At 39.4% G+C, this 144,179-nt stretch overlaps 1 protein-coding gene across 1 annotated transcript; it reads right to left on the reverse strand.

Moving 5' to 3' along the window:
• Positions 1-1,589: 1,589 nt before the first annotated feature.
• PDGFC (platelet derived growth factor C) lies at positions 1,590-116,151 on the reverse strand. The gene is made up of 6 exons (XM_044430924.1): positions 115,695-116,151; positions 49,634-49,829; positions 24,533-24,713; positions 8,000-8,207; positions 3,364-3,581; positions 1,590-2,478 (listed from the first exon to the last, which is right to left on the reverse strand). The coding sequence occupies exons 1-6, from the start codon at positions 115,810-115,812 to the stop codon at positions 2,362-2,364; spliced, it is 1,038 nt and encodes a 345-aa protein (XP_044286859.1). The 5' UTR covers positions 115,813-116,151; the 3' UTR covers positions 1,590-2,361.
• Between the last annotated feature and the right edge of the window lie 28,028 nt (positions 116,152-144,179).

Below are 144,179 nucleotides of genomic sequence, written 5' to 3' on the forward strand. Positions count from 1 at the left end.
TAGGACAGCACAGAAGTATAATAAATAAAATAAATAAAATATAAAATATACTTATTTTATATTTATGTTGATGACTTACCTAAGCCACAGGTCAAATAGGTGAAAGTCTATGCCAAATTCATAGTCAGATACATGCATCAGTAAATTAGAAAAGCTGACAGGAAAAGCAAAGCTCACAGTAAATCACAAAAGCCTGAGCTGACTTCTGTGGCATGGTGGTTACCTCTGTGTATGGTAAGATGTGCATGCATATTGGTTAGGGTTTGGAATGATAATGTACTTGATGTTTATTTGTAAGAAGTTCACTAAGTATGGTTTAAAAGACTTCTGCAAGAAGGGACAATTTCAATAAAAGCAGCAGCAGATATGTGCCATGTATCCTCATCCAGCAATCTGCAGCAGACACGGATACCAGTGTACTGTAGAAATGATCTAGGATACAATTCTTTGTTTGTTAAAATGCAAACCATATGTCATGTATGGATATGGCTAACATTGCCTCTCTCCCCTATCGAGTGCAATTACTTTGTGGAATTGTTAAATTACTTACATTCAGACAGTAAACAGAAACACAGAAGAACACACTAGACCATGTTAAAACATTTTACAAGCAAAATATTTTACTGCTTTTCCCCAGATGGCAAAAGGTGGGATAAATGTACTGGTTTACATATAGTCTGTACATAAGAGAAAAAAACATTTCATGAAACTGTACTATACATCATTAAAATACTGAAAGCCCATTGTCCTTATGAAGAAATAACCATCAATAATAATATAAAAAACCCTTACACCTGTAGCAATAAATATGTGCACCTTTTCCATGAACACATTGTGTGTTCTAGAGGCAAGAACACACTGAAATATCAGTGGTGCTGATGTGCATGTTAAGATCTTTCACTTGTTAATTTAACAATAAACTAAGACTGCATCCTAAACATATTTATTAGAAAACAAATCCCACTGTACTCAGTTGAATTTTGTTCAGAATAAATGTGCTAGAATTGAGCAGTGGGACAGAATGGGCCTCTCCAGGCTGGATTTATGACTGTTTAAAGACACCTACCGCCTGCTCCATCATGTTATCTATGCACAAGTAAATGATATGTATAATACTCATGCATTAGCAGTTCACTGGAAGGGAGATGGGGATGTACTCTCCTATGTACAAACGTGCCTCCAATCGAAAACAAGGCAATGTGGACATTTAGTATTTGCACACTAGTGCATCTCTTGATGCTTACCAGATCCACACCAGTGGTCCCTCAACCAACAAGTAATAGTGACTTACTTCTGCATGCTAAAGCCTGTTTTTGTATACAGACTTCTTTATCTGGATTGAGGCACTCGTTATGAAGGCTTTAATAGCTATTACGCTGACTCTTCATATACCAGCATCATGGAGCTGTGAATTCAGACCAATATTTTCACATCCCTGGTTTATTTTTTGTATGCAGATGCTCCATTTATCTCTGTGCTTTGTAAAGCAGCCATTCTTCTTTCCCTCTTTCTATAACTCTGACTCCAAAGTCTTACACAACTAAAAAGTAGTTTATCTAGGCTGTAATTAAAAAAGAATATTAAATACCTTTGGTAAAAAATAGATATATTTAACAAGATTAGAAAAGCAAATAGTTATGCTGTCAAAGACTGAGTATAAAAATGTACACAATAAAAATATAAACAAACAGAAATATTTGCAGGCCATAGTGAGAAGAATAAAGGCACTCCATGGGTTTCAATCTCTTCCTTTTTGCTCACATATACCAGCGATTCAGCTTTGCTAAACAACAAGAACATTACTAGAAGAAACCACGGAAAAGTGTCCAGTTTTTTCTACTTGTATCAGTGAAAAATTAACTTTAACTCAGAATAAGGCAGTCTGTAAGAGAATTAACACTTTGATTTAGAATATACAGGAGTTGCCAAGTTGAGTTAAGTGAGAAATTCCAGATGTTCTGAACTGTAACCTAGAAGTAACAGACCAGTAGAAGCAAGACCACCAGAAGAGTCCAGGATTCATTTGAGCATTGTCTTTTCCATACTCCTAAACTTTAATCTTTAAAATTCAAGGTGAGTGAGAGAGATGATATTATATATTTCTATATACTTGGAGAAAAAGAATATCCCTCATCGATGCCTTCTGCTCATCCTTATAGTGGGGGACTTCAGGTAACAGTGCTGTTGCATTGCAATTATAATCCCAGTTTGATTTCTTCTCTTCCCCCCTCCCAGAAATGTCAATCTTGAAGACTGAAGATTCTCAAAACAAGCAACTGAGATTACAGAAGATTAATGCACAAGCCCCAGAACAGAATCAGACATGGTTTGAATGTGCTGTAAAAGAAAGAAGCACATCTTTTATCCTTCTGTATTCCCTTTACACACACAGTCACACTCCTCATGATGGTCCAACAGTACATCTGTCAGAGATTTATGCAATCCTCTTACACCACTCCTGGGCTTCAGTTGCAGGACCTGTTAGGAGAAAATTCAATCATCTTTTAAAATGCCACAAAAATAAGTTTACCTAGACCTAGAAGCAAAACTAGGTTTCCTTATGGCTTCCTATCATGGCTTGCAGAAATTCATTCTATAACTATATGGTGGTCCATCATGGGCAGTCACTCCTCATCTATTAAAAACAGGGCTGCCAGTGACCTGCAAAATGGATTGAGACTGTTTCATGCCCATAGAAAAAGCCCTACTGCAGGAAAACCTGCAGCTCCCATAGAACACCAAAATGAGACCCCTCCATTACTTCTTTGTTTCAGCAGTCATCTAGGCAAGCCACTTCCTTGAAATATGCATAATTTTAATGTGGTTTAGCCAGCCAGTGATTCATTGTTATCACCTTAACACTGTCACAAGAATAAAACATAAGCTAGTAACACAGAGCTGGTGCCAGAGGTTAGCATGATGGGCACCCATCAAGGCCCTTGGCCTGTGCCCTGGCAGAGGACACTGCCTTCCACTCCTTGCTGTTGCCACCTGTATACTTATCCATCCCCTGCCCAAAGGGGATAAACAAGTTAGCAGCAAGGGTAAGCCACAACAGCGGTTGCCACTTGCTTAGCCTCCCTACCAAGCATGCAAGCAGCTGGAAGCAATGGAGATGAGCTACGAAAAGGGCTACTGATCAATATGAGATAAACACTGAAATCTTCTTGCCTGGAGGCTCCCTAAACCTGGAGATGTCATTGATTGTTAGCTTGTTCAGACTTCCCCAACTGTCCACTATATGAAGTAACTTGAAATCTCAGCAGTTATAACAAGAATGTTGTTTCGTCCTGATAAAGGTGTTCTGATAGCCTCTAAATTCTTATTGCCAGAATTTAAAAAATGTTTTAAAAAGCACCATACCTCATGGTATTTTTTGGTGATCTTGGTGGGGACACACTGGCACTCGCTACAGGAACGCTGGCAGCAAGCACAGTTTCCACCACAACGTTTAACCAGCAGACAAAGTGGCCAAAAGATGGTGTCAGTTCTCTTTAATTCCTCCCGCAGTGATACTGAGTAGTTGCGTGGAGTGCAGCTATACATCCGAACTTCCTCCTTTAGAAGATTCAGATCTACAACTGAAGAATTTTAAAAAGCAAACATGCTATAACTTATTCATTGTATTTTGTCAGTATAAATACTTGCCAGAGGTGAAGGGTATGCAGTTTTGAGGCAGTACCAACCCTGTCCATGCAGCACTTACAAAGCTGGTGATAACTCGTTTTTCTAACTCTAAGAAACCAGAAAATAACAATCCACCATTCCAGAATGCAGTAGTTAGGCAGTATTTATGGTGAGCGGATCAAAATTACTGAGTCTAACTGACTGCATCTTTTCAGATCAGGAAAGAACCTTCCTCCCCTTTCAAAATGTTCAGGTGAAAGGGAGGTCCAGTTTGAAAGGGAGTTCAGGGTCTGTACTTTCTTTGGGTAATGAAGGCTGTGGAGTATAGTTGGCCAGTGACCATACAGTGGTACAGCCTAGTTCATTATTTGCTTTGCCAACAGGAAGGAATTATCTACATCTGAAAGTTTTGTTTCAGAGTACAGCTATTCTATTACCTCTGGAAGCACCTTCAAATGGGTAGGACTGAAGAAGTATCTACGGCTTGGTACGATGCGTGTTCTTGTATATCCTGGTCTTTACCTCCTAGGGATTTGTTTTCCTAAATTCTCACCTCTCTGCCAGGACCTTTAAAAAATCGCATGCAGCCCACACAAGAAGGATGATCAGGGAAAGAAAATTTAAGAAAAACAAAGGGTTGGTAGGTAAAAGGTAACATCTTTCCTATCCATGCAGAGTGCTCTCAGGATGCAGGGCATGGGGGAAGATGACCCTAAGTTACATACTACATACTTCTATAGCTTGTGTCTGAATTTGATTATTTGAGTTGACTTTGTTGTGGCCAATTTGGGAGTGGGTCTGCATTGTTCTTAAATTTTAATAACCTTACAGTCTGAATCTCTGTACAAACTCTACATAATACTATCTGTATTTAGAAAATTAGATTTTGTCAACTTGACAAAGCACAGTAGGATCTTGTCACACGGATCTTTCCATAATACTATACTTTACTTGAATGAGCTGACAGCAGTTTCACGTAGTGCTAGCATAATCAAGCCTTTGAAGTGAAAAGTTGCCTTCATCGCTCCCTTCTTTCCTGTATCTGCCTTGTCCAAAATACGATTTAGCATATTGTAGGACATAACACTTGATGAGAAAATGCATGTGTGTGTGTGCATTCTTTAAAAATGTTCACTTAATGAAAAGGTTATATGGATCTATGAAGTGACCTGAGCTATGAAACATATTATAATATGAAAATTTAAACACCCTTTGAACTGTGTTTCTATTCATTCATCAAATTTGACACAGAAGTTAAAGAACTTTTTTTAGAGCAACCTCTGAAAGGTACAGGGTTGTTTGCAGTGGCAAAGTAACTATGAATCAGAGCTATTACCTGAATCCAAATCCAACCCAAACAGGGGAATGCTCACACTGGGTGGCTGCAAATAAAATGTTTCTCACAAATACTAATTACTAGAAACACAAACACGAATAACTAAAAACCAAGTGGAATGCATCTTTAAAAGCCATAATGAAAATATGCTAGTAACACTGGCATGTTTTAATTATTCAAATGCACTCAAATAAGGGGAAATTATTGTAGATTGGAGTTGATACTTAAAAAGTGTAACTTTGGAGTGCATGCTGATGATTTTGTTCTTTTGTGGGATTATAGCTGCTACTAGATTTTGTAGATCACAGGAAAAAAGAGTTGCATTTTTGGTCAGAACTTTCTGATTATCTTTATGTAATTCCTTTTCAATGAAGTTGGGGAGCTCATCTTTACTCATTTCTGCTTTCATTTCAAAGAGAAAATGTCCATTATAAAAATAAATGCCAAGGGCCACTTCTCACATTTAAAGTATTGGTTAAAGAACAAAACAAGTGACCAGTTATTTCAGAAGCTCATGGTTCTGACCTTCAGGGAGAGCTTAATGATAAAACATTAACCAGATGCTAATTCCACCTTGTTCATGGCAGAGATATTATGCTTGATGTATCATGGTCATGCCATTATGTTAGATCCTTTATGTGAAGTTTTAAAATGTTTTTATTATACCTCACCTCAGATGGCTGGTAGGCAGACAAAGTAATTACGAGGTTTACATTATACCTGGCACTGGGTAGGTGGAAGGTGTGATTTGAGACATCCTGTCTGAGCAACAATCAGGAAACTATCTTGCAAAATCCATAGATTACATTTGGCCTATAATACAAAGAAGGTATATTGCCTGAAAGGACATTTCTTCTCTCCAGTCCCAGTTCTTTCTTATTAAATGACCAACAACTGTTCTGTTAAAACTAGGATAACTCTTCTGACCATAGCTTTCGATGTTGTATGGAACCTGAGTTTTACATTGCACAGGCAACAGTATTCACCAAAATCTTCAGTATTTGCAACAGATACAAAACAGAGATGGGCGCACAGATATCTCAGAATAATCAGATTTTGTTTATATTACTGTCAACAAGAATTGTTATAAAGCTATATACAAGTAGGTGCAATTTAAATTATTCCTTGGCTCCCTTTTATTGTGGAAGCCCTCCCAAGGATGTATCATCTAAGGTATAATCCTGGAAGTGAAAGGTGTATTTTTAATTACATAATCAACACTAAAACTAGGCCCTTCCATGGTATTTTAAAAAAAATCAAGTATGTCATTTCTGTAACAAGCCTTTATGTCAACAGTTAAATGATGGCATTGCAAAAGGACACATTTTCTGCCTTAGGCTATTCCATTGCTTACTCAGTAATGCAGTCTGAGGGTGGTCCTTTCAAGATGGATGTGGCAATCCTTTGATATGTTTATTCAATGGCAATACTAGTTCAGTGTCTAATTTGAATTCTTTTAAAGATCTACTGTGATAGTGTAGGTAGGCTGGTGGGAGGAAATCATTGTTTTCCAGGAGTTACTTTAATATAGATGTCATCTTAAGCCTCCGCCTCAAATGTATGTAAACCTTTCATATAGATGCATGCATATTATGCACACATGCAAAACAGCAATGCTCTAATAATGATAGAGTTGTGTGCACAGTTTAATAATATGGTTCACAGAGATTTGAAATCTTAACCTGCTTACCTCCATGCATAGGGTATTCTAGTTTATGTTGACATGTTGTAAGCAAAGATGTAAGACAAACTTCACATATAAGGTTAAATATATAACACTGCATTCAGAAAGTTTGCCTTCTTGGTAGATGATCACTTCAACTTTCCAAAGACACTAGATACAAGTTTAAATCTAACTCTATTTGCACAGTCACAGTTATTGTCAATTGCGGCTGGTGAAAAAAGCAGGGGAAAGAACAGTACCTGCATCACTATTGATCATATCAAATACCTTAAGGCTGTAGTCTATCTGCACTTACCTGGCAGAAAGTCCCATTGGACAAAGTGAGATTTACTTCTAAGTAGATAGTGGCAGGATAGCACAGGAAGCCTTACAGCTATCACTATCCTGTAGCTAAAGCAGATCTGAGTGTAAATGGAATTGAGAGAAATCTCTTTTCCAGTATTGCATTAAGGCAAAGAAACAGGTTTTAACATGAATTTTAACCCTATTGATTCAGCAACGTAATTGCCTGCCTTCATGAATGACATGATTATTGTGTTGGATAAGATAGAAGAGCAGCAGTGGAACAATCTGCCCTCAAGGTTCAATGCAGCTGTCATCCTACCTCGCCTTCTTTACCACTCAAAGAAAAAAAAATCACTATTCAATGTAATTTTGATTTTGTTTAAGAACAGAAGAATCTTCCATTCCATTCACAGCACAACCTCCTACCTTTCTACTCAGAAACAGAACTATTGAATTTGGTATGACTTTACTCTCAGGTATGTGAGTATACCACTGTGTTCTCTATGGCATGACCCAAGCCTTTAATAATAATAATAACAACAACAACAACAAGAACCATCACCACCTAACACTGTTAAACTAGTGGCTGTCATCCATAACAGATCAAATGAGGAGCAGGCCGTGCAAACAAGGACTGCGCAGATCAGAGGACTTTTACTTCTGGCTTCCAAAATATTAATTTTCAGCTCTCTTTCCTTCTCACTGGGGCACATTAAAGGTTATGCCTTTAATTTTGCTGAGGCCAATTTTGGTGATACCAGTACTCCCCAGCAGTATCTGATGTGAAGATGAACCTGCTTTCTGGTTTCACTGAAAAAAATTATACTTACCATATGCTGCAATAAATGTTTGTGAATGAACAGCAGTTGTGGAAATTGTAACATAGTTCCAGATGGTTCATACTGTTTCAAAATTCAGTTAAATAATTATGCTTTAAATAACGGCAAAGTAATGGCCCTCTCCATTTAATAAATATATAGAAAGAAAATTTAATTCCATGAACTCTTTGAGGAGATGATTATTTGTATAAATGAAGGCTTGAGAGAGAAAGATGAGGAGCTGGTTACCTTTAGATTTTCTTCCATGAATGTATGCTTTTCCCAGGAGCTGCCAAGTTGGCCTGTACAGGTCTTCCAAATCTAATTGCCATCTATCCGGCTCAAGGTACCTGATAAGTTCCTCCACAGTACTAAATCCAGCAACAGCATTGTTGAGCAATTCTAATGGTAAAGATGAGGGTGGTAACACTGTTGGGCTGGCAGATTCTGTGTGGTGCTGGAATGATACAATGTGCATCTTAAATATACATTTAATGATAACAGCTAAAACTGCTTGCCTGTAGCCGGATTTTCACAGAAATGAGCGCTGTTAACATACAAAGTAATACAGATGGTTTGAAATCTGCTTCCAACCAGAACAAGCACTGTAAACTACTATCCTCAATAAGCAGACTAAAATCTATTTTTATGATATTGTTTGTGGATGGATGAGGGTAACTGAACATGATTAAGCAAACATTGTGAAATAAGAAGAAATAGTTGCAACTCAATAGTTGATATTTTTGGTTCTTCAGATATTTCTGGCATGCAACTTCCATCATCCCTGACCACTAGCCTTGCTGGCTGGGATAGATGGGAGTTATAGACCAACACCCAAAGGGCCTACGCTATTAACTATGTTATAATTTGAAAGGTTTGCATTCATGAGCCACCACATTTTAGTATTTCTAGAAACTCTGGAATGCTAAATTTTTTTATCTAGAAGATTCTGAAAGGGATACAAACCAGTAATGAAAAGAGTAAAAGTTTTCCTAAAGGCAGCAAATTCATAAATTCTGAAATCCTGATACACGTATTGCTGCCAATGATAAAGAATTTCATGATAGAAGTGAAAACTGGGCAGGCTGGGCAACTGGGCAAGTTTTCAGATGATACTAATAATTTGGAATAATAAATACTGTAAGCACAAAATTATGCTAAAGTAATGTAGCACAATAAAATTCCAGTGAATGACACTATGGATCTATGAATGTATTTTCCCCAGAGTTTAATGTGGGCTAAAACTGGATGTGATCCCTGAAGAAAGAGACATTGCAGCTGAGTTAAAAAGCCATGGGATGAGTCAATTCAGTCAGCTGTGGTGGTATGAGAAGCCAAATAAGGGACAGGAATGAGAGCAAAAGGCATTCTATTTTTGGAAGATGGGAAATATGTAGTAAATGTACATTTTAAAATGGTGACATGTCATAAACAGAAAAAGCAAAAACATTCAAAGTCAGACAAAGCTTGCATATTTCAGTTTTATACCCAATGTCATTTGCATTTATCTTAATATGAGGAAACATAGGCAGTTCAACATATTTCACTTCAGTCACAGTATTATATGTGAGGAGGATAGCATACTCACCCATGGATAAATACACTAGGCCTGCCACTGCCTTATAGTGAAGCCAAAAATGACAATTAGTGTTGGATCAAGTGGAATTTCCTGTTCTGCTATTTATACGGTATTTTCCTGCATACATTTGAAGCTATCAAAATATAATTGGTTTCAGTGCAGAGCAAACCTTTTCCTGCAAAACTTTTGTACTTTCACTGAGGGCAATAAAACTATGCTCTGAAAGTCTACCAGGAGCTCAAATATTAAAATAAGATCATTTTGATTATTTTTACAGGAAAACCATTCAAAGAAAATTAAGAATCTGCTACTAGCAACTTGTAATAAAACAGTCAAAGGACAAGTACATTTTTCATCAATCAATAGTCAATACTAATTCAACAGTCATATTTAAGACATTGTCATTATGTCTTATGCTAGAATATATCATTTAGGAACTGAAACCCCATCGTTGCTTCTATTTCTAATTCAAAACTGCCTGTATCTGAGAAGCTTTGAACAAAGACAAAGGAATCAGAAAATTCAGGGACAGTCATCCTTAGAAAACTCTGTAACTGGGAAAACTCGCTAAACAACCTCATATGGATGTCAGAGAAATCAGTAACAGTCTTAAATTAGTTCTGATTCTGAAGGATCTGACCAATGCATTCTAGAGCATACTGAATATTTCCAAGTTGAGCAGATATAGTTTATGCAATTTCACTCAAATTTAGTCAAAAATCTATGCATTTCAGAAATGCACATTTGTGCAACTTGAACTTGCATGAAAGCATAAGAATACATTTCCATCAATGCAGATGATAGAACAAAAGGCACCTTACAATACCAAAACATAGACAAGATGAATTTTTGAACAACAGTACATTCCTAACAAGATTCAGTGACCTGACCTATGATAACCCACCGAGTAACCAGTCATGCTTAGTTCTTGGGCCATCTAGACCCAGACAGCTACCACTCACAATGCCCTTTTTTTTTTTTTTTTTTTAAACAAGCCACCCTAAGAATCCATGGCTGTCACAGAGCTTTACTCATAGCTGATATATATAGCCATGTGTCCTTGACAATTAAAACCCACTGCCCTGTGAAACATTCCATTTTAAAAGGGGCCTGGAAAAGGTGGTAGGATGCAGCTGAAGTCTCGGGGGAATGGACATTCAGGGCAACAATAAGAACACAAGTGATCCACATCTTGAAATGGTGTAAATCATTCTATGATGTGGCTTTAATCTTACCACCCCCTTTTCACGAACATATGTCTCTCAGGCCTTTTCTTTCTCTGGACAGTTCACCATTTGGCAGATATCATGAGAAAGCAAAGTGAAAAGAAATACCAAAGCAAAAAATCTTTCTGGAACCTAAGTCAGTGTTCGTGGTACTTGCTGTACTTGATCTTCAGGCACTCTATACCCAAGAAATTGGCCAGGTGAGGCTTCCTACTTCAGACCCATGGAGGTGCAGAAGTGCGTACCCCTGTACTTATGCAAGTTCAAAGAGAAGACAAACAAGCAAACAGAAATAAAGAAAAAAATAGCAAAGACCTACAAATAAAAAGGGTGGCAAAGCAGTGACAGACACTGGGGACTTGGCACCAGTCTTACACACTTGACCTACAGAGTTGTAATGAGGAAGGCGTGGACCACCCGCACTGAATCAAATTATCTGTTGGGTGCACAGTGGTTGATGTTTTTGTCATTTTTTGGCAAAACTATCACCCCCTGGCTTATTGCACATGCTAGTATGGAATATTAATTGATGGAGTAGGGGGAAGAAAACTAACCTTGACACCTAGAAGGGAGAAGCAATGGAATGCAGTTGTTAGAAAGGGAAAATAAAAGAAGAAGATCTGAAATGAACCACTTCAATCCCCTGGTTCATACCTAATGATAATCATAAACTACCCATGAACTGTCATGAATGGGAAACAGTGACCATGCCGCCTCCATTGAGCCCATGACTTCTGCTTTTATTCAGCAACCTATGATCAGCTCATTCGTAAGTTGATGCTATACGAACTAATCCAGAACAATGGGGTGCTTGGGGCTGAACAGTTCTGAGGTTCATCTATGGCAACAAGCAACCATTTTCTCCCATTTATTTCTTTAACTCATGAGTTGTTCTACGTGAAGTGTCCCACTGGCTGAAGAGATCATTTCCAGATCACACTGAGAAGACTTCAAAATACTCCCAGAGAAAAGTGAGTTCTGCAGAACAGTTTTTTATTACAGATGGGATTGCCCAAAAGTACATATACCTCACCCCCACCCCAAATGGTAGAATTCCCCAAACACCCAAGGCTGGATGAGGACAGAGTATGACCAGTGGATATGGCATGTAATTGATTGCTAGGGTAAAAATAAGGAAGAAGCAGGGAAAAGGAACAGTGCAATGGTATAAAAGGGCTACAGTCCTGAGCAGAAGCACTATGCACAGCAATGTTTTGTTGCGGATGCCTGCTCTATTTTGTCACTCAACTTTAGAAGTGCATTCTACCATGCCACTATGCTAGAATACATTATTGAGGGATTGCAACTATATACCTCAATTTTAGAAACCGAATCTCCACTCAACACTAGGATAAACATACATGGAAAGGCAAGTTACATTAGATTAAAAAAATTATGTTGAGACATAATTGTAAAATTGTATCACTTTTGTCAGTTACTACTTTATTAAAAGGACATGTTGAAAATGGGATGAGAAGTGCTGTTGTAGCCCAAGCCCAAGGGCAGACCCAATACTTCCTTATGCCTTGTTTTTTAGTTGAAAGTTTCAGTCCAGGGAGTGCCAATTGCTGTTCTCCGCTATCTCCATGCAGGAGAAGAGAACATAAAGAGGATATAAACTGAAGAATTATGCATATAACACTATGCTCAAATTAGGCCTCTGTGTATTCACTGACTCTTCAACGAAGCCAGATTTTCTCCTTGTAGCTATTCAGATATATTGATATTATTAATATATTAATATTACTATATTAATATCTGAATGATTACTGTTTTCCTAATATTATCTGCTAGTAAGTGTAGAGTTTTTTCTTAGCTCTAACTTTGGAGTATAATTTTTAAAAAATCATTTATATGGAGCCATTCTTTTCCACCCCAGACATACATAAATACTCTTCCCAGGGGATGCAAGTTTACCTTTTGTGTCCTAGCAACAAGTTCAAAATATTTTGGTCTCTGAACTTCAAAAAGATTTATGACTTAGCTTTTCTAAGCCAAATGTATACAGTGAGTTTAAAACTGATAAGATGTCTTTTTCACCTCACACATACCTTCTGGTGGGTTAGTTAGGAACGATGATTATCCTTATTCTACCCTTTGTGCATTAAGAAATGAAAGATTAATGCAGCAGGTAGGCTGAAAAGGAGTCTTCTGAATTTATCTCAGAGCAAAAAATGCATTCACTCATATTCAGTCATGTGCAACATGCATTAATCTACATGCAAACTAAGTTGAAAAGAAGATGGGACACTTAATGTCTTCCATGAACTAGAGTGCAGAACATACTGAAGCATAAGAAGGCTTTCTGGGATATTATTTAACACTGTTCCATTTATTCTGCCTGTTTCATTAAATGTTTCATTTGGAAAAGCTGACAGCAATGGGTATTTCCAGTTGTCTCTTTTTATCTAGGGAATCAAATCCTACAAAAGGATATGATGCCTGTTATTATCTTGGAATTTGGAAGGCTATAGCTTTAACAAAAATGTGCAGTTATCCTAATAACAAGCAGGAACAACTGAAAAATAAAATGTGTACAGCAGTAATTTGCAGCCTATAAAACAAATTCAAACAGCCACTAGGCACTGTCACATTTAGATTTTTTTCAAAGGTACCAACAGTGGCATCATGTAGTGCATAAACTCTTTTTATTAAAAACAAATAAAAATATCATGGCCTATGTATCTTTATGCATGTGAGTACTAATAGCCATCTCAGTCCCAAAATCTAGTTACTATATTGATTTTTAAAAATTATAGCTGAGTAAATCATAGCCATCAATCAGTATCCTCAACCTCATAAATAGATTATAAACTGGATTTTTGGACTGATATAGGTAGAAAGCACCAGCTGTTGATACCCAAAGACATATGTGTACAAAATGCTCCCCTCTCAAACACTCAAGTAGGAAGCAAGCAACTCAAGATCAGTTCATGAATCTATGGCAATGAATGTAGTAACAAAATTTAAGGCATAGTCATTTCTTTACTAAGCAACTGCAGCATCTGCCTGTATTTATTCTACTGTTGCTGTGAACAAAAATAAAGCTCATATACATTCTATTCCCTGCATAAAATCCCATTGTTTTTACCTTCATGTTTCTCGCAGAAAACAGAGGTTTTTGTTTGTATTTTTTAAACAACCTTCCTTATGATAGCAAAATTTGCCAATGTCTCCAAGATTTGGCTTGTGCTGAGACTTAATAGAGGTCAACCCAACATCCGTTTCTAATATCTGGAATAAGTGCTGAGATATGGGACTAAAAGTAGCAGCATGGATAGAGTGTCTTCCTTTCTTCTTTGAAGCGTACCACTTCTGCAGCATACTTGGAATTGAACTTCTTTTCACTCCAAATGAAAAGAAGTTCAATTCTATCCCTTTCAGATGATTTTTGGAATTTCCTGGTGTTCCTGTATTTTGTAAAACAAGATGTATTGAGCATGCATAACTGAAAGGATTTAGGTTGTAATCCTAATACACATTTACTAGGAAGTAGATCCCACGGGAGAAAAACTGAATTTACTTCTAAATACGTGTGCTTAAATTTGAACTGTTAATAGAGACTTCCTTTTCATAAGAACACAGATTATGCATATAACAAAGGATCAATTACATTAGAAACAAACTTACTGTCCTTTCACCTGATTGCAAACAGTGTTTAGGTTTTTTAACAGTCTACATTTTTTTCTATCTCCAGATTGAATATTTGTGCAATGAACAGTTTATGTGAATTCCTCAGAAACACAAGAAGCTGTGTTTTCTGTGATCAGGTGCATGACAAACCAGTACAGCAGATTGTTTTTCAACCTTTACATATACAATTTGAACCAAAAGAAAAACAAGCCAACTTTGTAGCCAATCTATCTATACAGATTTGAAGCCAAACTAACAGTCTCTCCACCTGTCCGTCCCTCTGTCTGCCCTTCCTGCCTTCCTTCCTTCAGTCCCTCAATTTTTTTCTATTGCACATTGCTTTGCATGGGGCTTCATAAAGAATGACAGGGCAGATTTCTGCCCAAGAGGCTTCTGAGGAACTTTTTATGAAAGGCCTTTCCTGAGGCTGAAATGCATCTCTTAAGACTTACTTACTAGCATTTTTGTCTCCAGCACTTTTGCCTTGAACTTCACCTACTACACAGGTAGCTCATACCATTGGCCTTAAGGCTGAAGCAAGTACTAGGCTAGTGGAAAAAGCTGATGTGATGGCAACACTAGCAGTTGCTCAAGCACTAGCAGACGTTGCTTGGGTTCACACAACATGACAATCCTTTGTGATCAGTCGTCATGCCAAGTAAACCCGGATCTGGGCCAATTTCCACAGGGTGGCTTGTCTGATGGCAACAAGACACCCTGACAATGCATAGGTTGTTGTAAAGATTACTGTACTCACAATCATGTCTGTGCTAGTAGAATGGCAACATTAGATTTGGCCTTTTAGTTTTATCCAGGATTTGAAAACATTGTAAGGTTGGAAAATAGGTAACCCTTCCAAACATTTTCATAAACATTCGCTATCAAAATAAAAGGACAACACAAGGAGATCAAGAGGGAGTTTCATTAAAAAAGGAAAGGAAATTAAGACCATGTAGATATTGCCCAAGTATTACACAAGCTTTTGTGCATGAGTTTGATACTGAAATAATGGGGAAGCTTAAGAATCAAAACTAATAAAAACAAGCTTCAACTGAGCCACCTTCTAGGTACTTAGGGCAATAGTTGAACGGTCTCCTTTGTGGAATGAAAGATGCAATAACAAGGCTTACTTGTTTTGCTATTGTTTGTTACAAATTAGTTCAAATTCAGGAAGTTTAGCCAGCTTCTCCATAGGAAAATGTTTCTTCAGTTATCTTTTCTATGCTATTCAGGTGGAGAAAACAGGAACCGCAGCTTAAATACAAGGATGGGGCAATGGAAGGTGGAGCTTGGTTTTCTTTTTCTATCTTCAGCCTTTGTAGTGATTAAGAAAGCTAAGGTATTTTTCTAACTAACTGGCTATCTACTTCCAGCAATCAGCGTTTCTTTCTAAGATACTTTGCATTTTTAATTAAATTTTACAGTTCAGCTGGTTGAAGATGATATACCCCTTAAAGATAAAAATCACAGAGTAATGCCAAGGAACTGAACTGTGTTAGTCACTGAATATATTACAATATATTTGAGATGTCCTGTACAAGTAACAGATCTGAACAGAAATGCCTCTCTTTGTTCGTAAGCATGGATCTGTTCTAAAATCACTGCACCTAAACAAAACTTGCAGATGTCTTAAGACAAATAAGCAGCAAAGTTGTTCACACCATGTGTGGCAGTTGTGTCTATCTCAGGCTCCTCTGACACCCTGGAGGATGGGATGATAGAGAAGGTGTAGAGACGTAGGGTGCCATCTGGCAATACAAACTTTGGGTCCTACCACTGAGTGCTATGTAGAAGGGCAGTAGGTAGGAGGAACAGTCTCTGTCAATTGTGTTTGCAGTGTTTTTAATGTAACTATCCAAGTTCCTTGGCCATTAGTTTACTGAAAGATTGCCATAGTATGCAATACTTGGAATCAATCAGAAAATCATTATTTGCAGCTCTGTCCACATGTAGAGACTTCCACATATGGGCTTTCTATAGATTAACCAAAATATCTGAACATATGAGTTACAATTGAGGACCGTATGGTACACAAAGTAAACCAAGAGCAAGAGGTCTGTAATACACAGATGTACATAAACCAAACAAACCAGAGCATATGATAGAGTCAAGTTGATCTGTGCTGCCATATCTGTACGTGATTTCTATACTTTGTGTAACAGCATATGCCTCAGGGCCCAGGAAAATCAAAGGGAAAAGGCATCATCCAGGGCAGGCAAAGGCCATGTCCAACACCTCCGTAAGTAGGAAAGGCGAGAGACCGGTGAAGTAGTTCAAGACAGGCAAAGAATGGCTTCTGGAAGATGGATGGTGAGTCATTTCACCTTCCCAGACTCCCTCATGTGTACTACAGAGAAAAAGGGGCAAATAAAGTAGTAAAAATCATATACACAAAATGGTATCCATTGCCAAGGACTCAAAATTAGCTTGTTAGCTGCTGCAGATTCCTAAAGGAGCAAAAATTAGCCTGTTTTCTGTGCACTTCAGGAACTCATGCTGTGTCATTTCAAAAATCTTTAAACATTTTTGGTCCCCCAATTTTTTATGGGTAGGGGTGGTCAGGAAGGGGAATCTGGGAGCTACTTGAGCAATAAAAATTAAGGAGCCAGCCCTAAGACAGTTCTCTGTAATGGACCACAGATTTCTCACCGGCCTTCCAAGTTTCTGCTGGGGTGCCACTATAGAACAGCAAGGCACAGGGTGAGCCATTAAGCCCATTAGCAAGCTGGTCATGTGATGTCAAGAGTAAATCACTGTGTTGTGTTGCCAGATTCCCCTGTCAAGCCTATGCCTTGCTGGGCATAAGCCAGCAAGGTAGGAGAAGTGGTGGCAGTCCCCATCGTCTATAGGATTTTGTAGGAGGATAGAAGGAGCCTGGAGATGGCTCAGGATATCTTACATCTTGGACTTTCTGGTGTCCTCCCACTGGAACACCTCCTACTTTCTCAGGTTTCTCTTCCCATTGGAAAGGGTTTGGAACTCTGACCTCAGAAGGGTTTTTCACTGCAGTAATATGCTCATGGTGATATTCTCACTGGAATGAGGGAAGTTCAGTCAGTTAAGTTGGACTTAAATGATATGGATGCTGTATACACAGACTAATTCTTTCCTTTCTACTCTAACTAGCTAGTTAAGATCTCAGACAGGACCTTTTTCCAGAGCTACCACTTGGGATCTTTTGAACCTGGTGGTATTAGACACTGAATCTTACAGCTTAGCACATGCCTGTCAGGCACTTGAGTATGTATAATTTTTATTTATTTAGTATGTATAAAATATTTATTTGTTATTAGGGCATTTAATGTATTTTAATTGTTCACTTATTATTTTTGGATGTTATTGTTATTTTATTGGTTGATTGTATACAGGAATTGTTTTCATGAATCCCATTAACTCTTGTTAAAATGCGGTTTATTCTCTTGTGAGCCACCCAGAGAACCTATGGTCAATGACGTAGAATGGCACACTAATAAATAAACAGATGTCACACCAAACTGGACATTTCTATTCTTCAGTAGTATTCTGAAGATTGTACACTTCCGTCATGGCTGTTTCCAATCCCCAAATCTGCTTGTTTATTTAGAAATAAATGATAGGAAAAGAGGAAAGATGTTGCAATACCCTGGACAAGTTCAAGGAGGGGTTTTAAAAAAACTAAATAGATGCCTGAGCTTTCTTAATCATACCTTTCTTATAGCTATAGCAGGTATCTTGAGCATTTGTGAAAAGAGAGCAAATGACAGATCCAAACAAAATCCTTTTGTACACTAATACAGCTCACATACTGCAGAGCCATAGCAGGTGTAAAACTAAACATTTCCACAAGCTCTGGAAAACAAAAGAGTTTATTTTACCAGCTCAAACAATATCTATACATTAATCTTTCCGTAGTCAGACGTTTGCCCTGAAGCCATTCTACGGTGTTGTTATTATGCCAAATATGTCCCATTTCCAAATATGCTTTTAGCAAATCTGGAGCTTTTAGTCCATCTCAACTAATAAGTTCAGATACAACTGTAGTGTTTGATCTCTCCTCTACTGAACTGTATTTATTTCACTTCCATGATATATCTGCTCTTCCCTGAAAGCTACTCAGAGACAATAATCGTTATTCTGTTTATAAGTATCTTCTTTTCAATTTTGTTCTCACTTAGATTTTAAAATATTTGCAAACTGAAGCAAAAATGGGGTGAAACAAATTTGTGCTTTAAGAAATGAAAACTTGATAAATAATAAAGGAGAAACAGATTTATATTCCTTCCCACAATATGTGGTGCTGATAAACAAGGGTATGCACACATCTGTCAAGAAGTTAAGCTATCAGTACTTTTGAAGCTGTCATATTAGGATGGGCCAAAACATACCTAAAATGAAACTGAAATATTTCCTGGGCTCTTGATCTCAAGTAAACTATAGCAATGTAAATATATAGCTGAAGCTGAGGTTCTTTTAAATCTGAATACTCAGAAACTGCCATTTGTCCATTTGCGTCCTTCACAAGTGTCAAATGGATAGCTACCAGTGCAAAGATATAGGTATTGTGAAATACAGGTAGCAAGGATGCACATTGTATAATATCACTGAGGGATACACAACATTTTTTTCTGTTGAGGGCCTCATTCTCTTGCAGGTAATCTATTGGGGGCTGCATGTTGATGGCACATGGAGCTGATGCAAAAACTGGGTGTTTCCATCTTTCTCTTTTCACTCTATCGCCACTTCTATTCTTTTTCTTCCTTTGCTCCCATGTAGTGGGCTGGCAGAAAGGGACAAATTACTGTTGTCTGAACTGCTCACATGCAGACAGGTTGTAATATAAACTTGAGCTTAGGGTTACATGTGGGCCACCCCTGCATTAGATGTAATATAAACCTAACAGCAAAGCACAGGCTAGTGCAAGCCAAGTGCCAGGTCTGAGAGGGTACCAGACAAGGCCAGTACCCATGACTATCTTTCCTCTTGCAAGACTGACACTAAAAGACTAATTGCATGGTACAGTATCTGGTTTATTTAAGGAATCACTAGTTGCTGTTCCCTAGTGCTGCGGGTGCAAAACCACTCGTGAAGGCTACTGGGTACAAACTTCAGCATGCCTGCTTAGATGTCCCACTGAGTTTAATGAACTTTAGCCCCAGAGGAGTATATAGAGGATTTAATCCCAAATCAATGTGTAGTAAAGTTCCCATGGACATTTAACCTCTACAATGCTACTTCTCTTATCCTCCTCTTAAATCCCTGCACTGAACCTACCTTTTCTATGAGGCTTATTTTTTTATTTCTTAACCTTCACCCCAACTGAAGCAAATTTTAAGCAGAAGCACTTAAACTTTATGTTTTGTTCCTGGCTCTTCTTCCAGCACCTCCACGGTCTTAAAGGACTGTATGTTCTTGGGTCTAGTATCTCATTGTCATTGTGCTTACATTATTTTTGAAACAAGTTCACTGACAGCATAATCATCATCATCATAAAAACAGAAGCATCATAACTACTACATACAAAGGACATGATATGAGTTTCCAACAAAGACTGTAACTGCTTCAGCTGCCTTTTTTTTATGTTCTGGGGAAAAACTATAGAGAGAATTTGTTATCCTGTTGTATTCTTTGTCTGCCAAGCTTAGAAAAGGTAGTCCCAATTCCTTGTGCTGTGCATCTAAAAGCTCAATGGCATCCTGGCTGACTTCTCTCATCAGCTATGGAAGACAACAACAAAAGGAAAAAGGGAGCGAATTTTGCCAGAAATAAATAACTTGTTTATTCTAATATATGGCTAACTAGTCCGGTAGAGTCTGGTACCTGGATAATTATATTCCTAGTGGCACCATGGACCTTTGAACAAATAATAATATTCCAGGCTATTTTGCATCCAGTGTTGCTGAGTATTATAGCACAGTCATTCTAGCAGAATAAAAATTTCAAAAGCTAATATATTAACTGAGTAATCTTTGGGAAATCATGTGGACATTGTTTGCTCTACAGGGAAATAATAACAGCAACTATAATATCTACTAGCAAAATACTAAATTTTAATAATCAATAAAGTACACAAAATAATTTATACACGTGTATATATTCATATGTAATTATTTCATACAGGATTCAGGGAAATTCCTGAAGCAGACAGAATATACTCTTGACTGATAGATTTCATCCCTCCCTCTCCCTCTCTCTCCCTCTGTTCCCGCTCTCTCCAAAACACACAGCCCTAGTTATTAGTAATAATAAAAAACAAAAGTTTACTCTAAAAGCGCACTGTGAAATATTAATCTATTTCTCAGACAAGTCTGACAAATTACTGAAAAGGTATGTGTGTTCACACCAATTTTACCAAAGGTCATTTTAATGAATGTTTCACATGTTTTGAATTTTAATACAATATGAAAATGCTATGCTATGAAGCAAGAGGACCTTCCTATTTTTTATTGGTACCACAGCAAATGGAGAGCAGATCTTTATCCCACCCCTCCCTGGTCATAATCCCAATTAAAACTTTCACTTGCTGTCCCACTGGTACCAATAGTTGGAATAAATTTAATAGTGAATTTGGCTAGATATATTTCTACTCAAATCTATCAAATCAAATTGGTCAAATTTGAAAAAGGATGAAAAATACGTACTGTCTGGTCATATACTACAGCAAAGACAAATTTGTCCAAATTCAAGCACTGTTAGTTTTTTGATGAAATACTGTAATATTGGATTTTTAATGCAACTGTATTATGTTAAAGTTTGAAAAGTTCTGGTACATCAAGTGGCTGATGGCATGCTGCTTGGCAGTGCTAGTAATATGAAAAGATTAATTGCTTTCTTCTGAGTGTCTAAACTGCATATCTAAACTGCAGTTCCACTTGCCTCAGGTTGAAAAATGCTTCTTAAGCCAATAATAACTACCCACCGCAAAATTACTATCTCTCATAATGAATGCCTGGTCCATATACAAAGCTTAAAACATCTGACAAAACACATTTCGAATTAGGGTGGTCATTCAGAAGCTTCTTGGATTTCCACCTTCCATCTCAGCTTCCACACAAGAGGGTAAAGTGAGTTTCTTGTAAAGAAATTTTGGCATGATCTTGAATGACAAATGACATACTACCAGGTGCCAAGAAAGACGGGGAGATATAGTCACCCCCAACTCGAGCGTCAACTGGAGCGGCTTTGTTCTCGGTGCCCTGAATAATTAATAACTCCTTTGGCAATCAGTCATGCATTCCTTAATGGCACCTCAGGCATCAAGTGTCCCATTCACCCACTCCCCCCAAGTAACAATAGACTTTACTACGCTGGGTGTTCTATGCCAAGCTTGTAACTGACATAATTTAAACTAAACAAGTCACTAGAAGGAATATTACCCAGACCCAAATTGGAATCTTTTATCAGGTTTGTTTACATAGCATACGGTTGCTATGTAAATCATATCAGTATCGAGGAGATTTGGGGTAGACTTTCTTAACATAATTTTTTGGCAAGTCACTTCCCTTCTTGCATGCCCAAAAGAACTTAAGTACAAAAATACTATTATATATCCCAGACCTAGAATGATTAAATGGATGCAATAGATAGAATGTCAATATGCTGTACAGAATTCAAAACAATGTTTTCTACAATCTTTATTTAAAACGTGTTATTTACAGGATTAGCCAACTGATGAAAGGCTAAGAACGTCAGGTCTATATAAATAGAAAATCAAGGATTTCAATGTTTTATTTCTTCACAGTATTATTCTATGTAAATGTATTAGATATGTTTAGCATCTGCAGTACTTTCTTCCATTATTTTCTCCTATACTCAGTGACTTCAGTTTTGCTCATTTTCCTTTTGCCTTGACTAAGACTAGGTTAGTTTACCAATATCCTTCAGATGCTTAATCAACATAAAAGTTGTTTCTTTAAAAGGTTTACTAAAATTAAATAAATTGCAGCAGAAATAAACAAGAGTACATATGAAAAAAGTCGAAGCTGTTCTTTTCACTGTGTGTGGCCTCCAATAACAAACACAAACTTGCCCTGTTTTATTTCATTTTTACTTCATTTCTCTTCAAACAAACTCTCTTTGGTAATCCACCCAGTCCTTTCATCTAGCAGAATGCAAGAGCAGAAAGGGATGTATCTCTGTTTACGACCAATTCATAAAAATATGAATCTATTAAAATAAATGGCCACTGTAACAATGATTTTTAAACACTTTTAACCACAGCTCTTACTTTTAAACTTAGGGTATAATCCTATATGTTGCAAGCTCATAGCAGGGAAGCCTCTGAATCTGGAGGTTTCCATGTATGCAGGACACTGCTGGGCTTAGACTGGCAGCTAGAGAGGAAAGGTGGAAACAAGTTCATCATCCTCCCTCCTGTCTTTGCATTTATGTTAGATAGGCACTTTGATCATCCAATGATACCACACTTTGGATTGGCAGAGAGAAGGAATCTGGAAAAAGCTCTGGATGGCTCTTATCCAGGCTGTTCTAAGCACTCCCTGCTCCAACAGAAATGTCCCTTTCCTCTCTCTCCCAAGTAGGTTTTCCAGCTGTGGAAGCCAACCAGTGTGGTTTTCCCCATGCCAGGAGTGGGAGGAAAAGTGCTGTCTTGGACCTTGGAGGGGAATCTCCACTTTTCTACAGACCCTCAGGCAATATCTAGAGATCACAGGATTTCTCCCATAGGATATTCCCACTTGTAATATCTGCTCCACTTTCCATGACTATGGAAAATTTAAGAATTCCAAGTTATTGCAAACTAATTTTTAAACATTTTAAAATTTCAGTGATGCAGCAATCATAAATCTATCCCTGGCATATATGGTATGCCTCACTACTAAGTAACTGGCCACAAATTTGTCTTCTGTGCCTAAGTAAATTTACATAAGTGGTGACGTAGGAAGACAGGAAAGATTCAAGAGTAGAAGGTTCAGCTTCTCTGACAAAGCCTTCCTTGAGTGGCTTTTTCTGCACAACTCATCATTTCTGCCAATTCTAAACACATTCCAACCATCAAAATTACACCAGGACACCTCGTTTTTGAAACCCTCACCCTGCCCTGCTGCACACCCCCAACCCTAATATAGGGCAAAAGTTCCATGGAAAAGAGGGCAATTTTGAAAAAGCCTTCCTTGAGTAGCTTTTTCTGCACTGCTCATCATCTCTGTCCATTCTAAACACATTCCAACCATCAAAATCATGCCAGGGCACCTCGTTTTTCTAACCCTAACCCAGTGATGGTGAACCTTTTAGAGACCAAGTGCCCACACAGCAACCCAATTATTTATCACAAAGTGCCAAGACTACATTAAAACCTGAAAACTGAGGTTTTAGTTTTGAAAAAACAACTCACCGCCAGTCCAAGCAAACATATATATCTCCTTATCAGCTCACTGCCCGGCCCCATGAAAACTCGGACGAGTCGCTGTTAATGAGTCATGGTTTGTGACATCATCGCCCAGTGCTGCTACTCCTTTCAAGCATGTGCATGGCCCTTATGTGCACTGTTATCCAATGCTCGGCTGCTGGGGTGATGCTGGGGCGACTTGGCTTGTGTGCCGACAGAGAGGGCTCTGTGTGCCCGCTGTGGCATGCGTGCCATAGGTTCACCACCACTGGTCTGGACTCATTCAAACCTACTGAGTCCTTTAGTGAACTAGTCATTACTTTCCAGAATTCTAAATTGGATAATTGTTCAAAGTACTTTTCTCTCTCTGCTTTCAGATATACTAGAAACCCACCCACCTGCAGTGACAGAGATATCCATGATCTCCAGTATATAGGCAGCTTCATTTTAAAGAGTACTGCAAACAAAACGTGAAAATCCCTATCTTCACACTCATACTGTGGAAGTACACCATGACATCAGTGAACCACAAAGATGCCTGAACCATAACTCCTCACAAAATAATCTGTTGCCCAGGAAGACATTTGGCAATTTTGGTTAATTATGATGCATGTGCAACAATGATTTTCGAATGCCAAATGACACATACATTTTTCTTTCCCCGAAACAGAAAATAATCAGAATTCTGGTTACACTCAGAAGTAGAACAAACAGAAATGGGGTATCTCATTCTGTCCAAAGATGTTTTCCTTTTCACAAGGAGGAAACAGAAAGCTAAAACAGGTTGTGTGAGAGAATTCTGCAGATGGGAAGGTCTTCCTCAAATGCACAATAGGCACATATGTTTCAGTGGTGTGGATGTAAAGAGGGCTTGCTGGCTAAGGTTTTCACTCTGAACAAATTAGGTAGCAAAGGAGCACTTATTACATTTATTTTTATTGCTGAATATTTATTACATTTATCTTTATTCCTTCATCAACACATCTTGAAAAGTCAGGAGTCAGAGTTATGTTGTTACTTACTGGTGTGAAAATAGTATAATGGATACAAAATCCAGGTTCAGAAGGAAGATATTCATCAGAAACAAATCTTATCCTGATCTGGTTTCCTTTGGAAATCTGTTTGCCTGGGATAGAAGTTGAACCACACCATCGCCCCAAAATAGTGCCATCAGTGGGCTCTTCTATTTCTACAAAGTCATACCTACAATTAAAAAAAAAACAGCATTTACTCATGGCTAGACTTTGTACAGAACATCTATACAGTAGAAAAAGTCATATAAGCAAACATCAAGAATAATTTGATTTCAAACTGAAGATCTGAGTACAAATTTAGCTCTAGTCAGAGGCCCTGGATGGGAATATCTACATTCACTATATCTGCATTTCCATTAAATCTATTTCTACTTTGAAATAAAATTTTAAAAATGAAGGACAATCAAATGTACATTATAATATTACAGTATCACTAAAGAAACAAAGATATTAACCAATTATAATTCTTAGTCTATCACTAACAGGCTGGTGAAACATTTGTAATGGGATCCTAATATCTGATTAAAGATATTATTCAGAAAACCAGAATGGTAATAAGTGTGCTGCTTTAATACCAGACTAGACAGCTCTGAAATGGGCAGGTGCATGTGAGCTGTGAGCAACCGGATGCATGAGATCAAAACTTAATCTAGTCAAAATGCAAGTATTGCTGGTCCCTATGACTCATCTCAAAGAATTATTTTCATAGCTAAAGGGCACTACTTAACCTGTCCCTTCTTTCAGAGATTGTCAGGACAAGGAGAAGCTTTTTCCAATTTCACATCAGCTACTTCTTTTGTTGGAACAGTTGGATCTTGCCACAGCCATTCATGGTGCAGTTATTTCCGGGCTTGGTTTCTGCAATACTATGTGAGTCTAAAAGCATTGGGAAAATTCAACCACATCCAGTTGTTGGTTGACGCAGAACACCCTTGCCAAATTTGGTGGCTCGAGTTAGTCAGCACCCTGGGTGGCTTATTTGACTGTTTATCTGTTAACCTAAAAGATTGCCCCTAGCCCATTATGGATGGATAAATCTGTCAATTTTGTTTTTTCTTGCTTTCTCCATTTTCAGTCTTAAGTGATTCTTTTCCATTTCTACATAAGTTTGCTACTTTTAAGAATGAAAACATGTATACATTCTTTTAATAATTTTGCTACATTAATTTCACTGATTTATAAGAATTTTTCTATGCATTTTAAATTGGAAATGCAAATTAGGAAGCGTCACATTAAAATGTGGATTTTTATATGGTCTGTATCCAGTACTACAAGCTTGGCTCCAGGTGCTTCTTCCAAACGTGGTTCAGTGGATACCTGTAAAAAACTATTTTCAGTTGAGGTGCCAACAATGTGGAATGACCACAACAAAATGGCTTGCCGGGCTCAGACTCTACACAATCTCAGATGCAAGGGGGATTTTTGGTAGTTTCTTGTGTAAGGCTGGCTCCTTTGGATGCTTATGTTTTATTACTGTTTATGTTGGTTACTGTTATCTGTGTTTCTGGTGATTTTTTTCTTCAGAACTTAACTCCTTTTCTTTAGACTGCTTTGTTGCTGGTTGCTTTAATGTTTGTATTTTGTAAACTGACTTGACGTTTCCAGATCTTTAAAGCAAGATAAAGAAAGCTGTACTTGCAATCTAATTGGAATAGTTTCAGAATGTGAGTGGGACTGAACTCAGAACCTTTGTCCATTCCCCTTTATCTTCAAGCAAAAGTGATGCACAGAATTGACCAGTTCAATTTATAGTGTTGCTAGAGTCAGGTTAAGGATTTGGAATGTACAGTGAGAATTGAATCCCTTGTAGCAAACCATGCTGCCCCAAGACCTTAGGAAATGGAGCTATTCGGATTCAGATGCACCATGTATGCTGCTTTTATGCGTGAATCTGTCCTCAGATCAAACAAACTGTTTGCAAGTGTTTCCCTCCACATGTAATTACGGGCAGGGAGAAATCAAAACTATGTTGGCTGGTGTTGAAAGCCTGTTGGCCTCAACCCCTCTGTCCACATGTTAGGGACAGATCTGTAAAAAGAAAGCTCCCTATATTTGTAAAGCCTCTCCCTATAACATGGCTCCCTGGTGTGGAGAGCTTGCAAAAGGCTAGAAATAGCGTGAAACTGAGTATACATTTTCTGTTGCTTTTGTTCCTGGAAGGTTGGATAGCACTCTAGGCAAGCAGAAAATACTACACTTATTTGCTGAACTGTTCCTGAAATGTAGCTAGTTGGATACATTCCCTAGTATTGGAGCAGACATATTTCTGTACAAGGCCACAGGCTTTGTATGCGGCAAGTTCCACGTCCCACTTCCCGTCTTCACTTCAAAATGGTATCGGGGCTAGAAGGAACTCCACTTGAATCAGAGAAGGCGGTACTGAGCTAGAAGTGTGAGTGAGCTGACTCAATATAAGGTAGCTTCATTTGTTAATCAATGCAATTATCTCATTGCAATTAACATGGCATGAAGAACAGCAGCAGACACAATTTACCCTACAATTTAGACAGAATTTCCCTTCCCTTTCACCACATTTTGCAAAGGATGTAAGGTAAATACAGTACAAGAACAGTTTCCAATAGTTCTAGGAAGTAGCATTAGTCAGTTAAAAGGTAAGGGTACAATCCTATTATGGTTCCCAGAAATCTCTAAACTCAGAGGATTCCAGAAATCCAAGGCAGAACAGGAGATAAAGCAGATGAAAACTTTGCCTCCCTGCTCCTCCCAATTAATATTCTTGCTAGGTGGCCATATAGTAATAGTGTTTTAGAGCAGGAGGAAAGGAGATGGAAGTGGCTCCAGAATATCCTGCATGCTAGCTACTCTAGACTTTTCCGCTCCTTGTTCCCCAGTATGTCCCCTTTGTCCCTACTCTGAGGTTGTTTTCTCAACCTCGTGCAGAGGCAGCTGACATCATTTTTCCATGCCAGCAGCCAGGGGCAGTGGCGGCGATGGGAAAGATGTTGGAACTCAGAGGTCAGAATGCTGCCTTCATCCTCAGATCTGTTCTATGACCACCCAGACAATATCTAAGAGTCATTTTGCCCCATCCATTTTATTTACTATTACCTTGAATGTAACATATCATTTCCAAATATATAAGTAGCCACCTCCCTGGAACTATAAGTGGCAGTGGATAATTGCAAGGTGCATTTCCATACATTTTAAAATAAATCATTTTTACCTGTGTCTGCAAACACAGTCATATAAAATCAAACTTGTTCTCTTTACAGATTGAACTCACAGAGGCTTGGATCCTAATTTTCTTATGTGGATGATCATGAAATAGAATTTTCCTTCCTCTTCCTTCTGCATTACCTTGCATCCCTGCAAAACTTGCCCTTGGTAATGGGGGGCGGGGGAGGGGTTGCAGGGTCTTATCCTTCTTTAGATAAGCCAATACAGAAAAGCACATTCTCAAGCAAAGCAAATATTAAGTATTACACGTGAAAAATGGTGTGGTTATCACTTGACTTTCTTGCATCCAATTTTTATTGACAATGTTTTACAACTTGTCATTTGCAAATAAAACACTATTAGCATGAATAGGTTTTCACTGTACACATTTAGTTTTTTAAAATATAGTTCTGCTTCTTAAAGTAGAATGTAGAGATCAAAACACACACCATCTATAAAAATTCAGGGAAGTGGAAAAGTGATATGACATAACACCTGACACATGAAACAAAATGAACTATCACTGACAGCCAGAACCACACTTGTCCCCAGGTGATCATTTTAGAGACTTTATAATCCTTGTAATATACCCACTGGTATTGTATTGCACTGTCCAAATCAGTGTTAAAGGATTTACTAAACCTGTTTTATTGGCCAATCAAATGTAGGTTTCTCACAGCAACATGATACTGAACACACATAACTAAGTGGCTTATAATGACTACTTCCCAGACATCCTTTGGGATCTACAGAAGATTTATTTTCTTTCATGCTTTAGAAACAAGTATGTGTTTGTAGACACAATGCCTTATTCTGGTTTTGACTTCAGAATGCTCTAAACTGGAGATGTAGATGTTCCTACCTTGGGCCGGCAGTAAATGTATGTACAACCTGCTCAATCATTGTACTTTGTTTCTGAAATATCTGCGCAGATCTTTTCACCAGAGACATCCTTGTTTGCCTTTAGAGTCCACATTAAGACTCCTGCTTGTTCAAGCCCTGATGAAAAATCCTGCTAACAGTTTGTGTTGTTTTTTTTTTAAATCTTTGACCTAGTTTGGGTCAAAGCTTATCATAGCCAAAAGAGCCTGATCCTGCCTAATACTGGAAGCTAAGCAGGATCAGGCCTGGTTGAAATCAGGATGGATGACTTAAATGATGTGAACCACTCAGAGAGCTTCAGCTATAGACAGTATAGAAACATTGTGATGTGATGATGATGATGATGATGATGATGATGATAAAACAAGCTTGTTCCCAACTGCATGTATTACTCTAACACCGACACAAGGATGAAATCAAAAGCATCAATTTCCATTTTCATTAAACTTTAATTGCCATTTCATTTTAGCTATAGTCAGACATGGCTTGAACTTGGCTTGTATGGACAAACTAAGCACAATTTATTACAAGCCTGGTTTTGATAACACTAAAGTTAGCTAACAAGAGAAGTTAATGCTTCCATTCTTGTTATGACTACACCAGAAATGAAGAGGGAATGTATCCAAATACAGTTCAATGTAGCATTTTGCTATCCCTGTAGCATGAAACTATGGTCCATGACATTTCTTTTATACCTGCTTTACTTTGCTGTTCTACTGTTACTTTATTATTGCTCTTTAAATGACCTTATCCCAGTTAATAAGCATTACCTAAAAATTTTGCCTTGGCTATTTAAGGTTTTTTAAAATGTTAAATAATCATTTAAAATGACAGAAATCAATTTTGTTGCCTTTGTTTAAGCATCTACTAAATCAACATTTTTGAAACTTCTAAACTCCACCATTACAATTTCTTAAGAGTGCAATCCTGAGGCTCGGAAGACAGAGGACTCTTCCTCTGTATATCCAAAGTCTTGCCAACAAGATCAAGAGCCTCTCCATTCATCTAGCCAGATTACCAGGCAGTAGATGGGGACAAACAACTTCTGTGATCAAGTGGATCCATGACTTCCTTCCTTCCTTCCTTCCCTCCCTCCCTCTCTGGCCAGAAAAATACCCTTCTTGAACTTTTCTGAGGATCGTGTTGTATCCTGGAAGAAAAGTTGCTGCAGTGCTTTCTGCAGTAGCCATGAGGGTTGGGTTGTGGAAAAATAAGTGCTTTGATGCCTGCCCGAGACCTGCAACAATTGCATGGGGCGGGGGGAGAAACCGACACTAACCTTTGACTCCTCAGACACTATCTGAGAAGCCATAGGATTGTTCCGAAAGTTACTCTCTGCATAAGTCATGATTCTACTAAATGAGGCAACTAATTAGGCCTACTTCTTGTAACAATAATATGGCAGTCATAATCGGCAGGAAACCAAAAAAGCAGCTTCCCCAAGGTCTGTTAGAGCACCGTGAGGCATCTTCAATGAAAGATATCTCAACTGTCTTCTGTTAAAAAGTGAATATGCAAAGCCTGTCAAAAATACAGAGTTCATTATCTACAATCTCAGAACTTCATATCTGATTCATACCAATAAAACTTGCCTTAATTAAATTCACTTTCATGTAACTCAAGTCTGGTAATTTACTCAGTTCATATAATTTGTTTCCTCTGTCTTTGCATAAATGAAATTAAAATGGAACCCAAACCAATTTAGCACAAACTATTATAACTTAGTCATTCATGAAAGTAATCTGCCCTTCAGAATGTGATTCATTATCAACCAATCATAACTATGTAAATACATTATGTAACACCAAATATGAACACAAAATTCTATTTAATTTTGTCATCCCAATTTGAAAGTTCATGGCATTTGTAGTTCACATTAAAAGAGTTTGGTTATAACCTTTGAATTTGTTAATTTTAATAGGAAGTTTTACAGAGTTGTACACTTGTTAGAGTATTTAATTTAACTCTTTCATTATTCAAATTTAATTCAATTTTAACTTACTAAACAAAACATGTTTTGTTCAACTCCAATCAATCAACTCCCATTGATTTCAATGCAATTTACTTCCCAGTACATGCACTTAAAATTGTAGCCTTAAGCAACTGTCTGACATTTCAGATGGCTTTTTTCCTAAAAATAAAAGAAAAAAAATCTATGCAGCATTCATGTATTGTTTGTTATTTCTGTCTAGCTGCCAAGTAGGGAATTGCCCTCAATACATATTATGACACCATCATAATATTTTTCCCTCTATTAAAGCAGCTTTCCAAGTTTGCCATTCACCCGAGGCAAATCATTCCTTCTGGATTAGTTGCACTGGCAAACCCACCAATCAAACTGCACCACAGCACATAAGGAAGGCAAGCAGACTGGTGCTAGGTAATTAGGGGTGGCACTTGGTGGCAACAGTGGCTTTGTACTTACTTACAATAATGCATTAATGGGAAGAATAAAGCTTAAGATAGAGAAGGAAGAACCAGTGATTTCTGACCTCATCAAAAATTGTGCATTGTTTTTTCATAAATGCACACTTTCTCTCCATTGACTGATGTGCAAAAAAGGGTATTTTCCGAATGTGATTGCAATTTGCTTGAACTACTGAGCATTTCTTGAAATGCACTGTGCAGCTCAGTGCATGCTAAAGATTGTGAATCAAACAAAATTCTCATATCCCTATCTTAACAAAATATGAGGAAGGACAAGCAATGAAAATGGAAAACCAAATAGAAATGTTAAATAAATTCTTAAATTATTTAAGCAGGATCATAGGAACAGAGATCTATATGGAGCAATATAGTGGAATAGTTTCTGCTTCCATGCCAACCAGCTGGCAGTGAACAGGACAATGCAAAACTAAACAAACCAACCTTTCTTCTGCATACAGAGGTAATTCATCAGGTTTCTGGGAAAACAGAACTTCCTCAAAACGCAATACCCAATCCACATGCACAACAAAGACACAAAAACCAAAGCAAACTCTCTTAATGAGGACTGTAAAGTCCTCCCACAGAAACAGAATGTTAGCAAGGAGTGAAAGTCCATGTAGTGCTATGGAAGAACCACTCTGCCTTGAGAATGCTACCCATCAACCAGCTTGCCCTCTCTCCCGCACCCACCATGGTGGTGGACCTTCCTTGCCAAACTGCCACAACACTTCTATCACTACAGATCTAGAAGGAGCAGAGGACAGAATAGCCCATCAGAGATCAACAATCAAGATAGAATGATAAAAAGGTGTTTATTTTAGTTTGCGATTAGTGTGTCAGCCAAGCTAACAATTAGTACATTGCTAAGCTCAGAAGGGAACCACTACAAACACAGATTTTGAACTCAGTGTCTTTATTGTTAGTTCTCTATGGCATGTGTAAAGTGGAGTGTTAACAAATAAATACTGAGCACGGAAATCAGTGACACAATTGGCAGCATCCATTGCTCTCCTTTAACAAGGGGAAATATTTACTTAGAGGCTGAGTTAGTTTGTTGTAACAAAAAAAAAAAAAAATGGAGAATATTGTTCCTCAAATGCTAGCACATTTCTTGTAGTGTAAGCTAGGCATGCACAACTTGTGACTTTCCAGATCTTTGGGCCTGCAGCTTCCACTGTCCTTTATAACTGGCTATGATGGTTAGGCATGATGGAAATTGTTGCATAAAGCATATGGAGAACCACAAGTTGTCTGCCACTGGCATAAACTCCCATGGACTAGAGTCCACTTCAGCATGTGTTATCTTCAGCTGCAGTTATATATGCATACGGTTGGCTTCTAGCAGTGGGGAAGGAAGTTGGGATTAAACAGGAAGGTCAGAAGGCAAGAAAATACAAAAGAAACAGACAGTGACAATTATGACAGTACAATGGTCAATCACGACAGTGTGATTATTTCCCATCACTGTTTGATTGCTGTGCGGTCAGCTCCAGATATTCTGCTACAATGCAGAAGAGCGCTCAGGCCAAAATCCTGAATAACTTATAATTGAGCTACCCTCCAAACCTTTCCGCACAAATGTAGCATTTCATTTCTAACTAATGATTCATACTGGGGTGGAATATTAGCCCTGCTACTGACAGTGCACGTATTTTCATGTTGGGGCCTCTCCAACATCCTCTCACCACCACTATTTTTCTTCTTGCATTTGTCACTTTTGGGGATAAAGGGAGAATGAGCCCAGAACAGCAACATGTTGGTGGATATAAACTAGTGGTTTCACACATGTATGAAAACCTCAGATATTCAGCCTCTTCTTTGGCCTCTAGGGGGTGCCAGGTCTGCAGAATCTCAAAGCCTGAAATGCAAGAGATGGGGACATGGTAATGCCATGGGGATGCTAGCTCTTGAAAATAAAACACTTGATATTTGGGTTAGGACTGGGAGTAGGAGCCTGTGGTAAAGGATAAAGAGGGAGGGAGGGATATGCTGCTTTCTATTTTTGGAAAAATAATGAAAGCCTGATATGAATGGTGAATGAGATACTTCAAAAGAACTTTCTACAGTTCCAGATATATCTCTGTCTAGCAAGTTAGTGATAATTGGTCATGCAAATTCTGTATTCCTATACACTGCTTCGCCATGGGTTCTCCATTTAGTTATTTTCAAATTTCTAGGTCACTAAATAGCCCAAGATGGCTTTCTAAGGTAAATAACAATAAAATTAAGGCTAGCATTACAATTTCAAGTATGGGGGAAAGCGGGGGGGGGGGGGACTGCTGATAGGCGAGTGAATTCTTACAATCAGTTGGTGAAATCAGGTCTTGAAACAGGACTGTTTTTGCCTGGTGCTGAAATGAAAGTAGTGACGGCGCTAGGTAGACCCCTCTAGGAAGCAGTGGGTGGGCAGTAGCCACTGAAAAGACTTTTCTAATTGCCACCTCTTTGCTTCTGTTAGGGATGGCTCTTTCAGAAGGACCAGACATTAATGGGCAGATAGGAGTATTTTGGAAATGGCAGTCTCCAAGCCATTTAGGGCTTTATTTGTTAAAACAAGTGCTTCAAACTGGGCCCAGGCTCCAACTGGCATCCAGTGTAATTTGCACAGAATAGGTGTTATATGGGCATGTGAACTGATACATGACACCAGATGCGCAACCTTATTCTGGACCAACTGACATCTCTGGATCATCCTGAAAGGGAACCTTACATAGCGCCTGTTAATCCAGTCAGGATGTTACCAGCACATGAGTAACCGTGATCAGACTCTGTCTAACCAGTTGTATTCATCACAGCTGGAAAAAGACACTCCTGGCCATCAAGTCCACCTGAGACTCCAGTGAAATTTTTGGGTCCAGGAGCACTCCCAATTTGTGGGCCCTGTCCTTTAGAAGTGCAACACCATCCAAGACAGGAAAATGGACATCTCATTTGTTAGACAGATCACCAACCAACAGCACTTCTGTCTTGCATAGACTGAGTTTCAGTTTATTGGCCCTCATCCAGTCCATTATTGAACTCAGACACTTGTTCAGCATGAAAATAATCTCACCTGGATTTGAGGTAAACAAGAGGTAGAACTGAATGTCATTGGCATATTGCTGACATCTCAGCCCAAACCTCCTGATGACCTCTTCCAGTGGTTTCATGTAGATGTTGAAAAAAATGGGAGATAGTATAGAGCCTATGGAGCAACTATCTTCCAACATCACCTTCTGGACATGCTCAGCCAGGAAAGATCACAACCAATGCAAAGCAGTGCCTCTTACTCCTAACCAAGCTAACCTGTCCAGGACACCACAGTCAATGGTGTTGAAATCTGCTGAGAAATCTAGAAGAATCAACAGGGCCACATTCCCCTGTTCCTCGCCCAACAGAGGTCATTGTACAGGGCTACCAAGGCACTCTCTATTGTAACCCAGTTGAAATGGATCCACTTCCTCCAAGGGTTATGTTTTTATAACATGCATAAGCTAGTCTATTACTCCTGCACAGAAGAATCTATCAAATCTGCAGGGTGCCAGACTTGCTGAAAATCCTATAGTTTAAGTTGCTGCTTCAAGATCCTAAGAAACAGCTCCAAAACCTGAGTCTCAGGAATAAAGACAGAGAATGCCTGATCTACTGTTTCAAATACTCTATCCTTGTCTGGCTCTGATGTTCCCATTCCTTGTCATCATCTATGCTGTTCTCACCAAAGACATATCCTCTCTTGTGATTAACCCCTTCAAGAAGTTTTTGTCCTTTCCCTTCCATTTCAGGTAGCAGCTTTCCAGAAAAATTTAGCCACTTAAAGCACAATTCTATGCAAGATGAAAGCTAAAGTCCCAGAACTGCCAGGATTTTTCAGCCACCATGGATTGTATTGCAGCTTAAATACAGTACTACAACTCATTCCACCATTATCCTATATACTCACTATCTCACTGAATGCATGGGGGAAGCAAAATCATTGCAACTCTTCCATACATAAATTGTACGTATATACAGAGGTTCGGTTCAGGCACTTGTTGAACACTTGTAGGAGGAAGCTGAGTCTGCAGCTGTTATTTCACTACTTCCATTCATTCATTCATCAAAATTCTTGAAAAGCTGAACAAGGCAACTGCCATACATACAGGCAATATCTTAGCATTATGAAATCCTTTTTGTGACACATCAAGCAGATATTATCTGTGAGCAAAGTTATCAGATGCTCCTGTGCAATTCAACCCAGAAAGTAATGCATGAATTGGAATGAGAAATTCACATATTTTGTCATTTTTGGGATAACATTTAACTTTTCAGTCTGGAACAAATTTTACTATGGCAATGCCTAAACGAGTTTTTGGCAGTTTTCCATAAGGACATATTAAGTACATCTTTAAAAGATGTTTATCTATCTTCCAGGGCAAACAAGGTTCCAGGAAAAGAAATGTGTAAATCTTCACCTGTAAATTAGAATATCCCTGTACTAGTAGATCATTTCTAAGTTATTTTAGGAAACATTCCTAGGCAAACTTAGTTAGGAAAAAAACAGGGTGTATGAAAATCAATGACTTTTTTAAAATATAAAAATTGGATTTTTAGAATTCATATTTTTAAATAAAATAATTTTTGAGGAAAAATCTATCTAAAGATAGTTGTTGCTTTAAGATACATTATACTCCTCATGAAATAAGGATTAATTTTTAACTATGTAGCATGAAGCTGTATATTTATAATATGTTTAAATTTTTGGTAAATGGATTATATTAATCTGTGCACAATGTCATGCTCTTTCAGAGGTTTATCTAAGAGCAATTTTTCTATCTAGAAGGTATTATGATAGCTACTTTATTTTACAGTTGTGAAAACCATGAATTTGTGCCTACGGACATCATAATTTCACAGCAAAAATGTTATAAAATAAACATACAAAACTGAGAAAAAAACCTTAATCCCAGTCCTTTCCAAATCTATGTACATGGAATCAACCTCTTAAATGCTAAGTTTCAAAAAAGTCAAGGAATAGAAGAAGATTGTTGGGAACGGAACAGACCTGCACAAGAAGCTAAGTTGTGAGCTGGGAGAAGAAAGCAGTAAAAATGAAAGTGAACCCTTTTTAATGAAGTTTCTCTACCTACGGGTAAGACAAGCAAATTAAGTAGAAAACCTTGATTTAAATCTAGTCTTACTGACTAGTGATTTAAATTGTACTTTAAATCGATTTGATTTAATCAAATCCACCACCCTGGAAAAAAGCCAACAACTCACAGTATCTCTCAGACAGCCGTAGCTCTTTTTTCTATCTCAACTTGCTCCATTAGTCTTCTATCACTCTACTCAATCCATAATATGCAATATGAAGAAGACAGCAATTACAGTTTTATACAGTGCTATTTGTGTTACTTGATAAGCAGTGGTTAAAATATAGACTGAAAGTGAAAGGAAGAAAAAAACTGGAAAATGGATGGGAAACTGCTGTTTCTAAGAATAGACAGATCTGCTGTAGGTGCTTCTAAAGCAAAGTAAATCTGTTATCTGTAGGCCATTAACCTTCCAGTAACAGGAAAACAGTGCCTAATATGTGCATAACTACAATATTTAAGGACTGTATATAGTATATTTTATTATGGCACTTTCTGTAACTTTGCTTTCATTTAACTTCTAACTTCACAATTTATGAAACCACACAGAAGTGTCTGGATTCTTGGCTGCAAATCTCTGGTTTGCACTGTTCAACTAAAATACAGAAGGTCAGAAGTAGAGAGTCTGGTTTTTATGTCCTTTATTGTAACTCATTTACTTGCATCTTTTAGTAAGTAATGAACGAGGAAAATGCTCCATCAACATTAATTGTTCCCAGAATCTGCTAGACAGAAACAAGATCTAAGAGCAGAGAACTCATTTTCAAGGAAAATAACCCCTATTAGAAACTGAGCCAACAACAGTAACATGAAACAATTTTAGAAGCAATAAATTTGGATTAGGTTCATTTACCAAAATATTTTGATACTGCAAACCAGTTTACTTCATTCAAAGAGGCTGTTTGACACAGAACACACAAGTGAGGCTTTAAAAAATTACAGCATGTTTTCTAAATCAGACTTTGCAGACACCAGTATGGAAAAGAACTAGAGCATTAAGTCACCAATTTTACGTAGTAAAAACCTTGCTGAACTAGAAGCAGAAACCTATCATTTGCTTTGAAAGAAGTTGGCCAAATACGTTTATAAGCAGAAGAAGCAGGTGTGACCACCAGCAACTTTCTAAGTATCTAAAGTGAAATAAAATGTTTCTCTAAAATGATTAAACTTCTGGAAAAGCAAGTACATTTTCCCTGTAAGAGTTCATTCTGTTTAGATAGCTTTGATTTTGATTTGTTTATCACTTGGAAAGTTGATTACTTTATACAGCTTATACTAAAATCAGCACAGGAACAATTAACAGTCACATGTATAGGAAAAAAGAAAAGAAAAAAAATCTACCATGCAATAGAAATATGTGTAAGGCTATTTGAGGAAATGCTTTATATCTTTTGCTTCAGGAACCCAATCCATGTTCATAATAAACTCAAGAATCCTCAGATGCAAGAATCCACCAATGTTTAAGAAATAAATACTGTACAGTTTGTGACCTGGTACATTTCCTACAACATATTCCCAATTAAAACCAAATACATTTTGGGGTAAAAAAAAGTTTAAAGAGAGCAATGGAGTTCTTGTCCATCACAGGACCACTCCATATATTACAACATCAATAAAATATTTTGAAAATAAATTATGTGGTAGCGCCCCTCAAAGGGACAGGAAGGTTTGTAAACCTATCATAGTAACCAGTAGCCTTACTATATGAACTTCAGCACCATCTTCAAATTTTAAAAATCCAGATAAAAACAAAATTACCAAGGTAGAGCTGGAAAAGCAGATAAACTATCCGCATCCCCTTTCCATAAACTACCCTGGCAAATACCTTCCCAGCTTTTTCCTGTGAATTCTGGAGCCTCCTTGACCAACTTATTGCACTACTAAAGCCACAATCATAAGCATGTTCCAACAAAAAAATGTCTAACAACTCCTACCATGTTCTGTCCAAATATGCGTATAAATGTGCCTTTAATAATGCCACAAGAAAGGCAGCATTGTAGGTCATTCCCCCCTAAACTTGAACAGGATTGTACCCTAAACTCTTTCCATAATCTACATCCTGTAATTTAAACGCCATTAGTTCATGTCTTTGCATTCATGGATAAAGTGCTTATTCGCTGCATCTTCTTCAGGATCTCAACACCAGCAGTAGAATGCTCCCTAATCTTTTAATCTTCTAAGAGTTGAAACATATTCCATTTCATAATTCTGTTCCCTAACAGCATCTCCTACAATAGCTCTTACATCCTCGTATCAGATGTGCAATTAGTTCTTCACCCATGTGCCTGGAACACGCAGAAAGTGCCTCCCAGATGAGAAACAAAGGTGTATGGAAAAACTATCACTGAACATGAGCTTGACAGTTTGGCTTAGGCTTGTTTATTCACAATAACTGAGAAACATATATATCCAAACTAAAGCACTGAAAATCACGTCTGTATGCACTAATCAGGCTTTGTTCAAGACTGGCAGAAAAAATACTGCAATCATTTTGATGCTTTGTAACTGTAAACCTATAAACAACCACAAAGCATGTATCAAATACATGGTGCTATGTGAAAAATAAACTAAAATCCAATGATGCTTAACCACATGAGTTATGGGGAGAATCATGATTCCAGTGTCTATTTTCTTAATAGTAGCTGCAGAACCACATAAATTAATCCAGTCCACAGCACGGGGAAAGAAGGGAAGTAAATTTCTCTCTTTAACCACAGTCTTCTTCTCCCTTTTCCATTAATTAACTTCACTGCTCAATTTTAAAAGCCAGATTAACACGTCAAAGTTTCAAGGAGAAAGATAAGGCAAGTCTGTCAGATTTTAAGTCTGAATGGTACAGAGAGATAGAATAAAAAGAAACCTGAAGTTGTAAGTCATTATAGGACAGATCCATGCAAAAACAGATCAATACATTCCTTCACAACATTAGGTGTTCATTCACTTGCTCACGTCCATTGTAACATGTGTTAGCATTACCCTACAATGACCTTCTGAATGTGATAGAAGACTAAGAGGGCAGTATCTGTGGAAAAATAATGGGAACAAATCTGCCATCAGTAATAGCAATATTTAGAAACAAGCAGGAGAACATTTCAGCTTCCCAAGACTGTATTCTTCCTCTGCCATTCTGGCCTCTAGCATCCCTTCTCTATTCTTTTGCTTTGGTATCTCCTGCTGCTTTCCAGCCTCTAACCTTATTCCATCCTGCCTGTTTGGGACACAGTTTTTCCCCCATAGCTTCTAGCCTTGCATTTTCTGCCTCTCTGTCTTGCTATTTATTTTTCCTCTCCCTCCTATCTTCCAGCTTCATTATTTCTCTGCCTGTCTCTTTACCTCAGTGTTTTCCCCACTCCCAGACTCTAGCTTTGCTCTTTCTCTCCCCTCTAACCCTTTGTCCTGCTATTTGCCCCTCCAATTTAGCTCACTTTTGACTAGTCAAACCACTACAAAAAAGGTTATATAATTAGCCACATCCTCAGTGGGAACCATGATGTGGTAATGTCCCAAGCAGTTTATCAAATGTCCAGATGTACTCATGGATCCAACAAGAATGTGAGCGGTCTGCATTAGAATATAAGCTGAAACCCACACCTTTCTATCTCTCAACCTGCAAACATGCAAGCCCTACCTGAGTTGCTGGATTAATCCACATTTCTCTCCAGCAGCCTCACTTTCCTACCTCCCAGTCATATAATAAAGCAGAAGTTGCTTTTTAAGTCTAGTTTCATAATCTATATAAATCCACCTGCACCTAAGAAGGGATGGGGGAATATGAGAGAATTTCCTTGCCTTTGTAATCTAAGGTTTTCAGGGTTATGTACTCATTGTTCTTTATTTGCTGAGCAGGGAAGAGGAGAAAAACCCATCTTGCGTGCTTAACACTACAGGCATCTCTTGCATATTTAGCAAAATTCCAAGAAGATTCCAGCCTCTTCACCCTTCCTCTGAAATATTCCTAGATCTTGATTCTAGCTGGAGTGTGACCATAATAGAAAGACTGTAACAGGATGTCCTGGAAGTTTTGCCACACCCTAGAAAAGCAGTGAAATAGATACTCTAGCCCTATCTACTGTTAACAAGGAAAAGTCTAGGTTTCTAATTAAGATCCCATTGAGATGCTCAGATATACACTGATGTATTCAACATGAAAGGCTTAGCTCATATGCTTTTTATAATCCTTTGCTACAGTGACCCTCAGATATTCCTATGTTTAGTCTATTTATTATGTTTATCATAACTCACCATTCCATAGTACTTGCTTGATGAATTCAATAGCTAAGCAAATAATTTTCCATTGTGTAAGTACACACTTCAAAGGGAAAGCAACATATTTAATGTTGCAAGTTTCTTTCTGAAATATTTGACCAAGAATCAAGGATGAGAAGCAGCTCCAGAAACACTTTTGATAATTTTATACCACAGATTTATAAAAAGGAATTATTACTAAGGTAAAAATCTCCGGACTGTCTGGGGATTGCCAGAAAATGGATCTCTCCTTCCTCCACCACAGTTCATTCAACTTGGCCAAAACTACTACCTTTCCTGCTTCCATTACATTGTTCCTCCAAAATCATTTCCAGCATTCTACACATTTCAGGCATCATTACTATCCAGCAATATTCTGGAAACTGGGGTCCTCCAGATATGTTGGTCTGTAACTTTCACCATTCCCAGCCAATATAGCCATTGACCATGCTGGATGGGAATAATGGGAATGGCAGTCCAACACCCCTGGAAGGTACAGGTTAGGGGAAGGTTTCTACTGTGCAGGTTTCTACTGTAGCAGAAAAGGCACCACCTCGTTCTACGGGCAAACAGGCCAAGCCATGAGACTACAGCTCTTCCTAGAAACTGCCCGGTTCCAATCATGTGGGCAGAAGTCAACTATCCCAACACAATATGCACTGCAATGGCAAAGCTAATGGTCACTGCAGCATTGTCATGGCAAAGATCAGAATAAGGCACAGGACTCTGTGACACCAGTTTACTTCCCTTGTAATGTTATTCACCCCTAGTGATTCACTTGGCTTCCAGTTCTTGAACTCAGCCATTTAAGTGAGTTTAAACATGAAATTTACAAACAAGCTGTGTTTTTATTGGGAAAGTATGTCTTAAAATTCAGTTACCAGGCTAATAGCAAGTTCCTGCATATGCATATTTCCTCTATGTTAATTCTAAGGTACACAGAAGGTTTATGGTAACCATGATATTATCTGGTGCAAACTCAAATAGTGCTAGTGAAGCTTAGCTAAATTCTTCTGTTGCACAAAGATTGCACAAGCTTACCAAAACTTTTAGGTACCACACTTTTATAAATAAAAGGGCACAAATCCCATCAAGTGGTTGAGTGATGCTAAATGTTTTTAAAAGGTGACAATATTATTTTATGTATTTATTTATTTTTCGATTTATATCCTACCTTTTTCCTATAAAAGGCTCAAGGCAGCTTACATCATCTCTCCTCCTCCATCTTATCCCCACAACAACAACCCTGTGAGGTAGGTTGGGCTGAGAGTCTGTGACTGGCCCAAAGTCACCCAGTTGGCTCCATGGCTGACTGGGGACTAGAACCCAGCTCGTCTGAGTCCCAGTCCCATGCTCTTAACCACTACACCACACTGGCTCTACACTACACCATATTATCTCCTACTTTCTGTACATAATTGGCCATTCAGAGCATTTTCAACTGTCTCCTTCTTCTCCTTCAACTCTCCTTCTGATTTTCAAAAGTACTTGATGTGAAGAGTTATGGAGAAATTAAAGGTGACAGTGATTGACTTTTCCAAGAATTCTCCTGGAAAAGAAGGTGTAGTAGAAGACAAAAATTCAACTCTGCAAAAAAGCTTGTGATGATTATGATGACTGAAATTTGATCGATTTCTTTCTAGAAAGTGACCAAAGTGATCTATGGCAAAGTGTTGTCAGCAGTTTAAGATTTAAAAGATAGAAAATGGAATCTTCCATTCTGCTCAGACGACATCAAAGATTTTATTGTGGATCTTGATGTCATTCACTGGACCAATCCTCCAGCTTTGGTTTTATTACATGTCTTTATAAAATTGGCTATGTACCACAAAACATCCTTTGAAGTAGCATCAAAGAGGGAATTTTCCTAGACTCAAAGTCTGAAATAATTTCCTTAACTCTCATGTGTGCTCCGTCTCCTTGTGTTTGGCTCAAGAGGAATAAAGAGGTGCTGTGCACCTGCTCCATGCCCATCTTGACTCATGGCATCAATTCCCCTAGCACTTTTCTGCTCTAACAAGCAACTGTCTGCCACAGTTGATCAGAATATTTCAACAAATCTTCAAGGATGCATGTGCAAAGTGTTGCCTTAGGCAGCTATCACATTATGGATTCAAAGAAAACTCTGTATTTTCTGTTCTTTTTTTTTTTTTTTTTTGCATTTTTAATACACTCCCTATTGAAATGTGCCATGTGAAAGCACATTTTAAATCCTGACCTCTGTGAGGTGAACAGGGAAGGGGGCATTGCTGGGCATTTACGGTATTCTCTGAACCAGGTTTCTGCATTAGCACAGTCAAGCTAGAAAATTAAAAAAGAGCAATGCATGAAGACTCTTCCTCCTCTTTGAAGTGCAGTTCATGATCCCTGTCCTATAAAAATTCCATGTTAAATGGACCTAAGAAAGTGTAGCTCCTGATTCTAGCCATATACCATAAAATTATTCAGAATGTACCTTTCCATGGTGCTTCTTGTGAAACAGAAGGGTTTCGCTACCTGGTGTCTCTTATTTTTGCATAATACAGAAAGGACTGATAAAAAGGCCAGTGTTAAGAGTGACAGGGAGGTATTAAAGATGTCGCCGTTCCCTCTATGTTTTATAGACTATTTTAGCTTTAACTCTTTAGGTTATATCTAATAATTCAATCATAATACATGATAGAAAAATTAAATGAGATTCACTCACACCCTTTCCTTTTAAAGTATGAGAAATAAGCCACACAAATCCAGAGAAAGGCACTCAAAATTTAGCCACCTTGGTATGCTGGGATGTTCCTAATTCTTTCTGGATTGCACCTAGCTGCATATGGCAATTATTCCTTCCCAACTTATTTGATACACAAACTTTCTTAACCTAAAAGCCTGTAGAAATGTGAACACTATATCTTAAACAGATGGGCCAATAATGCCATTGCAGAACCAACCATCTCACTACTAAGATGACTTGACAATTTGCATAATGTGGATTCATTGGTCCTAAACAAAGTAACACCTGGTCACTTTAATTCTATGTGAAAAGGCTTTCATAAAACCTTTTCCCAGAGTATTTAATTTTTAAGCAATAAATATTTTAATTGCATACAGTGATATGTGCTTTCCAGAAAAATTAAACCAGAAAAATTTCCAGAAAAATGTCTAATTGGGATTTGTTTGACTTATTATTACACACACTATCCCTCAATATGCAAACAAAATCCCTCATATTGAGCAAACAGAATTAAATATCATTTTAATGGACAGCATAAATATATCAACTATTTTCCCCACAGCTACAGAGTATTTGCACTCAAATATTTGCTTAGGTGAAGTTAAATTAGCCAAACAATATAGTTTAAATGCTATGTGCAATGACCTTCTCTGTGTATTATTTTACTAGAATATGTGTAAAATGTAAGGACAATAACATAGGCTTCCTTATGAAGTGTCTTTATATTCAACCAACTGTATTATACAGGAAAGAGCTAAATATTTTAGGATATGGTCCCTTAAATCAAGCTTAGTTTTCTCCTGCTAAGATAAATCTACCACCTTCAGCTTTCTGCCCTCCATTTCTAGTTGCAACAAATTCAGTTCAGAATAACCAACTGAACATTCTGTTTCACCAAAGCATGGGTGTGTGGCTGTGGTATGGGGCAAGCGTGTGCTATCCTACTTGGGGGATATTGTGTGATCAGAATGCTGGACTAGGTGGACTCCTGGAAGGATCAACACAGTTCTTATGTCCTTAGGGAAACATACAGTAATCCTACTTTCAGTTTTGACTCAACCTGTTGCTGAGCTGTGTTAACAACCGAAGGCAAATGTACTGGCTGCATTCACATGACTTCATGCAGCATGGTTTCTTACCTGGGTGAGGATGTCAGATGACTGTGCGGTTTCCCAATGGCAGCAGGTATTTCATCAACCTCCCTGGATGAAATTCAATCCCAGAGTGCCCTGCTCCTGCCTACACCGCCTGTTTTTTACATCATTGGCCCACATGCTCCCTTGGGCATGTCCTCAGTCAACTGCTTGTTTCTTTTTCTTCTTTTTCCTCTTCATCAGAGTAGTGCTTTTCCTCCCCTGCATTGCAATGATCAGTGCCAATGTATAAGCACACCTACAAACATCTCCACCCCTCCCTTGATACAGAACTATTGAAGCTTCCTTGTACAAAGAAATGGCACACAAAGGAAGGTGCCCCATGCTCCCAGCTTCAAAAAAGGCTCTGTCCCCACCAATACCATCATTTGTGGGAGTAATGCTGGCTGGTACCCCTTCCTCCATGCCAGTCGGCACTGTGAGTGGCCTCATCTGGCAGTGCTCCTTCTCCCCTGTCCACAGTCAGCCATCCTCATAGGAACAATGCTGCTGTGGCCAAACATATATTTATTTCTGCAGCATCACAGGGACATGGGTGCAAGGAAAGAGTGGCTATGCCAGACAGAAAAGAATGCCATGTGTTAATAAAAGCTCGTGTTCTCTTCTGCTGGTGTGTAAGCTCTGCCCACATACTGCTCTTCACCTGCCACAGCATCCCACCCCATGCTAGCATGCATCCAACTTCTGGATGCAAGTGTCCTACTCCTGCAATTCACTATGCCTGGCACGACCCATTCTTAACTGCATGTGCACATCCACACACATAACTAGCTGGCAGCAATGCAGTAGCTCTGTGAGCTGCAGGACATCTGTGCCATGACTCCATCTCCTACTCCCTCATCTCTCTGCTTGACAGGCAGGAAGCCCTGAGGACTAATGTGGCTACTGCTGGGAAGTAGGCTGGCATCCACGCCGGCGTGGAAGTTCAGGACTACCAGTAGAACTCCTGCAGGTAGTTCTTTCAGATTCACTGAGAAAAGGTGGTGAGGCAGCAGCTGGTATAGGTGGGTTCAGAGGGCAGAGGGAGATGACAGCAGGGCTTCCTGACAGTCCCAAGTAATGCAACAGACAATATAGGAGCAGAGGAGATGGATGGAACCAGCACAGGGAACATGGGATTTGAGAGGTCACTGCTCTGCTGGTGATGCCCTGTGCCTAGATCATGTGCTTCCTTTATGTGGGCAATGTTGCAGAGAGGGCAAAAATGTTTCTACCAGAAAGCAAAGGCAGAACAGCTCATGTTTGTTGGAATTTTAGTGATCAGATAGTAATGCCAAAATGGCTGTCTCCAAGGTCACTGCTGCTGGAGGCAGCAAGGCACACGTCTCTGCTAGCAGGGACATTCCAAAACTGCATGTGCACATCTGGACGGCAAGCGGTGGGAGGAAGCATGGAGCAGCCAACTGAAGTGCAGCTGCTGCGTCAGTCGCTCAACAGATCTGGATAGCAAAGGATACAGGCAGGAATGTCTCCTCCAGCAGGGGATGATCTTTCTACTAGACTCTATGGCAGCATGTTGAAACCATATCATAGACACTGCTTCCCTCTGTGGTTTCTCTACAACCACAAGGTAAGACCATGACAACATGAGAGACCATGCCACAATGAAAGCAAGCATGGCCTGTCATGTATGAACTCAGCCACTGTATACTGATTTGGTTCAGACCCAGTCAGAAGTAGCTGTAATGTGCACATAAATGAATTGCCTTTAGTTCTCCCAAGGGCAACTGAGGAGCAGGGTTTGTCCATTCTTGTCTTAGAAGAATAACTTGCAAAATTCATATCCTATATTTAGCCTATCTAACATGACAGATTGCATTACAGATGCATAGCGCAGACAACTATGAATAAATGCAGACATATATGGTGTGAAAACATTCCCATGGAATAATACAATATCGAAACGTTTTCTGTTTTGGAAAATTTTATACTCCACATCAGTGACTGCACATAGAAATCTGAAGCAACACAGTGCTTAAAAATTAATCTTATCAAATCAATAGGTCTGCTGATAACTGGGTTGGTCCAAAAAGTATCTACCATATATTTAATTCACTGACTTGACACATTCTCCAAGGTTATAAACAAATATCCACTGATATACATTAGCCACATAGAAAGGCTGAAAAAGATACCAACAAACCTGTCCTTGGGCATCACTCAGTATTATACATGCTGTCAGAAAACAGTAACCAAAGCTCAGAGACAAAGCTAATTGCTCCTGCCAGAAAACGAAAAGTACTTCTATACTTTATCTGTTATTTTACAAATAATATGTATTCTTACCTTTCCCATGGCATACAGGTACAACTTGTTTCATGGGTTATCAAACAGCTTATATAAAGAGCTTATTTTATTTAATTATATTATTTCTATACCACCCAATAGCCAAAGCTGTCTGAGTAGTTCACAACACATAAACATGTTAGATGCTCTGAATCATGCTGCTCGGTCCTATACAGGTCTACTGCAGTTCACTGGGCTACTTCCAGAACACAGGAATATATAGCTATAAAATAGCAGAGTTCATCATGTTCTTTCAGAGACAAGGCACACAAATGAGGGTGGACCAGGTATGAAATGGACATTTTATAAATATGAATGTACAGTAGCAAGGAAGTGATAAGAACTGCAAGAATTAGTCACCATTTTATTGTTGTACTTCAAATGGTTTCATATTTTTGTCTAGGCACAGAAGCAGAACCCAAGTACCAATTCGCAGAACCCTCCTTGGGATAATTTCTAACCTATGCTCGGCTAAATATATCCATGATTGAATGGTTGTCCAAAAGCTCCACCATAAACTCTAATCCCAGCTTTATAGTGATAGGGGTAGGGAGGGACAGAGACTGTTTTATGATGTTTAGATTCATGGTGCAGTACTATTCAATCTAAGTTGCTTAGCAATAAAACTGAGCTTAAATTTATCACACCCGGAATATGTTTAAAACTCTCCAAATCTTGATATAGAATGTATAATTTCAGTAAGTTTGCTTGGGTAACATGGTTAAAATAACTAACAGCATGATGCAATGTGGTTGCCTATTACCAAACTCAGAGGGTTACGGTCATCCTATGGGAAACATTATGGATGTAAATTGCCTTCATGGTTCTTCTACCAGGCAAAATGGTTAGATGGCAGGTTTGGGCTATCTCAAGTGCTTTTTCTCTGCCTGTAAAGAAGAGAGGCCAATGGCCCATACATTGTATCCTGGCAAAGCTTTACTCATCCCCCTGAGCCCCTGGAATCTCCAACCAACACTGGCTCCTAGGTCAGTCTTCTATCTTTGGAGTCACTGCAAGTGTGGAAGGAACCACGAGGTTTGTGCTGTCAGAATTCTGAGCTCAGAAATGTTTTTGAGGTTGGAACTAGAGCACTGCCTTACTATCATTGTAGTAGACAGCATCTAGTGACACTAAACCATTTACAATTAAATTTTCCATGTCAATACCTAAGAAAGCATTTAGGATATGTTCAGTGAATGTCCATCAATCATGCAAATAAAAGTAGCAGCACAAATTCTTGCGTACATTGAATAAAAGTAGAAAACAGTTCCTACTTATGTGGTGTTTACCAAGTAGATAAAATATATTTGTCAGCATTACCATAGAACTGAATTTTATTCACATTTTAATACTGTGCTCCTTACACATTGTGGTTTATGCAGAATATACACTCCATAAAACAATTTGTGATCAGTTGCATAAGGTAAGATCAAACATGAAAAATAGTTTAACATGCAAACTTGTTATACCTTAAAACCAGTGATGATGCTGGCGTTCTCTGGCCAATTTTTGCTCATAAATATCTTCTGCAAGTAAAGACCATACTGTATCCTTGCTTGGAACTGGTATTTTCATGTTTATCACCATTTATTAACTTGTCGTGAACCCTATCTTTTGGCCAAGAAATATGGAATTAAAGGTGGCTTGCTATCATAAATAAAGCTTGATTAAAAATAATAAAAGCCCCATACAAATGTATTAAGGATGCAATCCAGTTGGGATTCTGCTAAGCTTTTGAACTCAGAAGCTTACAGGCATCCTATGTAGGGCTGGGAAAGCAGTAGAAATGACCTGTGCCTTCACATATTGTTTTCAGCTACCTAGCTGTGGCACTTCAAAAGGAGAGGGAGGAAGGCTGAAGCATCATGAGGACACATCATGTCCTGGCAATTCCATTTTCCAGCACTTCCTGTCCCACAGAACACCCCCTTTATCTCAAAGTTGTCCTAAGGATCTCAAAGAAACAACCAGGAAAGGGCAGATCCAAGTCATCAGAGTTCTATTTCTAACCTTGGATCTGTGTTTTCCTAGACCCTCTCTAGAATGCACAGGATCAATCTCTACAGTACTATTAAAAACACCAGGCTTCAAAGACCCTTCCCCAAATAAAATGCAAGTAAAAGCTATTTATTTTTGATAGGTGAACCATGTATCACAACACAAAGTATTGCATATTAACAGAACTTTAAGTCTGTAGCAGAGGATGGCAACTATTGCTGACCCACCCAAAATAACGTATGTTTTCATAACATACTTGTAGTTCCCAGGTCAGTCATCTATCTGCTTGATTTCATGCTCTTTCTTCATTTATTTTTTCCCAGCTTCTGCCCTGTTGCTAAGCAAGCATTAAGTGCACCTCACTTAATGCTTACACGTTCATCAGATGGAAAGACATTTTGACCACACTGTGAAGAATACGGAGAATCAAAACATTACAGATAACAAGAGATATTACTGCCCTCTATGTTATGTCAACTTACACACACAGGCAGTCCCTGGGTTACAAACAAGTTCCATTCCTGAGAAATGTACATTCATCTTGGGTTGAATCTGTATATCATGTATAGTTGACCCTCCTCATTCATGGGGGTTAGGGGCCCAGGACCTCTGTGAAAGTGGAAAAACTGTGAATATCTCCATCTCCCCGATGCCCAACTCACTAGTTCCTCTTCTTTGCAACAAGGAGATGCTGGATGGATTTCCTTCTCCAGATGGGCAGGGCAGGGCAGGAAGGCAGGCTTTGGAGGCCTTCCTCTTCCCTTTTGCTTCTCCTGTGGTTCTCTATGGTTATGCTTTGGAGGCTCTCCCTCTCTCCCTTTGGTGATGATAATTTTCTGAAGTACTTTTTAAAAATTAATTGGCTTATGGAAGTTTGTTTATATGTATGTGTGTTCATAACTCAGCTGTTTGTAACTTGGGGACTGCCTGTATACAAAAATTGGTAAAAGTTTGCACAAATGATACAACGTGCAATACGGGCAGGTCTAATTAAAAATCTAACAGGATTGACTCTGGTAAAGAGGAAAGAGGAAGTTCATAGAATGTTATCAGCATATCAATCAGATTTTATTAGGTTTATGCAAACTCAACTGTGGTAACTTACTTGCATATATCATCTTCTGGGTCCTCAAGCCCAAATCTTTCATCAAAAGTGAGCTGTATCAACACATTCTCCTCAACTGCTACTAATCGCCACACCAGTACTGTGTTGCGAGGATAAGTATATGGGAACTTTGGACTGTGAATACTTCCATTAGCAGACACCGTAATAACCTTCTCATGCTGTGGCTCTTGTACTCCTACAACAACAAAAAACACACACACGTACAAATAGAAACATCAGTAATTTGTTCAGCCAACTGTTCTTTGAGCAACAAAGAGCTACCTCAGGTACATCTACTGGGATTCTGGCTTTTTCCTTCAACTAGAAAACTGTCATGCCATATCACAAACTGTTCACTGAATTCTCCTCACTTTCAGAAGAGATTTGAGAGGTGTTTCAGAAACACATTTGGATTACTCTAGGGTGCAGAAAAACAGTCATTCCATTGTGCAGTCTAAAAATCCCCTCAAGTATCATGTGTGGTTGTCTTTAGATAAACTACTCTGGTTCATAAAAGACATAGAGATAATATTACTGAAAGCATATGTACAAAAATATATTTTAAAGTAGAAGCAATATGGGATAAGAAGCTAAAATAATCAGAAAATAATGCTGAACATCAAATCAATCACATTCCCTGCTCATTGTCTTGGGTAGGCAGGACAATGCCTCTCCATCTTCCGATGTTCTCTGTCCCATTCCCTCTTGCTCTTTAGTCTCTCCTGAGACTCCTCTGGGTATCTTTTCTCATGCTGTTGTACCGGTTAGATATGCATATGTTTTCCTTTTCCTCTTTCTGTGCCTTGTGACCTGTACCCTCTGGCTGCTGCATGACTATGCAGGAATTCTCAGTTATTTCATCTAATGCATCCAAAGCAGGCAGAACATCTGGGGAGGCTGCTCTGCTTTCAAGTTCTTTTTACTTATATCCATTTTTTAAATAATTAATTCTCCAGTGCCAATCAGGATTCAACTATTTGTGAATAAGGAAACAGCACACACACACACACACGCGCGCGCGCTGGAGGCATTCTTGGTGCAGGAACAATTCTGGTATTTCAGGGTTTTCCCAGCAGTCATATTATCCTATATTGCCTTCCCACTATTTTCCCACAGCTTTTAATCTAGCATCCTGGGGGCATGAGAGCTATTAAAGGGTAGTGGAAGCTACCAATGCCTTGCTGTTTTCCCCTTTTTAAATCCTTCCTACTCCCCCTCTTTTTCAAAACTGGCATTCTCAAAGTATGACCCCTTGCTCTGCTTAAATATAGTTGTGCCTGCTTTTTGTCCCTGCAGACCTGATGAACACCAGTTAGAAATAATCCTACACAGAGAACTTTATTGTATGATGAGATAGGGACACTGTTATTCTAGTTGCTCAAATCAAGAGATACTGTTTTGTAGAATCAGAGAATAGAGTTGGAAGGGGCTAGAAACTCCATAGGGTCCAAACCCCTGCGTAGGGCAGGTCACCAAGTTAAACCACTCCTCTCAGAAGGCTGTCCAGTTACATCTTGAATGTCTCTATTGTAGGAAAGCCCACAGTTCCCGGATTGTTGCTAAGATTTCAGAAGGACTAGTTTATTATTAACTGGTCCTTGCAAAACTGCAACACTTTTACTAGATTCCATGCAAAACATTGTCTTCATACCTCTTTCTCTAAAATTATTGATGTTTTGTTTTTATTCCCCTTGCCCTATTGCATTCCTTACACTGGTTTGTAAGTATACATAACGGTTACTGCAATTGATAGGCTGCGCTTTTAATTTAAAGATAATCTCTGATAACGTTTTAAACTGTGAAATAATGCTGAGATAGGGAATTTCCTGCAAAACCACAACACAGATGGAGGAAGCCACATTGAGCAGAGACTGCCCTATGAGCAGAGACTGAGAGAAAACTGGGCCTGTTCAGCCTTGAGAAGAGAAGGCTGATAGGGAACATGATATCCCTCTGTAAGTACCTCAAAGGCTGTCAGAAAGAGGAAGGTCAAGAGATTTCCTAGCTGGTGCCAGAGTGTAGAACATGAAACAATCAAATCAAGTTTCAACACCCCAGATTCAGGCTGGACATCAGGAAGAGATACCTCACTGTCAGAGCAATATGACAGTGGAACCAGCTGTCTAGAGAGGTGGTGGGCTCTCCCACACTAGAGACATTCAAAAAGAAACTGGACAGCCATCTAAGTGGTGTAACCTGGTGTCCTGCAACAGCAGGAGGTTGGACCCGATGGCCTTCATGGCCCCTTCCAACTCTACTATTCTATGATTCGGCGATTCTCTTTCCCCTTTTCAGATTAAGGTTAATAATCTGAACTTCCTTGAGGTCAAATTCCATTTTGAAGAAGCTCTCAGGGTACCTTCCAGTGGTGAGTGAGCCAAACGCAAAAAGAACAGAACTAAAAATAGAAGCAATACCAGGATGTATCTGGTTCAAGCTCTTACTGATAGTAACTGAACTCTGGGACAGTCATTTCAATGTTTTAGAATTAGAACTCCAAAAAGGCAGGAAAACACCAAATGATTGGTGGTTGTGAGAAATGGAGCACAGTGTGGCTGTCTGGAGAACCGTGGGGGGGGGGGGGGGGGCGTGTCAATCTGGGAATTCAGGCAAACCAGATTTTGTCCCTGGCCTGAGCTTCTACACTCCTGACATATATCAGGATACCAGACATATGTCATTGACATATATACTCATCTTATGAATGGACTGATATAAATGCTGCTTCCTTTCCCAGTACCCATATACATTGTGGTGTGCTCTTTTAAAATACAGCTTTTCTGCTGAACTCCCTAGTTGAAGGTCACAAACAGAGAATTAACAGAGGGAAGATTGAAAATAACAATTTTTGTCAAAATGCTGACAAAATGCAGCAAAAGAAAAAGTGGTAGAGCAATGGCTGGGAGGAGTAACTTGGTAATGTATTTTTTTTTTTAAAAAATGTTTGTGTGTAACCAATTATTCCTGTGATTATTTGGTAAGTCTGCACTCCGGGGATCACAGTAAAAAGAATCAGATGACTATTCAGGCCAATGGATACTTCAGCTTCACCAGTACAAAATGTTTTGACACACACTACAAATCAACAGCTGACATGCCTTCTGAGCAAAGAACGGTGTTGCAGTTCACATAGGATCCTTGTTTGATAAGCCATGGTTCATCAGCTTGGGAACCAGCAGTGTGCCTCTTCCGCATTCTCCTCCCTACACAGTCAGCTTCATTGCTGCTATTTTAGTTCCTTAATCCCATTTTCCCATCACATTGAAAGCAGGAAACTGTAGTAAGGGCTTCTTCCAAACTATATTATGAAACTTTACCAGACTTCATGGGCACACAGCTTGTCCTGGCCAATAAACTATGGTTTATCCGACCCATATTTTTCTCTCTGAACTAGGTAACACTTTAAGTTTCAGAATTAAAAATCCTAACTGGGGTACTTAGCTGTAGCTCTCTAGCAACTGTCAATCTTTTCCCAACAAGTCACACTAAAAGGGGTACCATATTCTTAATTTGCAAGTAGGAGTGGGTATTACTATGGAGGAAGATAATCTGAATATGTTGCCCCCATCTCAGAGCATACACAGCTTTACAAACCAAGAAATTAAGTAATAAAAGCTCACATAAAGTTCATAAAGTTACAATCAGACAAATAACAGGGCAAAGTTCTACTGTTTTTGATACTTTCCCCATCTGACAAAACAGGCAGACATCTACCTGGCTGCACAAAATCATTTGTGTAGAGGCAATCTTTTCTAGGTCAGAAATTCAGGATCTTCCCTATCTCAGGCAGGAAGGTGCAGAAGAGTTCATCTTTTACCAGTTCAGTGATTGAGAGAAGTGCCTTGTGATAGCTTTGACTTATGGCACTGAGTGAGCCTCAAGCCACAACATGATCCATGAGGACAGAATAACAGAACAAGGAAGTACAGACTTGTCCTTACAGGCAATGCACATCTGGGTGTTCCGAGACCTTCTGGCTTATCATAAACAAATACCAAGAGTGCAGCTTGGCTGTTATAAATCAATGCAACTCTGTCCGATGTCAGCACAAACTTACAGTTTATACAACAGAGACAATTCAATAAAGCATATAATTTATTTTAGAAGCCTGGCTCATTAGACTGCCATTATATCACTTGGCTGAGCACTAGAGACAGGACTTTTTCATTGGTGGCCCCTAGTTTACTGGCTTTTCTCCCTATAGATGTACAATTGTCCAGATAAGTGGCAGCCTTCAGAAAAGGCTTTAAAAGCTAATTTGTTCTGGCTAGCCTTTAGTTAAAATGGTTTCATTACAACTGCTTAGTTTTAGCTGGCTGATTATTGCATATTTTTGCTATTTTTAATACCGGATTGCATACTGCTTTAAAGTTTTGGAAATGCATGCTTACTGTTGTTTGTCACTTTCCATTGTGTTGGTCATAATTTATTTTTTGGATGCACAGTCTCCACTGCCACCAAACTGGAAAATCACCTGAACTGAACAAGGCAAAGGCAAATGGCCTCCACTAGGCCTCCCACTGTGCAAGCAAAGGATAAGCAGGAGCCTCAAATCTCAGAGGCTTCCATCTCTTGAGTGTATAAAAGGTAAGCCGGTTGTCTTATGTGCCTTAGAGAAACAAGAAAGAAAGAAAAAAAAATGAAAGAAAGACACTTCTCTTTTCTGAGTTTTTTTCTTTCACTCATAATTGCCAGGCACAATCTGAGTTGAACCTGAGAAGTTTGCCCATCACACTTTCAAGAGATTGATCACCACCTGCTACATCAAGATCCTGTTCAAATATGCATGCTATAGACATACACAAACGAAAGAACCATCAAAAACAAACAATACAGGTGCAATTCATTTCATGTTGAATAACACAGTGGTACCAGATCATGTGATATTTCAAAGAGGGCTCTACTGCAGGCTACGTATGTTCAGTACACAGTTCTGTAGCTGATCCTCACCATTTCGTTTAGCTTAGTGCAAGCTGAAGCCTGCAATCCAGATCAGGGGCACGGCAAATACACAGAAGAGGTTTAAACCTTACCACTTTATCACTGCTTTCTCCCAAATTTTACCACCTTGCATGGATTTGGCACCCATGGAGGGCAGTGGTAGTGGCAGTGTTGGCGGCAGCGGAGCTTCTTCGTCGTCTTCTTCATCTTCTTTTTTGTATTATTATTTTCATTACTATTTTTATTATTATTCCCCATGGCTGTGATAGGCAATTTTCAAAATGTAGTGGCTGGGTGAGAAGGTTTAAATCTTTGGTACCTGTGCACAGTGGTCCCAATCCAGACTGGTATTCCACACACTTACACTAAGGTAAACAAATGGTGAGCATAAACTGCTTGTTACATTTTTAATTTCCTGTGTAGCTTGGCCTGTTTCAACCAGCTCAAAGTTCACTGAAATAGTGCACACATGCGTAAAAGAAAATAAACCACTAAGTCCTATGTAGAAATATTCTAAAATAAATTCCTTCAACAATACAGCACAAGATTGTTATCAAGTGTGTTGTCCAGCATGTCATCAAGAATTCCATTAGGAGCAAGTCTGAGACACAGGTAAACACACACGTTTTCCAGAATGTTCATATAATCTGTTATTATTGCAACTGGCACCAATGTTTAATGTAGAAATATTAGCTTAAATGTCTTCTGAAGAAATGTTTTACAAATTTGACAGCTACTAAGCAAATGAGGTACCTAAATTAAGAATCTCCTCTTTGTACTCTGTTTTTGCTTTACAGACAATATTATTTTAGTTGCTTGGCTTAAAGTCATATGTTTAAGTAAGTGTGCATGCTGACAAAACTAGTTAGGTGGGAAACACTTCTCAAGTTAAAAGCAAAATGTAGTATTTTTAATCCAAAAGAAACAGGGTGGTTTTTTAAAAGAAATATAAATGATCCTCAGGGCTCTACCAGATATCTTGGCAACCTGTGTAAATTTTAATGTAATGAGGTATCTGGTTTCAACATTTCAAGCATCCACTGTATGCACATAGGCTGGCAAAAGTACATGTGCATGCATGCACATCATACATTGATGGCTCTCCGATCCTGTGCATATTATTCTACTAGTATCAATAGGTTTACAAGGATATATTTGAAAACCAAAAGGCAGAATATCACTCAGAAACAAAAATACATATAACAAGGCTGCAGCCTGCAAAAAATTACATGGTTATCATTTTTACTAGTTACCAGACAGACAAATATTTCAATCAAACTGGTAGCGATTCTTTTTCAGGTGCAACTACAAGTCAGATCACTAAGCAAGTCAAAACATATACCACTAAAATCACATTTGAGTGCCTGTAAAGCACTACCTATTAACCAAGGAGGCAGAACTGAAGTCATGCCAGGTGCCAGAATTAAAAAAGCAATGCTTTCACTAACTAAGGTGGAAAACCTTAACTGGGCAACCCTATCAAGTGTATCTGAAAACAGTTATGTTCCCTGTAGGCACAATTTATTTTTGAAAGAATGCATATTCTTTGGAAAAATAAACATTATCACCCTATATAATTATTCTAATTCTTGGTATAATCCTGTAAATTTTATGTTGACATCTCCCAGAAAGTATATTGACATTGGTTTGTAATTCATGGAAATAAACAATGAAGATATTCACAGTATGAAGGAAACAATGTCTATGTTATACAATAATGAGGATATGTTTTAAAGCATACATGGGATGCTTTATGTGGCAAAGCACAGTGTTTTTTTAATATGTGTGTGTGTGTGTGTGTGTGTGTGTGTGTGTGTGTGTGTGAGTGAGAGAGAGAGAGAGAGAGAGAGAGAGAGAGAGAGAGAGAGAGAGAGAGAGAGAATGAATCTGGTATATTTTTCAAAATGAAGTTTTTGGATTTTTGTAAAGTAGAGGAAGTCCTCCAAGGCATGGTCAGGAATCACAAGAATGTTCTTTATCTTAGGCTGTTTTCATTCAAAGAAAGGTATTGTGTGCAACATGGTAGTGCTTGAAATGCAAGCCTGCGCAGTTGTTCCATGTAGCAAACCCTTTCACCTCTTCACTACCCTGTGTGTGTGTGCATGATCTGATAAAGTATGGCATAGTGAAAAACTCAATGAGTCAATGCCTAATAAGCCACCAGATGTAAATGCCTTGTAAGACTCTGTGCTATGGCCTGAGCAATCACCATGAATGGAACAATTGTATAGAGAAGTCTTAGAGCTGGCCAGATGTTCTTGAAACAAACAGAGATACAACATAAGTTGCATTTATATAACTATAACTTATGCAATCATATGCCCGGCTTTGGCTAAGCACTGGGCGAATGCAGAGATAACAGCAGCAAAAGACAAATCAGCTTAGATTTGAATTGCTAGAAAAGAGGAACAAATGACCAGCTAGGAACATGTCCAGTATCAAAGTAAGCAACTTTCCAAAATAGTGATATAACACTGATAATTGTACTGATAATACTGATAACTGTTGGAGCTAAATGGATTACATAACCAACCTTATACAGCAACAGGTTTGAGGAGGGTTTCACTGGTTTCTGTTCTATCAGATATAAAATCATCAGGTTATTCAAGTGAGCTGCAATGTGTAAAAGCTGAATACCGGTTGCAATCATGTTAGGACTCTACCTACTCAGAATATTTGCTTTCAGTACTCTAAACATTCACTGATCCATAGAACAGCCAGGCCAGAATGGGCCTGGAAGGCCAGCGAGTCCAACCCCCTGCTAGTCCAGGATGCCAGTTACACCATCCTGATCAGGTAATTGTCCAACTGCTTATTAAATGCATCTAGTGTAGAAGAGCACACAACCTTTCCTGGCAGTTGTTCCATTATGTACTACTCTTGCAGTGTTGAAAGTCTAGATTGCAACTGCTATACTGCACCTTAAGTTCATTGTCCCATGTCCTACAATCTGGAATGAATTTGTGGCAACCTTTAAGGTACTTATAGAGTGCTATCATGTCATTTTGTAGTTGTCCTTTCTCAAGGCTGAAGAGGCCCAATTCTTTCAGCCTCTCATCATATGACTTAATGCAGAGACAGACTTAGGACTAATTCAAATTTAATGATCCTTATCTTATACATCATGATTTAATAGGCCCAAGAACAAGTGTGCCTGGAACTCGGCTTTCCCAAGATTCAGCTACAGTTTGCCATCTAGATTTGAAAACCATAACTTAAGGAGGCCTTCAGAAGCTTCCCACCTGGAAGTCAAAGGTATAAGAAATCAAGACAGCTTCATTGAAGGGGGACCCAACAAGGGAAGAGGAAAGGTAAAAGCAAGGTGGGACTGTGTAAACATATTGGCTCCCAGAATAATAAACCTGCGTTGGTTAGAATGTGATTCTATGCCTGAACCAGGCTTTAATTCCACACTCACAATCACTGCCAGCCTCCAGCAGGCCAGCCCTCTATCCATCCAAACATAGCAGCAACAATAGAGCCTGCACACACTGTATCTATGAATTGTAGCAACTCAGGCACCACAAACTTCAAACCAAATACCACAAGAATGTTTCGCATTCAGTTCTGAAGTAATCTCAAAATGACAGTAGATCCAGAAAGGATTTAAGCACTTCTATAACTTGCATGCATGTATTGGCCAGGACAAGTAATCAGGTGTCATTCTGTCTGCTACTAATCAATGAACTTGAGCAGCTAGAAAAAAAGCTGAACCTAATTGTTCCCAGTGGGGACAGATTTGCCACTGTTACTTTTCCTTTCAGATGTGAACCTTCTCTCTAATGGGTAGAAAGAGAACACTTTTAAAACACATTAGTAACTAAAAAGGTGTTTTCATGTGTTACAGAACTCACTTGTGACAATATAAAAGTATGATTTAGCTCATACCTACTACTAGAAAAATAAACAACTTACTTTTCTGTTTCAAGTAATAAAATTAACCAAAATGATTTTAAAATGTGTAACTTTTGAACATGTTGCCAGCTTTTCTGGCTTTCCCTCAAAGAAGGGCAATTAAAACAAGGTTTCATAGCTGTGAATTCCTGCAATAAAATAAACCCTTAAGATGATTCCAAACCAAATTCTTTTGAAAAGGTTATCTTGGTCTCAAGCTCCTCCACATTTTTTCCTGTTAGATAATGTTTAATTTTTCTAGCTTTAGGAATTTCTTTGATGTGTGTCTGATGAGACACATTGCACACAGCTGTAAAGGCAACCGAATGTGTATGAATCTATTTTACACATCTGGTTTTACAAAAAATTCACGAGCACTTCAGCCCCTTCCCCTATATACAATCAGTACTGGAAATGCAGCATGCAGAAAAAAGGGTTAAACATTTCCACCATCCCACAGGCAGAATGGAAATGCTTTTTTCCCCCATGAAGATGCTGTTCTGCCCAAGAAACAAGCTACACTAGCACCAAAGTGCAGCTCCCTTTCCAGGGTAAACAGCTGTTGTGTGGGACAAAGAGTTTCCATCAGGCCTATCATGTTGACAGCCCACCTGCAATTTCCTGTATGGCTGTTTAAATATTGTTTTAATGTTTGTACAAAATGTCTATTGGCTGCATCATTTTATTTGGCCCTAAGTGCTGGTACTTCTAGATTGTTAAAGCAAGCTCTCAGAAAAAAAATTAAAACTTATCCCTACCTGTCCCAATTTAGCCAGGAATATCCTGGTTTTTAGAGACCTATGCAGAGGGGAACTTTCCAGATGATTCCAAACTTTTAAAACCCATGACATTACTTTCCCTTTCCTTACTCTTAGATTCATACCTCTTGCAATCACTGCTGAAGCCCACACACCTTTTATTTTATATTTATAATTTTAGTTCTATACCTTCCAACAACTAATTGCTAATAACAATTAGTTTGTTGTAGATTCTCTTGTGGGGGAAGACTGAGGCCAAGTTGGAATTGAGCACCTCCACCTTTTCCTTGTCCTCTATTATCACCTGGCTTCTCTCAAACTGCTCAAGATATCAAGGTGCACATCCAAGAGGGGACTGTCACTTAAACCAGTAGTATTATATATTACTAGAAAGCTTTGCATATGTCTGGTACTACTTTAACACAGTTTTTTTCTAATTGTTAAAATCAACTTCTTGTACTGCTGTGACTAAATATTTAATAACATGAAATTAGCATATTGCTTTAACAATGTTGTTTAAGTGGTTAGTGATATCTTAGGTCTTACTGATGGAAGAAGGAAATGCATGTTTTCTACACTGTAGCTGGCATTTCTTTATACCAGCTGGTTTAATCTCAGTAAGTTTCTAACGACAGATCTGTCAAATAGGATTATGGAAATAGGACCTATGAATTGTGGAATCAATGACTACCTCACTGTTACCCTCTGAAGAACTGTGTGACTGTACAACAACTGCCTGCAATTTTAACTATGTATCCAATGGACACATAACTATCAAATCCAAGGGAATCAACTATGGGTGGGTATTTTAACATGAATGTGGAAAGACTGGGAAAGTGACAAAGAAACATAATGAACTATCTGTCCACATTAAAAGTGAAAAAGTTGTGAAATGATATCACACTGTTCTTTCTCTCACACACACACACATGCACACACATGCAAAGGGCAAAAGTGCAGACTGCACCTGCTATTTGAACCATTTCAATGACAGTTTCCTCAGTAAATACACTGTATGGATATACTGTACACTTGGGTCAAAATAAACCTCCAGAAGTTAATAACATGATCTTTGCCAGCCTGCCAATCTACAACATAATAGTATTGTCCAAAATTAAGAAAACAAACATACTTTTGAAAAGCTTTTCTGGCTCATTACTAGAGGCATTTTCTTACCACTGGTGAGCAGAGGTGTGGCTATTAATACATTTGCCTAGAATATGATAAAATTTCCAGCCTGAAGTAATTAATCTGGGCTAGAATATGATAAAATTTCCAGCCTGAAGTAATTAATCTGGGCTATCTCATGTGTTTCAAAGGAGCAGCATACAGCACCAAGGAACAATTTACATTTAAAAAATGAAAGCAGGCAAGGTGCCCACATTGCTTTCTTGTCTATGATAAATCCAACACTGGATAGCAGGCAACACTGGATAGCAGGCAACACTGGATAGCAGGCAACACTGGATAGCAGGCAAGGTGACCACATTGCTTTCTTGTCTACGATAAATCCAACACTGGATAGCAGAGTTCAACCCTTTCATGCTATGGAGATGATGTGGGGAAGAGGCAGAGACTGAAACGCCCCTGACAGCAACAGCACAATAATAAACTTCTGTATTTTACTTATGTTTAAACAATTGGCAGTGGCACAGCATGAAAGAATTCTAAGCATTTCAAAACACGCAAGAGTGGATCTGAAACAGTTATAGAGCTATGTATATACTTGGGTCAAAATCATTACATCCTGAATACCACAAAGTCAGTTTTATATGTAAAACATCTTGGATAGCAAACAGGTTTCCAACAACCTATAGCAGCTGTTTAAAGTAGGAGGCTTCAAGGAAGGATTGTAATATGCCACATTAAAGCAAGGTATTATCTGTACATCAAAGCATAGCTGTCAGGAAGAAATATGAAGTGTGGGATGCAGAATGTATACTGTCTGCACCATAAATCAGAGGGTGGGAACAAGGCCTAAGTGAAAAGCTTGTTAATGATTGTTTAAAAAGAATGTATTCACATTAAAACTAAATGCAAAATACATGTACTGATCTGGGATGTTATATAAGAGAAAAGACTCCAAAAACATTTTGGAAAGTCTGTTTTGTTTTTTCTTCTCTGTATGTAATTTCTATGAAGTATTTTGATTCTAGATTTAGAAAGCTTTTTTGTATGTGTAACCTGTTTACATTTCTCACTATTCAATCCAGCAGAGCAGTATCACTCCATTAGACTGAATCTAGAAAGATTAAGAGAACTGAGTAGACAGGAAAGAAAAAACAGACAGGAGAGAAGCCCATAAATCAGGTTAAGACAACACAATAAGCTACTCCCAATGTCTGAGTGTGGGTTGTTCTTAACAAGTGTTAATGGATTAGTTGAACCCAACTCTAATAATGAACCATGGTAAGCGACACAAAATTCACAACCCAAAAACAAACCACAGGTTCTTTCCATGGGTTATCTGAAATTAGCAATCCATGGCTGCTTAGTGCAGCTGGGTTAAGAAAACAGGATAATCCGCATTTCAGCAACATCCATAGATCAATGGCAACCCGTGTTAAACCTAATTCCTTGACTATGGGTTGTCATCTTGTATGAATCCAGTCACTGGATTGGTTCACATATTATGATAAACCACCCAGAGGACAAGCCACTATGAACTGGATATTTGGTCAATACCCCACAATGATGCCCACAGACAGTCTCTCAGAGGCTTGTCAGGGTCTGATTCCAATGTATTCTTCCTGTTTTTCACTGCCCATATCTCAGGGAGCGTTGCAATATATATTCAGCATACTCCTGCTGTGATGGGATTCCCTTCCCACACCTTGCTCTACTTTCTTCATTTATGATGCATCTGTGTTGACATATTTAGGATGAGGCAGCTGAGAGTTTTACCTGTTTTATTTCTCTAACCCTCTAAAAGGGCCTCCTTGGCTGGTCCTCACAGCCCATTCCTTTTCTTAGCACAGCTGTGCCTGTATGTGTGATTGATTTTTTTTCTGGATAAGCGTGCACATACATCAGTTTGGGACCACAGCAACTTGGAAAGTGAAACTGAAGCTTTCCTGCTCCTGTTTTCATGCTGAACTGTCATCTTCATCACAGGGAATGGTAAAAAAGAGGAAAACAGTTGAGAACTTTTGAACTCTTCTGTGTATGTGTGTGGGTGGAGGGCAGGGGACTTCAGCATGACAAAAGAGGAGGGGGAATTGGAGAATTGTGTGCTTACCTGGACATAACATAACGACTACATCTACATCAGCCACTGTGTAGTGAAGTACTAAATTGGAGAAAGAGAGAGCTGGAGGAAGAGAACATGGCATGAAGGGCACTGCCAGGGCTGGTCACATTTTTCACCGCTCTTGTTGAGCAGCTCTATAGCCCTTTTAACAAACCATGCAGAATTTAACCTGCCAGGTTCAGACCTCACAATAAGCCACCCTGATTAACCCAACAAGCCACAGGTTCTCCAGGAAGCTCCTTTGTGAAAAGTAAGGCACCCTGTGGAAACAATGCCAGGTTTGGACATCACAAGTCTCCCCTGGGGGTAACACAGCATGGTTTGTCATGCGAAGCAGTCATGTGAGGCATCTGTACATCACTCTAAGGCACCTTGAAAATAAGGCACAATGGGTGTGTTCTCTGAACAAGCACAGTACAACCTAAAGGCTTAATGTAGGTTGCTTTCCCCTCAGGCCTCCAGCTGGCTGCAGCACATATCCCAGTGTTCTCTGTGACAGAGCCATTTGAGTGCTGTGTACAATGCACACATATCTGAAATAGTATTACTGTTATTTATATGACTATAAATATTGTATGGGTATAGGACAAAGGGTGAAGCGTTGCTAAACAACAGTACAGACCAATATTGTTTACAACTGAAATTGTATCTCTATTTTCATGAGGACAATTAAAAAAGCAGGGAATCGAGATGGAGATGATGGCAACAGTGACTGTAATTTGGAAATTCATGAGACAGATTTACCTGTAGTATAAAATTATGATGACAGCAAGCAAGAGTGCTCATAAGTGACAAAATGTCTTGTGTCATAGTTGGAACGACAATAGGTTTCCTTGATACTCACCTCCAGCATCACGCCGCTCCCGGGCAAGCGAATGCAGGCAGACGCACGCGGCTGCGACCTCGACGGCAGCCAGCTCCACCGGCCAGCACGGCCACACGCGGCGCCGGAGAGCGCCGCCCACCAGCCCAGGTGATCGGGCGCGCGCGGTGCGCGACGGGGCGGGTCTCGGAGGCGCCCTGCAGAGTCAAAGCCGCGGCAACGGCCGGGGCCGGCGGCCGAAGGGCGGCGACCAAAGGGGTCGCCGCCGTTTGGGGTGCCGTTCGGGGGGACGAGAGGGGGGCTGGGCTGGCCATGGACTCTTGTTGAAATAGGCTTGCCTACTGCTGATTCTCAGGGAAGAGGAAGGATCCCCTTTTTCTTTTTTCTTTTTATCATTCTTTTTCTCCTCCTCCGACCTACTTTATAATCTTACCCTGCTTTAATTAGTGCTTTGAGTCATTCCTGGCCATGTCGACGTTTATATATCCTGGGGAACCCACGGGGGCTGCTATTGGCGTGGTCACGGGCAATGGTCGTTACAACAATAGGGGCTTAACGTGTCCACGTAGAAGAAGGATGGACAGATGGCTGACACCTGTCCCTCCTTCTGATCCTGCCCCCAACCAGAGGGCGCCAGGTAGCCTTGTCAACCACCCCTCGGGTCTGACGGTGCTGCTGCTCAATGCCAGGTCAATCAATAATAAATCTTCCCTCATCCATGACTTGATTGTGGATGAGGGGGCCGACCTGGCTTGCATAACGGAGACCTGGGCGGGAGAGGGAGGGGATGTTGCCCTCTCCCAGTTGTGCCCGCCCGGGTATCTGGTTCAACACTGTTCACGCCCAGAAGGGAGGGGAGGGGGAGTCGCGTTGGTTTACAGAGCCTCCATCTCTCTCACGGGTCTTCCGGTCCCTTTGAGACCAGGGCTGGAGTGCCTCTACTTGGTGTTGGGCGAACGAGACAGATTGGGGATTCTATTATTATTATTATTATTATTATTATTATTATTATTATAACATTTCTATGCCGCCCTTTGCCGAAACCTCGGGGCGGCTTACAACATGATAAAATACCGTGCACCTTTCTGCCCAGCAGTCTCCCTATCTGAGCTGACAGAGACCGTCTCGGACCTGGTGTTGAGGACCCCCAGGATGTTGGTCCTGGGGGACTTCAATCTCCATGCCGAGTCTGGACTGACCGGGGCGGCTCAGGACTTCATGGCCTCTATGACGGCCATGGGCCTGTCTCAACACGTCACTGGCCCTACCCATGAACGTGGACACACTCTGGACCTGGTATTCACGACGGGGCAGGCAGAGGATGACCTGAGGGTGAAGAACTTATGTTTGACTCCCCTGTCATGGTCAGATCACCTCCTGGTGAGGTTTGTGCTCGAGAGCGGCCTCTCCCTCTATAAGAGTGCGGACCCGATTGTATGGGCCCGCCCCCAGAGCCGGATGGATCCGGATGGATTCCTGGGGGCCCTGGGGGAGTTTCCGGCGGACAAAACTGGTGCTCCTGTCGAGGCTCTGGTCGAACTGTGGAACGGAGAGATGACCAGGGCTGTGGACACGATCGCTCCTAAGCGTCCTCTCCCACCGGGCAGAGTCCGCTCTTCCCCTTGGTATACACCTGAATTACGGGTGATGAAGCGAGCTGGGAGACGGCTAGAGCGTAGGTGGAGGAAATCACGGGATGAATCTGACCGAACACACTTGAGAGCCCACTATCGGGCCTATGCTGTGGCGGTGAAGGCGGCGAAAAAGAAGTTTTTTTCCGCTTCCATTGCCTCCTCACAATGCCGTCCAGCGGAGCTTTTTCGAGTGGTGCAAGGCCTGGTTCGCCTGGGTCCTAAGGAAGATCCGATGCCACCCTCAAAGGCCCGCTGTGACGACTTTGCCAGGCATTTCAGGGAGAAAATCGCTCAGATTCGTCACGAGCTGGACTCCACTAATGAATCAGAGGTCTCTGAGGAGTCGCCAATGCCACCGTCTGGTCCAAAATTACTGGAGGAATTTCAATTATTGCGGCCCAATGATGTGGACAAGGTGCTTGGAAGAGTACGTCCCACCACTTGCCTATTGGATCCTTGCCCGTCTTGGTTAATAAATAACTCCAAGCACGGGATTGGGACCTGGATTTTGGAAGTGGTTAACGCTTCTCTGAGGGAGGGTCGAGTGCCTGCCCCTTTAAAGGAGGCGGTAATATGACCGGTCCTGAAGAAAGCGTCACTGGATCCAGAGATGGCCACTAACTATAGACCTGTGGCCAACATCCCGTTTCTGGGCAAGGTGCTGGAGCGAGTGGTGGCGGGACAACTCCAAGCACTCTTGGAGGAAACTGATTATCTGGATCCTTTTCAGTCCGGCTTCAGACCCGGGTACAGTACTGAATCTGCCTTGGTCGCCCTGTACGACGACCTGTGCAGGGAGAAGGACAGGGGGAGTACATCCCTGTTGGTTCTTCTGGACCTCTCGGCGGCTTTCGATACCATCGACCATGGTATCCTTCTGGATAGACTTGTGGGATTGGGGGTTGGAGGCACTGCTTTGCAGTGGTTCCGCTCCTATCTCGACGGTCGATTCCAGAAGGTAGTGCTGGGGGACCATGTCTCTACGTCATGGCAGCTATGCCATGGGGTACCACAGGGCTCCATTCTATCCCCTCTGCTATTTAACATCTATATGAAACCGCTGGGAGAGGTCATCAGGAGGTGTGGGCTGCGGAATCATCAATACGCTGATGATACCCAGCTTTACCTCTCATTCTCCACTAATCCAGGTGAGGCAGTGGCTGTGCTGAACCGGTGCTTGGCCGAGGTAAGGGAATGGATGAGGGCCAATAAACTGAAACTCAACCCAGACAAGACGGAGGTCCTGTTGGTTGGCGGATCGGGTTTCAGAGAGGGTGGATTTGACCTGGTCCTGAATGGTGCAACACTCCCTCTTAGGGATAAGGTCCGCAGCTTAGGAGTACTCCTCGACCCGGAGCTTTCTTTGGAAGCTTAGGTGACAGCGGTAGCAAGGAACGCCTTCCTTCAGCTTCGGCTGATTAATCAGCTGCGCCCCTACCTGGAATACGACTGCCTGGCGACGGTGACACACGCGCTGGTGACTTCCCGCCTAGACTTCTGTAACGCGCTTTACGTGGGGCTTCCCCTGAAGACAGTCCGAACACTTCAATTGGTGCAAAATAGAGCTGCCAGGTTGCTGATGGGGACGGGGCGTTATGCTCACATGACTCCAGTCCTCCATCAGCTTCACTGGCTTCCCATTGAAGCCCGGGCCCAATTCAAGGTGTTGATTATGACCTACAAAGCCCTAAACGGCTTGGGTCCTGGCTACCTGAACGAGCGCTTACGTCCGTATATGCCCGACCGCCCTTTGAGATCTGCGGGAGAGTCCCTTCTCCGGGAACCCTCCATGAAAGAAATTAGGAGAGTAAGTACCCGGAGGAGGGCTTTCTCTGCGGTGGCGCCCAACCTATGGAATTCACTCCCCAAAGAGGTCCTCCTGGCACCATCGTTACTGGTTTTTCGGCGCCAGGTAAAGACCTTTTTATTTAAACATCATTTCAATTGTTAAAACATATGATCTGGCCTGGGCAACTTCTTCTTCCTTCTCTTTCTCCTCCTATATTTTTATTTTATACTGATAATTTTAATTTTGTATTTGTAAATCAATGTATTTTTTGTATTGTTATATTTAATGGTAATTTATTATGTACTATTGTATTTCAATGTATTTTATCATGTTGTAAGCCGCCCCGAGGTTTCGGCAAGGGGCGGCATAGAAATGTTATAATAATAATAATAATAATAATAATAATAATAATAGTATTAATATTATTTCACTTTCCTTTAAAAATAAGATTAAAATATGGCAAGAAATATGCAGAATATACATGGATACTGTCTGCTTTTATTTCAAGAGTTCATTTTGCAGGAAAACACATAAGTCTGCACAAACAAAACTGTTAAATCTTAATTTTCCATTTCTCTCTGTGCTTACACTTTCTCTTGCCTTTGATGTTGTCATGTACATTTGTCAGTACATGAAGACCTGGGTGAGCTGTACGCATCAGATATGTATAAAGCTGTTGAAAAGCAAGTTACATTGACAAATCTTCCATTGTTCCATGAATGGTTGAAATCCACACAGAGATTGGATTAATGTTCATTTGATGCTAAATCGGTTTTATCTGACCTAACCACTAAATGCACATCCTTTGGCTGTAAATGTAGTAGAAGACTTTATGTCTTCTTCTCTATGTTAACTGAACATGAAGGGAGTGTGTACAAATCTGTTCCCCATCACACAAAGCAAGTGTAATGGAGCTGCATGCACTAGAACACTGGCTCATTGAGTGTGACCCAATGTTTCTTTTTCTTTTTAAAGAAAAATCTGGGTTGCCATGATGTGCAAACCCATCTTAATCCTTTCTTATAAGGAATACAAAAGAAATAATGCAAAAGTATATTTTGGTCTCTATATACAAAATTGTCTCTTTTGTGTCTCATGGTATAGGCTCATGGTATTGTGTAGCATGGGTAACAAGGTGGTCTCATTTGGAGAAGATCTTCATAAAAAGAAGGCTACTTTTTGCCACCACCCCAAAATACTAGTGGTCGATTTAAAATATGTTTCACTAAGAACAAGGCATAAACCAAGTTGGTATCAATTCAATGTTGACTGCTTGCTTAGACATATTTCTTCCGCAACATAAATGTCATTATTTTGTTCATTGATCCACCAACATTTTCTAAGGAGGAAGGTTAGAAAGTGCATGAACACAGAAGAGACAGAAACCTTTACCTATTTTTTGGAGGTTCAGATGCCCTGCATGTGTACTAGCAAATTCAGGTTTAAATATAGACAGTATCTAGGAGTAGCTCTAAATCTAACTGTTCTGGATGGCAATAAGGCAGTTTTAGCAAGGAACTATTTTGCACAGATTTTGCTGTTGTTCCAGCTGCAGTCATGTAACCATTATTTGAAAATTGCAACTTATATAGAATGCTGGTGGCAAGCTGTTATCACTGCATACAGCATACTGCTCCAGTTCTTGATAATCTGCATTGCCTTTCAGTTGGTGTCCAAAACCATTGCAAAATGTTGGTCATTACCTTTACATCCCTAAATGGTTTGGGTCCATGATATTAAAAGTATTACCGCTTCACTGTGAATTTATCCTCCTGCTCTATTTTGCACCATTGTCTAAAATTCCGATGTTACACATGAGCATAAGGGTTGGGTCTTCTAAATACAGGTGCTTTGGCTGTGGAACTCCCTATATTATCATGCCTAAACGATAATTATTCTTGGTCAGAGCAAAATAAAACTTAACAAATCAATAGGAGATGCTAAACCATTACTTATTCTTGAGAAATTCCTATGTAATATACAGGTTCATAATTAATTATCCTGATCTGCCTGGGCTTACTGATATAAAATAATAATTTTAAAAAATAGTTCTAGTTTACAGGGCTATTTTTCCATTAGTGCCCAACTGTTTAGACTGTTTCAGTTTCATGACACAACTTACAGGAATCCCTCTCATCTGCCATTGTTTTCATTTATACCATTTGGAATACAGCTGGTACTGTGGATGCATTCCAGATGTCATGTAAAACACAGCTGCAAAAACTGGTCTTGTGTATATAAATCCCAAGCATTCTCTTTACAAAAGGAGTGCATTAATTCTATATGTGATCATTCAGAGCCAAACTGGTAAGAAGATCAATTGAAAATGACGTACAGGTTCTGTACAGAAGCGACATTAAGCCACTGCACTAGAGTCATATGACTTATCTTAGGGTTTATGCTCAGTTACAGACAGTAGTTCCAAACCTGCTTCTGAGGTCTGCAAATGGCCAACAAATCCATCTTAAATGCCAATTACCTCCATAGATCCAGTTTCAGCTTATTGAAATGAGCACAGGCAAATTCTTAGCATGCCTAGCTGAATCAAACCTAAGAGTTTAAATGTGATACAAAGAATAAAGAAGTGAGTTGGACTGATGAACGTTAAGCTTCTCAGTTGGGTTCAGTGACAAGCAAGGCATGAAGGATGAATGTCCTGACCAATAATTTAGCCAAGTGCTCACATAGGTAAGTCCAGTGGTGCCAAAGGCATGTCCAAGTCATCTGCAGCATTTAAAAGGTTTTCAGCAGCATTGCAACCTTGTAAATGTACAGGAAGTATATGATTTTTTAAAAAGTGATCCAGATAGTGCGTAACAGAGCAAAATCCAGGCATCCTATTTTTGGGGGGAACACAATTTCCTGCATCCACCATCAAATACTAAATAATGTATTCTAATGTTGCAGACATCCAACATTAATAATCTTAATTATTTAATTAAGCTTAATCTTTATTTTATTAGAATAAATATTAGAAATATTAGAGTATTTTATGAAACATGTTCAATGTCTACTTTTCATCTTTATCAAGATTCTTATTTAAAATTTGATACATAGATGCATAATTCCATAGTTTCATACCACATTTTGTTTTAGTTCCAGTTTTTTCACAGGAAGAATTCTGATAACTGGGGGTGGGGGGGGGGTGGGGAAGCTTGTCAGAAAGAAACAGAAGTTTTAAAACTTAACATAGGTCCTAAATGACTATATAAATAGAAATAGTTACTAAAACAATTTAACAAGAACCCCCTCCCCCCCACACGAGATGACTAATCAGTTAAATCACATGCAGTTATTGCTATCTACTATAGCTCTGTTCATTAAGGCCTAGTCTAACAAAGAACTCTTCTAATGCAGAACATGAATGGGACACCAAACATTGCTAGGATGTGAGATTACTGAAATAGAATCATAGAAGAGTAGACATGAAAGGGGCCATGAAGGTCATCAGGCCTAACCCCCTGCTGTTGCATGGCCTGGTGAAATTACGGTTCTCCTATTCTGCCATTGGTGCTCCAGTGCCACAAGCTTTGATGATCACTGTTTAGTTAAAATTCCTGTCATCATATCTTGTCTATAACCATGATGGCCAAAATTCCAGGTAAATCTGTTTTCTGGTTGAACACTAGGGCTAACCCAGTATATTTCTTGTATTAGATGCTTGGTGTTCTGTGTTTCAGTGCCATTACACTTTTCAGCCTTGTTTAGTCCTTTGAACAAATGCAGAAAAAGGCATATATGATTGGGCTCCATCACTGAAATGAAATAATTAAATGCAGGCATTCAAGTGAAGATGGCCAAGGAACATTTCTTTGCTTCTAGTCTATGATACATATTTGACCATGTATTATCTGCCTTAATTCTGCCCCGTGAGAGCAGAATGACTGTGCTCCTCTCATTGTCAAATTAAATAATTTTATATTGTCATTTAGAAGTTACTGCAGATGAAAGAATCACCCATACCCACTGCGCCATGACTTATAAATAAGCTTTTACAGAGAATCAAAGAGGACAAGATTATTAATCTGCATTCAAAAAACCAATGTAGCACCCTTTTCACCAAGTATTTGTGTGATGATTTTTTAAAATTGGTATCTTTTAATGTTTAAGTAGTGTGTGCTAGGCTTTCTTCTCTAAAGCTTAAAATTTCCACTACAGGTACATATTTAGCTCACATTTATCTCCTGAGAGTGCACAATTATATTGTTACCTGAAAGAAATAATCAAACATGGCATGCCTCTAAATTATATCTTGATGCCAAAATGCACAGCTATTTTAACTATGTGGGTGTGCACATTAATTCCTACTGCTCAACAAAATATTTTTATCCTGAAAAAGATCAAAGACCAAAAAGAAAGATGGGTAAGCTTTGAATCAATTTTTGTGTATTCAAAGTTTTTATACAAAGTCACCAATGTTTGAATCTACTAAGAACCTCCAAATACATACACGAAAGCTCCAGACATAAAACTGCTTACACTAGAATATTTCAACTGATGTTAAAAAGCCATCTAAAGTAAATACTTTTGAAAACTGTAGCTGAAGTCTTTCAAAACAATACTGATTTAGAGGGCAATTTCTTTTTTAACCTATGAATCTTTCATTTTTTTCTCAATTTTCTCAACCAGTTTTTCTAAAGGTTGCATGGTTGTGACTCCTTATTTCGTGCTTATTTTGTATTCTTTATTTTACAGCATGTCAAACTGAAGTTTCTAGACCCTTAAAGGCTGCATTTAGCATATTGTAGGCATAGAATTAAGTTAATGGTAAAACACAGCAATGTATGCTGATTTCTTATCAGGTACTTTTAGTCCTTTATATGGAAGACTGTATTCATCACATTTATCATCAATGCTTTTTTTCCCTAAGCTTGGCTCTCATATGGTATGAAACTATGGGAGATCCAAGGCCATTTTAACCAGGCAACTCCCTCTGAGGTCCACACTTCCCTGGTAACAGCCAAAGAATGTAAAATAAAAACTAATCAAAGTGTATCCGAAGTGGCTACATGCTAAACATTTTTTGCTGTGTGTGTCACAGGTGCTGTTCCCCTGCCTCCAATACAATAGCGCCCATGGATTGGACAAAATTAGTTCTTAAACTAGTGTGGCGTAGTGGTTAAGAGCGTGGGACTGGGACTCGGAGGATCTGGGTTCGAGTGCCCGCTCGGCCATGGAGCCAACTGGGTGACTTTGGGCCAGTCACAGACTCTCAACCCAACCCACCTCACAGGATTGTTGTTGTGGGGATAAGATGGAGGAGGAGAACGATGTAAGCTGCCTTGAGCCCTTTGTAGGAAAAAGGCAGGATATAAATCGCAATATAAATAAATAAATATAAATAAACTAAGAATACATTCTGTATTTGGGAATCAAAGTTCACATTTGAGGCTGTACAGAAACTATTATATCTGATTCATAATACATGCAAGTTATGAAATCTACATCCTGAACCAGTTGGCTGCAAAGCTTACCATCACTAAATTAATTCCCCTTCCAAAAAATACCAGTCTTTTGCTGTGCTACGCTCTCAGAATGATGCTGTCTCCCTCCAGCCCTAGCAGGAGACTTTGAATATTTTACTACTATTATTCTAACCACAGTCAATGCCTGGTATCTGGAACAATTAGTTGCCACTGGGAGCCTGAACGTGGTGATTCCCTGGAAAAACATCACCACAAGGGGCAGATAAACATCTAAGTTATGTTACGCTAACATAGCATGTAGCTGAAGTTTAACTTTTTCTTTATCTTGGTGCAAGATGCACAGCTTCAATTGGGATTGGGACCACTGCACAACAGAAGCAGAGGATTAAAATTTTTCCTATTCTCCTTGCAAAGTCTGCCCTTTAGGGGACGGGTTAAAGAACACCAACTGACACCAGTATAAACTTTCTATTTTTAAAACTCTTATTTGTAAGGCAAGGTATAGGAAATTCTGGAGAAAATGGGGGAATTTTAATCATTCCATCATACTGCATGGTGGTCCTAATACGAATTGGCACTATGCATATTTACACTGAATGAAATCATAACCTTCACCTTTACACTATATGATCAGCAGTTTGGTTCTAATTTCAGTTAAAACCAGTAATAGCTGCAGGGAGCTTATATACGCCTATCTCTTCCAGAAAGAAAATTCATTTTCAACTGAGCAGTATTCCTTTACTATGGTTTCTCCTCCTTACCTTCTCCTTTCACTTTTGCAACATGTTCATTATGATGATGCCTGCAGCCAAGAATTATCTTTCAATATCTGCTCTTAGGAAAAATTAGATGCTGCATTCATGCTTAACAATCACATTTTTATTCACCAGATTCAGTCTTCATTCAAAATATGGTTATCACTCACACAATTTCTTATTTTAACAGCTGAAAATGGAAATCTCTTATTATGATCACTTGATGGGATGGAATGCTATTCCACCTATTTGCTACAATTTAATCAAGTCCGGCCTGATTTCAAGCTTTCAATTCTTTTGAATGCTTTCCGCAATTATCTAGTAAGGGCACAATACTATGCCTCTCTGGCACAATACTGTACATGTTTAATAGAAGCCAGTCCTGTAACTCCCAGCATTCTCCTGCAAGAATGGCTAGTTTACAAATGCTTGGAGTTGTCGGAATTTTTTTCTGCCTAAACATACATAGGATTTCAGGTTAAGCCCTTTAGACTGCAATCCCTTATAAATTTACCTGGGAGTAAGTCCTAGAGATATCAATGGTGCATAGTTGAAAGTAGAAATGTATAGGATTGCAGATTAATATTTCAGGGTAGAAGGTTTTCTATATTCATTTTAACAAACACAGTTGTACTTTCTTTAAACTTGACTACCTTCATGCCAAACTTATGAACACCTTTGAAGAAAGTAGATGAGCCTCTTAGAAAGTGAAAGCTGCTGCACTATTATTTCTACCACTCAATATTTACATCACTGGGAAACTGTTAACTGCATATAAGGTCTGCATATTGGCCTGTGGCCTACAACTGTCAGAGTACAGAAGTTTTGATATCCATTTTGGGAACTTAAACTTAGTTTGACTTTTCCCCTCTCTTATGTAGTTCACAGAACAAGCAATTACTTTCAAGAGACTCAAGCAGCAGAAAAGCCACCTGATTGACTACGCTGTTCAAATAAAGTAGAGAATAAGAAAAAACATTCTCCCCAATTGTACTGTGAAATTAGCGATATGCTAGTTTCTTAATACACCTTTAAGTTATATTTTTAAAAGTCATCTGGTGCAGCTCTATATAAATAACTGAAAATAAATTTTCTATGAAAAGCTTGTTACAACTTTGTATTCTCTTTCACACACACACACTTCAATATATTTAAATTCAGCTGCCTTTTTCTCCAAATATGCAACAAAACAATGACATCTTCAGATCTAATGCTATATTGTAGTTAAGATAATCAAAGGAAGACATACAACATTTAAGGTGCTAAATGCTTTCTTTCTCTCAGAATAAAAATACCAAAGCAGCAGTGCTCCTCTGTTACAGCAAGCATCCAGTCTAAAAGTGATCATGTTTTATTTATAGATTTTTTATATTTTCCCATTTTTCCCAATAAAATACAACCTGTACATCTTTCCCTATTCCTGCCCTATTCCCACTGCTTTAGATTTTTCCATTTCCTTCTTTAAATGAAATGTAAGTTTTGTGTCTATAAAATAATTAAGCAAAAATGTATAAATTAATAGTTACATAAAATAAATTAATCAAAATAGGCTAAATAAAATGTCAGAAGTGTTGTGTTAAGCAGTTCTATTTGCTGGTCTACATGGGTTTTCCAGAAGATGGCATTCTACTGCGCAAAATTCAACAAAATTTATAAAAGTAATTTTAAGACAGTTATAGGACTCATTTTTGCATTGGTTTAGGGGTTCAATACAATGAGTTAGCCGTGGCTATTTTGTCCCGAATTGACAGACCATAACCTTAAATTTTGGAGTGCCATTTTCTGACTCTTTCCAACTGCATCTGATACTTTACTGTTTGACCTGCTTCCCACACCACCACTTCTTCTATCATTCATCTCATTGTCTGCTACTGCAATGACTGGAGAAAACATCTTTTGATGACAGAAACAAACCATCTGAGAAAATGAAGGACATACCGCATATCGTCAGACTCTGGCAAAACAGGAGCAGTTTGCAGCTGTTGTGATCAAAAAGCCACACTTGCTAGAATTGCTGTAAGCACATTCATCGGACTGACAGTTGGAATATGAGTTTCTTCTAAAAATGTTCCAATCACCACACAAGCTGTGCAAATATTTCATTATAAAGACTGTGTTTCCATTAGCACAACATTTATTAAGCATTTGTCTACGTTAATATCTGCAAATGTTCAAGTTTCTATTTAAGACAACAGAATTATATCAATTTTCCCATCAATGTCACTATTGCTTTAGTTTGGTGACATGATCCAATAATCAAACTTACTATGTTTATTTGCATATAGTGTCTGCCTCCAATATTGATTTTAATTGTTTTTCCATTTTTAGCAGGATTTTCTAGAACGAGAACTTATGAAGACAAGAAACTCCAGCTTAGTCTACTACCATCACTGGTTCTTGTATAGCATTAAGTGATGTGTATTGAAATAAAACACTATACAAATAAGCATCCATTACATGACTAAAAAGCATACAAGTAACTGCAGTAACTGTACAAACAGATGTACAAGGTGTGTTCACATCTATAGTATGAAATACTGAATGTTAACAATTACAGTGAAAGAATAAATTACTGCTGACCATGCCACATCTCCATTTGTGGTGATGTATTCAACTGTCTTATCCTAATGTTATATTGAGGACTGTTAGCATTTTATATTTCTATTTACATTTCTATTTATATCTGGCCCTCATTTTCAAAAAATTAATGATATTTTACATAATTTTCTGAGGCTTCGCATTAACTTCTTTGAAAGGAATACAACTTCCACTTTAAAAAGTTTGGGTTTCCAGATCTGGCTTATATCACAGGCTTATTTGTTGACTAGTCCAAAATCTTTGCTTTTTCTTGTAGAGTAAATGATCCACTTTGGTCAGTTTTGTCTGAATCCTCTCTTCAAATGGACGGTATTAGATTCTTGGCACCCCTCAAATGGGACAGTGTGAATCCTTCAGTCATGAAAGTTTGATCGGTTTCGTGAACTTGGTGACAAATAGGTTGATTTTTAACTTTGGATCAATTTGAAGGTGCAAACGATGAGTTTTTGTTAATTTTGCTTCAAATACAATTTGCCTTTTTCAGTTGAATGGCAATATGTGTTAACATCTATGTTTTGCCCTGCTGCTTTAACAGTATTGGATTCCTTTTTCCTACTAGAAGCACTGATTGAGGCTGAGCAGTGATAATAATCCATGTTTATAAATACTTAAGATCTGTAACTAACTATACCTAATCTACATAATATTTTGCATCTGTACCAGTGGTTCGCATCCTGCTGCATCTTTACCAGGGACTATTGATCTTAGGGTATGCCTTATTCCGCAAAAAGATTTATTTTGTATTTACTGGATGCTAGAATGTCTTTTTAATAAGGTTCTGTCTAAGCCAGCTAACTGTTAGAGGAGTACCGCCAATGCTTCACTGATCCACAGATTTTGCTACTGTAACCTTTTGACAAATATAAGACTGATATAACTGGGAAGATAAACAAGCACCTCCTATACACACAATGGATCAAGGGTCTAATAACACTTTCAGTATTGAAACAGGTGGTATTTGGACACCACCTGCAAATAGATAAATAGATGGATATTTGATCTGCCCTTCTAAAATTGATGCCTATTTATATCATCATATGTTTATGCATATTTGTGGTGCTAATTCATTTTATGAATATTATAAAATGAAATTTTATAAAACATTCATTTTATTTTCTGTAAGAAAACTGTAGAATTTCTTTTACATCATCTTGCTTGTTTTGCTGAGATCCACATTAAAACATAACTTAAAATTTTTTATTTTATTACCCTATCATAAATTTAATTTACAGGATTAAAATTTCTCTTTTCCCCCTTCTTTCCTGCCCTATTAGATTCCTATGCTAAAGCTTTGTAATAGAGTCAAAAGAAAATTTACTGTCAAGAAGATAAACAAAACGAACAACAGGAAATTACAAAGTCTTAGGTTACTTTATAATGAAGCAGTGACCAGTCTTCATGGTAGACAAAACAAAACTTCTTAGACCTGTAGTCTGTAAAGCAATGCCTCATTAACCATGGGAGAAGAGAAACTCTCTTCAAACAACCTCACTTTTGATTTCATTTCCCAGAAATCCAGCTAGTGTTTAAAGACATGCACAGAAATGCGTATGTGCCTATTTTTTTGATAGTGAATGTATCAAAATATATGCATGGTAGCTATGCATTTGAACAATTCTTATTTGTTGGAATGGACAAAAACAAATGCAAACTAGAACAAATGGAATTTAAATGCTATCTATAAAATATGTCAGAAGGAAAGGGAAAGAGAGGAGGAGGAGGAGGAGGAGGAGGATCTAATTAATCTCAATTAATTGAGATCTAATTGGTTTTAAGATCTCTCTTTACATTCAGAGAGGTACAGTAGGAGCCAGTGTAGCAAAGGGGTTCCAGATAGTCCCCACTCAGCTCAGAAGCTCACTAGATAACTTTGGGTCAGTCACTGAGCCTCAGACTAACCTATCTCACAGGGTTGTTCTGAGAACATGGAAAGGAGCAAGAGGATTATGTAAGCCAATTTTGATTCCATGAAGAAGGTGGGATATAAGTATAATCAATACAAAATCACAAATGATAGTTTAGTATTACCCAACACAAATTCATTAAAATAAATTAATAAACACTTACATGGAACAAAATATTAAATCTATACCCCAAAGGACTGTAAGAATAAGAAAGCTTTTATATATTTTTCAAAGGTCAATAGTGAAGAACTCTTATGACTGTCAGAGGGGAACATTTCACAAACTGGAAAGCTGCTGCTGAAAAGGCAAAGTCCTTAAATGGAAGCTAATCACAGCTCAGAGAAACAATACAAGTCCCTGAAGCAGAAGTGCTCAGGACACAACCTCTTCAGTAGCAACAAATCAAATGCTGCCTTTTATGCTAAGCTTGACACATTCCATATTGGGCTTTGAGTATACATTAAAACTAATCCTATGCTGAAAAATCTCCTATATTTTTCATCCATTCCCATTCAGTTTGCAATGAAAGAAATTGCTTTTCAAAAGAAATTCAAAGGAGAATAACATTTCAGATAAATTCTCACGGGTTGGAATCATGTTTCTTGCACTTACCTTATTCATGAGGTAGCCAAAATTAAGAACAAGAGTCCCACACTGCAATTAAAGCCTATAATAAATTAATTAATCCCATAGGGATTTTCAGCTCTGGAAGTACAGGCAGCCTAGAAACTTCCTTCACTGGGAAAGAAAATATCTGGGCAACAGGAAGTCAGATATTGGCATAGCTACTTCTTCTCTGGAGCTGAACACAATGCTGTTGCCCGCCTACCTGCACTGTGGACATGCAAAATGGGGAAGAGTCTGCTAGCATGGGTGTTGCTATGATAACTTGCAGTGGCAGCACACACATAAAGCCTTAGAAAAAAAGAAAGATGTTGTCAGCGATGAAATGCATCGATAATAAACTGTTGAGAATTTCTCCTCCTACTGGAGAAATATGGTGACATTCCAGCCTCCCACACCCCTGTTCCAAATTTCTCTGTTCACATCTATATTGGAGAAAGGACACTTGCGCACCACTCTAATCAAAACCTCGTATGCCCTTATTGAGTAGGTGAACAATGAGGATGGACAGCAACAGTGCTGAAGACAATGTAGGTTGATTGCTGCAAACAATTTAATCCAACATCTGTGTCCTCAGGATAGCATCATTCTACCAGAAGGATTGATGAGGAGATATGCAAATGACTGGGGAGATATTCCCCCAGATATTCAAATGACTGGGGAGATATTCAAATGACTTTCCCATTTGTTCTCTTGGGACCCAGTGGACATGGAAAAAAGCAATTAAATATTCACATCTAACTGTCATGGACCAGGCCCCCTTACACCCTTCACAGAATGCTATGGTATTCAGATTTTCCCATGTTTACCTTTTTAGTAGATTTCCCATGTTTACATTTTCCCATGTTTACATTTTTAAAATTTTCCATACTACATTTTTAGTAGATTAATAATTTGATACTGATACAGCTATAAATTGTTTATAGCACAATTCTGTGCATATCTAAACAGAAATATGTTCTACATCTGAGAGCTGTAGAATTTATTTCTGTCTAGACGAGCATAGAATTGTGCCCTTTAAGTACTAAGCATTAAAATTAGAAACCGATAATACTTAGAGATAAATCGAACAGTTTTGCTATTCTCCTGCCTTTCCCAATAAAGTTTCGGTTTCTGAATCCAATCTTTCACTTTCCAGTGTCAATTTATATTATATATCAAGTCATCTTACACCTTTAGATGATTCCTTGCATAGCTTGACCCAAATGGATTATTCTCCTGCATGGTAAATATTACATGCATCTTGCATGTATATTAGAAATGTACTTTTCTTATAGATGTACTTCCTTTGTTTACTTCCTTTCATTGTGATTTTTAATGCTTTTCCATTCTTAGTATTTTCATGTACAAGTACAAATGGGATAGTTTGCATGCCATCTTGTAGAATAACAATGGGCATGAATTAATCTATTCAATGTTTCTATCATACTCAGTCCCGATATATTATTTTCCCTACTTTCTTCTATACCTCATCCAACTTACAATAAGACAACTAAAACTGAAAAGTAGCCTTTCTGGGTGGTAGATTTGTTAGATTTGTTAGATTTAATCCCCGCCCCCAATTATGGCAATTTTGCATAGCCTCATGGAAAAGATGTTTCAATACTTATTTGGAATGCTTTGAATTAGCTCTCCTTGCATGTTAATATTTTGATTCTTATCTAGATATAGCTACTGTGTCTGCCCTTTCACTGGCTACCTGGATAGATTCCATTCTAGGCCAAATGCTAGACAGTCCTTTAGGTGATATAAATCCCCTATACTTTTGACACTATTATATTATATTGTTTTATAGTGCTATTATTTATTTATTGTTGCAAGCCACCCCGAGGCTTCGGCGAATGGGGCGGCATAGAAGCTTTCTAAATAAATAAATAAATAATAAATACTGATTCTCAGAAAATTTCCCAACCATTTTAACATAATCACCTCTACTACCACAAAGTGCTTCTGAAATTAGCCTAGTTGTCTAGACTATCCTAAATAAATGAATAAATAAACTATCCTAAATAAATAACACTATCTCATATGAGTGATTCTGTGATTGTATACTGTGCTAGCAGAATTCTATAGCAAGATCAACTCAAAGGAGATCCAGCAGTGTCCTTCCAGTAGCATGGATTTCAATCCACTCAATTTAATTTCTGTACAACTATCTATCAAAACAAAACAATAAAAATACAATATGGATATCATATAATTAAAGCAGCATTAAACCATGGAAATCATATGGTAAATTTTATATGATATAAATCATATGGTAAAGAATGACCCTGTAAATAACAGTTGGATTGGTAACCCTTCAAGCCCCTGGGTAGCCAAGCAAATCTTTAGAAGACTCAGCATAGAAGGCTGTCTTAATTACAAGGACAAAGTGGATGCCAGGCAGGCCACAGTGGGAAGCTGGGCATAGAGAAGCTAGCAGTTTTAGAAAGTTCAAGGAGTTCACTATTCGAGGAGCTTATCTTGTTTACAGTAAGGGTGGGGCAAGCATGCAGAGATAAAAACTGTTTCTAGTTTTTAGACAATAAAAATTTGTTCCTTAACTTAAGGAAGCTTGTTCAGGAGACAGAGGGAAGAAAATTGTATCCTGTTGAGATTAAAACGCTTGCTAAATTGCATTGAATAAAATAACCAAACTCACCCACAGATAACCAAATATTATTACATAATCTGCTGTCAACAGAATCAAATTTTAGCAAAAATAGAAAAGGGGGAAGACTAAACAAGCCATTTGGAAACAATCCCTAATCAACATGGTGTGTTACTAGTAGTCAGAATGCTGGACTGAGATGAGGAAGATCAAGGATCTAATTCCCACTCAAACAGAAAGTCATTGAGCCCTGGGCCAGTCAAATTCTCAACTTAACCCCCCTCACCTCAAGGTCCCTTGAATTTCTTGCAAGAGGAAGAAAGGCAGGATATAAATGAAATATTGCAACAATAATACATTTAAACTATGCAATATTAGTCTAAAAATATGCACAGTGAGAAAGAATCCAACAGCTACTGATTAACACTGATACTTCAAATTCCATGTTCAGTTATATCTCGTCTGACAAATCTTATGAAAACTTTAAAGTTTTTTTGAATGCGGTGAAGCACAGTCTGTGCAGAAAGCACAGCACTGGCTTCCACATGTACTCACAGGTAAATGTGACTTAACAGTTCATTTTATCATGTCTTCAATATTACTGGTAATTATTAAAACAATTTATCTAGAGCCACAAATGCATTCAACCATACACAAAGTAACTTAAAATGTTATTTATATTCAAACCAGTCATCAGCCATTTTAAAATAAGAAAATGTAACTACAAGTCAACATATGGATAGATCTATAGCAAATTTTATAGTGTCACACTATAGGACAAACAAGAAAAAAGGTATATTTCCATTTTATTTTATTAAATGTGTCCAAACCAGCATTTTACTATAGCACTTAACACAAACTGTTCCTATATTCTGCCCAGTGTCCTTGACAAAGACTTGGTATTTAGTGAGTAACAGCTGGCAAACTTAAAGTGATATTTTTGATGGGACACAAGAACAAAAAGTCAGTGCAAAGTAACAAGGTACTGGATACACTGGAGAATATCTTTAAATAATATCCAAGATTACTCAGTAACTGCATTCATTCTTCCCTTGTATCAAACCTAGCTCTCTCCTCCAGACAACCCTGAACTGCATTTTTAGAAAGAGATTTTGAACAGTAATTTCGACTGCAGGACACATTTATAAAAGGACACCATTCATTAAAGTATCTCCTTGCCCATAAAAGGAGGAAAAACAATCACTTTCAAATTAGAGGCCACATTCACAAGCCATTTTGTCAGTCATGCCATTATCTATGCCCAACACAGCCTTTCCTTCTCATCAAGATAAAACCCATCAAGTGGAATCTTTTCATTTTATTCCATGTATCCCTCTAGAAAGTTTTACTAACTAGCGCTTTAATGGGCTAGTTTGCCTGAGATTTGAAGTTTCACATTTAATATTACAATGCAGGCAACTAGAGGAGCCATGTATTTGCATAAATTGCTAACGCATATAGCAGAGATGGCCAAATCGAGGCTCGTGAGCCACATATGGTTCTTTGAGTTTATTTTGTGGCTTGCTGTTTGCTACCCGCAGGTGCCCGTTTTTAGTTCTCAAACATTTGACATTTACTGTAAGTGTCTCTTCCATTGAGCAAGTCTGGCCAACCACTGACATGCAGGCTAAACACAACGTCTTGTTTATTCCATTTATACATTCCTTTTTTCCAAGGAAGTCAAGACACCACACTCCTCACTGTTCCTCTCCTCACATCAATCTTGTGAGAGCTGAGAGATATTTTTTTATTTTATTTATAATTATTTATATACTGTCTTATTTGCTAAAAAAAACTTCAAGGCAATCTAAAATTTAAAATTATAAAACTTAGTATAATTTAAAACAAGATAATCATAAACAGTAAAGTATTAACATAATATAATATAAAAGGCTGAATTAGGAAGATACATCTTTTCACCCTTTTTAAAAGCAAGAGAATGAAAGTCAACTGCAGTTCTTGATGGAACACATTCTACAGTCTGGGAGCAACACAGAAAACCTTTGATGTGTTCCCAAGAAACAGACATCTGCAGGTATTGCTGTCTTCAGGAGGATTGGCCACAATCACCTAAAGAACTTTATAAAAAGGTAAAGGTAAAGGTTTCCCCTTGACATTAACTCCAGTCATGCCTGACTCTAGGGGGCGGTGCTCTTCTCCGTTTCCTAGCCGAGGGAGCCAGCGTTTGTTCACAGACAGTCTCCGTGGTCATGTGGCCAGCATGACTAAACACTGAAGTGCACAGAATGCTGTTACCTGCCCACCAAAGTGGTACCTTTTTATCTACTTGCATTTGCATGCTTTCGAACTGCAAGGTTGGCAGGAGCTGGGACAGAGCAATGGGAACTTACCCCGTTGTGCAGATTCGAACCTCTGACCTTTCAATCAACCAGCCCAGCAGCACAGCAGTTTAAACCACTGCATCACCTGCAGTCCCAAAGAACTTTATGGATGAGTGGAAATATGAACCCAGCTCTCTTCAGGCCTAGTCTGACAATACATACTGACACCCCTATTCTGGTGCCTATATGACTTGTTATCCAGTAAGCTTCATGGCAGAACACTAATTTGAACAGAGCTTTCTCTAATAAAATTGGTTTCTCTACGTGAGGTGTATAACCCCTCTGCTTTACCAAGCTATTTTCTTCTACTTTCTTTGCAGAAGAGTTAGTGCACCCTTCACACAAGGGTTTTTTCTTTTTCCAGTGGATGTTCTCTTTGCCTCAGTGTATGTCCTATTGCACAACATGAGGTGGCACTGTGGAGAAGGGCAGAACTGGGAAACTAATACTAGGCTTCTGTAGCAAATAATGGCACCATCTAGGGAGATTTCCGAGTTCCTTCTTCTAAAAAAGGCCATGAAAATGGCTGGAATATTCTGGAAAGACCCTGGATGAAAACAATGTAGTGAAAAAGTCCTGCAAATTGCCATGATTATGGGATCATCAAGAGTGACTTGTGTAGAGAAGCCCAAACATGAGTTATTGCTATATAATTTTCTACAATTTTTGGCAGGCCTTGCCACTCAAGATTAAAAATATTTGTTGCAAGCTTCCCCATTCCTCTTTTACCTTGATGAGGGAACATGCCATCTCAGTTACCACTTGTCAGGATCAGGGCCTGAGTGACACTGCAAGTGCTCACAGAACCAGGAACACCTTTGTGGGCACTTGCAGGAAACCTGTGGAGCAATTACACAGAGCAGCTGGAGACCCTGAAGACCAGCATAAAAGGCTTCCCTGCACTGCGGCTCCTTGCTACAGCAATGCAAATTGTCCTGGTGACTCCTTGTCCTTTGATCCTTGCACCGCTAGGCCTTGCTCCAGCCTGCACCCTTTTCTGCTCTTCCCTTCTTTCCTCTGAGCAGACTCTGCCTCACTCCAGCCTGCTACAACCCTCACAGCAATGTCTCTCCAGTAAACTGACCCTGGAACTGTGTTCTGACCCCCCCCCCCCATTCTCTGTGTGCAAAATAGGACTGCTCTCTTCTGGACCTTTAATCCAGACCTGCTGATTTGCCTCCAGCCCATAGAGCTCACACCCTGGACCCAGCATTCTGCCCTTCCCTGCTGCTGCCCACAGCCCGGCCTTCACACCACTGCTTCAAGGCTTAAGAGATATGACGCAACAGATGAAGGGTCCCTCTAAATCTATCATTCTGTTTGCAAAGTAGCCAACAGTTACCTGAGGAAAATCCACAAGCATGACACGAATGCAACAGCAGCATCCCACCCATGGTTCCTCAGCAAGTGATGTGCAGATAGGCATACATCCTCTAATCCCCGAAGCACAATATAGCCACAGAGAATAGTGGCCATGAATAGCCATCTTGTTCAGGAATTTGTCCAATCTCTTTTAAAGTCATCAAAACTGGTAGTCAATTCCACAGTATCTCAACAAAACAGTGTGCAAAAAGCCATTCTTGAGCACCTTCCACCCTAGAAAGGGGCAGCAGTGCCCAACACAAATGCCCCTGCTATGCCTTTCTAAGAGAAAGGCCAGGGGGATTGTGCTGGCTTCAGTGAAGCCAGCACAGGTTGAAGCATCTTCCAGCAGTGGCACCCAAGACTTCCATCTCTGTTCTGGATCAGGAAATGCCAACAAGGGTACTCTGAGATAGTTCAAGGTATGTCAACACAGTAGCACAAATGTCCCTTACAGTTCTTCCATTTTAAGAGGAACAAGGATGAAGGTACTGAAAAGACTGTCAAAATTTTTAATTGTACTGTATGCCAGGAGCTGTCCATGAATTTTCTAGGAATTGACAACCAAAAAAACCAACCAAACAAACCTTTGAAATTGCTCTGTATCCTTTCATTGTGTTATTATCTGTTTTATGGAATCATATATTCTTAGAAATAGAAAAACTCTGCTATAAAATAGTGTATTTTTAAGTAAGATAAATTTTCATAATAGCAACTGTAATTGGAGTACAGTGAATTAATTTAACATGCTGACTGTTTAATTGGCTAACTCCCCTTAGTTTCGTTCCAAAATTTCAGCATTTACCAAGTTATCCCCACCACGCAAACCCACCTAGCCTCTGAAATAATAAAAAAGCTTGGACATACAGCAGGATCTACTTTTGCTAGCATCCATAATATATTAAGAAAGGATGATATGTTAAATTCCATTCATTACATGAACTGCAATAACACTTCTAGGGAAGCATTACTTTATTACCCCTTCCCAGTTTATGGAAGGAACATTACAGGAGAGGGCCATAATATAAGGAAGTGTTTGGTGGAGGAGGGTAGCAGGAAGAAAAAAGTCTAGTTAGAATTAGAACACTTACTGCACTCTGCAGTAAATGTTTATCTGGAGAATTTCTGATTTATTGTAGAGATTATATAAGTCACTTAAGGAACATTCAGTCACTTTTGCTTCAGGGGAGGCCAGAAACTGAGCTGAATGTGGTGGGTCTCTGGTGGATGGGGAATGCAGGGGAGTGACGCATAGTTGATAAGCAACAGTCAGAGCAGATTCACAAGAATAAACTAGAATACTTTGGTATTCTGTTCTATGGTTTTGCTCTCTGACAAAAGCTGCATCAAACGCTTTAAAGTAAGATGCAAATCAATGCATGTTTATTCATAACCAATAGTTTCTGCATGCATTCAAGCTATCCTAGGTAAGTATGCACAAGCCTAGCAATTAACTGTCCCTTCCACAGAAGCTGCATTCATACCATTATGTACAATGTAACTTTTTATCACAGTTACATTTATCTTCCAAATTAAAAAAAACAGAAAGTTTTACAGAAACATAAGTCAACCAAAGTCATCCAAAACAAGTGCAAGCTATGATATGAATGGAAACAATCTTGACTCTTACAAAGAACTCATGTTGTTGACATAAGCAAAATAAAAAGATGGACTACATCTTTGTATAGCTTAGCCTTTCTTAACCTGTTTCCTTTCACATGTGCTGGCCTGCAGTTTCTTCCATCACCAGGTATATGTTCAATGGCTGTGCTAGCTGGGGACAATTTTGGAGTGATATCACACAAATTTGGAAGACACCAGATTGGGGAAGGCTGGTCTATCTTATGTGCAGTTTTGCTTGTCACTGAGATGCGAAATGACAGAAGAATTTTATCAGTCTTTAGGGTTGTTCTGTTGCATATTAAGCATGAACTACTTACAGAATTTTTTTACTGTACTTTGAAACCACCCAATAACCCAAGTTCTCAGAAAAATGTACAATGCATTAAAAACATGAAATCCAACATAAAAACAAAAGATAAAAGAAAACTAGCAGCTAAGAATGAACCATTTTAAACCAGCAGCACAAGCTCTGTCCACCCTGCATGATGACCTAAGTTAGGAAAGAGACAGGTGGAGGGCAAACCTGTTGATACTCCTGGACCATTCAGCAGCTTTTAATACCATCACCCATGGCATCCCCCTGAGGTGACTATCTAAGCTGGAATGGGGTCACTTTATTGTGGAGATTCTGCTCCTACTTAGAAAAGAAGGTGGTGCATGGGGAATATTGTTCAACCTTCTGGATTTTCCAACTTGGTATTCTTCAGGGGTCTGTTCGGTCTTCCATGGAGTTCAAAATCTCCATGAAAGCTGAGTGCTGTCATCTGGCATTTGGAGGTGCATTGCCATCAGTATGCTGATGACATGCAGCTCTATCTCTCCTTTTCATTCTCAGCAGGTGAGGGTATAGATGTGCTAAACCGGTGTCTTGCTTCAACAAAGGATGGAATGAGGCTAACAAATGGCAACTTGGTTCAAATAAGGCTGAGATGCTGTTGGTAGGCTGTTCCTTTGACTGGATAATTCTGAATGGGGTTAACACTCCCAGTGGAAGAGCAGGTTCTTAGCATGGGGGTGCTCCTTGAGCCATCTTTGTTACTTGAGCCCTCGGTGGCCTCAGTGGTGTGAAATTCCCTCCACAAACTTTGGCTGGTAGTCTTCTCTATGCCCCATTTCAGACAGGGATAGCCTGGTTTCAATAATATATACACTGGTAATCCCTAAACTGGATTACTGGCGTGTACTACTCGTATATGTGGGGTTGCCCTTGAAGATGGTTCAAAAGCTGCAGCCAGATTAATGCCTGGAACCCATAGTTCCAAGCATGTAAGACCAGTTCTGGTCCATTTGCACTGGCTGCATGTATGTTTCCAGGCCCAGTGCAAGGTGCTGGTTTAAACCTATAAGGCCTTAGACAGCTTTGGGACTGCAATACCTGTTGTACTGCCTCTCCCAACTGTAATCTACTCAGATGCTACATTCAACCTCTGGAGTCTTCCTCAGTTTCAACTCCAAGGAAGACTTATACGTGGGAGGGCTTCCTTCAGTTGGCTCCATTTATGCAACAATCTTTCCACTGAATTCCACCTGTTTCCTTTTAGGAGCTTCAAACTTTGTAATTGTTTTCTGGTTTTATATTTTTATCCTATGTTATTATGGATTTTTGTAAACCACCTAGAGAGCTCTGGCTAATGAACATGCCAACAGAGGAGGCTCTGTGTGCCTGCTGTGGCATGCATACCATAGGTTCACCACCACTGGCCTAACCCTACCCTGATGCACTCCCCTAACCCTAATAGAGCAGTAAAATACCATTGAAAGGAGTGATTTTGAAAAAGCCTTCCTTGAGTAGCTTTTTCTGCACAGCTCAATATTTCTGCCCATTCTAAACACATTCCAACCATCAGAATCATGCCAGGACACCTCATTTTTCTAATCCTAACCCTGCCCTGGTGCATACCCCTAACCATAATATAGGGCTAAAGTTCCATTGAAAATAATGCAATTTTGAATAAGCCTTCCTTGAGTAGCTTTTTCTGCACAGCTCAACATTGCTGCCCATTCTAAACACATTCCAACCATCAAAATCATACCAGGACACCTCATTTTTCTAACCCTAACCCAGTGATGGTGAACCTTTTAGAGACCGAGAGCCCAAACCGCAACCCAAAATCCACTTATTTATCACAAAGTGCCAACACTACAATAAAACCTGAAATCAGTCAGTCCAAGCAAATCTCTCTCTCTCTCTCTCTCTGTCTCTCTCCCTCTCTCTCTCTCTCTCTCTCCTTGGCAGCGCACTGACCAGCCATCCGAAAGTTCAGACGAGTCTCAGCTAATGTGCCACAGATTGTGATGTCATCACCAGGCACCTCTACTCCTTTCTGAGCATGCGCATGGCCCCTGTGTGCACTGTTATCCAATGCTCGGCTGCTGGGGCGATGCTGGGGCGACTTGGCTTGCGTGCGGACAGAGAGGGCTCTGTGTGCCCACTGTGGCATGCGTGCCCTAGGTTTGCCAGCAGTGATCTAGTCTATAGCTAACAATATCAGTTCTGGAATTTACTCATCGAGTTTTCTGTATGCAATTAACTTTTAGTCATAGCTTTACGCAAGAGAATGAATCTTAAATAATGAAAAAGCAACAATTACAAATGGTTTTAGAATATAGAAAAATAGTTATCATATATATTTAAAGGAAAGCTGTAGTTAAGTACAGTTCATTTAATGGATGCAATTATGACAATTTATTTTGCTAAATTATTAAATTAACAAATAATAATGTCAAATTATTTTAATAATTACAATGAATATATGGTATGTACTTTTATTTGAGGAAGTGTAAAACTTGCAAGTACATAAGGTAACTACATTTGTTGTATGCAAGGAAGTCATGGCTCTGATTTATCAATGTGCTATGCAGTAAAGAGTAATTAAACATGTAAGAGATGTGCAGCAAGCATATTCAACTTATATCCTATACCATTTGTTTCTCTTCGGTACTGGGTTTCTAGCTGCAATAAGATTAATAAGAATCCAACCAGTGTCCTGGATAGCAATTGTTTCAAAGAGAGAATGAACAAAGGCGGTAACTTGTGTGACTGGGTTGGGCTATCTGTAGCCCTCCAGAGGCATGGGCTACAATTCCCAAGCTCCCTTGGGGCTACTGAGCCTTGTAAATCAGAACTTCTGGAGGGCTATAGATTGCTCAGTCATATGTTATGTGGTGCTCTCCGTTTTCATTGGCTGTGTGTTTTACTTTATGTTATGAATGAGTTCCACTGAGAAAATGAAATTCATATTTAAGTTGAATTTGTATGTAAGTTAGATCACGTACAGTCTGCTTTCTACATCTGCAGGGATTAGGGGTGCAAGATCCCTGTGAAAGTGGAAAAAGAGCGACTATCTCTAGCCACTCCCTGCCCAAACGCACCAGCATGTCCTCCTTGCAGCGAATGGGTAGTTCAGGAAGTCATGCTTTGAATGCCTCCCTCTCTCCCCTTTTGCTTCCTCTCTCTCTATGGCGATGATAATTTTCTGTAGCATTTTTTTAAATAATAGGTTTTATGGCAGTTCATTCATTAAGTACAGGTTGTTCTTAACTCAGGTATTTGTAACTCGGGACTGCCTATGTTCCAACAGGGAATTTCATTTATTTTTAAGGAACTAACTACTTGCATCTGGAAAATATTTAGGTTCACATCAAGACTTGATTAGATAGCATGAACCATCATGTCTATTTCAACAAGCCAGCCAGGTGTTACAGTGCCTATTTTGACATACATTGTCCCTATGTAACAAGGTCCTTTAAAATCTTCTATAACTCCACACCAAAGACTATGCTTTTCATGGAGGAAGGAAAATCACAATACACAAAAATAACTATATAACATCTATTCTGTGCAATTAAAGTAGATTACTGCATAAAACTTTAGAAATGTTAAAGACATAGAAAGACCATGATGCAATTTCTTGTTAGGATAAAGAGCATCATTCCCTACACTAGAATTGCTGAATTAACTAGATCAGTAAAAATTTAAAAAATGAGGAAACAACACATTTGCTGCTGGTGCCAATGTTTACATATAAAATGAGTGAAGAGACCAATGTACTGATCTTTCTTGCTTTAACTTTGAAATCTAATATTCTGACTGTGCCTTTGTCCACCTGTTCTGTTTCATTTTCACAGATATTTTCTAAACAAGAGTTAAGCTGTCTGAATCAAAGCAAAAGCACTTCACAACTGATTTAGATCCTTTGCAATTTGATCTAAGCAACCACCATTACATATGTGCATAAGCTCTGGTGCTCCAAATTATTTCCTGCTCAGATCCAGTCAAAAGAGGATTTTACAACTTCAGGCACTAGACTATCCATGATTTTTTTAAAAAATCAAAAACTAAAGTCAGCCTTTTGAAAAAAGATATATTTGGTTCACAGTTTCTAAAAGGTAAATAACCAGTCCAGAGTGAGAAACTGTGTAACTCCCCAAAGCATGCCTAATTCACTGATTATTTAAAAGGCATGTTCTACATTATATGCATATGGGTCATGTTTCTGAAGTTTTGGGACCATCCATATTTTTGCACAAGTTCCTGCTTTTGCAAAATTATACATGTTAAGCTTATTAATGCAGCATAGTATAATGATTTTAAAGAATCTTCATGTCTGATAGATGCACATTAATGATGGAAATTCTAAAAATTACTGTGGAATAGCAATTATACAACATTTTTCTTTCACCTCTTACATATTTTTTTTTAATTTTGTCAGTACCATTATTTCAGTGATAATACTTCAGCTTAGCACACATACCATGCATTTACAGTTAATGTAGCAACCAACCAGGGCTGGTTCTAGTAACTGATAAATGTCATCTAACTTTTTTTTTACGGTCTGGATGGAGCTCAATTTATTTTTCCATTTTAACTACAAAACAGTATAAAAATACAGAAATAAAGTCAATTCTAGATACATTGTGACCCAGCAGTAAGAGTAATCAGGAAATAAAACCAACAAAATGCCTTGGCAAAAGCTCTTTTGAACAGTCACATTTTTATTAAACATGGAAAAAATTCCATAAATATTGTAGAAGATGCTTTCCTGAACAGGAAGTTCTAAGTGATTGGCAAAGCTACCACGCTGGCCTTGTTTCACTAGTCCCACATCCAAAACACAGCAGGGTGGGGGAGCTTTGGAGCAGGACACCCTGGCTTGACCTCTGACGTTGATCTGAGTAATTCTGACCATTTCTCCAGTTATTCAAATACATCCAAATGGGTTAGAGTAGAATTAAAGAAAAATGAAAATTTTATCCTTCATGCCATACAGACTAAATGTTCAGTTTCCAGAGTCTTTTCCTTTCCATAACTCCAGAAAATTATGGTTTCAAGGCCAAAGATAGATTTCTTTTTAATCTCCAGTAACAAATCATTCTACAGTCTCATCTGAAAAATATGAATGGTTTCCTTTTAAAAAAAGAACAAAATAGTGCATGAGTAAATTGAATTAGTGGATGTTATTAACTGTTTTTAAGGATTAGAAAGTAAGTAACCAGTACCTTACCTTACAATCCAGTTATTAACAAAGTGCAACTACTACCAACTTCATATTGTAATTTACTTCATACATATTCTTACCTGCCTATGAAGAAAATAGTGATGTTTTGTTATCAAGAAGGTTTTTAAAGTCTATGATGAGAACAAGCAATAACATCTGAAGAAGGGTAACTATGAGGAATCACTGGAATGACAGCCAGTGACAAGCGGGGTCCCCCAGGGCTCTGTCCTGTTGAATCTTTTCATCAATGACCAGTCAGCTGATCAAATTCGCAGACAATACTAAAATGGGTTTGGTGGCCACAACTGAAGAGCAGGTACTCTGGATCCAGAAGGTACTGGACAGATTATGGAAGTGGGCAGGGGACAATAGGATGATGTTCAATGCAGATAAGTGCAAGGTCTTGCACTTGGAGCACAGGTATTAGGGTCATAAGCACTGGTTAGTGGACAAGTAGCTGGAGAGCAGCACTTGTGAAAAGATCTTGGAGAACTGGTTGAATGCAGGTTAAAAATGAGTCAGCAATGTGACATAGTGGTCAAGAAGGCAAGCGCCATCCTTGGTTGCATAGCCAGAAGCATGGCTTCAAAATCAAGAGAGGTATTACTGCCACTGTATATGACTTTGGAGTATTGTGTTCAGTTCTGGACACCACACTGCAGGAAGGTTATAGCCAGGTTGGAATCAGTGCAGCGTAGGACCACAAGGATGGTGACAGGATTGCAGGGAAAGCTGTATGAGGCAAGATTGAAGAACTGTGTCTTTTCAGCCTAGAGAAGGGGAGACTCTGAGGGGCATGTGAGGGGGTGCCACACAGAGGTCAGTAGAGACCTGTTTTCCCCTGCGGAAGAGGGCAGGGCACATTCCAATGGAGCAAAGCTCAGGGAACCAAAGTTCAATTTGAATGCCAGGAAGTACTTGGGTGTGATATAGGCTTCCACAGAAGGTGTTGAAACCCTACTGGTGAGGGTGTTCAAGGATACGCTGGGCATGCACATGGTAGTCATGTCATGAGCAGAGTCAGCTGGAGCCGGGGTTAGACTAGATGGCCTGGGAGACCCCTTCTGACTCACTCTGTTTCTATGTTTCTAAGAAAGGAAACCAACAGCAAAATGAAAGAGTTCAGTTTAAGCATAATGGAATTGTCATCTATGTTAAATCAACAGCAAATGTACCTATGGTAATCATCAGAATTGTTTTTTTTAAACATACTACCATAATACTTTCATTACGACAATAAAAACATGACAAGAATGTTGAATACTATGAGATATTAACATCAATAAGGCACACACAAGCTTACAAAGGTTTTAGTGAAGAATTGCCATCACTTCTGTCAGTTTACTTCCCTTAGTTCCATGAACCAATTTAAGGACAGTTCCTTTGATTTGAAAAGAAGTTTTGCAAACTGAAAAGAAAGTTCCTTCAACTATTTCATGATAGCATGACTTATCAAGTGACCAGTTTCTCATTAGTTTTGCCACTTTTCTCGTTTTAGTGTACAGATGAACACATGGGATGAAAACTATAAAGATGGGAATGATACAGCCACAGAAAATTTATATATTCATAAAATTCTATAGCAATACATCAATAAAATTTAAAATGCTTTGGCCCTAGTTTTCTTCACATATATACATATAACTGCTATTGCTAGAGAATTCTGCTGCATAGTACTTCCATGTGATCCTTATAGTCTCTGAGCCAGTTATTTGTGTTTATGTTAACTCAGCATAGAAAAAGAAAGCAGTATTTGTAAAATGAATCCTCTCCAGCTTTCCTGCTAATGCTGCTTTGCTCCACTGGTCATTCATACCCTCTATGGCTTGTGAGCCCTCTTATCTCGCAGGCCAGCTATGAAGATGCCTCAATTGCAGGCTGCACTACTCTATAGAAAGTCACTGTCGGGTAATTAATCACTCTTGTCTGTCTTCCCTTAAAAACTGCTGCACTTGGTTGCCATTGTCTTGCCCTCACTTTCCTAAGCAGAGTGCAATGTTCGGTCTCTGTGTTCTGCAGAACACTAGAGTCTGAACTGAAGAAGAGTGAGAGAGAACACTGGAAACTCATACTTCTGCTCCAAGGTGATAGGACGAGAAAGTACAACAACAACAAGCAAATCAAACATACAACAGAGCTGGAAACTGTCTAGCACTTCCCTGACTTCCCACCTCCCTTGAGCATCAGCAAACCTTTAAAACAGATCATGGAAGCATAGTGTACACCATGCCTCTTTTTTTCTCTTGTGGAAACTTGGTTGGTTGCAGTGGCTAAGGATCACACCCTGAACATGCTCTGCCAGAAAATTTGATTGGATCATTCTCCCAATCATTTATCAATAGCATTCCTTCATTGGGAACTAAGGAATTAACTGGAGAATCATTCCTTCCTTATCTGGCAGGGTGCCAGGCAAGGCAATCCCTAATCAGTTTGTTGTTGTTTTAACATGAGAGAGCCTGTTTAGCATGGACAATCAAGGGAGAGTCAGCAACAGTCTTTGGTTGGCCTTCTTCACAACCTAGGCACACAAGTGCAGTTATTAAAATAGTATGCAAAGGTAAGTCTCAGTCACAGATTACGAGAACAGGTAACTGGGAAGGAAACAGTAAAAACATGACTCAATGAATGCCATAAATTTCACAGCCACCAATTTGAAAACTGATTTTAAACATTCTTCAAGTTAAGCTAAAAGACAGGCATGAGTAGGCACAACTCACAAACAATTAGATGGAATGAGCTACTTCAACTCCTCTCTAGCCATAAGCCTGGTAATGAGTATTTATAGCCTTAAGCAGGTGTTCTCTTTATTACACCTATATTTTCCTGTACGCCAGGCTTTTCCTGTTTCAGTTTCTCTGATGCTTTGTACTTCAATTCCGATCAGCCCCGGCCAGCACAGGCAATGAGTTATAGATCAAAATAACAGGCGGACACCGATTTGGGAACATCTTCCCTATACAATATAAGCACTCCAAAAACATGGCCAGGCAGCTGAAAATGGGCAGGCGAACTAGTAAGGCCCTAAAATATTATTTGAAATATGTAGAACTAAGTTTATATCTCCTGTAAAAGAGATTTAAGAATTCCTCCAGACAATAGAATTCAACCAAAAGTATATATCTTTGGCTCTGATATAATACACTATATTGTCTGCTTCATGCACTTACTACAGATCTCATTTCTTGATTAGAATCAAGATTAAAAAAAAAATTAGAAACTAGTTGCTGGGTTTTTATAACTTAACCTATACACAAATACTCAGAAATGCAAAGAAACTGATCTTTAGAATGACAACTCTGAAGAAATATGAACCTGAAAGATAAAACGCTTTCAGAATATGGACCTTTAGGAATTTGAACTAAATGTGTGATACCCACTGGACTTAGTTGCACCATGATTTGTTTTGTTTGTGAACTGCTGTTTTTTTGCCCCTAAATAACCGGCAACTCAGGTTCACATGTTATGCCACACAGGCTATTTTTATGCTAGTGCCCTGAAAACCAATTGTTTTTAATCCAATGGTTTGTTGTTACATGTAAACCATGTTACTTATTTTGTTTTTTTTTAATCTTAAAACCTTTTAGTGCATCAAATGCAATCTGTGAACAGAGTATAACATTCTGAATGACAAAAGACCATTAACAGTCATCTGCATCTATCACATAAACTAATTCGATTTCTATCAAACAAATTTCCAGACATGTACTCCTTTTCTACCATTTTCTTCTGAAAATTCTTAGGAACCCAGGCAATACAATCTATTTAACCATTTAATTTACTGATGTAAACCAGCTTTTTATAAGTTTGCATTCAAAAATAATTAAAGCCACAAAAATCCAAGCAAAATAGGAAAAGAGATTAAACCTGATCATTTGTCTATGAAAACACTGATATCCCACATTCCAATTGGATGACCACCATAACATCCAATACCATCTGCTAATAAAATCATAATTAATAGGGATGTGCATTAGAGTTAGCCAAATTGCTTCCCTTTGGACTGTTTCCACAGTGCTGACAGAAGTGGGCTGCAGGGAAGTGGGCTGACAGATTCATTCTCTAATCATAGGACATATTTTACTTACTGATGCTCACAACAATTAAAAGCCTTTAAAACAAACATATAATAAAATATAAAAATTTAAAATTACAGTATTAAATAAATATTTCATATAAAACCTAGCAGAATTGAAATACAGAAAGATATTGAAAATAATAGATGCTGAAAGACAAAAGTGCCTGGGAAAATAGGAAGGTCTTTACAGGCACCAGAAAGAGTACAACAAAAAGAGAGCCAGTGTGGTCTGTTGGTCAGAGTGCAAAAATGGGGCTTGGATGATCTGGGTTCTAGCCCTTGCTCAGTCAAGAAGTACACTTAGAGTCAGTGCAGCGTAGGGCCACAAGGTTGCAGGGGATGGGGTATAAGGCGAGACTGAGGGAACTGGGTCTCTTCAGCCTGGAGAAGAGGAGACTCAGAGCGGATATGTTGGCGACATACAGGTATTTGAGGGGGTGTCACACGGAGGTGGGTAGAGACCTGTTCTCCCCTGCAGAGGAAGGCAGGACGTGCTCCAACGGAGCAAAGCTCAGGGAACCAAGGTTCCATTTGGATGCCAGGAAGCACTACCTGACAGTCAGGACCCCGAGGATGTGGAATGGGCTTCCATGAGAGGTCGTTGAGGCCCCATCGGTGCGGGTGTTCAAGGATAGGCTGGATGTGCACATGGTGGGCATGTTGTGAGCGAAGCCGGCTGGTGCCGGAGGTCAGACTAGATGGCCCGGGAGGCCCCTTCTGACTCGCTCTGTTTCTATGTTTCTATGTTACACTTCATGGTCACAGACTTTCAGCCTAAGCCACCTCACGGGGTTGTTGCTGGAAAGATACAATGGATACATCCCTTTGTTATCCCCTTTGGGGTCCTTGCAAGAAGGTGGGCTGGGTATAGCAACAACAATAGCATGGGCCCAGCTAAAGTCCCTTCCTCTGGGGAGTCCATTCCACAACCAGGCTATCACCCCTTGTTAGTGTTACCACCCCTTAACTTCCATTGAAGACAATCTCAAGGTCCAGGCATATATGAGAAGAAATATTCCTTCAGGTAACCTGGCTCAAGTGTTCTAATTACGGAACTTTTCAAGATAGCAAGGATGGTGTTGAGAGAATACCATTCTTCCAATCTTACCAGACTTCACTATGAACAGAACCTTTACATGGTTACTCAGTAGCCATAACTCCCTAGCCACCGCACCTACCTTTCCGAAAGTTTGTACGTCTCTTGTCTGGGGGGAAAGTGGAAGCAAATCAATATTGTACCACCTGTAAGTGCCCTCCTTTCACATGAACTGCTGCACCCATCTTTCTGAAAACTGAACCATTTTGTCACTGAAGGCCATCTCTAGGCCACTTGCCATTTTCACAATAACGGTCCATATAGAACATGGCAAGATAAGTGCATATTTTTAAGATACCCTAAAAAAGACTTCTCTTGTACAGCAATCCCTGCAACAATTCATTTGAAGCTTGGCAGTTTAAGCTCACAGAAAGAGCAACTATCTCCACAAATCTGATTGAATTCTGCCAACAAATCAAAGAATTATTGGCAATTTTCTTTAAATAATAAATAAAACAAAAAGGTATATAGAACAAAAGACACTACTATTAATTTTCTGAAATTTTGTAAGGAAAACACATCTCATATGTTCCATAACTCCTACTGTATGCACAAATTTCATCTGTGTCTGACAGAAAAGCCCCAAACATGATTGCTATTTTGTGTTCTTTCCTATGATACTCAATGGCAAGAAATGTCAGCTTTCCAACTCTTGATTGAAGTCCAGTACCCAAGATGAAGCAGAAGCCTTCCAAACTGATTTAAGCAGAAATCCACATTTTCTGAAATGCTGAATCAGGGTCACAATCTGCATTTAATCTTGAGTGCGTGCATACTATAATAATTATATCAGTTAATAAAGTAATTATTAGTTACTTAAGCCATTTACTTAAGTCCAAGTGCCCTCTTAAAAAGCCAGATTGTTCCCCACATGTGAATGGCATAGCAAACAGACAGACCACTCTAGGAACAGCATTCCACAACTTAGGTAGCACCTCCAAAAAAAACTCAAACCCTTCGGAAGTGAGAGAAGATGGCTGAGTAGTGATAATAAACAGAGCTCCTGAGCAGGCTCATATGGAAGGAGATGATCCTTTAGGGAGACTGAGCCATATTACTCAGGGTTCAGAAACAAACTTGAAATCAACAAACTGGGATGACATTGGAATACTATGAACCTCTCAAAAAAGACAAAGGCATGGATGCTGTGTTCTGACTCAGCTGAAGTTTCCTGACCTTCAGAAGACAGAAATTTCTTCAGAAGACAGAAATTTCAAAGCCAGTCCTATGCAGAATGCATTATCTAATCTGAATGTGAATCTATCAGTCATATCAAGACTATATCTAGTTAATCCAAAGATACATGCTGTCATCAGGATAGACAGTTGGTTGATCCAGACCAGGTTATCTGTATTTACTTCCTACCTCACCAGCAGACTAGCAAATAAAAGACCAGCACACAGGACTGTTGTCTGGCAGTCTGTAAATGGATGTTTCAGCATGCAGACGAGCCCAAATAAGTTCCAATTCTTATCTTTAGCATATAGTGCTACAGCTCTTAATCTGATTATATTTTGTATGTCTGCAAAATGGGGAGATTAGCAACAAAAGTGGTTAAAATTTATGTTCTATATTCAAGGACAGAAAAATGTCACCAAAAAGTAATGACGTAATTTACAAAGAACAAAAATATAGTCACAATCTGCTTAAATGTTAAAAGCTATTTTGGAAAATAGAAAATATATTTAGTTCAAATCAGCAACTCTGAATCAAAAACCTATTTCTATAAGACATTATTACTGTTACTACTACCACTACTACTACAAAAATTATCCATACTGATAGGGAAATATACCAAAAAAGAAAAAAAAATCTGCTACTCCATTTCAATTTTAGATACCTTTCATGAACAATTAGCACTTAAACTACATAACAAAGTTCATGTGATTTCCAGTGTATTCTCCCGAAATGCCAATTTTTGACCATAACGGGCATCTGTGCATGTTTAAGTAGAGCTGAAGCAAGAAGACATGCTTTTCATTTCTGCTCATATGCCCTCTTAAAAGTGAGCCAAACAAACAAACAGATTAACAGCAGACTAGTTCAGAGATAACATAGTTCTAACATATTTGCACAGATTAATATCACTTCTATTTTTTATAATACGGGTTGTATAAACACATTGACTGGAAAATTTAAATAGTCAGCCTGGAATGTAAAGTATTATACACAATTAAAGATGCACATTTGATCTTTGTTTACAAGGCATAAAGAGAGAGGTTTGCACATTTGTGGGTTTTTTCCCTTGAGAGTCCCTGTATCAGAAGATGCTTGCCCAGAACCAAACTGCTTTTAAACATTTCTTACATTCAAAAAAGCAGTTTGGGAAATGGCCATGAGAGCTTTAAAAAGGAGGGGTAGAGCTGGAATGAACATCCTATGCTAATCACTGTGTGTATCTCAGAAATAACAACAAAAGTTAAACTTCCCCAAGCCTTGCAATAATACATAATTAGGACTGAAGGACATTTTGGAAATGAGGTTAGAAGTTCTGGAATTATGAGCCAAACCAATTCCCATCCAAATTTCACCCCGGTTTGTAGGGTCTCTCTACTAGTCCTCTCATAATACCAGTTTCCTTCCCCTGCAGCTATCATTCCCACCCTTTCACAAATGTTCCAAGTTATGAAGAAGACAGAAAAACTAAAGTTGAAGGCTAGCAGTAATTCTGATCAGTGTGCTTTTTATTCCTTGTAAATCACTGAGCATAAATAGTGTACCACAGTTAATCCAAGCAAGGGCTGCTTCCAAGCAATTGGTAAGCCTGCAGTTAAGATTCCAGAATAAGCTCAAAGCTTGCATTGCTCTCTCTGGGATGCATAAGCTTCCTGACTCATTTACTAATTGGAATAAAAATGTACAGTCCTAGAGCTTCTTCTGGCAATGGAGAACAAGTCCTCATTGCAGACAGCTGAAACCTTGAAGTTGTCCTTGGCTTTTGAATATCTTCCAGCAGCCATCCTCATCCCCACACCAACTGTAGGTTTGAGAAAGTGAGGAAAACTAGAAGGGAAAATAGCATTCAAGTGGGAGAACTTCCCATAGCTCTTTCTGAGCTCTGGATAATTGTCAAAACTCTAGCACTTTTTCTGAGTATTTTCAAGAAAAAAGGGGAAAAATACTCCACTACTGCTCACTCTTCCATGATACTTTTAAAATATACAACATCAAGCCCATCTTTCTTCCAAAGTAGAATCATGACACAGACAGTTTCAAATTATTCTCCAGGGGCTTAGAAAAGAGGAATTCTAATTAAAGTCCAAGTTTTTCAGAAGTTCAAGACAGCTTCACATCCATGGAAAAAGAGTTACATGGGAATATTCACATTTGTGCTTCTTTTTGAATTATACTGGTGTGGCAGGATTGAGTTCAGCATGAAGAGTGGATCTAAAACTTTGGAAATCCAAATGTAAAATAAATATTTAACAGTTCCATCTGTATTTATTATTATGTAATAAAATACAATTAGTCTAAATTAACTACGCCTGCCAATATTTCCTTTTTCTGATTCAGTTTAGGGTTTTTCTTTTTTAAAGTCAGGTTTAAATAGATTTACTCACACTTGTAAACACACACCTTCCACTTTACAGACAGGGCAGCTGCTGCTTTTAACCGGCGGCATTAAATTGTCACATTTCAGTGAGAAGGTTAAGGGACTCTGCCAGTTCTGTAACTGACACATCAGTTTTTCATTGTTCTGTGCAGGCACTGGCACAATAATAACTCCCAGAAGATCCACACAGCACAGGCAATGGTCTGGGATGAAGGGAGTTGCGGTGTAAAACATATGAAGGGCTCCAGGCTGCCCAACTATTCTCTAGCTGAACACATTATCCTCAGTTCTACCCAATGGTCTCTCATAGTTTGTTTTATTTCTTCCACATCACCCTCCAATCACATATATCATCTATATTCTGTATCCTTTTGATAGAAACCACTTTGACAAAATAAAGCAGCTCTATCAATCAAGGATCCTTTTCATACTATCAACCAATCACATGGTAAGTCTGTGTGCAGAGACTAAGAAACCTTCCTTCACTGGCAGTCTTAATAGGCCCATTCAACCCAACAGCAGCCAAATATTACCATAAGCATGGCAGTGAGACAGGAGGGTTAGGCAATTACAGCATCGTCTGGTTTCCACTGCATTATTCTGCTGGTATAATATCAGATCTTGGTGCTAAGGAGGAAGGTAAACTAGTCAAACATAGCAGAGAGGGCGTTTGAGCCCAAAGGAGGTGGGCTGGAGCTTATAGGTGCAGAGGCTGATCCCAGACCTCAAAAGGGGAAGGAGAGGCTGGCACTGTTATCTTTGGCTTGAGACAGTGAAGTGGGGTGGGAACATATCCTAGTGCTTTATTTTTCCACATATAATTTTCCATTTCATAAGTTCATTATTTTAAAAGGTATGTCTATTGCAAATACAGTACTAACCAACCTTAGCATGTTTTTCAGGTGTTTTCCCCTAGCAACTGTGTAAAGGATATGTCGCTGAAATATCTTTTAGTCTTTCCTTTCATGGACGTCATTGAAATACATAAATGTTGCACAGAGAAATGAAAGTGGAACTAATAAATAGTGACAAAACTTGAAGGTAACTCGAAAACCTTAGTGGAACAGAACTCTCTTGAACTAGATGAGTGGTTGTCAACATATCATAAATACATTAAACAGTTAACATTTTACAATATCATTGTGTTTTTCCTAAGGAAGCATTCGTTATTGCCTTTAGAATTTCATGAGTACTCCAATTAAAATTGCTACATAATATTATATTTAAATCACATAATGAGAACACTTCCATGGCCATGGGTTACTTCAGAGTTGGAAAAGTAGCTCTGACCAGGAAGCTGGGGATCCATACTGTAACTCCATTCCCTTGGTGGTGTGGAAAGAAGTGCTGTTCTTGTAACTTGACCTCATAAAGGGGGTAAAAGGGACAAGTATGTGATAGAGTGGGGAGGAGACTGGGGCTTCCAAGATATGAAGTGACCAGATGCTGCTCCAGCCTCCTTTCCTTTCCCTCCAAAGTGCCACAGCTGGGCAGCCAGAACCAGTACCATAAGGTTTCTATTGCTCTGCACTCCGATGCTCCTAAGCATTTGAGTTCACAAGTTTGCATGCAACATGGTCACAATGAAGAGGAATGCACCCTAAGAATGCTTTAAGTTTCACCCCGCAAATATATCAGATGAAATACTTGTGCTGCACTAGGACAAATTAACACTGGATACTGTTTCTGGTTAACATAGTTCACTAAACGTAAGTTAAAGAAACAAGTTAAATTAGATCTCTCTAGAACAGTGATAGACAACCTCCAGATGCTTAGAGTGAGATTTCCTTCAGTTAGTCAACAAAAGCAATGCTGGAGTTGACAAGTTGCCTACCCCATACTCTCGGGCATCAGAACACTTTCTGATGCAAACATTGAAAACGTTTCTATGCAAATGACTCTATATCACTTAATCTAATCTAATCTGCTTTAGGAAAATGTCAAGAAAAAAATCCAGAAAGCCCACATTGCTGGTTTGAAGTATAGGAGAACTGCATTAAAGATGAAAGGCAGTAGATTAAAGTTATAAATTTGCCCCACTGGCAGCACGTCTTATTCCATTGAACCGTTAACACCATTTTGCCAAACAATAAGCCACATTTTTCCAGGGATCAGGATCAACAAAATTGCCTACTGTTATTTGAGCAGCTGAGGTGGGATTAACAATCTGGCTCCATCAGCTAAATCAAGGAATTATTCATCTGTCCATCTGCAAAGAGCAAGCCCAGCTGCCTTCATACTGGAGCCAGCTCAATCAGCCGCCGTATTTCCAATGACAGACCACAGAAGCCTGCTGCTAGGACAAAGGAACATGACTAGAACCAGTGCTCAAGCCATATAAAATCTGGACCTTCTTATATCTTGTGTAAGAATTTATAGAATCACAAGACTTTTCCTCTAAATGCTGTTTACTACTGTGCTGGAGCCTTAATGCTGGGTTCTGCACCCCCCAACAATTCCTCTATAAATATACTTAGTTATTATAAGGCCATTTAGAAAAACATATTGCATCAGTCCTTTCCCAGCACATGAGCCTTTGATTTCCTTTCTCAGAAAGTAAACTTGCATTCTTAAGAAATTCTGCATGTCATCTTTCTAAAGTCACCAGGCTATCACTCATAAATTGCTTATTTCCTAATGCACATACACTAATTGGGAATCTCATTTCTGCTTTAACACACTGAAAAATATGTTGTCAGGAATTCCTATTTTCCCCCAGCGGACTTATGACATATCAAACTAGAAACCAAAACCTGAACCCAAAACAGAAATTTCTTACTATTTTTCTTCAGCTCTGAAACTTTTTAATGCATGTTTTGGCCAAATATAGCAGGAAGTCTAAGATGCTACAACCAAAGGACATTACAAAATCCCACTTTTAGTCACAAATCCGTTTCATTTTATAAAATGTTCTACTTGGCCTTCAAAGCTTCCCAGAGAGGCCTTTACACTTCTTTCAGTTTATTTTTCCATCAACTAATATCCTTATTTACTCTTGATGATGTCAAGAGGACATGTTTTCAGACACTTTTAATGACTCTTTGCACCAGAGTTCATTAGGTAAACAAATTGCTTCAGTTTAACTAGCACACCAGCTTACCAAATACAGATCCTGGTTTTAGCCTGCTGATAAGTTTATTACAGTACATTCCCATGGGCTAGAACAATCATACTACCAAGATAAGGAAAGGTATTACAGAGTAGCTCTATAGCCCAGTAGATGACAGACAATTACTGTAAGAAAGGGGACACGGTGTAGGCAATTGGACATGTCACTCAAAGATGCCTGTTTATAAGTGTCAGTAGTAGAAACTGGGGGAGGGGTACAGAGGCAGGGAAGGAAACATTAAGAATAACCATTTGTTTCTATGTACGTGCTCTGCCAACTGTCTATGGTATTTATTTCGTATGAAAACTGTGATTTCAAAAAGCACAAATAGGTGCATAAAGACAAGAGTTGCGCTCCATTCTTTGCCATCTTTTCTCACTTCTGATCCAAATCATGGTTGCCGCGCTCTGTTGTTGCCTCAGCAGCCATTTTTTATAACTTGAAGGGACATTGTCTGCACTTCTTTTTTTCCTGACCCCATTACTGTGAGATGATTCACATACCAACCCAGTCTCAGTGTCACCTGCAATATTCATGGTGGACACCATTGTAGGCTTGACATTAGCCACTAGCTACATTTACAGGAATGAGAAACCATAGTTTATAAGCTCCGGGGTTTCTGCTGTGCCTGCAACAATCTGTGCATCTGAAAATAGGAATCTTTCCACTTTACTGTTGCATTAAACGTGGTTGAATGTAACACCTATAACTCAAACTGTAGTTAATCCTAAATATAGTTTGACTGGCACAAGCCAGCTTCTTAATATGTGGCTTCTTTCAAAGAAACCGTATTTAAGATAAACCCCAGCATTTGGGTGAAATGCCATTCTAAAGTTAATCAAGACAGAAATTAAATTTTCCAGTCTTCTCATCACAGTCCTACTGCAGGAAGAATGGGAAGGGAGACACATGACTGAAAAGTTTACTGCATTTCATGCATTATTATTGTTTATTTATTAAAAGCTTTTCTATCCTGTCCTTCAGAAAGTCTTGGCGTCAACATGGTGATGACAGACCTGCAGTGCTGTCTACTATTAATGTTACATGTTAAAAGGCTGAGGCCAATTTAAATTCTTACTCCAAATCCTCCATTTAAAACATTCACAGAAAATAAACAAATATCAATCTACTTAAATTGCCTCTTTTGATACATTCCCAACCAAATTCTGGGTTTTTAATTAAAAAATGTATAAACTGTTTGTCACAATAGTAAGTTTTAGCATACCAGAAAATAAAATATTCACTAGAGTTTCATAGTAATGTGTTTGCTATTTTTCATCTAAAATACTAATAACTGAAATAAAATTATTCTGTGCCTCATTATACAGGTGAAATATAATTAAGATGGCTGTAAAATAACCCATACTCTTGAGTTTGGATTTCAGATCCATCACTTAAAAATCTAGTAAATGTCCCAATTTGTTTACACAACCCTGCAACTTTTTACAGTTTTTTTTCTCCATAAAGAAGTTATTACATCCATTCCCTTTATTTTGTTTTAGAGTATTTGAATGAGGTCCATAACCACAAGCAAGTTGAACAAGCTCTTTTCTGATGGAAGTGGCCTCATATAAAATTCACCACCACTGGTGAAATATTTGGAACAATATTTGCAGATTGAAAATACCATACAACCCCACACCAAAAGTATTTCCTGTGCCTGTGTCATGCAAAGTACTCATCATAGCCACTGTAAAGAGTGAGTGTTATAGAGGCGATTCAAAGGTGCATGTGGGCTTTGCAGACTCTCCTTTTAATGGTATTTAATGGCCCTCATTAAAGCCACCCAAAGGTCAGGGAACCCTCCAGAGAAGCATTCCATTAGGCGTGACAAGCTGCCAGGAATGGGGGGAAAATGGTAACACCACCATTCCAGTCAGGCACACATCCCAGACTTCCCTGGATTCCAGCCACTGAATGCAACCCACACCAATTTAGGAAACAATACACTAACTTTATACATACTTCTCCCTTCCAACTTCAGTGAGAGTGTATCAGTGTAAGATCAATGAATCACCAGAGAGCTATCCCTTTATGTATGCCAAGAAATTAAAGGGTATCGTCCCTTGGCACAGAGATAAGAAAAGAAATTCCTATGAATTATTTTATACTATGCATAATATTCCTGAAAATCATTCTTGCAAAACCATTTTAGTAGGAGTCCACATAGCTGCATCTAAATGAAGTGCACCTTTAGAACTACTGAATCTAGCCAGGGAACAAAAATGTTTTTCCCCAGATGCAGCAATATTATCCTTTAAGGTAGGAGTAACCTGGTGTTCTCCAAGTGTTTTGAACTGAAACTGAACTGAAGTGTTTTGAACTGAAACACCCACCATCCATAGCTAGTCGGGGAACAACAGTCAGGCAACAGGAATAGGGTAGTCCTAAACTGTCCACCTGTGCCTTCCTGCAAGAACCTTCGATTTCCTCTAAGAAAATTTCAACTTCTCCACTCCCTCCATTCTTGATATATGTTGGACACTTTAGGCCCAGGATGGCCTTGTAGGCACCCTGAGCTTCAAGTCAGCATAGGGTTCTCACACAGCAGGGGTCCTGAGTCACCTCCTGCCCCCTCATCCATGCCCAGTTGTGCCAGTAGCCCAGGACAACGAAGTAGCACTGAGGGGAGCAGAGCAGGGATGGCAGTTGTGCCCAACTGGCGCTGGGAGACAATTCACCTTGCACTGGGACAAGGCTTCCCCAGTGCAAGGTGAGTCATCTGGAGGCCCCAAGCTGCCCACTGGTAGTACTTCTTCAGTTATCTATGCTAATCAAATGGAGAAAGCTTAAAACCCAGATAAAAAGCAAGGTTGCAGGAACAGAGAACTGGTATATTTCATTTTTATTTATTTGCTTATGATATTTTCTGCTCTGTGGATTGCTTATGGTAAACACACACACATAATTTGAATGCAAAATAAACCATGAATCCAATTTAAAAGCAATATAGACACAGCAACTGAATTGATTTTGTTTCAGTCTGCAGCCCTTGCAGTCAATAAGAAATGTTAAATCTGAAAGCGTTTTTAAACTGTGGGTTTAAACAGAAATAAAGAATAAAGGGAATAAGAAAAAAAAATCAAGCAGGGGTCTGGGTACTTATCTCCCTTTCTTTTATTAATTCATCCATTTTTATACAGTCTATAACCAAAGCTCTCTCTTTAATGGGGTTCCTACTTCAGGGTAGTAGTTTAAGTGGTAACAGTTCTTATATTTGTAAAGTCAAAGGGCTACCTTTCAGCTGGCTTAAAATCATTCTTTGTTAAAGATTTTTACAACTCAATCTAGGCATTCAGAAGTATGTTCCACTGAATTCAATGGTGTTTACTCTCAGATAAGTTTAAGTTTAAAGATACCACATGCTGCCTTCTTGAAACATTTTGGTAACATACGCACACAAAGAGAGAGAGAGAGAGGGAGAGAATATGAAAAATTTTAGTCAAAAAATTAAACCAGGCATTATACTAAACAAAATCCTCCACAATTTAAACTTTGTACTAGAAGTAAAACTGTAAATATTGTTTAATATCAGAACTTATATAAAATGTTTGAGGGGGAGGAAAGAATATTATAAATTGAAAGGGAAATATTAAAAATGATTAAATAAATTGCAGAATAAATATGAAAAAGGTCCTGCAGGCATCAATGTACTTAATCAAGTTCATCAGGCCACATTGTTACTGATGAGTCTATAAAATGTTCTTGTTCTGTCCTAGTGGACTAGACCTTGCCACTAGCTGGAAGATCAGGTTTGATAGCCAGCCAACAATCTGAAAAAATCCTGATCAGGATTCTTGTATGTTTTCATCTGTCACACTGTGTAGAATTTTATAGTAATGTAGCAATTACTATTAAATTTGAGAGCATATCAGAAGTTGGATTAATAGCTAGCTAAGTTGCTCAGAATCTGAAAATGTTTACAATGATTCAATATTTAGGTAGTTTCAACCACCCAGAACAATATGAATTTCATTTCAAATTCCAATACTGACTGATGGGCAAACAATTCTGGCTGCAGAGCAATTATTTGCAATTCCATATATAGATTAGCCAACAATATAATTACATGGGAATATACTTTCCTTCAGTAATTTGCTTTAATTTTCTGCTATCCAAAAATGCAATAGCACGACTGCAGACAGAATACTTGCTATTGGTACATGACATGGTAATGGTGATAACGAACACATGATTGGTGATAACACTTAAATTTAATCTGAACTTTTTGATTCTTCTAGCTGGCAAGAAGTCTGTGCAAATATCATGACACCATTTCTTCCATGCCAACATGAACAGCATAATATTATGTACTGCTGTACAAATCACCTTTGGCACATACATTCCTCTGGTCCTGGAATGGATTACTAGGGTAGGACTCAATCCACCTCTTTTTATTCTGCAGACTAGAAGAGTTACAGCTCATTGTTAGTGCCCATGTTTTGAATGTGGAAGGTTCTGGATTCAATCCCTTGCAGCTTCATATAGGCTAGCAAAGTCCCATTTCTGAAACCTTGGAAGACTAATGCCAATAGCAATAAAAATTTGGATGAAATCATGGTTGGGCTTGGTACAAGGCAGCTTTCTGGGCTCCTAGAAGTACTACTTCCTCTCTAGAAAAACAGAGTAAATGAAAACTTTTATTTATTTGTTACTCCGTCATTGTGTGGAATGGAACTAGAAAGGCACATACTCGTTCCTGAATATCCACTAGGGGGTTCCTCTACAGTTGCATTAATATTGATAGGAACTCCAAATTAATAAAGTGCTTACCATCTGCCTTACAGAAAATCACTACATTACCAAACAGTTCATGCCGGCAATTGAAAGGTAGCTTACCTGAAAACCATGTTTAGATCTTGCAACAAAATAATGAACTGGGCTGATGAACTATAATAAAGTTAAATATACATTATATCTTCCTCTTTTTTTAATATGACTCTACTTTTTTACATGATATATTTCTAAGTACTATTTACTTATCTTTATGAACACAGAAAGAAGTTTGCCACCCACTATGAGTTGCTGAGCTTTTTGGCAAGATATAGATTTTGCAGTGCTTAAAATGTTCTCAATTGACATTCAGCTTTCAACAGCCACATTCCTCACATTTTTATCACATTACGTTTCCTGAAATTTGCATGGGCATGATGCACAAAGAATGTATATACAGCTCTTTCATCCTTCTCTACACTGAGGTTTAACTCAGACCTCCAGCACTGACACTTAGAATCAGTTACCAGTCCCCAACAAACCTTACGCTCCCTTTGGAGGTATAATACTTGTCATCAAAGAGAGAGGGGGAGGGAGGGGGGAAGGAGGGAGGGACAGGGGGAGGTATTCATTCTCTTTCCCTATATTCATAGGCTGTTTCCACTGACACTTCTATTTCATCCTAATTAAAGTAGATTAAATTCTTTTGAAAGCCACCATTTTATTCTCATGTTACAAAGAAAAAATATACATTTTGATGACGTTTCAGTAAAGGCAGAACACTGAAAACAACAATGCACATGAAAGAAAGACGCTGTAACACAATGAAGCAGATGAAATTCAGTTACAAGATGAAATCTGCTGTAGTCATATCAGAATACAGACAATGCTTCCTGCTTTCATTCAAAACATCTTCTGGCAGAAGAAGAAGGACCAGAAGGAGGAGAAGGGGAAAATATCAACATAAGCAGCCTGCCACGATAGCACAAATAGGCTACAAGAATAGTCAAATGTGGTGGGTGCATGTGTGTGTGTTGGGGGGGTGGGTCTTGTGTGAGAACTTTTGGTTCAGCCTTAGCAACCACAAGGATTCTCTGATTTACAGTTTGCATGTGCACTTATCCATGTAAGGATTCTTAACCAGTGGTAGTTCAGGATTAAGTTACTGTTGGAAGACAAGGAGATTTGTGAAAGAGATGGTGCAAATATTACTTGATAGTACAATTCCAAAGCAGCACTGGCTTGGTAAAGGACTCTTTTCATGATGCTATAATCCAATGTAAGGGGATATATTATGGCCATCATTTTTATTTGCAATAGGTAAGGAGAATAATAAAAGCAACAATGGAAATTGTAGATATGGACTGCTTTATATAAGCAAGAATGAATTATTGATGTATGAAAAAAAGCTATTGGAAATGTACTGTTGTCAGAAGAGCAAAGTTGTACCACCATGTCTGTGTCTCCTCACAGATCAGCTTTTCTTAAGCCAATTCTGCTCTCTGTTTTGCCTGGGAAAATGATGTCTGTTAGCATGAGAGAGTGGCCACCCATCTACCACCTATTCAGTCAACATGGAACTTCCTGCGAACACACCTATCCAAACTTCATCCAGTGCTAATTTAAACAAGTATCAGTATGCCACCCTACTGAATCAGCTATGAGAAACCCTAATAAGTATTAAAATTAAAAATGTACAAGAAAAGAGTTGTATCACAAACCCACTATGTAAGCACATTCCATTCTTTTGTTAAACAAGCATCCAACAATATTTTTCCTCTTCTACATTTGGTAATTGCCCTTTTGGGACCACCTTACTGCAAGCTTTTGAACTTCCCAGTTTGTAACTGCCTTAGCATGCCAGAATTTGCCCTAGTTCTAACCTAGATGGAAAGAGCTCTTGCCTGCCTAAGTTTGTGTAAAGCCAATAGCTGCTTATTTGCACTCCTTTGAAAAATTGCACTGTAATACATTTCCCAGACATGAGGAAGGATTGTTAATTACTCCCCTCTTTAAATCTCATTTTCTGCCTTCTCTAACTCCTACTGAAATTTCTCACTTCCTCTGCCTTTCTCTGAAGGAAAGGGTCAGAATGTGTAGCTGCACCATTCGCCCCATAGCCTCTCCCTTTTTCTCTCCTTTTTTGGCAAAATGTTTCTGAGTCCCCCATTTATTACTGAGAGTTATAATCTTTCCATAATTTTTCATTTTCTGTATAATCTCTAATCTCATCTCCTTTGCTTCTCCAGAGGTACCTTATGAGGACACTCCGCTTCCCAGAATAAGCAACCCCAATTACACACACTTGGCTTCTGTATTTTGGTTATGCTATTTCGGGACCAGCTTTACTGAACAACCAGTAGCCTGTCCTCCAGCAGAATAAAGCCAGGGACACACTGGGAAATGGCTCCCCTGGCACATATCTGAGCTACATTCTCACTGAAATGGGGAAGCAGAAGAGTATCCTGAGAAAGCATAACAACCGTAGCTCAGTGGTAGAGCCTGCTTTGCATGCAGAAGGCACCAGCCTCAGTCCCGGGCATCTCTAGGTAGTTAGCAAAGAAAGCCTGGAGAGCCCCAGCCAGCCAGTCAGTGCCAATGGTCCTGGCAAAGTTGCAACTTAGGTAAGGCAGTTTTCTACATGCCCATTTCTAACAGAACCTACTCCTAAAGTTACCGTTCTTTTTCATTAATCCATCTTCTGCAGGGAGACCCTTAATGAAAGAGGACATAACGAATTGAAACACCACACCTGCAAATCTCACTACTTTCAATAGGAAAAAAGTTATATATGTAAATAACTTTCCCAACTATGTCCTACTGAAACCAATGGGACTTACTAGTTTTTAACCCAGGCTAGACTATTCTCAGAGGATGGGAAACATCATGAGCAACTGCTAATAGCAAAACATTAACTCTCTTTCTTGCAACATCTTTATTGTTCTCCATATAAAAGGCTTTGGGTTGCTTTTGTCTGTTTTCCTGATAACTTTTGCAGTGTTTAATCTTGAACAGACTCTTTGACAGATATTTTACTTGACCCTGCGTCTCTCATTTTGCCATGTCAGGAATATGATTTTGGCTTCAGCCCCACACACATGGTCGCTTAAATTGCAAGATTCCAACTGGATTTTGAACAAGTTAACAGCATGCAAGATTTTAGACTGACACAATGCATACCATTCAAACATGTCTTCTCTAACTTAGTGCACTCCAAGTGTTTAGTATTTCAACTCCCATCAGCCACAGCTAGCAGAACTAATTGTCAGGAATACAGAGAGTTATGGTCTAGAACATACACAGAGCACCAGACTGGAGAAAACGGTTCTTGACAGCAACAATGGAAATAGCACAGTGATTTATGACTTAATGACCTGTTCAAGCAAATCATCATTTCCAGACACTTGTGAAACAGTTTGCTTCAGCTATTTTAAACTTGAATTTCAAAGTTACAGGAGTCCCTGCTAGTACTTTAATATTTTAGACTGAAAGAAAGATTCAAAACATTCATACCAACATTTATGACAAGTAACACTTAACATAAATATTGTTTGGAGCCAGGCATTTATGAGCTTCCATGAGGACAAGACAACTGTTACACCTAGAAGATAAATAAAAAAACAAGAATCCTTTTATAAACAAAGGTCCTTGAATTGGCATTATGTTAAAATGACAACTCATTTTGCACTAGAAGGCTTAAATAAGATTTTAAATTGCTTTTCAGGAAAGATATGCTAGACTTACCACGCCTTTCAGTATAAATTCCTGGCAGCCAGTGGCAAAATGCCTACTTCTCATACACTTCTAATTATATGAAAAAAGTCTTTTAAGTTGCTATGAAAATTGCTATTCCTGGTGTGTAATGCAAGGCAAAAATGTCATATTACACTAACAATTAAGATTGCAATCTTATACACACTTACCTTAGAATATACTCCATTTGTCCTTCTGAGTCAACATGTATAGCACTGATTGCATTGTTTGATTATTGTTTGAATTATATATCCCATACAATTTTCATTTCAGGGCAGTGTACAACATTTGATAAAGCATAATAATCATCCAGTTCAAATAACATTAGGCTCTCTAAAAACTGAACAGTAGCAGTTACAACACCAACAAGGAATCACTATTTCAAAATGATGATGCCACTCACACATCCCAGAAGAGACAGCTCCATAGGTTTGGGAGCCATGACCAAAAAGGCCCTGTCCCTGGTATCTATTAGTCTAATACATCTTCTAGACGGCCTAGAGGACAGACCTTGTCGCTGATTGTAAAATCCTGGCAGACATACAAAGGTACTGTGCATTAATTTTATTTACATTTGAAAAGCAGAGAGTTTAACTAGAAGCTGCATATCTTGAACGATAGTTCAAGTGCCCATTTTAATTAAAGACGCTGGGAACTGTAGTGGGACTGTGGCTAAGAAACTGTGCTATCAATCAGGAAGGCCCTATTTCACATTTCTGTCAATCCCATGAATTACAAGGGAGCCTGAAACATGCAGGCCTCTCACCACCTGCAGTATCAGTACTGACCTTCTCTATAGGATTTTTATATGGTCAATAAGATAATGTATGTGAACCACTTTAAACACTTCAGAGTGTTTTCTAATAGATGGACATTGTAACTGATGGAAAGAAACCACAACTCAGTAGAGGAGAACATGCCCTGCATGAAGAAGTTCCCAGGTTCCGTTTTTGGCATCTCCAGGAACCTGGCACAAGCCTAGAGAGGTGTTGCCAGAGTAGACAAGCCTTGGCTGAATGGGCAAATAGTCTGGTGTAAGATAGGTTTCTGTGTTCAATGGATATCTAGAACTTAATCCCATGGAAAGAAACAGACTGTGAGGCTGGAATACTATACATACTTATTTTGAATTCGGATGATCATACTCGCAAATAAACATGTTTATTATTATATCCCATTTATATTCTGCCTTTTTACCTTTTGTGGGGAACGCAAGGCGCTTACATAGCTCCATTTTATCTCCCACCACAGCAACCCTGTGAGGTGGCTGAGAGTGACTGGCTGGGCCCAAGTCACCCAGTGAGCTTGATGGCTGAGGGTGACTGCAGCCCAGGTCTCCCAGGTCCCCATTCTAACCACCACACCACATACGAGCTGCTTAAGAGATACCAAAAACATCACAAAAACAAATCAGATAGTGATGCTGTGTATTGCATTGTTACGACAGTTTACACAATTGTGTTACATTAAAAGCATAAGAGCAAGTGTTGATAGCAACTTTTAAAACAGTTTTAACCTGCTCCTATCCAATAGTCACAAAATGTTTAAGTTTCATTTATAGTGCAAAACCTACTCTAACTGTGAAGCTACAACAACTACAAGCAGCATTAATGAAATCCCATAAATAACTGGGAAGTGTTAAGAACGTTATGAGGTGGTTTTACTCTCTTTTACTCAGAAGCACAGTAACAAGCATAGAAACTGTAAATCAAATTACCCTCTAATGAAGACATACAAACAGATTTAGAGACAGCATAATTACACAAGGTGGTGGAGACTGTTTTTTGGAACCATTTATTTATTTCAGGTTGAGTGAAGATTGTGTGACATCACTATCCCAATGGTCCATTATAAAAACAAACAAACAGATCTTGGATACTGAATAACTCTAGGTATACAAAATGAAAAGCAATTACCAATAAAATGCTACTTCATCTACTATGCAGAATGCAGTCATTCTAAAAGTGATTGGCACATTGCCAAATTAAATATGTCTGCTTGCAGAATAAGCCTATGGTACATTCTACTTCTTTCATGTGAGAGAAATCTTTGTATGGAAATACTATGTAAATAGCTTCTCTTGGTAGAATGGCAGGTTACAAATTAAATCAATACACAGGCCCTCCTATTTGGTCTGAAATGAGAAAGCAAGGATAATACAGGCTTCTTCAACTATAACCCATATGATTACATTGACTGTGCAGTTCACAGAGTATATGAACCACTTTGATCCTGTCTTCCCAAAAAGAATCTGGTGCCAGGCCAGTTAGAGTGTAGATACAGACCAACTAGGAGAGCTGCAGGGCAGCAGCACAAATGCATTTTCAGTGTATAGGCTAACATAGCCATCCGTCAACCTCCAAAGCAACATATGTGGCCCTCAAGATGCATGGCCCGCAGTCAGAGATTATGAGAGTTGTGTCCAACAATACTTGGAGGGCCATGGACTCCCAGCCCTGCCCTGAAGGCTCCATTCCAGAGAGGATCTCCACTCTCATGCAAAGTAGATGCCTTTCTGTGCTCAGGGACAAAGGTTAATCAGTTTCCTGTGGATACAGAGCTGGGTTTCCCACTCTTTTGATCACTTTCCTCTTCCACTCTGCAGTCTCTCTGTTTGGAGACTGATCCCTGGGATGTTCTTTGATCAAAAACTCTGGCAGTCTGCAGGTGCCATATGTCATAACATTAGCCACAAACGATTCTCTTGCTAAACTGAACAGCATAATGCACACTCTGCTACTATATATATATATATAACTTTTCAGAAAACACAGGGATTTGGAGTGGTTTGTTTAAAACACAAATTATTCAATGCTGCATTCATTTTTTCCAACTGCAAGTTTAAGATCCCCCCTCCCCCCACAATCTTATTTGTGCCTGCTTGGCTAGTTTGTGTCCAGATGAAATCACATCTTTAAGGCTAACAAGGAAACTACTAAAACATTTTCCCCATACACCAATGGAAAACAGGGTGTTTAATGGCCTAAGTTTAGCCAGCCTCCATTCATGGTGTGGTTTCATGTAGCATATAACATTTCTGTTTGCAAAGTATTCCTTTCAATGGCTTCATAACAGAAGATCAAGGGATGGGGGGAGAAGGCCTTAAAAATCTGAATAATGTAAATCATATGGAGTTCAGAGGCTAAGCAAATTGCACACCCTGAAGTTGCCCTCTGAATGAAAGGAGTCTTTCTCCAAGTCTGTTCAAACCCAGCCCTGGGGAACTTGCATTGGAGAGTTTTCTAAACATTCAGGTGCACTTGAAAGCTTAAAAGTTATTCTTACTTCCTATGCAGATTAGCTGGTAGAACAGCTACCTACAGGTAGAAAATAAAAGTTCATTGTGCACTAACCCAGAGACAAAAGAGGGGAAGCAAAAACCAGTCACTTAAACAGCCGTATCAGAACTCTCTTTCATACACAAATACAGCGGTGGGGGGGGGGGAGAAAGAGTTAATATGGGGTCCCTATCTTTTGGCTTCTTAATTGGTGCCCTTTAACCTATCCTGCTTCAGTTAACGAGGCTGACAAGTTTCCTGGAGCGACAAAAACACCCCCTGAAGTCAGACCTGCCCAGTCTCATTCATGTCGGCTTCAATCTTTCCAGGCTCGATCCGGCGAAGGGGAAGATGTGCTTTCCCTCCCAGAGGGCGAGTTTCGGACGAGATCTTTACCGCTCCCTCAACGCAATCGGAGGGGGGGGGGTTCTTGTTTTCCAGCGCGGAAACACAGTCGCCCTTAAAAAAAAAGTTGTCACCCAGCAGCAGCTCCAAGACAGCCCAGCCCCCGAGCCTTTGCAACTGCAGCCGGGACTGCAAAGCCTGCCTGGATCAGCGACTCCTCCTTCCCCCGCGCGCGTGTTGTTGCCGCAGCTACAAACATTTTCAGGTCTCGTCGAGACACAACAAAACACATCCACACACACACTGACTGCGAGGAACGCCTTACCGTTCTGCTCCTTGGCGCTGGAGAACTGCAACTTGCTGCTCAAGTTTGATTCGGCGTGGGCTCCCTGTCTCTGGCCGACCAGGGCAGATGTCAGCAAGAAGAACCCGTAGAGGAGCATTTGGTAGGCTGGGGTTGAAGCTCCCTCTCACGCACACGCACAACAGACGCCCAGCACTGGCAGAGAGATCAAGCCTTTCCCGAGCAGTCCTCCCCCTTCTCACCACCTCCACCAGCCCGCGAAGGCTGCACCGCCGAGGAGAAAGCAGCCGCCGCAGCACCAACGACACGGAGCCTGCTCGGGCACCAGGGAAGAGCAGGGCAGTAGTGTCCACATAATCCCATTCAAAACTTTCTGTTCGCCCTCTGCAGCCTTTCTTTCTCCGCCGGGGGTTCTCTCTCGGTCTCGCATAAGGTTCAAAGCATGATCCGGACGCGCGGATTCAGCTTCCCGGAGACGTAGTAATCCTGGCAAAGGGCTTTTTTTTCCTTTTCTTTTTTTTGGGCTTTTGTGCGCGCGGGGGGGTGCTGGAGGAGGACTAAAAGGGGGTGCGCAAGAAGTAGCCGCTGCCTTCCAGGAACACCTGTCAGCTTCGACGAGAGCCTTCCCGACTAACCGAGGCCAAGGGGTGGGCAAAGAGAGCCCCCTTTGGGAGGGAAGACAGACACGCCACCTTTCTCTCGGGCTCGCTCTCCTGCTGCTAAGCTGCCCAGCCAGACAGCCGCTTTCACCCCCTGGATAGAGCTCCACGCGCTTCTGTAGAGCAGGTTTTCCCCCTCTTCCTTCGCCTCGCCTTCAGACGAGACTGGGAATGGGCGGAAAGGAAAAACAGCAGTGAGCAGCGAGCGAGTCCTTGGGCAAGTCAGGAGAGAAAGAAATAAAAAAGAGCCAGCGAGAGAGAGAGAAAGAGAGAGAGAAAGAGAGAACTCCAGACTCCTGCTCGCCTCTCCCAAACAGCAGCTGCGCTGCGCTGCCCAACAGCACCTGGTTTCAGTTTTACGCCACAGAAGTTTTGCTTGGAGAAAGGAGGCGGGGGGACACAACCACATTAACGCGAGAGTCCCCGAAAAGCAAAGCCCTCACCTTCAAGCCTCTGCCCACCTCGGCGTCTCTTTCGCTCTCTCCACCCCCCATGTATTATCTGCTCCACCCCAAATTCTTGCGCGCCCTCCCTTCTCGCTTCCACTCTCCTCCTCGCACAGCCTTCTATGGTCTTATCACAGCCCAGTTCCTCGCCCCTTCTCTCTCGCTTTCAACTCTCCCGAGAGTCTCCGCTCGAGTCGGCAGCCCGAACCTGCTCTCCCCCGACACCGCCCGGCCTCCGCCCTCAGGTCTGGCGGGAAAGGTGGTGCGAGGAGCCCCCCACCCACCGCCGTGCTCCGCGAGGCGACAGGAGGGGCTGCCGCTTCGGCAGGAGGGCGCAGGCAGCCCCGGAATGGCTGGTCAGGCGTGCCCGGCCGCAGCGCAGGGTGACGTTCGCTCCTGCTAAGCAACAGGCGGCGGCGGAGACATCACCAGCCCCTGGAAGTCGTGCAAAGTTCAGGCGAGCCGCCGGCTGCCCGTTTGCACGCCCTCTTTCTCGCTTCGTTGCCAACTGGCCGTGCAACAGCAGGTGCTGCAGAAGCAACCCGGGAGCAGTAGGGAGAGTTTGGACGAGGACTCCTTGGACGAGGACTTTTGGACGAGGCCTCCTTGACTGCGCTGAGAATATGCAGAGTGCTTTTCCTTCTCTCCAGTGACCCCACCAGGTCCTCTCGTGGGGGAAGAAGAGAATAAGGCTTCCAAAGGCACAGTGTTTTCTAGAGATGAGGGGTTGCAATGACCTTGCAGTTCCTGGAGAAATTGGGGGACCCTGTGAGTCAGAGTTGGCCCCAGGCTTTCAGTGGACCTCTCCTTCAGTAAGCTTCCTTTCTCATGTCTTTGTCACCAGCCTCATCCTCTTTCTTGCCATAGCTACCCCTTGCTTGCTTGACAGCCAGACAGCCATTGAACAAGCAGCAAGTTTACATAATCAGGATGAAAAGAAGAAGCAGAGGAGCAATTTTAGGAAGCTCTGGTTAGTGGACACTTGCTGATATGTAAGCCCTTGGTAGATGCCTTATCATGCCAGTCCTTGATACCAGCTTTGTCATGTTTTAACACTCTGGAAAGGAGGCTCATACCTGTGTGCCCTTCTATCAATACTCTTCATTTTCTTTCATATGCCAGGGAAGGTGAAGACAAAACCAGTTATGTCCATCATGGGAAAGTCTGGCTTAATGTTGGTTTACCAACCCAACAGATCTAGGGTCATCATGTATCATGTAAAGTTCAGTCCAACCCCTCTGTTGGCCATCAGTGCTCCCTCTCACAATGACGTGCTGACAACTGGCAGAATTCCCCTTCTCAGGGTCACTGGCTGGTGACTACAGTGTTTAGTTCGGTCAGTAAGACCAGTCAAGAAGGGTAGATTCCTGTCAAGGAACAGGACAAGCAGAAAATGAAGCCAGATAAGATTCAAGAGCTGGATATTGAGTTCCCGTAGACTGTAGTTTACGCATCACTTCTATAGGGCTCAAACCACAACCCTTATTCACAATCATATAGTTTTGGGTGGAACCATTTTGTGCCAGCACCCTCAACGCATTCATAAAATTCCAAATGTGTCCACAAACCACAAAAGTTTGAAGACCCTGGAAACAGGCCAACAAAGATATTTCTCAAATGGACAGGTCACTGGAAATTTCTTCTAATTTTTGCTTCATTCATATCCAGGCATCTTGGCTCATTTCCAGTTAATTGAGGAAGAATTAGTTTCTGGTGCACTGGCAGTGGCTTGTAGTGGGCCAGGGGCACCACTGGAAGTTCCCCACATTTCCCGTTGTCACAAGCAAAGCTGGTAGGACCAAATCATAGTAGCAGTGGTTTTGCTATCCGAACACTCCACCTTATCCTCCTTGGAGGAGCACCACACTTTCCAATGTAAGGAAACATCCATGGTCATTTCCTGGCCTAGCTTGACTGTTTGTGCTTCCAGATGCAGTGGTACAGGCCATGCAAAGGAGACTGCCTGGCATCCATTTGCTTTTTTTTCCCCTAGGAAGCAAGTTTTTCACAACATTTATATCCCTTCTTTACTTTGAAGGGCTCAAAGGAGCTAACAACAATAATCTTCAAAGCAAATAAAGCCCAAACAATAACATTTCAGTCTCTGCAATTTATGTAGCCTACTTCTGCATGTAGCCTCTGCTATATTAATGTACACTGCATTAGAATGAGATCCCTATTCACTTTTTCTTTGATGTACAACCATTCTGCTGTAATTATTCTTCTGCAACAACCACGGTAAAGATGAAATCCTTCACATACTTAAGAATAAACCCTAATGATCTCAGTAAGAGTTGTTTCTGAGGAGGTATGTGTGAAATTGTTCAGTTAAATCTTGGAAGTGACCATGCAAGTAGGCACTGTTTTTCAGCATTATATCTCCAAGTTTACATAAGCAAAATAATAAATAAGGCAAAATTGATTGTGGTCCAAAGAGTTTGCAAGCCAGGTATACATCCCTTTTTTAAATAAAGGCAATAATGTTTAAGTATACATTTTGTGAAGTAAGTTCCAACAACAATCTTTTCAGTCGAATACTGAATTATTCAGTCAAATGAATAATTTATATGGCAGAATCGTCCTGCTCTTAGATATTATATGGGAAGTATTAACTCGCAGGCCCAAAATAAATAAATAAATACATAAATAGGAATGTGCTATTCCTCAGTTTTAAAAAAAGAAGTAAAAACTCCAGTAGCAGTAGGTGATCATAAATTAGCAGTAACTAGACTATTTTGAAACAGGGTGGTTTCAATGAGTTTCTTTCATTAAAAAATGAAAAATGGAAATTAGCAAATGAACTCATTCTTATCATGTGGAAACAGAAAAGTTGGAACCTTGCACTAATAAAGAAACTCACTAAACATTTGTAAATGCAAAGAGGCAAACTAGAAATTGAAAAATGTTATGGAATATTTATCGAATTTGTTAATATATAGAGATATATACAACAGCACCTTAAGGCACATGGAACTCTGTGTGGCGAAATCCTGAGTGATCCAAACAAAACATAAAGAAACATTCATATGTGTTGTGCTTAAATTTGTTACTGTTCATTATTTGTGTGAATGAATGAATGGGGGCAGAATCCAGTGGGTTGTGCTGTAATTCTCATAAGCTTCCAACTTCAGAAGTTTATAGGAGAGCCCTGAGTCCTATTAATCATATCAGTACTGCTACATATATTGTACTGCTCTGAGGTAAAGTCTCTCTATTATGACTGTGAAAGAAAATAACTATCTAAGAATCAGTAAGAAATTGCTGGGAAATAAGCAATCTTCCAAGGTCTTTTTTAACCCAGGGAGGTTCTAAAATTAAGCGGTATTACCTTAGGTGGTTGTTTTAATATGTATTTCAGATTAAATCCTTATGTAGGCACGTCTTGCAGATTAAAAAAAAAACTACTTTAGACTTAACCCTTTCTGTAACAAGGATGGCTGTTTCTAATATGCCTGTCAGGTAGAGTTAGGAATATACTGTATTAAGTTACATATAATCCTGTTTAAATTTGTACTTTCGCTGACCAAAGCTCCCTCAATTTTCTAACAGTTCAGGCTACATGTACTACTGCTTACTTCTGGTCTTTGTTTCTTTTAACTCCAGATGGTAACAAAACATCTCCAGATGTTTATTGGCAGCTCCGCACAATTATACGTATTGCCACTGGGACAAGCCTGAACTTGTCTGGTCTATTATTCTATCTTGCAGGGATTCTGTTGTGCTCTGGGTTAGCAGATAGTTCATTCTTCTTATAAAGACAGAGCCAAGTTCATGGTTAGAGGCTCGGGATTCAGTCCTGAGCCTAGAGAAGGAAAATTCTGTACAGTGTCTCTCTGCACAAGAAGATGAGAACCCTGGATTTCTAATCTAGAAATGACTGCCCTTGAGCATGCACAATAAGCAGGTCACCTGCCTTAATCCATCTCACATTTCCAAACTCTTCCCTCCTCTTAGGAAAAGGAAACTGAGTAACAACTCAGAGATAGGTCCAAAGAAGTTCAGTTCTGGAGACTAACATGTCTTTCCTCCTAGAAGCAAGTAAAGAGCCAAAGGATTTTTATTTAATTTTATTATGTATTTTTCTTATTTTATGTGCCATTCAGGTAATTTTGAAATGTTATATTGAATGTTCAATTTTATATACCCCTCTTATATTCTATCTTAGTTTATTTTATTAATGTTATATATTGCTTTTATTATGTATTGTAGGTTACTATATTTATTGTGATATGTATTTAAATTCATTGTTTTAATTGCTGCATCATATATTATGAACTACCCAGAAACCCTATGGCTAAGGGGGCAGCATACAAATCAAATAAATAAACTTGGCAATGTTGTTTCATGCAATGCAACGTTGATTTTATAGATGAACTACACAATTCCTGGCAGTAAATGACACAGGTTCCTCCTCCTTTTTTTGGAAACTTCCACCATCAAATAGCCCTTTCCCATTTATTGAAAATGAGAAGTATAACCCCCTTGATTTTGGAGGGCTGAGCATCAGTCCTTTTGGCTGGATGTTTTTGCTACCATTATCCCATTTTTCTTCCATTGAAAACAAAGTGTTAGATAGGATTCTGAGGCATTCTCCCATTCAGGTATCAGACCTGCTTAGATTGTTTTACTATATGGCATCAGAACATGGGATAGAATACCGTAGCTGTGCCACCTCTGTTATTTCCCTGCTTTCCTTGATGGCCGTTTCCATTATATTATCTTCAGTCACAGGTACTTCAAGGTTGGCACATGATATAAATAAAACATTGGAAGGATTTATACCCCACACTGTATGCCAGGCAGACATGGGATATCAAAAAGCCAGAAATAATGTCTGCTAAAAGTTGTGGCTAAAAGTGATTTCAATAGTTTTCATCAAGGAAATGACCTGTGGTGCTTTTCCATGAGTCAAATGACTAATGTTTGAAGCAGCCTTGAATCTCAGACTTGCCAACATACAGTTTGCAAAAGCTAGCAAAGTTTAAAAGTAAAGTCAGAGAGAAATAGAATAGGAATATGGATACCCTTTTGGTGTAATCGACAGAAAGTTGCAATAGCTTGCACATGTACAGTTTCAAGTTTAAAATTGAGACCAAATCAATAAAAATACATTTTGCATAAATTGAACACCTCTGAGGCTTGTTAACAAGTTGGCTAGTTCTACCAGATGCTGGTGAGATAATGCAGACAATGCCTCATTCAGGCATATGATGTAGGCATGCTCTCCAGTGGTGTATTTTAGGGTGGAAGCCATAGCTTGTTCTTGGAAAATCTGTGATAATTGCAGCTGTTTGCACATTTTAAAATTAATTCCCTTTGATGGGTATTAAGAGCAAAAGTGGACAATGAGGGAACTGACAGCGGCAAAGAGATTCCATATTTCAAGCTTGGGATGCATGCATTCTGTGATGATAAGAGATGGCTGTACCCACAGAATACTTCCTGGCCACTCAGGCAGTTCTTACCATTAACGCAGGGGTTTTTTTTAACTGAATGTCCTGGAGTGCTTCATATTTTTAGGCTTATGTTAAAAAATGCACACTTTCTCTGTAAAACAGATCATGTTCAGGGCAAGGGACAAAGTAAGACAAACAACCGAAAATGCTCAGTGTTCTGACATTTTAGATTAAATCCTTTTGATGGAAATAATGGAAAAATCAACTCAAGTTGCGACAACCCAGATTCAGACTAGGTATCAGGAAAAGTTGCCTTACTTGCAGAGCAAAATGACAGTGGAACCCGCTGCCAAGAGAGGTGGTGAGTTCTCCTACACTAGAGACATTCAAAAAGAAACTGAACAGTCATCTGAGTGGGATGGCGTAACTTAGTGACCTGCAACAGCAGGCAGTTGGACCTGATGCCCTTCTTGGTCCCTTCCAACTCTACTATTATATGATTCTATAATTTTTTTCACATCTCTACTGTGAGCACTTGCAAACTATTGTGAGAAAAATTCCTGATTCAGGTGTCAAGAGGGAGAAGCTTCCAAACAGTCAGAAAGAGCTGAGTGTATAATACCATTAATACACCGTTATTTGCCTTGCTAAGTTGTGGAATCTCTTGATCAAGGATGTCAAATAACACAGGGTGGTACTGCTACATATTCCACACATGCACTGCCTGAAAGGCAAAGAGAAAGAGGCAACGTAAGCTATTGAGAAAAGCAAAAGTGAAAGGAACCCTACATCTTGGCAGCAACTTCCTTTTGTATCCAGTCCTCAGAGCCATTGGCACTTATATCCCCCACAAGCAGCCCAAATGGAGGCCGGAGAAGATCCAGATAGCTCCAGGATTAAAATGTAAACTGGAAAAGGGGACTCAAGCAGCAGATGATACTCTGATATCATTCAGTGGAGTGGAAAGAAAGTGATCATACGTTACGAAAAGTGTTACATTATGAGGTATAACATGCCAAACTGAATTCACATACGCTAAATGAAAATAAATTCCTGGATTATTTGATTGTCTCCTTAATTTCCCAGCGGGTTGTTGTGCATATAGCACACTTTCTGGTTAGACGATCAGAGACTGAATTGATGTGGGGATCCAAGATCTCAAAAGGTCAAGTACCACTAGATAGGGAGCTCAGCCTGGAAAAAAAGGTGGTACTGCGTGAAGCAACTCAAGGGTGCTAAGAAACAACAATTAGACCTAGTAGCATAAGGTAGACAATGTTTGTATGAGGGTAAGGCTACAGGAACAGGAGTTGTGGAATCAGTTCGGAAGACAAACCCACAAAACATGAACAAGAGATGCCAGCACAGGAAAGAAAATTGCCCAGGGAAGTTTATGTTTCTTGCAATTAGAAACAAACAAACAAAAGACACAAAAGCATGCTTTCTAGGCATTGTCAGCACTGTTACATCAATCTGAAAAGAAGGAACTGACAACATATGGGCATATGAGCCTATCTGAGTTACTATTGCTAATCATAAAGCTTCTATCCTGTGGAGTTTAATGTTAGATTGCAATGTTAGATTTATTTGACATTGTTACCACTTGAGATACACAAGATAGTCAACACTATGAAGGTGGAAACTATTATTATTGTAGCACACAAGTTAGGTAAATAAAAACAAAGTGGCATTGTTGGTTGCCTAACTATTCATCTTTGGGGTGAAATGCCTAAAGAAACTCTGGTGCAACCCACTGTCTCATACAGTATAAGTAGTTGAAGGAAGTCCAGCTGTACGCAATGTTGTGCCGCATCATATTTGGGAAGGCCCTAGAGTTTGTCGGGCAGCATAACTAAACAAACAATATAAATACCAAGGACCAACTCCAGGATAAAGCTGTGCAGAAGCACACATCAGGGTTGGGTTATTAAAAAATGTATCAAACTATGATCATCCTCCAGAACACCATTACACCCATTGTTACCAAATGGAAAAAATAGATACAGCTATGACTCTGCTTACAGATGGCTGCCTTCCAAACCTCGTTGTCCAGTCAAGAAGGGCATTAGTCAGTGAGGCAACCAAGAGGTCAACACTAACTCTGAAATTGCTGGAGAGGTCTGCAGCTGGGATGGGGAAAAGTGTTCATAGAGCAGCTGTCACCTGGATGCTCCACAAGCTGGCTTTATGGAAAAGTGGCAAACAGAAAGCCAATGCTGAAACAACCCCATATCGAAGCCCTTTTTGGAGTTTGCAGGAGACACATGGAAGACAGAGCAAACATGTGGGGAAAGGTTCACTCATTTAATGAGGCCAAAACTGAACATTTTGGCCTTGCTGCGAAATGCTATGTGTTGTACAACACAGTGAAGCATGCTTCAGGGATGCTTTTCCTTAGCAGAGACTGTGAAACTGTTTCATAGTGATACTAGATAGATGGGGCCCAGTACAATGCAATTCTAAAGGCAAAATTTGTTAGTTTGCAAGGAACCTGGGTCTGAGGGAGCAGGACACGTTCCAGCAGGACAAGGACCCCTAAACACTCAGTCTAACACTGGAATAGTTTAAAAAGATGGACCTGAATGTCTTAGAAGGGTCCAGTCAAAGCCCAGACCTCAATCTGATTGAAAGCTGCTGTTCACCAATAGCCCATTAAAGCTGACAGAGCTGGAGCAGTTTTGCCAGAAAGAATGGGCCAACATTGCAAGATCCAGGTGTGGAAAGCTGACAGGGACTTACTCAGGAAGACTTGTGGCTGTAATTGCCACTGCATATTGCCTTGAGAAGGGTGGATGAATAGCTATGTCTTTATTTAACTTTAGTGATACAGTAAATCTATTTTACACCTCAACATGTTGAGCATCTTGTATGCATCAAGTGGTAACATCCCAATTAAATCCATTTCAATTGCAAGTTACAACACAACAAAATGTGGAAAAGTCAAAGGCAGGAGAAATACAAAGCAGGGTAAGCATATTTGCTTGCATCCATCCTTTTTATACCCAGTTTCTACTGGTCATTCTTACCAATGTAAATTGAAGGATCCTTGGTTCTTAAGTGACTAGGTATGATGGGCACCAGGTGCATTAACAGTGTTGTATAAATCACTTTCTTCAGTATCTGGAGACTTTTGTATGCCTGATGCTATAGATCTCAGAAAAAGATCAAATGGATTCAAATGAGCTTAGATTCATAGGAATCTCACCCACATATTCTATAGCAGATCAACTTTTTCCAAGCTGTGCAGATTTTGTGGGCTTGGGGGCTGTTTTTAATTGTTCTGACTTTTGGGGTAGGGACCTTTGCCCAAAAGTAAAGATAATGTACAGCAAACATAATGCAAATTGCAGTAAAACAGATCTGTTCAGATGGCAGTCTGAAAACAATCATCAGCACAGATCTGAATTTTCCAATACATCCATGATGATTTGATCCTATGGAATGTGATTCAGAGGGTTCTTGTTGGTGTTGCATCACAACAAACAGGTGCCAAAGAAGATGGGCTTAAAATGAGAACTGGAAAGGAGGGTTTTGTTTTTTGTTTTTTTTAATGGAAGGCAATGTGCTGTATACCAATTGTAAGTAAAGCTGGTAGGGAAAATGGCAACTGTCCTTTAAAAAATGGCTGGCTTCATTTGGCAACTGTGCTATCTTTTTTGAAAAAGCTCATTTTAATTATTGCAATTTCTTTGAATGAATTTAAATTTCATTTACGCTATCTTGATATTTTGATGTGAATTTATTTCCAGTTGGTTATTAAGACCTGTTGCTAAATATGTAACTGGTTTCTTTGTCCATTTTATTTCATTGTACAGGTGGCACAGTGGTTTAAACCACTGTGCTGCTGGGCTGGTTGAGCGAAAGGTCACCGGTTCGAATCTGCACAATGGGGTGAGTTCCCATTGCTCTATCCCAGCTCCTGCCAACCTTGCAGTTTGAAAGCATGCAAATGCAAGTAGATGAAAAGGTACCACTTCGGTGGGAAGGTAACAGCATTCAGTGCACTTTGGTATTTAGTCATGCAGGCCACATGACCATGGAGACTGTCTCAGGACAAACGCTGGCTCCCTCGGCTAGGAAATGGAGATGAGCGCCGCCCACTAGAGTCAGGCATGACTGGACTTAATGTCAAGGGGAAACCTTTACCTTTTTACTCTGCTATCATTTTTCTGTCCTTTTCAAAGAAACTAATTCCCATCCATTCCATTTCTGTTCACCTCAGCCTATAGTATATACTGGCAGGGGAGGCTTGGGAGCTGCAGGCAGCTCTTTGAGTTTATTACGTGGCTTGCTGCCATGGGCACCTGCTCGCTGCCCACTGTCTGCTGCTGCCTTTTTTTAGTTATTCCACACAACCAAAAATCCCTTTACTGGTAAGTCATGTCTAGGTAGACTCCATCAGTGAATATGGACTTTGTCTTAACATGCATCACTTTCCCTGCCCAGATCTTGGAGCAATACTGGATATTCCATTCCGAGCATAATGCAGGTGACAAGTGTGAAAAATGAATCTGGAATTGAAGATTGGATGACAGTAATATGAATACCCTGTCCAATTCTTTATCTGTAGTAGTATAGTTAACGTCATTGTTAGTTCATTGCCAGTTTGTTTAATGGCAATATAGCCCAAAGTGCAAAAGAGAGACAGACAGACAGACAGACAGACAGACAGAGAAGTGGGAGGATTTTTTCCATCCAATAATTCTTCAAAGCTGCATTATTAACCACACTTGTTTCAGGATTTCCATTAAATTATATTACTGAAGATATTGCCAACATTTTTCTATATTGATCATACACTTGAATCCAATCCTAGTGCCTTATTCTTAAAACAATATACTATTTTTTTTTACTTGTGCAGGAACTTTGTTCAGTCTCACCAACATCTGGATCACAGATTATCTCATAAAATGTATCCATGTTGACAATGTGTGTTTAAAGGGTCGATTTAGCACTCATTTCATATTACAGGGTTGTTGGGTTCTTTTCCTTAAGAAAGTGGCACCCAGTTGCTTTGAATGGAAAAATGGAATTACAGTGTTATAGTCTGTCTTTGAAATAGATGATTCTTTGGAAGGCATTTAAGAAGGATCTAGACTATGGCCATGCCAGACTGCAACTATCTCAAGTTCTCATCTGTTTTAACATGTGTTCAAACACCCATGTACAGAGTGGTGATAAATATCCTCACATAGATAATACTTTTTCAGGTTTCACGTGGAGAGGCATCAGATTTGAGACATGTTGAGACAATTTTGAGATAAACATTTATACCATTTCGTAAATAGTTCATCCAAAAAATGATCACCCCTGCACATTAAAATGGTAAGACCCTGCACAAGATGTGCACAAGCTCATTAACAAAACAATCTTCTACATGTCAGCTCAGAAGTAAGTCCCAATACATTTAAAGTTTTTTATTCTCTTGTAAATGCATAAGATTGTAGCCTTACTTTATTTGAGTCACTGCTGGGATCCTGCCTGGTGGTGCATTGCCTTTTCTTAGTTTTACAATAAACTGTAAATTATCCATAATTGTTATAGTACAATAGATGATATAAAGACGTGTTTCTTTTAAAATCTTAATTACTCACTGATTAATTTGCCACCCAGATTGCTTTTCTTAGCTCCATTTCAGTGTTGATGCTAATGCTGATGTTCACCAGAATGAATAATGCCCCATTCCATTTAAAATCTTTGCCTGGAGGCAGACTATCGTGCTTGTTTAGAATATTGCATGATGAGTTTCTAATCTAAGAAGACATTTAAGCATGTGTTTGAATATCAAAAGATAAATGTGAACAGGGAGACATGCTAAGTTGGGGTTCAAATTGCTTTAGAAATTATGGCAAACAAGAGATTTAAAACTATGTATATATAAACTTTGGAATCAGGAACTTAGTATGCTATACTATACTAGTTCTAGTTTTTACTAGCTGGAATTATGTAACAATTAGGAATGCTGACTCCTGTTTGAAGCTGAATCATGATTAAGTAGTTAACTTGAACATTAAAGGATAATATTGATTGTGGTATATTTGGGAAGTTAGTAAGGAGTTTTCTTTCTTTTTGCAAGCCTATGTGAATTATATCTGTTGCATTGTATAAGGGCACAATCCTATGCAAGTTTAGACAGATCAAAGGCCTATACCTCCCAGCATGTCCCAGCAAGCTATACTGGGTACAGTATACTGGGAGGTGTACTCTGTTTCTTTTCTGTTTAAACTTGAATCGGATTGTACTTTAAGTGATGATGAGGAGAATGTCAAATTGCATTTATATCTTAACTTGCTTCTTGTAAGAAAACCAAGATAGCTTGCATAGTATTTGGTTCAGCACCATCCACGCCTGGAGAGGAGGGGAGGGGGGGTCGCTTTGGTTTACCGAGCCTCCATCTCCCTCATGGGACTTCCAGTCCCTTCGAGGCCAGGGCTGGAGTGTCTCTACTTGGTGTTGGGTGACCGAGACAGATTGAGGATTCTGTTGGTGTACTGTGCACCCTTCTGCCCAACGGTCTCCCTGCCTGAGCTGATGGAGATCATCTCGGACCTGGTGTTGAGGACCCCCAGGATGTTGGTCCTGGGGGTCTTCAATCTCCATGCCGAGACTGGTCTGACTGGGGCGGCTCAGGACTTCATGGCCTCCATGACAGCCATGGGGCTGTCTCAACATGTCACCGGCCCCACCCATGAACGTGGACATACCCTGGACCTGATTTTCTCGATGGGGCAGGAAGAGGGTGGTCTGAGGGTGAAGAATTTATGCCTGACACCCCTGCCATGGTCAGATCACTTCCTGGTGAGGTTTGTGCTCGAAAGCGGCCTCTCCATCTGTAAGGGTGCGGACCCGATTGTGTGGGTCTGCCCTCAGAGCTGGATAGATCCGGATGGATTCCTGAAGGCCCTGGGGGAGTTTCCGGCTGACAAGACTGATGCTCCTGTCGAGGCCCTGGTCGAACTGTGGAATGGGGAGATGACCAGGGCTGTTGACACGATCGCTCCTAAGCGTCCTCTCCCGCCGGGCAGAGCCCACTCTTCCCCTTGGTATACACCTGAATTGCGGGCGATGAAGCAGGCTGGGAGACGGCTAGAGCGTAGGTGGAGGAAATCATGGGATGAATCTGACCGAACACACTTGAGAGCCCATTATTGGGCCTATGCTGTGGCGGTGAGGGCGGCGAAGAAGAAATTCTTCTCCATCTCCATTGCCTCCTCATAATGCCATCTGGCGGAGCTTTTTCGAGTGGTGCATGGCCTGGTTTATCCTGGCCCCAAGAAAGATCTGGTTTCACCCTCGAAGGCCCACTGTGACAACTTTGCCCAGCATTTCAGGGAGAAAATCGCTCAGATTCGTCACGAGCTAGACTCTACTAGTGACTCAGAGGTTTCTGGGGAGATACCAATGCCGCTGCCTGGTCCAAAATTAATGGATAAATTTCAGTTATTGTGGCCTGATGATGTGGACATGGTGCTTGGACGAGTACGTCCCACCACTTGCCTATTGGACCCTTGCCCGTCTTGGTTAATAAATAATGCCAAGCACGGGATTGGGATCTGGATCTTGGAAGTGGTTAACGCTTCTCTGAGGGAGGGTCGGATACCTGCCTCTTTAAAGGAGGTGGTAGTCCGACTGGTCCTGAAGAAAGCATCACTGGATCCAGAGGTGGCCACTAATTATAGACCAGTGGCCAACATCCCATTTTTGGGCAAGGTGTTGGAGCGGGTGGTGGTGGGATAACTCCAAGCACTCTTGGATGAAACTGATTATCTGGACCCATTTCAGTTCATCTTCAGACCCGGGTATGGTACTGAAACTGCCTTGGTTGCCTGTATGATGACCTGTGCAGGGAGAAGGACAGAGGGAGTGCATCCCTGTTGGTTCTTCTGGACCTCTCAGCGGCTTTCGATACCATCAACCATGGTATCCTTCTGGATAGGCTAGCGGGAGTGGGGGTCAGAGGCACTGCTCTGCAGTGGTTCTGCTCTTATCTCAATGACTGTTTCCAGAAGGTGGTGCTGGGGGACTATGGCTCTGCGCCACGGCAGCTGTGCCATGGAGTACCGCAGGGGTCCATTTTGTCCCCTTTGCTGTTTAACATCTACATGAAACCGCTGGGAGAGGTCATCAGGAGGTGTGGGCTGTGGAATCATCAATACGCTGATGATACCCAGCTCTACCTCTCATTTTCCACCAATCCAGGTGAGGCAGTGGCTGTGCTGAACCGCTGCCTGGCCGAGGTAATGGGCTGGATGAGGGCCAATAAACTGAAGCTCAATCCAGACAAGAGGGAGGTCCTGTTGGTCGGTGGATCGAGCTTCGGAGAGGGTGGATTTGACCTAGTCCTGAATGGGGTTGCACTCCCTCTTAGGGATAAGGTCTGCAGCTTGGCAGTGCTCCTTGACCCAGAGCTTTCACTGGAAGCTCAGGTGACAGCGGTGGCGAGGAGCGCTTTTTTCCAGCTTCGGCTGATCCATCAGCTTCACCCCTACCTGGAGTACAACTGCCTGACAACAGTGACACACGCGTTGGTGACTTCCCGACTTGACTTCTGCAACGTGCTCTATGTGGGGCTACCCTTGAAGATGGTCCGGATACTTCAATTGGTTCAGAATAGAGCTGCGAGGCTGTTGACGGGGACTGGGCATTATGCTCACATGACTCCAGTCCTCCGTCAGCTTCACTGGCTTCCCACTGAAGTCCGTGCCCAATTCAAGGTGTTGGTGATCACTTATAAAGCCCTAAACGGCTTGGGTTCTGGCTACCTGAAGGAGCGCTTACATCCATATATGCCCGCCTGCCCCCTGAGATCAGTGGGAAAGGCCCTTCTCTGGGAACCTTCTGTGAAGGAAATTAGGAGGATAGGTACTCGGAGGAGGGCTTTCTCTGTGGTGGCGCCCAATCTATGGAATGTGCTCCCCAGAGAGGTCCACCTGGCGCTGTCATTATTTGTTTTTCGGCGCCAGGCGAAGACCTTTTTATTCAAGCGTCATTTTAATTGTTAATGATATTTTTATTTTATACAGTTATGTGTCTTTTATATTGCTATTTCTGTATTTTAATTTATTTATTTGTAAGCCGCCCTGAGGCTTCGGCGAATAGGGTGGCCTAGAAATCCTCTAAATAAATAAATAAATAAATAAATAATAAATAAATAAATAAATAAATAAATAAATAATAGTCCTACCTTGCTTCATTTTATCCTCATGAGAATGACCCAATGAGGTAGGATAGGCTGGGAGTGGGTTACTGGCCTAAAGTCACCCAACTACCTTCATGACTAGAACATGAATCTCCTGGTTTCCAGTCCCACACTCTAACCACCATAGCACACTAGTGGTCTTGCTATTTCTACAGAGTAAGTATAGGTATGTCTGAAAAAGAGAAAAACCCTTTCCTATTTTAAGGACAGTGAGATATATGGAACATTTAATTTCTCATCTCATAGAAATGTGCCCTTTTTGTTATGTAAACCACAAGCATTCCGTTGTTATTTGTCAACTTTTCTTCTCCTTTTTCAGTCATCATATTTAGGAGAGGAGAGAAGATATGGAAAGCAAAGCAACACACAAACTGCTTTATAGGATAGTCAAGAACATAGCCATACAGTCAAAACAAGAGTGATATAATCAGGGAATGTTAGACTCCATAAGTTGCTAGACGCCATAAGATCCTGCCGATAAACTTTTGAAAAGGTAGCATTTAGATGTTGGTTAGAATTTTACCTTTAATTTGCCAATCATTTTAAATTTCCATTTCAAGGAATTGCTCATGAAAAAGCAGGTAATTCTAATAAAACATTGATTGAGAGGGGAGGGATAATAGCAAATGCCACTTTCTACCCATGGAAAAGACATTGCTGCAATTTGGAAATTACACAGCAATGAAACATTCTTTTGGCATCTGTAAATTTTAACTTGAATGCATCAACTAAACACTGTGCTTTGCCTTCATTAAGTTAGATGAGTACCACTTCTTGAATAGACTGAGGGAAAGCCATCATTTGTTGCACAGCTTAATTCAATATTGTTAATGTAATTACCAGACACTAGAGACTTGGCCAGAGTAAGAACCATTGTTGTGTCTGTCAATATTATCAGAATGCCGTGGAATTTCAAAAAGTAGGTTTCCTGTGTTAACAGTGGGTCAAAGGCCAAGGTATTTAGATGGGCACCATCATCCTTGGGCACTGGTGACCTCAGAGACTGAATGGCTTGGTGTTGATGCTGCTTCCAGAAGCCCTTCAGCTCCTGGAACAGTGAGTTGGCATTAAGTTAAAAAAATAAAAAACATCCACTTATCCATTGCTTGGAGCCTGTTGTTTGACTAGGCCAGCAGGAACTAATTTATCTTGTGCTCCCAGTTTCCAGATTTCTGTCCCTAATACATAGCTGTCCCTCTGTTGGGCCCTGTTTTTGTTAGCTCACATCAGTTGGGCTAGTGTTGTCCTTCTTCAAGGTTCAGCTACTTTTCAGCCATCTTGTGAGGTTAAATCTGTGAACAGGTGAGTGTGAACCAGCCTTCCCCAGGCTGGTGCCCTCTAGCTACATTGGGATTGTAAGTCCCATCATCCCAAGCACTACAACTCCCTCCCTTCCCTCCCTTTCTGGGATGGGGATACAGGGAGTTGTAGTCCAACACATCTGGAGGGCACCAAGTTGAATAAATTAGTTGTACAGTTGCCTATTTTATTCCCTGAAACCATTGAGAGCATATTTTGAACTGCTGATAATAGAAAACTATTGTATGTTCCCCTCCTCGCTACCTCGTATATCTTTCATCAAAAAGAGGGACCCCGGATCAATGTGTAATAGTGAGGTCTAGAGCTCACAAATGTGGTACCATGTGGTATGAGAAAGGGATTGCTGCAACTATATTACCATTTTCACATGGTGGAGAATATGCCAACATTATATATTTGAAATTAATTATTTATTCAGGTTTCATTGGCACTCCATACACACAATAAAAATTCAGATATAATGAGTTATCTGCAATTAGTTAACTGCACTCAGTGATGAGCAATTATCCAGGGCTTTAGAGTGTTTTAAGTGTTTGATATATAGTCCAGTAATCCTTGCAATAACTTTATAAGTTAAGAGAACGTTACTATCCAAGGGGGTCTGGAACTTAGAAAAAGAGTGTCTTGCCTATGGCAAATTAGTAGATTTAATCTAATAGATCTATGACCAAGATGACATTTGAACCAGAGGCTTCCTAAGTTGTTGCCGCTCTCTTACCCACAACACTACACTGCTGTCTGCTGTACACCAGTTAAATTAATCTGTTGAAAAATTAGTTGAACAAATAAATGATGTAGAAGAAATAAATGATTGACTTGGTATGTGCATTAAACAGTAATATAATGAGAATCACTATGTGTATACTGATTTTTAAAAATCTCCACAGACACGCATTACATGGACTGGGGCAGACATGGACCAAACAAATAAACAAACCTACCAAGAAACCTAACAAGTTATCCTTAGAAAACAGGGGAAGAGACAATCCCAGAGTTTTCAGGGCTCAAGCTATTCTAAGCAGTTTCATGGTTCAAATCCATATGCCATATTTTCATTCTTGAAACCTCAGCATCAAGGAGGCATGCATATGTATCTTTGAAAAGAGCATGCTAACTCAGAAAGACATCATTAGGTAACAGTGACCATGCTGGTATCAGATTTAATATACTGCCAGGTGGAAGACTGCCAAGGAGGTCAAACAGAGTTGCATTTGATTTCAAAAAATGAAACTTCTTAAGAATGAGGAACTGGTAAAGAAGTGTTCATGTGGCAAGAGAGTTAAATCTGGGACAGTTATCTAGTAACTGGAGTGCATTCTTCAGCCCAGTGAAAAAAACCACAACTCTTTGTCCTCCAAATTGTTTCCAAAGGAATGGTTTTCAGGAACCCAGCCATATTCACAACACTTGGTCATCCCACAGCTCTGTTCAAAACAAGCAGTGTTAACAGTGCCTGATGATAATTTCAACTGTCAAACCAGTTTAGGAGCTTCAGGGACTAATCCCTGATCTTCCATAAATGGTTGACATCCCCAAATAAAGTTCTCCTTTCTGCCCATTCCATTGAAATCCATGGGCTTTCATACAGCTTTTCCCTACAGCTTTCACCATCACAACATACAGGTGCCGGAAAAAGACACGGCGAGACCCAAGCTTGTACCATAAAAACATTGCAGTAAAATGTTCTGACTGAGTGGGTGTTCTCTAGCTGCTATGTGCACTACAGTTTTATTTTTAATAGCAGTGTGGTAACTATAACTCTGTAATCTTGATGACAGAGCTGCTCTGCACTCTTTTCATCCTTATCTCTGAGGAGTCCCATATTTAAGTTTCGTAGTTGCCCCATTTCATTTGGAGTATATCTGGAAAATGTATATTGTTTTATTAGCAATTCTGATATTTCAAGGCCTTTTCCTCATGCCATTAACAAAAGGTTTCCAGGCAGTCTTTTGGAACCTGGATGGAAAAGGAATATATAGAAGACAATAAGACAAAGATCTGATATTTTCAGTTGCCAAGAGCTGACTGCCCCATGCCAAATTTGCTTATGATTATCTACCATTCTTTTACTACTAGTAGAACTGACATCTGTGATTTCCAGATAATTCCAGCTGTTAGGTTAAAGGTGCTCTTGCCAACACCAAATATTTATGGAAATTCAGCACACAGGGTTAGAAAAGTTTCCTTTCTAGAACTGAGGTTGGAAAAGGTGAATCAATTTTCAATGATTTACATCAGAAAAAATCCAAAGGATCTGTGATTTATATGAACCTCCTGTCAAACCCCCATGCCAATGTCCCAAAATGATAATCTGAGGGACATCAGATGGGGTTTTATAAGATGACATTCCCTGCTGCCCATTCTGGTAAGAACTGCAAAGGTAAAATCTCTGAAGTGAAATGAAATGCCATTGTAAAAGAATGCAGAGAACACTGACTGTAGACATGTGGGATTAATAAGAATCGGAATAAGAAGATATATGTTCGGTGTGTTAGGTCAGGCTCAGATGGCTCTAATTTGGGGACTGTGTACATTGTCTCAACATTTTGGTTTCCTACAGTCCAGTTGTGCTGGACACCACAGTCCATGCTTGGTCATCAAGTAGTCCAATAGGGACCAGCATATAACCATGCAGTTTACCTGGCTTAGCCTCCTCAATTAAGTTTTAAAGGAGCCCTGAAGGGTTCTCCCATACTCCCAAAGCATCTGCCTCTGCAGTTGTCATGTGCACACAAAGTGCCACTCAAATACACCCTTAGGATTAAATAGGAGACGGACCCAAAAGCAGATCCAAAATCCAGAGGCCTCCTCAGCCCGGGCTATTTGTAGCAGAAACATTGCAGAAGCAGATGCTTTTCTCAAGGAAATAATTTCTCCTGCAAAGATATCACATTTTCCCATTGCTTAAATCTCAACATGCGGTTATTTGGAAAATGCAATTTTCCCTCCTTTCAGTCAGCACATCCATTGCTAAGCAGAATATGACAGTTCTCTGAGTGAAACAGTTCTGTGACATTGCACGGAATACTTTTCTCAACAGCCCATCTCCAGGCCATGCTATTTTGCTTTAGATATACTCCCTGCCTCTTGCTGAAATATGCTACAGCTAATATTTTATAGGGTGCCTTTCCTTTAATCATGTCAAGAACCCCTGAGGGTGCAGGAACACTAATCTGGCGTGAATTCAGAATTGAGACTGTGTGCCCTGTCTGAACAGAAGTAGGTAATGTTTAATAGTAGCTGTAGAACTTAATAGCCACCCAGCCCAATAAATAGCCACCATCTGTCTCTAAAATTCTTGTGGCTGCCTCGCAATTGTAATTTATTTCTTTGTGAAACCTGGATCATTGGCAGATCTGGAAGTAGCAGCAGATGTGTCTAATATTAGTCGAGATTGTTAGCATTTCCATATAAATCTAGTTTTTCAGGAGTTTATAATCAACATCATAAAAACTCGCTTCAGGCTGGACTTGGCATGAATAAGAACAATTTTAAATAGCAATATGAGTAATGTATAAAATCAGCCACTGTGCATGCCCCAGCATTTCTTTTCTTTAGTGTTATGAGCAAATAATATTGTTGTAAAGGTCCGAGAACACAGATGTGGTGCCCTCTCCTGGTCCTAGCCTTGTGTATTGGTGAATAATTTTGCTTTTGTGGAAGAAAATAAATTACAAAGCATCCCATTGATACATAATAAAGTGTTGCTGTTTGCCAAGCTTTTCAGAAATCCGGGCTTCTGTTTGCAAAGAGACAATGTTGTGATGTGAGAGGTCATTGGGTGATACTGGACATCTTTCTTGATTTGGAATCTAATGTAAAATGTTTAAAAATGCAAATAGCATCAAGATGCATAGTATGATTTTCCTAGCTGATATGACCCATGATATATTCAGGTGCATGATATATTCAGGTTGTTGTTGTTACAATAACTAATGCTCATTGGACATTTTAGGATCTCTCATATCAGAGTGCGTGAGAGAGAGAGAGAGAGAGAGAGAGAGAGAGAGAGAGAGAGAGAGTTACTTGGAGTATAGGTTCGAATTATCTGGGATGGTTTTAAACATGAGCAAGATGCTCATTTGTAGAGTTTTTTATTTTCACGTTTCCATTCTCCTTGGTGCTTGCTTTTAATTCTGATGGCTGAGGACTTGTTTATTATTTTCTAATTGTAATTGTAAACATTTTGTAAACTGCCTTAGCAACCTGCTAAAGGGCAGGGTATAAATCAAATCCATTACCAAAGAAACAAACATTCTGTCTTCTCAGCCTGTGCTGTTTCCTCCTTTAGCAATGCTATTTATGTTTCACTGAAAGGACCAGAAAATAAATAAATCAGATCTTTAGCCTTACTGTCAAGTCTCCCATTCTTTTAACAGTTACTCCTACACAGAGGTTATATACAGGAAGCTAAAAAAAATTCTACTAAGAAAATTGCACTCTTCCTATATCCTATGTGTTTTAGGGTACACCTGGGAATTGTTAGACTCCCATGTAGGTTATACATTCAGTTTCATTCCAGGACGACAAAATGAAATCTTTTATTAGAAGTTCCTGCTGTCTAGATAAATTATATATGATGTGCATAACTGATTCCAGCAGTAAAGGAAGTATCTTCGTTGCTATAAGAACTCCCTGAAATTGTATGCATGTGCAATTTTGCAAAGCAAGATTTCGCATCTGGTCGGTGCTGTGGCTAGCAAATTCAGTCTGTTTGTATCTGTCCACCCTTCTCATCCAAATTTCTGTTTGTTTTCATTTTTATATTATTTATTATAGACCCCTACTTTACAAAAAATCCTTTCTGATAAGGAAAACTTCTCAAACTTCTCTACAAATGCCATCTAGTTTCATGTAGCTTAATGCCATTGAGCTACGTAGGTGTATGACCTCTGTCTGATGTGAATATACTTGGAAGTTAGCCTCTTTGATGTCAATGTCACTGCATAGCATTATGGCCTTTGCACACCTTGCAAGCTCTCCAGGTGGGAGAAAAAGCAGGTGTTTCTACTGTGCCCCACTTTAGCCAGGGTAACTCTACCTTTGCCATAAAGCTATCTGTAAAGCCACCACACACTAAATAAACAATGAGCTTCATTGCAAATTTCTGTACTACCAGTGAAAACTCATCAACTTGGTCAGAGTAGTAAAAGCCACTATCCTTTGCACAGTTGCATGTAAGTAAATGCAAGTGAAGCCATTCTACTGACAACACACTCTCTGGATGTCTTCTCAGGCGCTGTTTGTGATGAGGTCGCAAATGAATTGCGGGGAACAAGGCAGATGCAATCATGCTTTACTGAACATAGACTGGACCATGTGATTGTACCTGCCTCTCCCTATTCCATGAACAGCCTGAGCTTCATTTCTTTTACAGTTTTAGATCTCTTACCTGAAAATAAATAAGGAAAGAGGGACACCTAAATTTTATGTGTTATGACTGAATGGAGGACTGGCTACTTGTTACTAAGTGTTGGGAAAGAATTGAAACTGAAAGTTATTTACTATTTAAGATATTACAGCTCCTAACTATATTTGAGGTAGCCAGCACTCTGTCTACTGTACTTCCCCTTCTTAGAGAGATTCAGCTCTTTCTTTCCCTTTTTCCTGGGTTCCCATCTTTATTTCTTGCTCACTTCCCAGCAATTGTCTCTGTTTCCTGCCATGTCATCTCCTTTCCTACTTACTGCCTAGATATGGTCTAAGGTAGACTTCTCCAACCTGGTGCTCCCCAGATGTTAGAACAGCAACACACTGCATGGGGATGACACAAAGCCTTTTTTACCTTCCTGTTTGGAGATAGGGGGAGGTGTCTGTGTATGGATAAGATGAATAGACCTATACTAGGTAGACCTGCTGAGAAGTAATTCCAACTGAGTAATCTATGTAAGAATGCATAGGATTGCAATCTTAAATGTCATGGGTTGGATTGATTTGGGAGGATATTTGTTTGTTTTGGTGCTTCTGTGGGATTGCTATTATATTTGAGATTCTTGCTCTGCTTGTATTCAGTTTCTTGACTTAATTACTAGCCACAGGAGACATTATGTGACTAGCCACTTTTTCAGTGAAGGCCATTTTGCAGAGGTTCTCATAGCAGTTTTTCACTTTCCTAAATGTGTCTTTGGGTGCAAAATGGCTGGGGACCACAATATACTAGCAGCAAATTCAGTATTTAAGTGTAGACCTCCATGTAGCTAAAATGACATAACCTATGCATACAGATGAGGTACCAACAGAGTTGGAAAAAACTGAAGGGGTTAAAAAAAGTACTTAAGGAAAGGGGGAAGAGGAAAGTAAACCAGCATGTTCAGTGCATGTGGAGTACTAACTGACCATTGGGGGATGGAAGACTATGGAGGGAAAGTTGAGTATTTAGAAAGAGTGCAAGTCTCGTTGGCTGCAGGAAACCTGAACAGAAATGTTCCACTCTCCACCATTTTTGCAAGTCCTATTGTATTATGTTGATTATGATTATTAACACAGTGTAGCCAAAAGTAAGCACATTTTGGGATTTATTGATTTCTACAGAAAACAAAAGGTTCTCTTAAAATCAGCCAGTGCAACATGCCAAAGGGGTTTATGTTAGAGACACATTCACTCCAATCCAACACTTATTTGCCAGTGTTCTGGTGAGACCACAGAACTTCATCCCTGCCTAGGGTTTCTTGATAAATTTGGTGGAGAAGAGAACTGGGCAATATAAGCATGAACAAGACACAGTTCTTGAAGAATTCATTAGCAATATAAGCTGAACCTGGATAATTAAGCACCCTATTTGTAAGAATGAATGTGGACTGCAGTGATAGAGTTACTACCAGCAATTGAGCAACCATGGAAAAGCCTCATTGATTCTGCTCTGTGCTTTAAACTGCTTCTGAAGTAAAAGCCTGCTCTTGTTTCTGTTAAGAATGGATGGGTATTTTCTCTGTCTCAGACTGTCTGCGTGAAGATCAAACAAGTTCTCACAAGCTCTTTGGTTTCTTATACATTGCAAGGTCATTGCTCAGCTAATATCTCCCTGAGAAAGAGACTTGCAATGGCAGCTTGTAATCGATTCTTAGGATGTAATAAAGTCTGGAATTAAATGTTCTGTTTGCATAAAGGCGGACAGATGAAAACTCTTAGGCTGATCACACATCACCTGCCCATCTAAAACAACAACAACAACAATAATAACAATGTCAACAATAGCAACATAAAAGAATATCTTGCTTTATCCTCTGTGTTCACATTGTGTCTAGTCAGAGAGGAAGGCCTTGCTTGACATTTGGAAGTTTGTGTTGGCTCATCAATATTATTTTTATGTTATTTAGTTGCCTTGAGTTCATAATACAGTCCCAGAACAGTGGCATACAATAGAAAGGAATAAGAATGTTGATGAAAGAAGTGGCACCAGAGGGATCTTTGTTATTCTTGGCGGCAGACACTTCCAGCCTCAACAATAGCTTGTTTTCTTCCTCTGATTCATCCCCATCATATTGTCAGTTATTCAGGGCAGGAATTTCATTATATTTCAGATGTGCGGAAAAACATCAATTAGATGTTTGTGGCAGGTAGGCAGGAAATTTGCAATAGGTTATCAAAACTGAGGAGTGAATTGGCACTTCTGGTCAAATGGCAACTAAAACTGCTCTGAAGGGCTACTTTAACAAAAATTGAATGCCTAAAAATTGATTTTCTTATGGCATGATACTTTATCTAATGCTTTCTGCACCAGTTTAGCATTAAACATATAGATAATGACTGGCAAGGAATCTGGCCTTGTAGATTTTAAACAAAATGGCCAAGAATTGGTGCCATTTTAGGGTTTTATTTTTGTTTTTTTAAGCTATAGTGAAACATATATCATGTTACACATGTTCAACACAATCAGAGCTACAAGAGATAGCTAAACACATTATATGCCAAACTTTTCCGACCATAGGAACATTTTCTGAGTCAGTTATAAACATGCAGAAGATAAAACTATTCACTAATTAAATAAATAAGTTTAGCTAGTTCAGGAATGCAATTATATGAATGACACACAGTATAAACTAAAGATTAGAAACTCTGTCTCATTCATACATTATGAAACAATAATCTGACAGTCACATGCAACTCAGAGGGACATTTGACTTCCTTAGTTCTGGTCTCAGGTCGGAGTAAAAGATGTCTGTATTTTAGCTCCTCTTCAATTTTATGTTTATATTAACTTCTCAGTTTAATCTTTATAAAACTCTGCCTTTCATTCACCTAAATTGCCAAACTGCTAATCTCTGCTTCACTGTATATAGATGATACTGTAATTCTGTCATTTTTTAGAAGTAATTCTGACATTTTAAGAGAGGCCTTTTTGCCTTTTCCATGTATTGTCTGAAGGAGCAGTTCATGATAAATTAGTGAAAGAACTATTTTTTTTTATGTTTCCAAAAGCTTTGTTCCATATAGGTGGCAGATGAATGGACATGGTCCAGAACAGGTTAGGATATATAAATATCTAGGTTAACATTCCAGGCATTTGGGTTATGGAGAGCACAGTCTGCATATGCTATTGGGAATGCTCAAAGATCTGCTCCAGCTATTCTTAGATTCCTTTTTTTCTAAAGGTGGTTGGTACATACCATCTGTGATGATAATTTTTCAGGGTAAGGTAATATCTCAAATTATGTGTGGGTCACAGGGAGCAATACAGTCCAAATTCCTCTGTTCTAACAGTTGCAACTATTCTTGGGCTTCCACGTGGACTTCCTAATGCCTTGCTCAGAGTAGAATCCCACTTGAAGAACTTGCTTAGTTTCATGTAATTAGCTACTGGCTTAAATTAAATATTCTTCCATCTACACTAACTCCCCTTCACCACAATTCTACAAGACAGCTTTCTTTCTAATTGGACAAGACTAAAGCTATATGAATTCTCCACTCCAGCTTGGTCCAAGTGGGATTTTCAATGGTTAAAGATATAATTAAGGTATGGTTCTGGGATATTGTTGTACAGGATGACAGAGCACAGGTTCAGAGGGCAATCATAAGGAATACTTTGCTCCTGCAGATTCTCTTTCTGGTGTTGAAATTTAAAATGTCATAGAAAGTTCACCTTGGCCTATTCTACTGTTCTACCAGCAGCTGTTCAAAACTTAGACACTCATAAGCTTATTCTCCATGTTTCTTCCCCTGCCAGTCTGGTTTGGTCAAAAACCATCTAATGTGACACACACACACAAGCATGCATTCCCCTTATGAATGAATGCCTTTCAAAATGTCTTGTCCTTGACAACCCTGTTCAGTTCTTGTAAATTCAAGGCTGCCCTAACCTATTGGCAAATTGATCCATCTCCTATTTAGTCTTCCTCTTCTTCTTCTAGTTTTGACTTGTTGTTGCTGTTGTTAAGCCAAAATGGGCAAACTTTTGATTTCTTCATTATTCACATTACGGTTGTATAATTCTGCAGTCATGATTTCTGTTACTTATTTTACATCAGTACATCTGAATAGAGTAAGTATTATGCTAATAGTTCAAGCAGTGAATACCCAAAAAGGATATAAAGAAATAGACTTAATCAGAAAACTGTCATAATTGCAATAATATTCCACTAGTGCTTATCCATATAAAAGTATAAAATGGAACTGCCCGGAATCAAAACATTTTGGAAGCCATGAGGCATGATCCACACACCTTGCAAACTAATTTGTAATGCACAGTAAGAAAAGACTTAAAAGTCCTCTGGTCTTCCAGCCAGTAGGAACAATAGTCCTAGCTCACATGGGGGAATGATGTTACATGGTATGGTTCTAGAACCTGACCCCAGCTTTTGAAATTCTGAGGCCTAACACGGTTAAGCCCAGGTACAATTTAGCCTGGAACTGTTACCTGTATAAACCATTTTGAGAGCACTATGCTAATCAAACAGTGTGTAAATGCTTTAAATGAATGAATGAATGAATGAATGAATGAATGAATGAACGAATGCCTGGCAGGGCATACTCAAATTTCCATCAACGCAACCATATTGTGCTTTTATTAGATAACTCTGATTAAAACATAATGCACACTGATCTTGGATCTATCTTGATGCTTAACTGCTACAGCCTTCAGCAGAGCACCTCTTGCAGTTTTGGTAGCAAAATTGTGGTAACAGTTAAATGTTGTTGCATTCTTACCTTCTCTAGTGAGTCTTGTCTTCTCATGAGAGGTCCTAAATACAACACTTCAGTTTTGTCATTTTTGCTTTGGGGCATTTCTAGCTTGATGTGATCTGGGACCCACCTGTGCATCCTTCTGTCAGTGCAGGCTATTTGCAAAGTTCTTCTCCAGCACCATGTTTCAAATGCATCAGGTCTCTTCCTGTCAACATTCTTCGCTGTCCTGCTTGCATATGCAAATTTACTGATCAGGAATGCTATAGTGTACATGATCTTGCCCTTGGGTTCCAGTGAAAAGTCCTTGTACTTGATATTTTCTAATTCTTTCACTGCTGCCCTTCCATGTCTCCATCTTCTTCTAATTTTTTGACTACACCCTCCTTTTGAACTGATGATTGAGCCACCAGATGTAAAATCTTTCACAATTTCAATTTCTTTATTGTCAACATGAACATTGATTGATTCTTCTGCAGTCATATTTTTTTGTTTTGTTTTCGTAATGTTTTTTGTTTTTTCTTTCGATTTCATCAGGAGTCATTTCAATTCTTTGCTGCTTTCTGCCATTTTTCATATGTTCCTCTGATGCGAATCCAGTCTTCATGACAAGTTCTGCATATGGATTGAAAAAATAGAGAGATAAAATATATCCTTGACTTATACCTTTGCCTATAGGAAACCATTCCGTTTCTCCATATGCCTTCCCATGAGACACTTGTCCACAATACAGGTTGCATGTCAGGATGACCAAGTGCTGAAGCACACACATTTCTTTCAGAAGCATTCATGGCTTCCTGTGATCCGCAAAGTCAAAGACTTTGCTGTGGTGTATAAAGCACAGACTGATCTGAAATTATTGGAAGGGCTTCTCTGGCCAATTTAGATTAGCAATATGATCCTCAATTCTTATTTTTGGAATTCAGCTTGAATGCCAGGCTTTTTTTCACACATATAGTGTAAAATTCTTTGTTGTAACACCTTGAGTATCTCTTTGCTTGCATGGAAAATATTACAATGGTCCTATAGTTGCTGTACTCCTTAGCATTTTCTTTCTTGTGGGTTAGAATGCATATTGAACATTTCCATTATGGACCATTGTTTTGTTTTCCATATTTGCTGGAATAATCTTGTTAAGATTTGGACAGATTCAATCTCTGCAGTGTGGAATAGTTGTATTGGTATCCTATCTAGAGCAGGTGCTTTATTCCTTCCAAGTGCCTCAGAGCAGTTTCCATTTCACTTCCTGGTACTGCAAGACCTTCTTCACAGGATTGCTCTTCAAAGCATTCTGTCATCTTTGTAACCCTTCTGTATAATTCTTCTATACATTGTTCCTTCCTTCTTTTTATTGTGTTCTAGCCAGA

This window comes from Varanus komodoensis, unplaced genomic scaffold (genome assembly GCF_004798865.1).
Source record: "Varanus komodoensis strain SLA01 unplaced genomic scaffold, ASM479886v1 scaffold21, whole genome shotgun sequence".
Classification (NCBI taxonomy): Eukaryota; Metazoa; Chordata; class Lepidosauria; order Squamata; family Varanidae; genus Varanus; species Varanus komodoensis.

Excerpts from the sequence above, each read along its gene's own strand:
- PDGFC (XM_044430924.1), bottom strand. The coding sequence starts at position 115,812 with ATGCTCCTCTACGGGTTCTTCTTGCTGACATCTGCCCTGGTCGGCCAG. Across the intron at positions 49,830-115,694 it reads CAGCGCCAAGGAGCAGAACG|GAGTACAAGAGCCACAGCAT; the intron begins GTAAGGCGTTCC and ends TTGTTGTTGTAG. Across the intron at positions 2,479-3,363 it reads TCACCAAAAAATACCATGAG|GTCCTGCAACTGAAGCCCAG; the intron begins GTATGGTGCTTT and ends TTCTCCTAACAG.